The 124,755-nt window shown below is 39.1% G+C and overlaps 1 protein-coding gene across 3 annotated transcripts; it reads left to right on the forward strand.

Annotated features, from left to right (window-relative positions):
* The first annotated feature begins 3,123 nt into the window (after window positions 1–3,123).
* Window positions 3,124–121,195, forward strand: PPP2R3A (protein phosphatase 2 regulatory subunit B''alpha). Of its 3 annotated transcripts, none has more exons than XM_054729475.1 (13): window positions 3,124–3,240; window positions 31,604–31,870; window positions 40,070–40,173; window positions 47,193–47,295; window positions 55,169–55,243; window positions 67,421–67,507; window positions 70,964–71,120; window positions 73,457–73,505; window positions 80,956–81,045; window positions 92,601–92,776; window positions 93,533–93,651; window positions 95,858–95,964; window positions 120,562–121,195. In XM_054729475.1, exons 2-13 carry the CDS (start codon window positions 31,817–31,819, stop codon window positions 120,686–120,688), a joined length of 1,248 nt encoding a protein of 415 aa, XP_054585450.1. In that variant the 5' UTR covers window positions 3,124–3,240; window positions 31,604–31,816; the 3' UTR covers window positions 120,689–121,195. The 3 variants fall into 3 exon arrangements, with proteins under 3 accessions (XP_054585450.1, XP_054585449.1, XP_054585451.1); XM_054729474.1 differs by lacking the exon at window positions 3,124–3,240 and adding an exon at window positions 15,868–18,139; XM_054729476.1 differs by lacking the exon at window positions 3,124–3,240 and adding an exon at window positions 19,395–19,414.
* Window positions 121,196–124,755: the final 3,560 nt, after the last annotated feature.

The following is a 124,755-nucleotide window of genomic DNA, read 5'->3' on the forward strand; positions in this document are numbered from 1 at the left end:
TTCCCTGGAAAGCTGTGGTTGTGGATTATCACTAGAATGACACTTGGTTTTTCCCTGGCAGTCCACTCACTGTTTTAGTTATCTGAGTGCTTTCTTTGACATTCTATCTGTTCTGCAGATGTGAAGATTTGAAATTACTTCATTTTTAGTGTGTGTTGGGTCGCAAGCTTTTTTTGTTTCCCTTTTGGAAATTCCTCTTCATCCACAAAGAATTCCAGATTCAGACATTATTCATCTTATGTCTGGAACACTAAAATCTCAAGAGCTTCCACATGTCTTACCTCTTTCCACCTTTAGAATATTGAAAATGCTGCCACAGCTAAAGTCAGTTTTATCATTTGCTTGCTGCTTGCTTCCTTTCTTCACCTTATACAGTCTAATGTGCCTTCTTATTGAGTAGAGGACTGAATAAGTAAATTTGGCATATCCACACAATGTATACAAGATATGTAGATTTTTATTTTCATGGAAAGTAGAAAAAGAGAGTAATAAATTATAACTAAATCTCACTTTTGTTAAAACATATATATACACACACACACACACACACACACATATATATATATATATATATATATATATATATATAAACACAAAAATCCCCAGCTCTGTGTTATGTTTTTAAAGCCAGAAAGGACATTTACAAAAATGTTCACATTGATACTATATCTAGGGGTGATCTTTGCCTCTCTCTCTCTCTCTCTCTCTCTCTCTCTCTCTCTCTCTCTCTCTCTCTCTCTCCAGGCATGTCTTATTTCTCCAATCATCTATACTAATAAAAGGATAATATGCTAATTAGATCGGGAGACCTTCCGGACAAAGCCATGGTGGCGGGGCTGAGGCAGAGGCAGTTAGGGGTGAGCAGGTCGGCGGAGGGGGCCAGTTGGAGGTGAGCAGGTCGGCAGGGCGGGGGGCAGTTGGGGGCAATCAGGGTGGCGGGGGGGGCAGTTGGGGGCAAGCAGGTCGGCGGGGGGGGGGCAGTTGGGGACGAGCAGGCCAGCGGGGGGCCAGTTGGGGGCGAGCAGGCCGGCGGGGGGCGGGGGGCGGGGGGCAGTTGGAGGCAATCAGGCCAGCAGGCAGAGTGGTTGGGGCGATCAGGCAGGCAGGCAGATGAGCAGTTAGGAGCCAGCAGTCCTGGATTGCAAGACCTGTGGGATTGGGCCTAAACTGGCAGTCAGACATCCCCAAAGGGTCCCAGATTGGAGAGGGTGCAGACCAGGCTGAGGGACACTCTCCTTCCCCCACACCCCCCAACGCACAAATTTTGTGCACCGGGCCACTAGTTACTTTTATGTTAAGATTGAAAAAGAAACAACTTTGAGCTGTCAAATCTAAGCTGCATTGAAGGCAATTCCAGGCCCCTCCCCAGCTTTCTGGCATCCATACCACCCTTTGGGATTTTTTTCATGTTCTCTTATCATCCCATTCAAGCAAGTTTTCCCTTGACCATGCTCTATTGATTTTACACCAGGTTCCTGGTCATTTTCTAGAATTGTCCAGTTGGCTCTGAAGAGCCTCATGCACTGAAAAGATGTAAAAATTATGTTCTAAAAGTAACTGTCACTAAAATGTAATCTCCACTGGCCCAGGAGGAGGATAAATATCTGTTGAATTAATTGATCTATTCTTTTTTGTCTCATTTCTTTTACCCCGTAAGTTCCTTACAAGACAAGCTTTGCTTGTTTTTTGCAATGCCCTTAACATTTTAGGTAATTAATATAAATAAATGAATAAAGTATTTTTTAATGTTTTTATTGATTTCAGAGAGAGGAAGGGAGAGGGAGAGAGAGAGATAGAAACATCAATGATGAAAATCATCTGTCAGTTGCCTCCTGCATGCCCTCTGCTGGGCATGAGCCGACAACCTGGGCATGTGCCTGACCTGGAATCTAACCATGACCTCCTGGTTCATAGGTTGATGCTCAACCTCTGAGCCACACTGGCCAGGCAAATAAAGTCTATTTTTCAAATCCATAACTTACTTAATAAAAATAAATTTAAGATCTTTTAGCTTCAGTCAGAATTTGTTCTTACAGGGATATAGAAAAGCACAATATTTAAAGATGGAAGACATTCAGATTCTGCTCATAGATTTGTGATCATGGATTAGTTACTTAAGCCCCTGAGCTGCCGTCATCTGTAGCCTCAATGCTTCTTTTCTGGACTCTACAGAGGCCTTCTACCTGACCTGCCTAGTTTTGGTCTTGCTTCTCAAGTCTGTCTGTCCTCCACCTACAGAGTCACTCTGACCTTGTCCCCGCCTTCCTCCACTGAAACTTCTCAGGGCTCTGATGCTAAGTTGCCTCTGCCCCACTCCTTCAACTGTAGCTCCTAGAAGCCTCTCTTCACACTAGACTCTGGAATAATACCAAAATCCTGGCAGCTCCTCAGACATCCCAGCCACCTCCTGCTTTGCTCCCTTTGTCCACAAACCATTTTCCCTTGCTTCTTGTGGCCAACTACTTCTGCTCTACTCCAGAACTGAGCTTGGCAGTCTTCTTCTCTGGAATGTTTTCTTTGATGTAGAAGTTAGGTATCCTCCTTCTCTGCCTACTCACATTGCAAGCTGCTTTAAGGCAGAATCATTGATTATAGTTTGCTCGTCTTGAAGAGTGCCTGGCTTATAGTGGCACTCAAAAGTTTATTAAACTGCATTGTATATATATATGTTCTTCTAACCTGTCCAAATGATTTTTAAATATAGAATGCATTTTGATTTTTATGTATCTCCAAAATAAGAAAAAGATTTAGAAAAGGAAAATATGTGAATTAAATTAACTTAAAATACTACCAGCAGACAGACAACTAGTGTTGATGTTTTGGTATGTAATAATTGTTTAAAATAGTAAAATTTTAACCCCCAAAGGTTCCTTTCAGAGCCAGTACTCAGAGCAACCAGTAGCTTTGCAAATTACATGCATTGAAAATTAATAGCCAGTTCATTGTGCTTCCCACATCAAGTAATACAAAATAGTTCTCTGGTAAAATATAGCTTTTTTTAAAAAAAAGATTTTAACCAAGAAAAAATTTTTGCTTTTCTCGTGTTCCCTAGATCCCAGAACCATCTTTCATCCTGTTTATCCAGAAGAGAAGGTGACATCCCAGTGAGGGAAGTGACTTGACCAACTTACTCAGTTGGTCAGTGTAGAAGCTGAAGCTGGGACAGGAGCTCCTGACTGCCCACCTGGTGCTTTACCTCTCAGGCACATTTTCTGTTTCTCCACTGGAGTAAAAATAAAAGTAAGTTTTTAAGCACTTTCTAATTTCCATAGGCTCAAATCAAGCCTGCTACTGAAATGTTCTTATTTTACATTTAGTCTCATTAAGACAGCCCTAAACCTAAAACATTAATCATTCTTTCAATATTTATGTATATAATTTCTTTTGAGCATTAGAAAAATCTTCCCTTCTAAGAAATTTCTTTTCTCTCTCTCTATCAACTCCTCACCTAAGGATATTTTTCCATTGATTTTTAGGGAGAGTGGAAGAGAGAGAGAAAGACAGAGAAACATTGATGTGAGAGAAACACATTGATTGGTTGCCTCCTGCATGAGCCCTGACCAAGGCCCAGGCTGGGGAGGAGCCTGCAACCAAGGTACATGCCCTGGACCAGAATCAAACCCAGGACCCTTTGGTCTGCAGGCTGACGCTCTATCCACTGAGCCAAACCAGCTAGGGCCTAAGAAATTTCTTAATTTATTTTCCAAACTATTTTTGAAGTGAACACAACAAATAAAATATTCCAGGTCTCCTTTTTTTCCCTACAAGTAGTTTTATGGATCCTCTAAATTTTTCTCTTGGGTTCAGTTTTCATACTGAGTCATCCACCAGAGAGTGCCTGTGTTTTCCAGGCAAACTAATAGTTTTATTATTTCTAAGTGACTCATTACTTCTGAATCATCACACCTTGTGTACTCTGTTAAATAAAAGCTTTTAATAATTTTTCTAAAATTTTTCCTCTTTCTTGTCTTCAAATGTCCCATCTAAGTGACATGGATATTTAACCACTTTTGTGTCTATAAGATTTATGTTGATTATTTTCTTCTTGAACCCTTTCATCAGTTGAAATAAGCAGTGGAAGTTCTTTACCTCATACTTTCTGTTCCAGATGTTTCCTGAAATAGAACACAATAGCAACATAAAAAATATGTGTAACACCATTCTCTATTTTCCATCATTATACTTATGTTGTTTAAGGTTTTATTAGCTTAATAAATTTTTCCATAAAGTTAGGGAGAAATACTTATAAAAGAAAACTATAGTTCTAATGTTTATTGGCAAACAAAATCTTTGGAATTCAGCATGTTGGAGGAATGAAACACTTTGATCCCTTGACTTCTGTGTCATATTTTGCTGGATCTTTTCCTGCCACTTGAAAATTAATTCTCTGTGTCTTTCCTGGCATCCTTCTCACCTCATATATGCCAGCCTTTCTCAAAATTCTGTCCTTGATCCTTTTCTCATGCTATATATGTTCAGTGTTGTCCACTCTTGTGGCTTTAAAACTTTTATCTGATGCTTATTCCAGACCTTTATTTTCAACTGCTATTGCTTCCCTGCCACATATATCCATCTACATGAGGAATATCTTCTGGATGTCCCACCAAAATAACCCATTCCTTAAGCTGAATTCATCTCCCCTACACCTTTGTTCCCAGGCTTAGCATACAGTAATCAGCCCCAGTCTTACCTTTACACCTTCACAGACCCATTTTTAATTTTTAAATTTGTTATTAATATTATATATTAATTCTCATATTTAAAGTGTCAAGGCTTAAAAGGCTTTTAAAATATATCAGTTTTCCAATTAGGCTGCTCCTCAGAGACAACCACTATCAATTTTTTTAGCTATCTTTTCCATTTTTACCTCCATATTTATAAATACATACATATTGTAAATTTATCATTCATAAATTTTATTTTTTTTCATTCATAAATTTTAAACACTAAGTCTTGCCTTCCTAATATGAATTTCAGTTCTCTCACCCCTGTTCTACCACATTAACAAAGTCAAGGGTAAAAAATATGTGATCATCTCAATTAATGCAGAATAGGTATTTGACAAAATTAAACAACCATATGAGATTTTTTAAAAACTCGCAACAAACAAGAAATAGAAGAGAGCTTTCTCAACTTTATAAAGGATATCAAAACCTACAGCTATCATTATACCTTATTGCTCACCTCTTCTAGTCACTATTGTTATGGAGATTCTAGCCAGTTTGTTAATAAAAATTAATAAGAAGGCAGTAAATATTAGAAAGGAAAAAGTAAAACTATCTCTTCTCAGACAACATGATTGTCTTTGAAAAAAAATCCCAAGGTATTTACAAAAAAAAAAGAAAAAATACTACTCTTAATAAGTGAATTTAGCAAAGTGCCAAATAACAAGAACAATGTACATAAATTAACTGTATTTCTTTACACCAGCAATAAACACCAGGGAAAATGCAAATAAAATAGCAGTACCGTTTGTATTAGCATCAGAAAACATAAAATACTTGGGAATAAATTTAATGAAAGGCCTGCAAAAACATTGCTGAGAAAAATTAAAGAGCATCTGAATAAATGGAGACATATACTATGTTAATGGATTGCATGGATTAGAGACTTAATATTTTTAAGGTCTCCATTATCACCAAATGGAGATTTAAATTCATTGAGATTCCAATCAAAATCCCAGGATGGTACTGGTGTATATAAAGACACAAGAGTAGAGAATCCTATCTAATAATAGAGTAACATGTAAATTACCATCACTCCGCTATGCCCACGATTGGGCGGCAGGAGGCTGGGGGGCGGGACTCTGGGTGGCCTATCCGGCCATTGAGAGGCACGGATCCGCTGCCACTGAGGGGAGCTACCCTGCTGTTGAGAGGCGCAGGGGGCGGGACTCCCGCCCCCTGTGCCTCTCAACGGCCAGATCCGCAGCCGCTGAGGGGGCCTGCCACGGACACCCAGCTGCGCCTCTCAACGGCAGGGTAGCCAGGTGTCCGCGGCAGCCCCCCTCAGCGGCCGGCCGTTGAGAGGCACTGGGGGCGGGAGTCCAGCCCCCTGCGCCTCTCAACAGCAGGGTAGCCCCCCTCAGCGGCCGCGGACCATCACAAGCGTGGGAGCTGGGTGCCTGTCTGCTCCAGCACCAGGCTCCACCGGGAAAGGCGAAAGCGTGTAAGGGACCCTACACGTGCATGATTCAATCATGCACTGGGCCTCTAGTGTATAAATAAACTTACATATGTGGCCATTTGTTTTTTCAACAAAGGTTCCAATTTAACTCAGTGGGCAGTCTTTTGACTAAATAAATAGAGTGTTGGATGATCTTCAAACTCAGACTTATAACCATTCATAAAAATTAATTTAAAATAAATCATAGAGCTAAACATAAGAGTTGGAAATATAGAACTACAAAAAAAACTTTAAGAGAAAAACTTCATTATAAGAAAAGATTTTTAAGACATGATACAAATGTATTAACTATAAAAGAAAAATTGATTATTTGGATTAATAAAAAATAGTAAAATTAAAACCTCTACTGCTAAGGAAATGGAAAGTGAAGCCACAGACCAGAGAAAATATCTGTATCTAAAGTACATAAGTGAATTCTTAGAACTGGGGAATCAAAGACAATCCAGAAGATTTGAAGACACTTCACAAAAGATACAGATGAATTGCTAATAAGCCTATGAATAAGTGCTCAACATCATTAGTCATTAGGGAAATGTAAATTAAAGTCACAATGGGATAGCATTTCATACCCACTAAAATGGCTAAAATTAAAAAAATGACAAATATCCAAAGGATGTAGAGCCACTAGAGCTCTCAAGTGTTGATGAGAGTGTAAAATGGTAGAACCATTTTGGAAGACAGTTTTACAGGTTTTTATAAAGTTAAACATACACTTATTATGACTCAGTAATTCCATTGTTAATTTCCCAAAAGAAATGAACACATATCCACAAAAAGACTTTTAGTTGCCTGTTCATAGCAACTTTAATTTGTAATAGCCTAAATTAGAAACAAACCCTAATGTCTATCAACTGGTGAATAGATAAGACAAATAGAATACCTGCTTAGAAATAAGCAGTTGATACATGCAGAAATATGGATTAACCTCAAAACCATTATGCTGAGAGAGAGGCCAGACTGAAAAGTATATATATTTTATGATTACATTCATATGAAGATCTAGAACTGGCAAAACTCATCTGTAGTGATAGGAATCAGATCAGTGATTGACAGATATTGGGGGTTAGGGGAATTGATTGGGAAAGTTCAGAAGGATATTTTTAGGGTGATGTAAATGTTCTGTCTTTTTTAGGGCAGTAGTTACATGGTTCTTGTTAAATCAAATTGAACTGTACACTAAATCTGTACATTTTTTAGAGTATGTAAATTATGCATCAGTAAAATTGATTAAAATTAAAGTAGCATTTGTCAATTAATGGGCTTCAGTATAAGGCTATCATGTGGTTAGATGGGATTTCTAAACTCCAGAAAAGGATTCTTTAATCCACAATGGGGGCTGGGAGCTGGAGGTAATAAGCTTGGTTTCTTGTGATCTTGACCTGGGTAGGGCTGATAGGTTTATTGATCAGAATGTAATAAGACAAGAATGTACCTATTTCAATTTTCAGTCTTTTACTAACTCTGAGTGTGATACTCCTGGATTGGTGCTTTCCTGGTTCTTTTTTTTTTTTTTTTTTTACCATCAAATATCCTGTCTTCAGCAGGATGAAGAAGGGATGATTTTTTGAGTTTGTGCAGTGTAGGTGGGGAGTTCTCTTTCCTTTGTAAAATTTCAAACAATCCCCCTATGCTCAATCCTCCACACTAGCCCGTTTTCTATGGTACCTAGTACCTCCAAATCTGGACCTTTTTTGGGTTGTGCAGGGTGAATTGGTTTGCTTGCCATCAGTATCCCTTCCTCCTCTACTCTGCTAAGTCATTTACCATTCCTGCTTCTGTTTTCTATCATATATAGTGATTTAGAGTTACAGTGTCTCCTAGGTCTTTTTAAGATGCAGTTTATATTCTTAATTTTGTACTTACTGTTTGGAGGAGACCTTAAAACTGTAAAATCCATATTGTACGTTTTCAACTTCAGCAATACCAAACACACAAGGTCTTTTCATATCTCTGTGCCTTTATAGATTTTTTTCTTTTACAAGGTCCAGTTTAATCCCTCTTCACCTAGTAAGGCTCTTTCAAAATTCAGTTTTATACTATTTTCTTGTCTGCTGCTTCTGTCCCTTTGTTTCACAACAAATCCATTTCATCAGCAATGGCCATATAGCAGTTTACTATGGAGTAATACCAGGAACCACTGGGAAGTACTTGTTAGAGTAATCATAAATTGCTTAAAGTGGAAGTGATAGTAAGAGTTGAATGAACTCTGGAAGTTGCATATGAGCCACATAGGCAGAAGTTGGGAAAATAGACTCTGACCCTTTCCAGGAATGAAAGAAATCAGGAGAGATAAAGTCTTGGGCAATGGGATGGCACCATACAACAAGACCTGAGGTGGGATAAATGTAAACATTCAGAATGATTAACTATAATTTGCCAGGACGTCTATTATATGTTGCTCTCTACCCCTATACAATATAGATGTTTAGACTGACTGAAAATTTTCACCATATTTCATTAAATCAAAGATTATAAAACAGACTTCATTTCATATGCCATTAAGAAAGAATAAACTCAGGCAATGATACATACTTTATCATTCAGAACTTTTTTCTTCTTTTTTTTTGAAAGAGTTCTTTTAGGCTTATATTGACAGCTATTTTAAATTATGTGTCACTCTTATACATACACTAGAGGCCCAGTGCATGAATTTGTGCACAGGTGGGGTCCGGCCAGCCTGACCCCAATTGGAGCGGATCGGGACCGGGCCTGTCGAGAGGTTGGCCATCCAGCCCACCCCGATTGGGGCCCGATCAGGGCCAGACTGGCTGGAAGGAGGGGCTGAGGGTGATTGGCCCATGGGCCCCACCCCCGATTGGGATGGGGGGCCGGTTGGGGATGGGGTCGGACATGGGGAGGGGCTGTGGGCGGTGGGAAGGCCAGCCGTACCCCCGATTGGTGTGGGAGGGCGATCGGGGCTAGAGCTGACTGAGGGAGGGGCCGCAGGCCGATCGGGGTGGTGGGGGCTGATCAGGGGCGGGGCCAGCCAAGGGGAAGGGCCACAGAGAGTTGGCCAGCCGGCCCCACCCCGCGATCGGGCTGGTTCACTGGCCGCAGTGGGCGTCATAGCAACTGGTCGTTAAGGCGTTCTGGTTGCTAGCTTTTTATATATATAGATAGTCTTTGGGACCAGCTTTGCGATTTTTTTTTTTTACATCATAGTTGCTAAGGTTACCCTTTGCCAATATAAGGTTACCATCATATTGACAGATCCAGTGGGTAATTTTTGTTTTTCCTTGACCTCTCAGCAGCATTCAATAGAAAACGGACTAGTGTGGAGGTTTCCATATTACCTTACTGGCTCTTCCTTTTCCTTCTTATCCTCCCTCTAAAAATTCTATTCCTCTGTTTAATCCAGAAATGTCAGTGATCCTCAGCCCAGAGTCTTCTCACTGTTTGCAGTCACCGTGGGTAACCTCTCAGGGCTGTATCTCTAGTTCAGATCTTTCTGCTGACCTCCAGGTTTTTATCTTCACCTGGATTTTCCTCAGGTACCCCTTCAAACAGCACATTCAGAATAAAACTCTGTTTTTTCTATGGCCACCTTCCATAAAAAATTAAAAATACACACACACACAAAGTCTGTGTTGGGAGTAACCACACTTGCTCCCAATACCCAACCCGAAATCCAAGATTCCACCCTCTTACTTTCCCTCCTCCTGTTGTGTGAATTCTTCCTCTTTGACTATCTTTTCAGTGCCTTCCCCTTTGCTAACTACTGCACCTTCTTGGTTTAGGTTCTCACCATTTCTTGCCCAGATTATTACTGTAGCCTCCTAATTGATTTCCATGTCTCCACTCAGATGCTGAAAGGATCTTTCTAAAACATGAATCTCATCATGTTACTCCCCAACCCAAAAGTCTTTGTTTTTCCCATAGTTTTCATTAAAGCTCAGACTCCTCAGTTTAGAACACAAAGCAGTCATCTGTGGTCTAGTTCCTGCTGCTGTTCTCTGCATTCCTCCCCTCTTAGTTGTCTGTACACTCCCCCCAGTAAAATTAGCCAGAACTATTGATAGTTCTGAACTCACTGTGCCGCGTTAGGCCTCTGAGCCTTCACATATATGTTTCCCTCTGCCTAGAGTATTATTCCTTTCCTGTTCGTGTAATTCTCATTACTCCTTCAAAACAAGGCACATATATCCCTTATTTGGGAAAACCTTTCCAGACTCTTCAGTCTGATTTAGATGCTCTCTCTCACTATGGACAAAGAGCATGAAGATAGGTTTCCCAAAAATGAACAAAACAAAATGTCTACTAAATAAAAAGCTGTTTAGGTGCAGATTAAAACAACACACTTCCATTTCTTCATCTAACAAATTAGCAAAGATTTAAAGAGTGGTAGTCACTCAAGGAGAATGTGGAAAAATGAGCCTTTTACCCTAATATTGGAAGTAAAAGTTTGTCATTTTTCTGGAGGACAGATTGACCCTATTTAAGAACCTTTAAAAAGTGAGTGTCAACCTGGGTCATGAGGTCCCAGATTGTGGGCTCAATACCCAGTAGGGGGTATACAGAAGGCAGCTGATCAGTGATTCTCTCTCATCATTGATGTTTCTATCTCTCTTCCTCTCCCTTCCTCTCTGAAATAAATAAAGTACGCATGCGCGTACACACACACCCCTACCTTTTGACTCCACATTCTACTACTTGGAATGTACCATATTTTCCGGCGTATAAGACGACTGGGCGTATAAGACGACCACCAACTTTTCCAGTTAAAATATAGAGTTTGGGATATGCTCGCCGTATAAGACTAACCCTCTTCCAATGCACACCAAATAAAAATTAAAAAAACATCAGATTTGATTTCAATATGGTAATTTTAATTTAAATGCTTATGACATGCAGGTACTTAGCAGGGAAACTGTCACTTATAAACATAAGGCTCTTTGTTATCAAACATGTAAACATAAAACAGTGCAAGTGGATTAAACTTTTCCTAATTCACTCTAAAGCTGAAAGGAAGGATAAGACAATAAACCCATGGGAGCTGCCATGCTGTTTGTTTTCTAAGCTGTCAACCAAACTGGAACTGATGATGATAGGAGGAAGATAACAAACGAGAGAGAGAGCAAGTGCCGGGCAAGTCCCTGGCGAGTTAGCAACGCCGCTTCACTGCAGTCCTCAGGAGCGAGATCTGAGAGGCAGAGAAGGAGGTACGGTAATAGGATACAAGGATACAAGGGCGGGCCAGACGGGTGAAAGAGGCGTGTTTTTCTGGGCACAGCTCTATCTCTTTTTTCCATACCCCGGGCGTCCTGGACGCCTGCAGCTTGCTCCGCCCTTCACTTACACCTTCCCGGTGAGGCGTCCCCTCACCTTGTCATCGGGACCACATTAAGTCACTTTTTTCCACGAATCCTGGTGAGTGGATTTTCTTCTACCATACTTGTACAGCGCTGCCCTTGCTGCTTTCATATGGTCGCCGCATACGGTGGCGGGGAGCTCAAAATCGGCCGCGGCCGCATCCCCGCCATATGCGGCAAGCACCTGGCCGCACTCCTTTCATTTCAGTGGAGCCAGATGGAGACCGTATGTGGCACAAAAAGGAGCTGACCGGACACACTTGCGGTCTCTGTCCGGCTCCATTGAAATGAACGGAGTGCGGCCATTTTTGAGCTCCCCCCACCACATGCAGCGACCGCAGATTCTCCAGTCCGGCTCGGAAGTTTCAGCACCCGCCCTATAAGACGACACCCGGCATATAAGACGACCCCCGACTTTTGAAAAGATTTTCTTGGGTTAAAAAGTTGTCTTATACGCCGGAAAATACAGTATTCTAAGAAAATAACTGGACAGTTGGTTAGAGGATCTTCCCAATACACCAAGATTATGGGTTCATCTCAGGTTAGGGCACATACAAGAAGCAACTAATGAATACATAAATAAGTGAAACAATAACTCAATGTTTTTTTCCCTCGGAATCAATTAAAAAAAACCACTAACTGGATAACTATGTGAAGTGTATACACACACACACACACACACATATCTGAATGTTTATCACAGTTTATTTAGGAACAAAAATAGTAAATAACCTAAATGTCTAGCAATAGCAAATGACTAAATACAGGGGTAGACAAAATTAGGTTCATAGTTATAATATAAATAAATAATACAATACTTAATAAACAATAATTCAAGAATAAACTTATTTCCCCAGACTCCCAACTGTAAACCTACTTTTGCCTACCCCTGTATTTTATCTATATGATAAAATATTATGTCTATTAAAATGATTCAACATGGAAGTATGTTTATGAAAATTGCTAGCTTAAAGTAAGTTATAAGATACATAGTGTGGTACAATATTTATAAAACATATACATTTATAAATTTTTATAAGAAAATGTCAGGCCCTGCTGGTTGAATGTCGAACTATGAACCAGGAGGTCACAGCTCAATTCCCCGGTCAAGGCACATGCCAGGTTGTGGGCTTGATCCCCAGTAGGGGGCGTGATTCTCTCTCATCATTCATGTTTCCATCTCTCTCCCCCTCTCTCTTCCTCTCTGAAATCAATAAAAATATATTTAAGAAAAGAAAATGTTAGGATGTAGATCCATAAAAATATCAACAGTGGTTATTTCTGAATGATTATATGGGTAATTAAAATGTTTTGTACTTATGAGTATTTTCTAATCTTTCTGAAAAGAGCATGTATTAATTGTGAGCATAATGGGGAAAAACAGAAGCCCCACCCTAGTACTCCTGATACCCACCGTGCCTGCCTCTTTCATTACCCCATTAATCAATAAGTGCACTTAGGGCCACTATGATAAATTATTCAGTATCATTCTCCCAGGGCCTGGTTCAGAGTAGAAAATACTTGATGAGTAACATTATAACAATAATTATTGAGCATTTCCTGTGTCTTACCTATTGTTTTAAGCTTTTGACATGTTAACCTAATCCTCTTGAGATGGGTACTATTATCTCCATTTTGCAGGTGCAACAGGCTTCAAAAGTTAACCACCTTTTATGTGAGGCCACTGTAAACAGACAGCAGTGTGGGGATTTAAACATAGAATATTCCTATCAACCCAGAAAAGTTTTATTGGGCAGTACTGGTCAAAAAGCACATGTCTGACTTTAGCCAGTGTTCTCTCTTCCTGGACTATTTCAAATTCTAATATTACACTATTACTTTCTTATATTTTCTGTCATGTTATCAACCAGTTGTTTTATTTATATTCAAACCTAGATAAATACTTCTCTTCTTTAATTTCTCAAATTTTATAGAAATAAAATAGGTTTATGCCAATTTAGGAATTTATCTGATGCCTTTTAATAGGTATCTGGATATTTAAATTTTCCCTGGATCAGTTTTATCACCTGTATTGTCTATCACCTGTATCACCTGTATTAGGATATAGTTCTAATATCTTTCATTCACTTATCCTAATATACTTTCTTGACAGTGTCATTTGTATTTTCTTTGCCTTCTTATCCTTACCCAAAAGCGCTTTAAAAATCTTGTATTTCTGAAAAGGTTTATAGTTTTTTGTTTGGTGCAGTTTCTTCCCTGTCTTCTGGATGTGCATCTTTTGAGAAGGTAATTCCTATAATTGCCATGTTCTAGTCTTTTGTCCCATAACACTATTCTTCTTTGGCTTCTTTGCATTTTTACTTAAGAATTACTGGGCACTTCCTTTACTATGGAACTTCTTTCTGCTTCAGCTTCACCCATCTTGCATGCTATCTAGTTTAATGAGTCATCAAGGAAGTGGAGGATGAGATAGCAACAAAGTTAAGACACCGAAGGACAAGAAGAATGAGGGGTAACCTACCTGAAGAAAACCACAAAGAGAGAAATAAAGGAATATTGTTGGAATGAAACTAAATAAGACAACAGTAATTACAATAGTGTAAGACTGGCACAAAAACAAGAGTAATCATTGGATCCAAAAAGCCAGGAAATATACTCTAACCAGTATAAGAATTCAACAAAAGAAAGGGTTCTTCATGAATTAATTGCATTAATTGAATCTGTATTTACTAAATCTCTAATGCCTAAATGAGCAATAGACAATTTACCAAAGAAGAAAGAGAATAAGCAAAACAGTTCTCTATGATTGAAGAAATAAAAATGAAAGCAGTGAAGTTCTGTTTCATTATTAAATGGGTAAAAGCTCTATTGTTGAAACATCACTACTATTGATGGTGCATTGGTGCTATTGATCTCCTCCTTTACTGTCATCATCTCCTTGCTTTCATTGCCTTACTGCATCATTCTTGATACAGTAATATCACACATTCTGTCCTTCAGCAAACCATTTGAAATATATACTACATCTAAACATCTCCATTGTTATTCTCCTGGTCCAAGTCCCCTCGTCTTCTTACCTAATTTATTGTAATAGCCCCTAACTTTTTCCCCTGCTTCTTATCTTGCTCCTCTACAATCTCCTCTGAACACGATAGCCAAAATTACCAATTTAAAATGTAAGTCTGTTCATGTCATTCCTCTGCTCACTAGTCATCAGTTGTTACCAAGCTTGCTCAGAGTAAAGCCAAATTCCTCACAGTAGTCTACAGACACTGTATTTTTTAGATTCCCACCTTTCCTTTCTGACCTCATCTCCCACACTGCCCTCCTTGCTTTCTCTGCTCCAGTCATTTTAGCCTCCTTGTCATTTTAGTAAATCAAGCATGCTCCCACCTCAGGGCCTTTGCACTTAATGGTTAATCTGCCTGGTATGATTTAACCCAAAATATCTCCTCTCTTCTTTCAGGTCTCTGTTAATGAGTCAGTGAGGTTTTCTCTTACTGCCCTTTATAACACAGCATCCTCCCTTCCTTTCTAAACCCTTTGCCCCACTTCCTTTTTCTCCATAGCACGTAGTACCATCTAAATTATATGTTTAAGCTCCGTATTCATAGCATTTAGCAAGTGCCTGGCACTCAATATTTATTGATTGAGTGAATACATTGATACATTGATTGAACCTTTTTGGAAAGCGACTACAACATGATTTAGAAGCCTTTTTTTTTTTTTTAAGTAAGAGAACAATTAAGTAAATGTTATCCTCTTGATGGTGAGAGAGAGAAAGAGATCCTGCATATGGCAGGATTTAAGAGTCTGGGATCAAGAACAGTAATGAAGTTTTGTTTGTTTTTCTTTCTTAGTGAGAAAAGAGAGGATGATGGGAGAATAATTTCCAAGTATAGAGGAACTTGTAGATCAAGAACAAGTATTTGTGTTGTTAAACAAGTACTTTGATGGAAGTACTTGTTAGTTTCATGTAAAGTGGTAAGGAGTGTGGGATAAGAAATACCAACTGGGAGGCAATTGTAACAAGGCAAAGTTGAGATAATACTTCTCTAGGTAGTAAGGAGTGTAGGGTTTGATGAAATAAAGGCATGAATCAAAGATCAGCAGTCAGTGATAATGGCAAAGAATAAGGCTTGATAATTAACTACATAAGGGATACAAAGAAGAGGAAATGAAAGGTTCTCTTGATATTAAAATATATTTCCTTTTAATTATTTTCTTTTTTCTTTATAGGTTTCTTCTCATTCACAGAAAAATGGATCATTTAAACCTTTGGAGGACTCAGTTATCACAACACTTCTATACTACCAACTAAGACTTACGACAATAAATTTATGACAATAAATTTGTGCATCATAGAATTGCTGAAGAACAGTTAATATAAAAAAGGATATTTTTTATAAAAATACTCCTATAGTATCATGATATTACTAAATAAAACAAAAAAGCACAATTATTAAATTATTAGACTTGCTACTACAAGCACATATGTGCAATAGCTACTGTATCCTTACAGTTACCAAACCTCAAATTTGGATGGTTTCCCTTTGTGGGAAAGGTTGTTATAATTGCATGAAACCACTGAACATTGTCAAATATATTTTCAGCTGAGTGTCATTTAGGAGAATTTACTTGAAACAAGTTCTAGAAAATTTCAAGTCCCACCACTAAGTAGATTTAATATTATGGCAGCAACTTACAGACTTGTGGTTAGTACTGTGAACCACTACAGCAGTGTGGTGATAGACCGGCGTTTTGAGCAAGCTATACATTATTGCACTGGAACCTGTCACACCTTCGCACATGGAGTTGACTGCATTGTGGTACATCGTAGTGTCTGTGCAGACTTACACATCCCTGTGTCTCAGTTCAAAGATGTGGATCTGGACTCCATGTTTCTACCCCACGAGAATGTGTTTTCCTCAACTGAAAGTGACTATCCCCATCAGGCCCTCGCAGGCATACCCAGGGTCAAGAAAGGAACTACATTTCAGAATACCTGTAACTTAAAGGACATTGCAGGAGAAGCAATCAGTTTTGCCAGTGGGAAAATAAAAGAATTTTCCCTTGAAAAACTCAAAAACTCTAACCATGCAGCTTACAAAAAGGGAAGGAAAGTTAAGTCTGACTCATTTAATAGGAGGTCAGTTGATTTTGACTTGCTCTGTGGCCATTATAACAATGATGGGAACTCATCATCCTTTGGTTTACTCCGGAGTTCCTCAGTTGAGGAAAAATCTTTGTCCCATAGAAACTCACTTGATATGAATTTGACTTCGATGTTTCTTCACAACTTCTCTGAAGAAGACCTGGTTACTCAGATTTTAGAAAAACATAAAATAGATAATTTTTCTTCTGGAACAGACATAAAGGTGTGCTTGGACATCTTGCTGAAATGCTCTGAGGATTTGAAAAAATGCACAGACATTATAAAACAATGCATAAAGAAAAAGTCAGGGAGTAGCATCAATGAAGGAAATGGTAATGATGCAGTTTCTAGCTCTGAAATTGTCTATATGAATGTAATGACCAGGTTAGCATCCTATCTGAAAAAGCTACCATTTGAATTTATGCAATCTGGGAATAATGAGGCTATAGATTTAACAGAACTGATCAGTAATATGCCTAGTTTACAACTGACTCCCTTCTCCCCAATATTTGGCACTGAGCAGCCCCCTAAATATGAAGATGTTGTCCAGCTCTCAGCCCCTTACCCTGGACAGTTTCAAACTATAGAATTACAAGATGACAAGCATAGTTCTAGGAAAATAGACACTGTAAAATCCATTCCAAACAACTCTACAAATTCTTTATGTAACTTAGAGATAAATGATCCCAGAACTCTAAAAGATGTCCAGCTTCAGTCACGGTCATTAACTGTGAATGCTTTAGGAAATGTTTCTTCTGGTGACCTAATGGAAACCCTTTATATTGAAGAAGAGTCAGATGGAAAGAAAGCGGTAGGTAAAGGACAAAGGGCAGAGAATGGACTCAGTCAGGAATTGTTGAAGGTAAATGAAGATAGAGCAGAATTTTCAGACCATGGTAGTCATCTTAAAAAATATCCTGCCTCAGTACAAAATGAAATTGGTAAGATATTTGAGAAACCAGTAGTTAATCTACCTAAGGAAGATCTTAAGTCAAAAGTTCCTAAAGGTGAAGAGGAAGACCACAGAGATTTTATGAATTCTAACAGTAAGGAAGAGATAGATAAGTTGTTAATGGATTTGGAATCTTTTTCACAGAGAATGGAGACCTCTCTAAGAGAGCCACTTGCCAAAGGTAAAAACTCTAACTCTTTAAATAATCATGGTCAGTTGACTGATCAGCTTCCTGTAGATCTTGAGCCTAAATCTAAACTCTCTTCACCCATGGAAAAAGTCTCACCTTCCTGTCTAACAAGGATCATTGAAACCAATGGACACAAAATAGAGGAAGAAGATCGAGCCCTCTTACTACGAATCCTGGAAAGCATTGAAGACTTTGCTCAAGAACTAGTTGAATGTAAATCAGGCAGAGGGAGCTTATCACAAGAAAAGGAAATGATGCAAATTCTACAGGAAACCTTGACAACTTCTTCCCAGGCCAATTTATCAGTCTGTAGAAATCCTGATGGTGATAAAATGAAAGATACTACTTCAGTGGTTTTGATTCAGCAGACTCCAGAGGTGATCAAGGTAAGACCCAACAATTTTGAGTCCTGAAAGTCTCCAAAGAACTGTTTTAATGTTTGTAAAATTTATAAACAAAACTATTTTTGTTACCCATTCTCTGTTCTAAATTTCCTGCCCTACTCTAGGCATGCTCTCACTTAGTGGGAAAAACTAAAAAGCAAAGGCTATAAAGTCAAGTGAACTGGTTTCAGCTGCCCTTCCCACACCCTTCATCTTCTTAACTCTGTGACCAAAGGAAACTTACTTAGCCTTAATATCCTCATTTACATAATGGAAATAGTAAGGATCATGATAATGTGTGAAGCACAGCCAAGGTGCCTTACACAAAGTGGGCATTTAATATTAGTACTCATCCTCCCCAGTCAAACAGTAGACCATTCATTACTACATGCCTGTGTAGACTATTAGGTGCAGTTTGGGGTACAAAAGAAAAGAAGACATGATTCTTGAAGAGCTTAAAATCTAATTGGAGAGCCCTGGCCAATATGGCTCAGTTAGTTAGAGAGTCATCCTATGTACCAAAAGGTTGCGGTTCAATTCCGAGTCAGGGCACATACCTAGGTTGCGAAAACAAAACTTAACAGTACGCGAACATGTAGGGTACTACTCTGAAAAGTATTGTTAGTTCAATCGATCTTCAAAGAAGGTAAAGACTAGAGTATATGAGATTTACTTCTTCCCCCTCCTCCCCCAATATATTTGTATTGATTTCAGAAAGGAAGGGAGAGGGAAAGAGATGTATGCCCCCTACTGGGGATCAAGCCTACAACATGTTCCCTGACCAGGAATTGAACCATGACCTCCTGGTTCATAGGTCTAAGCTCAACCACTTAGCCACACCAGCCAGGTGAGATTTGCTTCTTTATGCAAGTGCGAATAAATATCACCCTGGGGTCATAGGACAGAAGTATTTTCAAAAGGCTTTGAATCTACCTCGCTACTGACAGTATTGCTTTTGAATAATCCTAGAAAAATCTCATTTGTGTTTGTTTTAGTATAACAGGATTACTTCTTATTCATTTTGTATGTCCAACATGGGTTAACTAGAAACTCTGCTCCCCCTCACTCAAGGATCCAGGCTGATGGATGCTTCATGTTCCTTCAGCTGCCCTATGGCCCCGTCTGGAATATGTGGCTTATGAGTTCACTGAGGAAGAGGAAGAAAGAGAGAGTGCTTTTAACCACTTTGTTCTACACATGACACACTTCCCTTCTGCTCACATTCCAGTGATTTCGATTTAAAGGCTAAGAAACACAGGGAAGCACATAGAATATTCGGTGAGCAATATCTCTACCACATGAGTAACCATATATGTCAGTGTGTGTGAATTCAGACAAAGGCAAATCAACAAAGCAAATTGTAAAATAATGATATGACTTATGTAGTGATATGTCCATTCATACAAAAATTATGAAGAAATACATTGATACACCAAATACCAATATTCAGAATAGTGATTAATCCCTGAGGGAAGGGAGAGAGACTGAACTGAGGGTACACAGGCAGCCTCAGTAGTATTAGTAATGTTATTACATAATCTGGTATATTATAAGTATTTTGTCCTATTTTTATGCTTTTTTGTATATCTTAAACATAATATAGTAAGTTTTTAAGAAACAGTCAGATATTAGAGATGGCATATATGTGGCCACATTAAAAAACAATTACAGCCTGGCTGGTGTAGCTCAGTGGTTAAACCTATGAACCAGGAGATCATGGTTTGATTCCTGGTCAGGGCACATGCCCAGGTTGTGGGCTTGCTCCACAGTAGGGGGTGTGCAGGAGGCAGCTGATCAATGATTCTTTCTAATCATTGATGTTTCTATTGTCTCTTCCTCTCTGAAATCAATAAAAATATATTTTAAGAAAAACCAATCACATCTTTTACCATTTTCATTATAATATTTATTAAAAGGAAAAAAGATACATTGTGGTCAGATGAATAATTTTTGCTTCCTATTCGTTTTGTAGCTGTTGTTTTATGCACATTTTTAATTACCAGTGACACTAAAGTTTAAAACAGTACATACTTAAGGTTACTAGATGATGATTTGGGTCTAAATATCCTCAAACGCTCACTGAACATTTCTGTGAAATCTATGTGTGAGTCTCAATTTTTGATTCACAAATGGTAATATCTTTTAACTTGGGTTAATGCAGAGGGGAGAAACTAAGGAAATTAATTACAAAAATAAGAAGAAAAGTCTTGCCGAAACCGGTTTGGCTCAGTGGATAGAGCGTCGGTCTGCGGACTGAAAGGTCCCAGGTTCGATTCCGGTCAAGGGCATGTACCTTGGTTGCGGGCACATCCCCAGTGGGGGGTGTGCAGGAGGCAGCTGGTAGATGTTTCTCTCTCATCGATGTTTCTAGCTCTCTATCCCTCTCCCTTCCTCTCTGTGGAAAATCAATAAAAAAATATATATTTTAAAAAAAGAAAAGTCTTTTCATGTACATAGGCAATACTGATATGCTTAATATTTTATGAAAAACCTATATAGCAACCTCAGAATGATCATAATAAGAGCTAAGAGTTCTTGTGAGCTAAGGTAGGCTAAGGAATTTAGATGTATTATCTCACTATTTTGCCCCACAATATCCTATTTGCCCATTTTTTAAAAATGTCCATCTTCTCTGATGACTTATTTCAATGTCTCACAACCATTTTAACCAGAAACTCTTACTGTAAATATGGAGTTTTTAATTTTATTTCATCCTCTGCTTTCCTCATCTTTTGTGAAAAAAAAAAAGAAACAATTCTTCTAAAAGAGATGGGCTGTAGAAAGCAGAAGATGTGAACCTGAAGCCAAGAAAAAGTCTCATGTGGCACCTTTCCTTTGACCCTGGCTGACAGCTCATGAGCAGGTTCCCTGTAACACCCCAATCTAAATACAGCTACCTACACAATTTGCAATCACTAAGATCTGGAAACAGCCCAAGTGCCCATCAGCAGATGAGTGGATAAAAAAAGCTGTGGTACATTTATACCATGAAATGGTATGCAGCAGTAAAAAAGAAGAATGTCTTACCCTTTGAGACAGCATGGAGGGACCTGGGGAGTATCATGCTAAGTGAAATAAGTCAGTCAGAGAAAAACAAGTATCACATGATCTCACTCATATGTGGACTCTAAGCAACAAAATAATCTGATGAACAGAGTGGATCCAGAGACATGGATGCATGGAACAGAGTATGGAATCTCAGGGAAGATGGGGGAGGGTGGATGGGTGGGAGGTAATCAACCAAGGACCTGCATGGCCCATGAACACAGATAATGGGGTGGTGCGGGTGGGGGGCCAGAGGGCTGGGGTGGACTAGAGGTGGTCAATGGGGGGAAAAGGGGACATAAGGAATACTTTTAACAATAAAGAATTATTTAAAATAAAATTAAATAAGTACAGCTACCTAAAAATGTCACAGAGGCCTCTAAATGCGCTTCCCAGTTTTTTAACAAGTATGGACTGAAATCAAAATCTTATTAAAAGACTCTCCCTTCAGTCTTTTAAATAAGTTCCCATATCATAGAATAGCATAAAATTTGATGAGATTTCTTTTTGATAAAAGTGGAAAAAGTAATTCATGAAAAGCTAATTTAAAGAGACAATATTTAATGCAAGAAAACAAAATCATTCCTTGACTCAGTTCTCCCTACTTAAAATTTTTTTTTTCTTTTTTGTTTTTATTGTTGACAGCATTACAGATGTCCACCACTTTCCCCCTTTGACCTCCACCTGGCCCCTAGGCCACCCCACCCCAGGCCTTTAAAAAACAATCTTTGAATAATATAAAACCATTCTTAGCTCCAAGCCTGACAAAGGCAGGCAGTGGGATAGGTTTCAAAATAGTTTCACAAGTGTGAACAGTATTTGTTATCCACAATGCAAACCTGTATTGGGAGAGGGAGCCAATTAGAAGATACTAAGAGGATATTGAAAGATTGAGAAAGAGGATATTGGTCTAGATCAGAAGTTAGCAACCTGTGGCCCATGGGCCATATCTGACCTGTGCCTGTGTTTGTAAATATTGTAGTTACCCTTTTAATAACCCTGTAGTTTTAACTGTGTGGACCCACTTATAAACAGATTTTTTTCAATAAACATATTGGAAAAATTTTTGGAGATTGGTGACAATTTGAAAAAATTCAAAGATGAACTGCAAAGCTTAGAAATACTGAAAAATTAAGAAAAACTTACGTATTTCATAAATGCATAAAGTATATCTAGATACTAGTCTATTTTATCATTTACTACCATAAAATATACACAACTGTATTATAAAAGGTTAAAATTTATCAAAACTTGCACACACACTTACAGAATGTTCACGGTGCCATTAGCAGTCAAGAGACATGTAAACAAACGTTACATGTTATTGGTAAGGCTTCTGGTAAACAGTAGTCTATTAAATCGTTACTGCATAAAATTAATTGTAGTACATGCTGTAATACTGTAATAATTTCGTAAATACCTCCTGTTCTTGCGGTGAGCCCAAATGTTGCGAGTATCTGCTTAAAATGCCTATGATGTTAATCATCTCCATGTGAGCAGTTTGTTTCTCCAGTATATTGCATATCACAGTAAAAATTGATCTTTCGCAGTTCTCACCTATTTTTCGTGTTAATGCAATACCGCAAACCTTGAATAGCACCATGGGACCCAAAAGAAATGCCACTAGTGATGCTGGAAGTGCACCCAAGAAGCAAAGAAAAGTCATGACGTTGCAAGAAAAGTTGAATTGCTTGATATGTACCAGAGATTGAGGTCTGCAAGCTATTGTTACCTGCCATTTCAAGATAAATGAATCCAGTCTAAGGACCATTGTAGAAGAAAAGGAAATTGATGAAGCTGTTGCTGCAGTTACACCAGCAGGCACAAAAATCCTGCACTTTTTGTGAAATACCTTTTATCTCATATTGAAAATGCAGCTTTTATGTGTGTGCAGGGTTGCTATAAGAAAGGCATACCTCTGTATACTCTAATATGATTAGAGAAAAATCAAAGCCATTATATGACAAAGCAAAGGGAAGGTAAAAGACCTAAAGCTGGAGAATTTAGTGCTAGCAATGGATGGTTTAATACTTTTATAAAGCGGTTTGGCTTAAAAAATGTCAAGATAACAGGAGAAGCAGCTTCTGCCAACCAAGAGACAGCAGACAAGTTCCCAGGTGCCATTAAGAAAAGCATTGAGGAGAAAGGATATCTGCCTGAACAGGTCTTAATGCAGACAAAAGTGCTCTATTCTGCTGGGAGGGAAATGCCACAAAGGATATTTATCAGTAAGGAAGAGAAGGGAGCACCAAGATTTAAGGCAGGAATGCATAGGTTAACTCTGTTGTTTTGTGCAAATGCAGTGGGGTTTCTGATTAACTGTCCTTATCTATAAAGCTGCTAACCCCCGAGCCTTAAAAGGAAAAGACAAACACCAGCAGCCAGCTTTTTGGTTATACTACAGGAAGGGTTGGACAGCAAGAATCCTTTTTCTGGACTGGTTCCATCAATGCTTTGTCCCTAAAGTCAGGAAGTACCTTGCTAATAGACTGCCTTTTAAAGTTCTTTTGCTATTGGACATTGCCCTTGGCTACCCAAAACCCCATGAGTTCAACACCAAAGATATTGAAGTGGTCTGCTTGCCCCAAACCAACGAATTCTGATTCATCCTCTACATTTGGGGGTCATAAGGACCCTTAAGCCTCATTACCACATGGTACTCTATGGAAAGGATTGTCAGTGCTACAGAAGAGAACCCCATTAGAGAGAACATCATGAAAGTCTGGAAGAATTACATCATTGAAGATGCCACCATTGTTATACAAAAAGTAAAGCCATCAAGCCCGAAACAATAAATTCCTGCTGGAGAAACTGCCCTGATGCTGTGCATGACTTCACAGGATTTACGACAGAGCCAATCAAGGAAATCATGACAGATTGTGGATGTGGCAAAGGTGGATGGTGAAGGGTTTCTGGATATGGATCTTGGAGAAATTCAAGAGCTCATAGACTGCATTCCAGAAGAATTTACAGAAGACGACTTGATGGAGTTGAGTGTTTCTGAACCAGTGTCAGACTACGAGGAAGAAGACAGAAGAAGCAGCCAGGAAACAGTTGATATCAGACAGTCAGGCAGAAGATTTCTGATTATTCAAGACTGCTTTTGGCTTTCACTGTTTGGACCCTTCTATGGTACAGGCACTGAAACTAAAGAATATGGGGTAAGGAGGATCGGTACCATATAGAAACATTTTTAGAGAAATGACAAAGCAAAATAGACAAAACTATATTATATTTCTGTAAAGTTACACCAAGTGCGCCTGCCCCTCTCGTGCCTCCCCTTCCACCTCTTCTACCTCTACCACCCCTGAGATAGCAAGACCAACCCTTCCTCTTCCTCCTCCTCCTTAACCTATTCAACATGAAAAAGACAAGGATGAAGTTTTTATTTTTTAATATATTTTTATTGATTTCAGAGAGGAAGGGAGAGGGAGAGAGAGATAGAAATGATGAGAGAGAATCACTGATCAGCTGCACACTCCCTAGTGGGGATTAAGCCCGCAACCCAGGCATGTGCCCTGGCTGGGAATTGAATCGTGACCTGATTCATAGGACGATGCTCAACCACTGAGCAACACTGGCCTGGCAAAGATGAAGATCTTTATGATTATCCAAGTCCACTAAATGAACACCAAATATTCACTCATGTCATAGTTATTAAATGTTTTGTTGTGTATACATGTGTCTTCGTTGAAAATCTAATAACTACGGCAACAACTGCATGAGACATTTCTGTGTTATCATCATCATCATTGCTTAAGTATTCATCATGTAGAACATCATGTGCAAGATTTGTATGGCAGTGAATAGTCTACCTTAATAGGTATAAAGTGAGTAATATTTAATATAAAATAAATGTGTTCATTTTCTAACTGTTTTATAACTTTGCTTTCAAAAAAAATTACATTACTATACAGTATACCTCTCTCTAATAATTGGAGAAATTGGGTATCAGCCTATCATTACAAGTAAGTAGTTTTTCTAGAAATAAACAGTGTTTCCAATACTGTATTATGAATATGACTATAATACTGTTTGCCATAAAAATTTTATAACCATTAGTGTATAGTCTATGCTATTGTAAAACAATTGTATTGATTACATTAGGCTACCATAAAGCAATCATATTGCTGCTGCTTCATTATCAATGCACAAATCATCATACCTGCTCCTAGAACATCTATCCCCAAGTTTTAGGAACACTGAGAGGCAAAAATAAAAATACTAGATTTATGGGTTCTTTCTGTTATTAGTCATGGAATGTGTTCCTATCATTTGGAGGCAATTGAAGCAAGACACAGAAGTGCTTATTAGATCTGTTTTGCTGCAACCAGTGAAGTTACCAGTAAGCCTCAAGGATTAGGCCAGAAGCAAAGAAACTATAGATAAACACCACCACATGGCCTTCTCCCCCTACTCCAGTGTATCACAGTATAAGAGTAAAATAACATTAATAACACAAGACAAGCTATTAATTAAACATCTTTTTAAAAACACCAGGTTAGAGCATAAAAGAGAAGGATGTTGAAGTTTAGGATTAAGATTAATTAGCTTGTAATCATTTTCTTCTCAAAGCTTATTTACAACGATATTTTAAACAAAGTCTATAATTCCATGTTATTAACTTTTTAATCTACTCTAACAGAGCCAAGGTGAGAAAGGCTTTTTAAAATTGAGATATAATTCACATAGTATACAATTCACCCTTTTAAAGTACACAGTTTTTTGGTTTTTAGAATTTTCAACAAGATCATGCAACCATCAGCACTATGTAATTCCAAAACATTTTCACCACCTCTACCTTCAAACCTGTATTTATTAGCAGTCACTTCCCCTTAGCCCCTGGCAACCACTAATCTACTTTCTCAGGAAAGGAATGAAAAGTCACCCCTTGAAGCCACAGGTTGGTGTTGGGAAGAGGGTGAGCTTTAATTGAAAAAGCATTAATTACATCATAAGCCAAAAGTCCTAGTGGCATTCATAACAATTTTTTTTTTTGGTGCTTTAATTTGGAGGTAAATAATGCAGGAGGCAAATAGATTTCTAGGCAAAAATGTAAGGAAAAAAACAGGAAAGCTACCTAGCTCAAAGAGTGAACATTTAAGCCCAGTGAGAGAAAATTGGGGGGGTGAGGGGTAGGGGCCCATTGAAGCATTAGCCAGTGGTTTCCATTGTAATCCTCTTTCAACCATATTGGAAGCTTTCAGGTAAGATTTTGATGGAGTGGAGAATTACATACCTTAAAAAGGAAAAAGAAATTTAAAACCTCAGGTTTAAACATATAAGCCAGATGTACACATTATAAAGTGTCAGAATGTCTTGAAAGGAAATCAAGAAAAAAAGCTAACTTAAGTTGTAGGAAACAATTGAATTTAATTCCTTCTAAATTAGACAAAGATTTAATGGAAGGGAGTTGTGAGATGTTTTGGGTTTGGGGGTTTACTTGGTAATGCTATTTGGTTTATATTTTCTAGAAGTAGAAAATAAATATTGACTGAATAATGTGGTTGATCAAAAATAAATATTGAAGTCTAAATGTTAAACATGAGAGAGTACTTGAAGAGTCTCTTGTAAATAACTCTATGAGGCAGAACTTTAATATATGATAAAATAATAGAATATTTTTAAAATCAGATGATTTGTTTAAAGCGCCTTGAAGGGGAAAACAGCCACAAATTAAAAATGTAGTATGTCATTGCTATTTGATCAGCTTTTGTACCTTAATGGTAGCCAAATTGCACTCACTTATATGTATCGAAAGCTGCTTTCTTGTGGTATCAATTGTTCCACTTCCCTAACTAACACTTTGATAATATATTTTCAAATGTATCCTGATCTAGAATCACTTCCAAAAAGTATTTTTGATGATTAACATAGTCTTCTGCAAACAAACAAAAAGGATTTGATTTTTAGATCTGACACCAACAAATATCTTCGTATGTTACCATTTGAGGATGAAATTTTGTTTTTCTCCATATTTTGAAGAGTTCTGGATTTTTGCTTCCCTTCAAATAAAAAATAAACTATTCTTAAAATAATAGTTTCAAGTTTGAAGTGCAGCTTGTTCTTTTTTTTATAAAATATTAAATAGCAAAATAAAAAATGTTCTTTCTCATTTAGTTTGAGGAGAAACTATCTGAATTGATACCTCACATACTCTGGGTTTAAGAAGTTAGCATTATCTGAGAAGTCGCTATTTTTAGGTCCACTGTAATGTTTCTAACTTTGGCGCTCAGAGTAGTGGATGCTTCCTTTCCCATAAGGCTCTGTATTCTCACCAGGTGCAGGTCAATTTGACATAAAGCTACCTACGAGGAGCAACAGGCCCATTACAGGCCGTATTTCTAACTTGAAAGTTATGAGCAGGTACTGGGATCCACCGGCTGTATTTGGGAACCAGCTGCATGTCAGTACAAGCATGGATTGTGGTCTCTGGAGGCTGGGAGAGCACAATGCTTGAGCTTAATTTCTTTGGAAGATAAGAAGAAAAAAATACCTTTCTTCCTGACAAGATTGACAGCGTATTAAATCTGACTATCTTCAGAAGTGTGCTGGACAGTTGCTAAGTAAACATCCACTTTTCAAAGATGATGATCAAGGAAACATCTCTACGAAGGGACCCGGATTTAAGGGGAGAGTTAGCTTTTCTGGCAAGGGGCTGTGATTTTGTTCTCCCGTCACGTTTTAAGAAGCGGCTAAAGTTATTTCAGCAGACACAGGTTTGAAACTTGGGTGTTTCTTTTAAACTATTTTCATTACTAATAAAACCACCCAATGAACTAACTTACAAATAATTTTACAGCTCACTTGATATTAGATCAAGGAATTAATCTGTGTCCTCTATTCAGCTATTTACAGAAAGCTATTTGTAGAGAGATTCCAACAGGTTTAAAAATAGACCTTCTGGACCTGAGTACAGTACTCACATTTTTCTCTGTAGAGAGGGAATCCAGTTTTAGAGATAATAAATACAACTTAACACATATTTTACAATTTAGGTGTGTGTCGGGGGGTAAATTTCTGTGTTAAAACTCCTGTTTGTACATTGAATCAACAGGCTATGTTTGAATTAACATACATCTGTAATTAATTTTTTTTAAGTATAGATCCTGTTAATCCTTTTTTTCTTTGAAGGAAGAACTAGTTTTATATTTAGACAATTGTATGTATGATATTTTCCCTTTTAAGTGTTAACATCACTTTTATTAAAGAGTAATAAAGGGTGGCAATTAACTTCTGGGGGGTGAAAGAATGTCCTCCCTCAGCAAGCTGTGAGATTGAATCATTTCTGCCCGCAGTGACTACTTTGCAGAGCCCTTGCTAACTTGCTTACACTGTTATGGCCAGTACCTAACCAAACAAGTACCTAACACTGACTAATCAAGGGCCATACAAATGATGACCATCCAGAACCCAGCAACAAGCCATAGTTTCATAGTTATTCTGACCCAGAGTATTTTCAAATTATTTGATTGGACCTTATTATTTGATTGGAAGGTGTTTTTTAATAGCTCAAAAATGATCAAATATTGGAAATGCTACAGTGGTATAATAGTATAAGGATACTATTCAGAAGGAATCTCTAAATGATACTGTGTTCATTAAGGGCAAGATTGAAATGGAGAATGAGATACTTTTACCCAGCTAATTCTGTTTTAGTGCTGTTCCTAGATTTTAGTGAAACAGTTTTATTCAAAGTGAGCAGATGCTAAACTTGCTGGTAAATCTGGCAAAATTTATATTACTGTGTTTTGTTTTATAATGTTTGTAAAGAGTCAGTTTTATTAAACTACATTAAAGTTTAAGTTCAGTGGAAAGTAAATTGATACAACCGAAAGTTCACAATATGCATTCTTTATATTTTCCCTTTTAAATATTAACATCATTATTATTAAATGTGTAGCAACCAATGAATTAATAAATAGTTGCCTATCAGTGAATTGCTCTGTGTTAGGAGATACACTTAAGGAAAGTAAAATAGACTATTATATAATCAAATATTCCCATTCAAATAAAAACTTTGACAGATAGCCAGGGTTTGTTCTGAATGTCACTTATTTCTGTCAGAGCAAAAGTGTAGAGTCAACATTGAAGGCTTTCCTTTAAACCTTCCTCACTAGCATGTGTTCATTAGACTATTGGGTTTCATCCTCACTGGCACCAGTGGTCTTAATCCTACAGTCATAACTGCTCTGGATGTCACACATGGGAAATATTTTGGGGAAACAAATAATTTTGGTGACTTGTATGCTTGCCTCACAAATCTTTTTTAGCATAGAATAATAGAAACGAAATAACACTAATATAAATAACCTAGATAAAGACCTGAAGAATTATATGCCTTATTTTAGAAGTTTAAGAACAATTTCTATTGTCATTGACTCAAGACTATGTAATATTTGCAGATTTAGCACTAAAGTAGAGAGAAATGTTTACTTAGAATAGATTATCAGTTAAATCAAAAGTGGTTTGTAAACTTTAAATTCTTTATAAATGTGATTATTTTATTTATTATTGAATCTGCAGAACTATGCCAGGTTATGTTTAATGTTTTAAGATTACCTGCCCTTTAGCTTAAATAAGGACATATCGTACCCAGCACTGTTTTGAACCTTTTACCTGTGTAATTTCCTTGCTTTTTACTCCTGTAATTTCCTTTAATCCTCACAATAACCTCATAAGAAGTAAGGATTTTAATCTGTTTTATTGCTGAAATTCCTGAGGTCATAGGGCTACTAAGCCATCACTGTTTTCTGTTAAGTTTTTCATCTTTCATTGGTACCACTTTCCTCTATGCAATTTCTTCCTGGACTTCTACTTTACATGGCTGACATCCTGGTACTGCAGCAGCGGCTTGGTGTGACCAACTGGCCTTCATAGCCCCAGTAGTATTATAATATATGAGTAGACTCCACTCTTTGTATTAATGTCAGGTATTAACATGAGAAATGGGTCATGTATAACAAAAATAGGAGATTCAATCATATTCATGTATTTACGTGAATGAATCTTCCTATAATACTCATATTTTTCAAAGGAAGCAAAGATTTTTGTCCTTAATCTATATATCATGTTATAAGCCCTATGTCAAAAGGAAATATGATAGATTTACTTACAGATAAATTATTATTCAAACTTTAGGAATGGCATTAGGATAATTTAAGGAAGAACACTCAAGCAATATTTTGTGTTCACAGTGAATTTAAAATCTAGTTGGTCAACAGTCATGCCATCTTTTATACTTTATATGGCATCTCATAGTGTCATGCTCATAAACCTTGATAGATAATTGGTCAAAATTAAGAGTAGAAATTTAAACTCTGAAAATCTTCATGGAATCTTTTTACTTTTTCTTCTAGGACTCTCTGAACTAAATTTAGTCTTCATTGATAAAATAAACTCTAATTGAATGGATAATCTTCATCTCCCTATTACTCTCCACTTCCTTTTTATACTGTCCTTGCTGTAAACTATGTAAAGTATAAATGAGTTAATAAGCAGTAAAGGAAGTTTGGCTGTGATGAAATTAATGACCATGATCTTTGCCTATTAGAATGTACCAAAAATGAGAGCAATTTATATCTTGGAAAAAATGGCATACCTCTAGTGGCAAGTAAATTGGCCTGATAGAAGACATTCCAAAACAAAAATGCTTTAATTTTCTTAAAGACGTTCTCTGCATCAGGGCTGGCAGTGATTCCACCTAGACAAATTTAAACTAGAGAAGAAAGTGAAAGGACACTCCCTCCAATAGACTTTAGATCTACATAATTAAAAATTTATTCTATCTGCCTATTGAAGGAGAGAGAAATGCACAGGAAGACCAAGAACAGTCTTGAAAAGAATTTATTAATCCAGTTCTAACAGACTAAGAATATACCTTAAGATTCTTAATATGTCAGCTGACATTGCTCTTAAATGTCTGCCATAGCCCGGCTGGCATGGCTCAGTGGTTGAGCGTCAACCTATGAATCGGGAGGTCACTGTCGGATTCCCGGTCAGGGTATATGCCCAGGTTGTGGGCTCTATCCCAGTGTGGGGTGTGCAGGAGGCAGCCAATCATAGATTCTCTCTCACATCATTGATGTTTCTATCTCTCTAGCCTTCTCCCTTACTCTCTGAAATCAATTTAAAAAAATATTTTAAAAAGACGTCTGCCATATAATTTATGGGAAATGTAGGATTTTTAAGCATGAATTTATATAAATTCAGGCATTGACAGATGGTTGATGTATTAATATATTTAGTATGGATAAGCATTCCCTAGAAACATGCTTGCCACCCTCTAGAGGAGTGAGCTCTTAATCTCTGCTGTCTCTAATTGTGACTTATTTATACCTAACCTCTTATTACTGGTAAGAACTTTCAAGAAATATATGCTGTTTATAATTTTTGTGTCTCATATTCACATTTTCTTTCCAGATTCAAAATAAACTAGAAAAGAAGCCTGGAACCCCATTGCCACCTCCAGCCACCTTTCCAAGTACTCCCCAACCTCTCTCTCCTGTTCCTCATGTGAATAAGGTTGTGAACGCACCATTGTCCATAAACATTCCACAGTTCTACTTTCCTGAAGGACTCCCAGATGCCTGCAGTAACCATGAACAGATTCTAAGCAGGATTGAAGCTGCTTTCATGGATATTGAAGATCAGAAAGCAGATATTTATGAAATGGGAAAAATTGCCAAGGTAATACAACTACTAAATGATGTATTTTTGCCCTTCCCTAGTAATCCCAATCTCCCTCTCTTCACTGCCTCTTTGCTCTCTGCTTTTAAGCATGCATAGGGGTTTTCTTCCCATGTTGAAAAAATGTATTTGATCCTGATAAATCTTTAGCTATGGTCCTATTACATGGAACTGTTAAGTTTGAAGAAAACCTTAGTGGACTTCTAGTCCAGCTTCTCATTTAATATAGGAATTGCATCCATGATATCACTGACATACAAATTCATTCTCTGTTTGAATGCTTTCAGTGACAGGAAACTCACTATTTTACCAAGCAACCTATTTCATCATTAAATATAGCCTTACTTGTTAGACATAAGTCCCTTGTGTTGAATACAAATATTATTTTTTGTTCTCACCCAATAATCATAACTCTTTGTCCTGAAGCTAGATCAGGAACAACTAGGCCAGCTCAACACAGTAATTCTACTCAGAAATAAATGGATTTTTCACTAAGAAGCAAGTCTTTGATACTTTCCAGTATATCCAACTGCTTTTAAGATCTTAGCTCCTAATGCCAGGACTACTATAAAATCTTTAGTAACTGGATTCTATGCCTCTAGCCTTCTCTTAGGACAGTTACTACTGAGCATGACCATTACATTATATTTGATCATGCCATTTCCCAGCTCAGCAATATTCAGGGATTCCTAGCATTCATAGTAGTGCTTTCTTTTGGTTGGGTTTTATTTTTATCATGTACATATGTTGGAGAGTCAGATCATGCCTGGGAATTTAGCAGTGATTTCAGGCTGTGCTTTAAGAGACAGAGGGATTTGGTAGGCTAAGAGCTGCATGTGGACAAGTAGGAGACCAAGTGGGAGCTCCCAAGACCCCCTGCACACTTACACTGGGAATGATTTCCCCTGCTTTTAGGAATAATATTTAAAAGTTTGAAAACTTAATATTGAGGATAAAACCCAAACTACTGTTCTGTGTGTGAGTCTGAGTCTGACCCACTTGCCCTCCCACAGGCACATCTCTGCATTTGGGCTCTCAGTTCTCCCCTCCAAAATGGGCTTCCACTCCTCAACCCCCATGTCACCTATCCTGTATGTCTTTGGAGAAGTCTCTAAATCCCCACTCCTGTCATGCCCTGTTTTCTCCCCTACCTCTAACTTCAGAACATTTGTTACTACTGTTAAATAATTTGTAAATTTAGTTATTTTAAGATAAATGAAAAGGAATTCTTTCATTCCCCTTTTTTCACTCCTAATCTTAGAAATTATTTGTTGATCCCTTAGATGATTCTAATGAAAAACAGACTCTTTCATTCCAGAAATAAGAGCTCACCTGTTTTCACTCTCTTTTACATATTAGGAAACTGAAGTCCTGCAATACTTACCTGAAGTCATAGAACTGGTGCATGTCGGGAGACAAGTCCTCTAACTCTTAGCACTGTGCTATTTCTGCCATATGTTATCTCCCCTGAACATAGGCTAACATACCATTACCTAACTTTCAGTGATAGCCACCCTAATAAATTATAACTTCTTTCAGGGCATTGGCATTTTCTTACCTGAATCTTTGAGAAATAGCAGTTGTAGGAACCAAAATGGTGAATTATCTAAATGGGCTAGAAATATGAATCTAAATCCAAAAGATAGAATTTGGCAAGGATGAATGAAGTCTGCATCTGGAGATAACATGTTAACCAAATAAATGCCGAACAGGGTATTTCTAACATGGCAACAGCGTGTGTGAGAGAGGCAGAAGTTTTTCATGGACTGCTTCAGACAGGCAGACAAGAAGAGACTGTCCAGATTAAGGGACATAGTTGTTCCCTGGTGCTGTGCTGGGCTCACCACACCTGGAGAGAGAGCCAGTCCAGGTGATTAGCACCTCACTGTCAGAGACCTGCTCCCTGCTCTATCTTGAATTCAGGTCTTCTGGGTTGACCTTCCTCCTCTGAATATTTCCAACCCCTGACTGAGGAGCCTGTTTGGCCTTTCTGCCCCTACTCCATGGTTCAGTGGCTCTTTAGCACTCAACAGATTCAGAGAAGAGAGCAGAAAGCCTAAGATGGTCAAGGGAGGTACAGGAAAGAGTACAATCAAGTCAAGGATAGGTCTGTGCATGCTGGGGAGTCAGAGAAAGGACTTCGCTATTTATAGGCAGTGAGGATCAATCTGTATGTCAGGAAAATGCCACTGTTAAAGCAGACAGCATAGAAAAGTTTAAAAAGCTAGAAAAGTATTTTGTTTGTAACAGTCATTTACATAACAATTTGTTCTTTATACGTAATCATCATGTGGCACAGTAGACAGTATACATACATGGCTGATTAACTTGTCTGAAATGTACTTGATTGTAGCCCTAAATTCCGTGTATGGGTGCCAAGCATTGGTGTTCATTGCTCTTAGACCTTAATTGTCGGTTGAAGTAGCAAGGTAAACTGCTCATACCTTTAAAAAGGTAAAAATAACATTGCACATAAAAGTGAGAGTGTGTGTATAATGACCTCAGGAAATATCACATGTGTATTGGTTTACGTTGTTTTGTTTTGGGATTATTGTATCAGCTCATATTATTGGATTTTGTCTATTTTTAAAGTCATTTATTTTAAAAATTCACTTAATTGTGTCTTCCAGTTAGCTAATCCTCATAAAACCAGCTTTTACTTGGCTGTGGCAGTCTGTTAGCACTCACTAAGCCATTCTTACTTTCAGCCATTCTTTACTGTGCTGACCGCTCTTCTCTGCCACTAGGCAGGAACTATGCACCTGCATACCTTGCACTCTATGCTTGTGTTCTCACAAGATGTGATCATGTGAAAAGGAGAAGAAAGACAACCTTTAAGGGACATTGAGGGGCGAGGTGGTTGGAGCAATAAATTAACATTTTTATGGATTCTTGTAGTTTATAAAGCTATTTGGAAGGCCAGCTTGAATTGCAATATACTTTTAGTGACACTTAAGTATAACTTTAGAGGCTGTGGTCTGTTTTTTTAAGTGAAAAGAAATCTCTTCTAATCTCTGTTATGAAGTCTGCATCTGTTGGTGAAGTTTAGCTTATTCACCTTGGACCTCAAACAGTGCTGGAGAGATTAATGCCCATTCTGATTAAATGCTCAGTGTGCAGTGTATACTTTTTTCCACAGCTTTAAGTGATGATGAAGTAATGAGAGAATGAATCTAAGAGGGGCAAAGGCAGTGCAGGAACAGAAACTGAGGAACAGTAGGAAAAGCATTTGTCAGAGACTGAGCCTCTAGCAGGAAGTTGGGGGGGGGGGGATGAAACTATCTTCTGAACCATACAAAGCCCCCCAGCTCCTCTTCTGGTTGATGTAGCGTCTTCTTTTTCTCTTTAAATATGTTTTTATCGATTTCAGAGAGGAAGGGGGAGAGAGAAAGAGAGAGAGAGAGAGAGAGAGAGAGAGAAACATCAATGATGAGAGAAAATCATCTATCTGCTGCCTCTTAACCGCCCCCTATTGGGAATTGAGCCCACAACCCAGGCATGTGCCCTGACCAAAAATCAAACCGCAACCTCTTGGTTCATGGGTCAACACTCAACTACTGAGCCACACCAGCTGGGCTGATGTAGCATCATCTTGAGTCATTATACCTGTGGCCTTGTAAAGTACCCTCTCTACCTTTAGTTCTTCATCTGAAGAATGGGATAAAAATACCTGCCCTCACCCTAGCCCAGTGGTCGGCAAACTGCGGCTCACGAGCCACATGCGGCTCTTTTGCCCCTTGAGTGTGGCTCTTCCACAAAATATCACGTGCAGGTGCGCACGTGCAGTGCTATTGAAACTTCGTCGCCCATGCGCAGAAGTCGGGTTTTCGGCTCTCAAAAGAAATTTCAATCGGTGTACTGTTGATATTTGGCTCTGTTGACTAATGAGTTTGCCGACCACTGCCCTAGCCAGTTTGGCTCAATTGATGGAGCGCTGGGCTTCGGACTGAAAGGAGTTCAGTTCCAGTCAAGGGCACATACCTAGGTTGCAGGCTCAATCCCTGGCCCTGGTCAGCCGTGTGTGGGAGGCAACCAATCGATGTGTCTCTCTCACATCAATGTTTCTCTGTCTTTCCCCCTCCCTTCCACTCTCTCTAAAAATCAATGGAAAATATCCTCAGGTGATTAAAAAAACACACAAACACCTGCCCTCTTCAACCTGGGGAATATATGAGGACCAAACGAAGTAACAAGATGAGACATTTTAAAATGTTAAAGAACATTGCAAATATTGGTGATTGTATTTTCCTGTATGTATTTAGACAACCTTGCTTTCAGCTCTTTATGTTGTTAGACCATTCTTAGATCAAATTATAGGTGTTACGTTTCCTTTGTTCCAATGACTTTGATTGCCACATTGACTCTTGCCTGCTCCTATAAACCTAAGTTTCCTAAACCCATTTTCTTTATCTCCCTGAACACCCCCACTTGTCATCCATCCTCTTCCTTTGTAAAAGTCTTGACCCTGGCTTGTTTTCGCCTCTGTTATAAAAGGCTGTATTCTGTTGCCCTCATATGAATATCATTTACTTGTTTAGATTCTTATTAATCTCCTGATTACCTTTATCTTCTTTGTTTTTAAGCAGATGCAGGCCAACCATACTTTTTTTTTAATAGCCAAGGTACAATGTCTATAGTCCTTGCCATTCACTGCCCCTTCCCATTTTTTTCCTTTGGCATTTTCTCCAGGAATCTGATACACTAACACTTGTTTACTCAGGGTACCCTACTATGAGCAAAATAGGTCAACCCTTTTCAATCTACTTTAAAACATCCATTCTCTATCTTATCTCTTAGGATTTTGCCTTTGGGTCATAATAAATGTTTGTTAATCTCAGTGGCTTATTACTCCTTACAAGCTGACATATATGTATTTTAATATAAGTCCAAGGGAATAAATGTTGTAAATAGCCGCACGGGAGGCAATATGCAAACAGCCTTTGAAAGTGTTCAGCTGGGGCTGGTGACCACTTCTCAAGGTTGAGCTAAAAGATTCCTAGTCCCTTCCAATTCTGAAAAATCCATGAATGACTAATGGTGGGAGTTTCAAGAACTTTGGCAAGTCAGTCCCAGTCTCTCTGTGGACTTGCTGTTTGTGGCTCTGCACCCCCACCTTCTTAATACAGGCTATTCTTTCAGCTTCCCCAGCAGTTGCCAATTGCCTGTCACATCTGAGAGCATTTTCTTGGCAAACCACCATTTTGCATGAAAGGGAGGCTTGGGATTGGGGAAAGTGGATTTGACAGTTTACAACCCAAAATATATTAATTGTGAGCTTTGGACCTTGGCAATCATAACTTATACAATAAACAATCTATTTGGTTGCTAAGCAACACTTTTCTCTCATTCTTGACCTCAGTGGAGGTATTTGAACTCTGGACTTATGAAATCTTAAATTCCCTCCTGCTTGCAGAACATGCTTTAGTGGCCTTGGCAGGAGCAGCATCTTATTTCTGCCCTGTACTTACCTCCCTTGCTTGAATCTCACCTTCCATATCCTCCTCTCTGACATGAATCCAGCAGGCGTGGGCTTTCTCAGCATAACTAATCACAGGCTGGGATTAGTCTTCAGTCTTCTGTGGAGCTCACCCTTGTGCTAAGGCCTTACAATAGGCACAACTTCGCCTAATGTGGATTCACATCTTGTCAACCTCCAATGGAGAAACTCAGTGATGAAGGCTCAACAGATCTTACATCTAATATGAATAATAAGAATTTCTTTAATAGCAAGATGTGTCTCTTTGAAGAGTTCCAGGTTTGGGAATATGTTTTACATGTGTACTAGGTATACCAGTTAATAATGCAGGTTTTTTTTTCAATAGATGGAGTTACACATATGTTGATATATATGCGATTTGATATGTATGCTATTTTGTTGTATTGACAGAAAGCTTCAAAACTTCATATGTCAAATTTGCTGAAGGTGTTAACATCATAGATATTTTTACGCTTAAAAATGTCAAATTTCGTGCCAAAAAAAGAGCATTTGTGGGAAATTTTAATTTATTACTTTATTTTGAAGAAAAAGTTATCATATACTTCGGGAAGCTTATGGTAAACATGCTCCATCTCAAGATACTTGTGAATGCTGGTTTAAATGCTTTAAAAGTGATGATTTCGATGTGAAAGACAAATAACGCCCAGGTCAACCGAAAAAGTTTGAAGACCAACAATTATAAGCATTATTGGATGAAGATGCGTGTCAAACTCAAAAACAACTTGCAGAAAGATTAAACATTGCTCAGCAAACAATTTCCGATCATTTACAAGCAATGGGAAAGATTTTAAAGGAAGAAAAATGGGCGCCACATCAACTGAACGAAAGACAAATGGAAAACCGAAAAGTCATCAGTAAAATGTTGCTTCAGCGGCACGAAAGAAAGTTTTTTTGCATCGAATTGTGACTGGCGATGAAAAGTGGATTTATTTTGAGAATCCCAAATGCACAAAATCATGGGTTGATCCAGGTCAACCCTCAACATCGACTGCAAGGCCAAATCGCTTTGGAAAGAAGACAATGCTCTGCATTTGGTGGGATCAGGAAGGTGTGGTATATTACGAGCTTCTAAAACAGTGGTTCTCAACCTTTCTAATGCCGCGACCCTTTAATACAGTTCCTCATGTTGTGGTGACCCCCAACCATAAAATTATTTTCGTTGCTACTTCATAACTGTAATTTTGCTACTGTTATGTATCGTAATGTAAATATCTGTGTTTTCCAATGGTCTTAGGCAACCCTGCTAGCAGTTCTCAACCTGTGAGCCACAAGTTGAGAACCGCTGCTATAGAGCCTAAGACCATTGGAAAACACAGATATTTACATTACAATTTGTAACAGTAGCAAAATTACAGTTATTAAGTAGCAACGAAAATAATTTTATGGTTGGGGGTCACCACAACATGAGGAACTGTATTAAAGGGTCGCGGCATTAGAAAGGTTGAGAACCACTGTTCTAAAACCAGTTGAAATCGTTAATACTGATCGCTACCGACAACAAATCATCAATTTGAACAACGCTTTGATTGTGAAATGACCAGAATGTGCCAGAAGACATAGCAAGGTAATTTTGCTTCCTGATAACATACCATCACACACTTCAAAACCAGTTAAAGACACATTAAAAGATCTTGCCTGGGAAGTATTAACCCACCCGCTGTATTCACCAGACCTTGCTCCTTCAGATTACCACTTGTTCCGATCGGTGGCACACGCACTTTCTGAGCAGCACTTCAGAACGTACAAAGAAGTGAAAATTGGGTCTCTGAATGATTTGCCTCAAAACAAGAAAAGTTCTATTGGGATGGTATCCACAAATTACCTGAAAGATGGGGGAATGTGTAGCTAGCGATGGACATTACTTTGAATAAAGCACTTTTGATGTTTCTCTTGAAATTATCATGTTTTCTTTTATTACAAAATCTGTCATTATTAACCGGTACACCTAGTATACAAAATTGGTAACATTTAGAGATTTAATTGAAAGAAAGAGCTTTTTATTGAGGAAGGAAAAACGTATTATCTTTTTAGGGTATTGAGATTGTATTCATTCCCAGTTCTTCTTAAGGCTTTTATAATATGTGGTAGCTTTTATAATTTGTGGTAGCTTCTAATACATAAATAAACTGTAGCATTTTGATTTTTAACTTTTATCTTTTACCTGAATTGTAACCATTTAAATAGATTTATAGCTATTTTCTTGAGCAGTCAAGGCTTTTCTGGTTGTTCTTGAACCTGGGGCTTACCATAATATGCAAAGGAGAGAGCGGGAGACAGAACTAGAGTGTATTAACACCAAATGACGGAGTAATAAAGGTGACTAGTTTTCTGCCATAGGAAGGAAGAGCATGCACAACCATGACATTTAGTCGTTTCTTTTTCTTTCTAGAAGGTAGAAAATATATGATGTAAGAGTGGTAGGAAGGGGAAAGACTGTTTTAATGTCAGGATAGGAGAAAGAAGCATCACTATAAATGAACTTGGAGAAAAGGTGTCAATGAATTTCCATTATCTTCATTAAACATCCCTCTATTTTGCTTCCCCTGTCTACCTGAAAAATGTGCCTCTGTCTCAGTTTTGCTCCCCCAAGGGCCCTTTTGTCCACTATGGCTTGAAGAGTAAAAGCCACAAAAGCCCTCTCTTTGGCCATGTTATCTCTTCACTGTTCCTTGGCTTACACTGTATTTATGTTTTGTTTGCAGGTCTGTGGCTGTCCTCTCTATTGGAAAGCTCCCATGTTCAGGGCTGCAGGGGGAGAGAAGACAGGATTTGTGTCAGCGCAGTCATTTATTGCCTTGTGGAGAAAGTAAGTATGTGAACAGTTTCTCTGAGGCTAGGCTAAGAATTGTCTGGTCTTAGTGACATGCTTTATAAAGCACACTTATTTTATTCATTTATTAATTTTCCTTTACCCTTTATTTCCACACGTAAAATTCGATGATTCACAACCATTTATACCCACACACAAATCCTTTTCATAAGCCTTTATCTTCTATGTCTCTAAGCAGTAAAACAGATCTTCAGAAATACCTCTGTAATAACCATTTGATAGTTTCTTAGTTTTACTTGTTAAATTTGAGTCTTAGGATTTGACTCTTATTGTAGTGATGTAAGAGCAAACCACATGTATCACAAGCAAATACAGCTTCCATTCTCATATGATCCAATTTAGAACTGTGTCTAGTTGATTCATTAAAAATAACTGAATTATTAAAAAATGTTTATCGTTACTTTTTGAAAGCTCCAGTTAAGGAACAAATAGTACATATATCAAGACACTCCTAGATTTTAACATCTTGACAAGTTTTCTTGAATTCAAATCCAACTTCTTTTTCTTTTTTTTTTCCTCCCTACTTTCTTCTTTAGAAGTTATTTCTTGATATATTTGTATGTTTTATATAAGAGCATGTCACAGCTGGCTCCTTCTACCTCTTTTAATTGATCAGCTTTCTTTATGTTCTTTTCACCTTTTCTGGTCTAGATACCCTTCCCGGTAAACTGTTGGGAAATGCTATTTACCTATCATCATCATCATCATTTAATAATTCACATATAGCCCTGGCCAGTTTGACTCATGGGTTGGAGCATCAGCATGTGGACTGAAGGGTCTTGGTTTCAATTCCCAGTCAAGGGCACCTACCTCAGTTGCAAGCTTGATCCCTGTCCCTGGTCAGGGCACATGCAGGAGGCAACCAATCTATGTGTTTCTCTCACATCGATGTCTCTCTCTCTCTCTCTCTCCCTCTCCACCCTCCCCTCCACTCTCTAAAAGAGTCAATAGAGCTGGTTTGGCTAGAGCATCAGCCTGCGGACTGAAGGGTCCCAGATTCGATTCCGGTCAGGGGCACATGCCTAGGTTACGGGTTTGAACCCCAGTGGGGGCATGCAAGAGGCAGCCAATCAGTGATTCTCTCTCATCATTGATGTCTCTATCTCTCTCTCCCTCTCCCTTCCTCTCTGAAATCAATAAGAATATATATATTTTTAAAAAGTCGATGGAAAAATACATCCTCGGGTGAGGATTTTAAAAAAAAAAAAAAAGCCCCCGACTCAAGGTGACATGCTGTCTCTCACCCTAGACATAGAAGGTACTAAGAGCTGAATTTTAAAAAATAAAAAATAAAATTCACATATAATAGCAACACAATTCAGCTTACAGATACTTTCTAATCCCTTCATGACACCTAAAAGCCCTTAGTAGTATAATGTTTAAGAACGTATTAGGTGATTAATAAATGTATTCTTATTTTTTAAAATCTAGCAGCAAGTTGAGTTGACCAAATTCTTTGTGCATTGCTGAAGTAATCAAGGGGTATAAGACTACTGGTTCATGAACTTTTGAAGAACCATACCAAAGCTAAAAGTTAGAAATGATTCATGTTTTCCAGGTGGATTTTAGTCATTTTATTACAGGGAGTAGTTCTGAATTGTTCAGATACCAAGGACTGAAAGGGCCCTAGGAGAATCATTCCTCATACACCATCAGGATGACACTCCAAAGTCAGAGTCATTATCACCATTTCACCTCTCCTATAGCAAATGGAAAACTGCTGGGTAAAATCTACAACTGTCTTCTTTTTTAATATGTGGATAAGCAGTCCTAAGGGGAATTACTTTGAGGCTAGAAATACCAAAAACAAAATACTTAGCCAGGAGTAAATCAGCAAGGGAATTATTCTTTGCCCTTGGAGTATTTCTGGCAGAACCTGGGGGAAGAAAATAGAGCCTAGGGTCTGAACAGTAGGGAGGTTGGCTTAGATTCCCTTCCTCTTCCCCACCATTAAAACTAGGACTTCAGCCCTGACCAGTTTCACTCAGCGGTTAGAGTGTTGACCTGAGGATCAAGGGGTCACGGGTTCAATTCCCATTCAAGGGCAGGTACCTGGGTTACAGTTTCCCCACCCCAGTCAGGGTACATGTGGGAAGCAACCAATTAATGTGTCTCTCTCACATCACTGTTTCTCTTCCCCCTGCCACCCTTTTCTCTCCTCCCACTCTCTAAGAAAATCAATGGAAAAAATATCCTTGGGTGAAGATTAACACACTCAAAAAAAGGCCAGGACTGCAGCTGGGTGCTCTGATTGTCTGTTAATCACTATTATTGTTATTTTAAATAAGCATATTACAGGAGGAGAATTCAGGAACTTGAAATGTGTAGGTGTTCTAGCTTTCATTCAGCTAAATACTTTCATCCTGATAGGTACCAGGCCTGAAAAGACCTCAGTTGGAGTGTGACTCAAGGGTAGAAGAAATAGAGATAATTTGTCAGAAGTATCTTCAGCCAATGAGTTCAGCATTGTTGACAAAAACCATCAAGCAATCTGGGAAAGCAGCAAGAAGTGAATTATGATTGTTTAAGAGAAAATTTTGAGAAAGCTGGGAAATTGAAAAAAAAAAAAAGTCTATTCTGTAAAAGATTAAAGCCAGAGAGAACTGTAACTACTTATATTCTGTTATTTTGAATATTCTCAGACCCTATGTTTGTGAGCCTGAGGCTGACTATAGCAAAGGAAAACTAGTATCCAGCTTGATTTATCTACAGTTAGCTGCATAATATTGAGGAAAGTAACAGCCAGTGTTTTTGTTTAAGACTATGTCACAGAGATAGGATGAATATTTATGTTGGTGGATAGAGCAGCAGCAACCACAACAGACGTATTCCTTTATTGAGATGAATGATTTTAATTGTATCTCTAGGGAAAAGAGAAAGCAAAAGGGGGAAAAAGACATGAAGCACAAATCTTCATTTTAGGAACTGGAAGAAACTACTCATCCTATATAATAAAAGCCTAATATGCAAATCTACCGAACGGCGGAATGACTGGTTGCTATGACATGCACTGACCACCAGGGGACAGATGTTCAATGAAGGAGCTGCCCCCTGGTGGTCATTGTGCTCCCACAGGAGGAGCATTGCTCAGCCAGAAGCTGGGCTCACGGCTGGCGAGTGCAGCGGCGGTGATGGGAGACTTTCCCACCTCCACAGCAGGCAGGCGGGAAGGAGCGAGGGGTCCCGGACTGCGAGAGCCCCCGACTGCAAGAGGGATGTCTGACAGGGGGATCAGGCCTAAGCCAACAGGCGGACATCCCCCAAGGGGTCCCGGACTGCCAGAGGGCGCAGGCTGGGCTGAGGGACACCTCCCTCCTCCAGTGCACAAATCTTGTTCACTGGGCCTCTAGTGAAGTTATATAGAATGAGCAACTGTCCCTGTCTTTTCTCTGCTAATTCTATGAACAGATAAGTGTACTGTATGTCTATAGTAAAGTTTTATCTCCTGGCCAGATATAAAATGGTTAGAGTGCCCTCTAGTGGGAGCTCCTCTCTGAGCTCTTAAAGCCTTTTAAATGCCTGGTACTTTAAGGGAGACCCTAAGTATGTTATTTTGGGAGATTAAGCAATTTAGCATGATGGTTTGAGTTACCACACTGACCTTGAAAAAGACGTGTTTATTTTTGTAATTTTTTGCAAATTGTACCCTTTTCAGAAAGTATCTTAGACCAAACTATAGTATTTTAAACTTTCAAGTACAAAAACTAACTGGCAAATAATGATACAGAATCAAAGCATAGTGACATACACATATGTGTGCTGATTTCCAATGAAAGTCAAATACAAAAGTCACAGCATAACAGGGAATAATTTCCCTCCTGTCCCAGTGCTTCTGGGGTGGACGGTTCCTAGCCCCTTCCAGGTGGTTTGTGGATAAACATCTAATGGGCTCTTGTTCCCATGCCTCTGCCCTCCCTTCTTTCCTTACTCTACTGCCCATTTCATTTTTCTCCTCTGACGTGTTTTTCTTAAAATAAGGACATTTTTAGGGGGAAGACATTGCTCCACCATTTTGTTGTTTGAGTTCCTAGATTTACCAGCTTTGTGGCATAGATCCTCTCAAATGGAGTTAGTAATATTGTTCATTTTTTATGCTTTATTTCTTTCCTTCTATGATAACATGTCATTTGTCCATGAATAAAACAATATTTTATCTTAAGAGTTCTAGAAGATTACCAGTTTAGAATCACTATGTTTACCTTCTTTCTCCAGTTTTCACGACTTTTTAAAAAAATTTATCTTTATTGTTGAAACTATTACAGATATCCCCTTTTCTTCCCCATTGACCCCCTCCAACCCACCCCCGTTCCCCACCCCCTAACCCCCAGGCCTTCACCACATGCTTTCACAACTTTTATCATCTCTTTTCTCCTACCATATAGAGTTCACTAGCCACTAGCATTGGCTGTAATTCACCTTTTCTTTGTATTTTATCTTTGTTTCCAATAGCAAAAGATCATACTTGAGTTGGCTTTTCCCTTTCAGAGTATCTCTCATGTGTCATGTCTGTACGGGTTTTATTTAGTAGTGCTGTTCATTCTTTAAAACATACTCCCTTCCAAAGACCTCACTGCCTTTTTGCTGTGATCATCCCACCTATTTTTCAATGCTAAGAGGTGGTTCCTATCAATACCTATTGTGCTAGTCTTTTTCTGAAAGTATATTTATTAATTTTGGGGGCTTTGAGCATGCTGAAGAATGATAAGGAGGATAAATATAAATATCATACTCTAGCTTTAATAATAACAAATGAAGTTAGTTATGTATACATCTGCTAGTCAGATCACAAACATTTTTGAGAGTCTTCTGTGTGAACATTGCTGTGCTAGGTGCTAAAGGAAAAAAAGAGCTATAACTTGACTTGCCCTTTAGGTGCTAGGTAAAGTTATTAATTTTTATTTTATAAAAGAAAGCTAACAGTACAATGGTATATATAATACATATAAATTAAATAGTATAAAGATAACTAAGGAATTTAGTTGTTAGAGAAGGCTTTTTGGAAGAGGAGGTGGGTTATTAGCTGGACCTTAAAGAATAGCCAGCATTCAGATAACAGAGTTGGAAGGGGTGGTATTCTAGGAGAGGAGAACAGTATGAGAAATGGCACAGAGGCAAGAATGCCCATGAAACACTCAGAGTATAGTGGGTCAGGCCAGCAGCCTGGAGTCTTAAGTTTCATATAGCAAAGTAGTAAGATAGGTATATAGGCAGGCTGCAGCCTAATTATAAAGCGCCTTAAATACCCAACTCGGGCGTTTAAACTTACTCTTCTAAGTGGTAGATAGCTACTGAACATTTTTGAAAAGGGAAATTATATAACCAAAGGATGCTTTAGAATGAGGAATTGTCTATATGAGATTAGGTGAACAGTGAAGCCTTTTATGACCCTCGTCCTTTCTAGCGGTCTCAGCATGAACTAATGAAAATTGGACTTGATGGTGCATTGGAAATAGAAAGGAAGGAATAGTTGCCTAAAACATTTTGAGGAAATATTCCTCAGGTCTCCAGTATTCCTGTCCTGTATTCCAAGCACCTCGTGGTCCAAGCTAGAAACCTGGGAATCGTCATGGATTTCTCCCTTTTACTCCCTCCCCCATTCTCTGCACACACCCCTAACAATTACTGCATTCTTTCATTTCAACCACATTTGCCCCTTTCCATCTCCCATCACCACTATCCATGCTCAGACCCTTGGATAAATATTTGCTTGATATTTCTAAAAAACATCTGGTCATGTCCAAGTTAAAATTCTTCTGTGAAATAGGCTAAAGTACAGGCATCTTGATCTAACATAGAAGGGGCCTCCGGCGTCCGATCCTACATGCTTGTGTCCCCATCTCTTACCACCCCAGCATTTGTAGTTGCCCACATATTCCATGCACTCTCACACCAGGCATCTACATGTGACCCTCGTGACCCACAGCAACCTTCTTTCCTACTTCCCCTTTTTAGGGAATCTCACTGGCCCTCTGTGTCCTTCTATGACACCCTGTGCTTATTACTTCAGTCATGGCTGTCACACGGGAGTATAACCTTATTTGTGTAGCTCTCTCCCTACATTATATAAGCTTTTCACAGGGTACAAAACTACACCTTATTTTCTTTGTGTCCCAAGTATCCTCAAGGCCAGACACAGTACCTGACACACAATTAGCATTCAATAAATAATTAAGAAAACAAGAAAATTTGGCGACTAATTGGCTATAGAGAATAAGGATGAGAAATAAGTCTAAAATAATTTCAAGCCCAAATGACTCAGGATGGTACCACCATTAACAAAAATAGACATCCATGAAAAGGACTCACTTTAAGAGGAAGGTTTTAACTTTGGTTTTTGATTCTTTGACTTTGCTGTCAGAGTATCGAATCCAAATGGAAATGTCCAGCAATTAGTTGGATGTGAGGCATTCTTGGACCTCAAAGCCTTAATATGGTCTCTCTCTCTCTCTCTCTCTCTCTCTCTCTCTCTCTCTCTCTCTCTCTCTCTCTCTCTCTCTCTCTCTCTCTCTCTCTCTCTCTCTACCTCTGTCTCTGTCTGTCTTAAGTCTGATCCTTCAGAGTGTAATTTCAAAAGCCACCTATCAGGTTGGCCCTGAATATGTCTGCCAGTCTGGGAAAACAGAGGTTTCTGTCTCATGTGGTGCACAATGGCACTTCCTGATGATGGGTAGCACTGGAGTTCTGGTCCCAGGTGTTCTGTGCTAAACCTGAATGGATATTCTCTTGCAGTGTATTGTTATCCTTATTAGTACAATTGACTCTGTGGTCTCAGCCCAGAAGCATTCTACAAAAATAATATACCATCTTGTTGAGCTTTTATTTAGATGTTCCTTTGACAAAATCAAAAGCATGGAATTTTCCCTTTATTTAATCATTGAAAGGAGAGCACTTGATTCTTGATCTAAATGGCTTCCAGATCAGACTAAAATTACCACCTGTTGTTGTAGTCATTGTTCACCGTAGCCGATCTTCCTAAGCAGTTGTTTCTTTTATAGGTTGCTGAATGATCATCATGATGATGCCTCTAAGTTTATCTGTCTTCTTGCAAAGCCCAGTTGCAGCTCTCTAGAACAGGAGGATTTTATCCCTTTACTTCAGGTAATTTTCATTTCCTTTTTTAAATGGGTTTTATTCTTAGAGTTTCAGAGGCTTTTTAAAATTTTCAAACTGTAATATATGTCAATTGAGATATACAAATTTAGAGGTCATATTTCTAGGATAATTGTTTTAGTAGCAAAATCCTTTTGTTAAATGAAAACACAGAACTCATAGTATAAAACAGATAAAACAGAGCTACTCCCACTGAAGCAGAAGAGAGGAGCCACTTAGCTTTCCCTTGCCCACCCACAGTCACTGAAGCATCTTCTATAACCAGGATCTGTTTTTACTATAGCATTCTTCATAACCTGATATATTGCTTGTTAATATTCTTAATTTTATGTCTAAATATTTGGTTTAATAAGAGGTGGTTCCTATCAACACCTATTGCCCTAGTTTTTTTCTGAAAGAGAGAGATAGTTACTGTATCTATAGGAACAGTATTATTCTGTTGCTCATTCTCAGTTCCTCACTATAAATTCCTTGAAGCTATGTCTGCCTTTCATTTCTGTTGAGTGCACACCATTTTTTTTTTTTTAGTGCCGATAAATCCTGTTGACTGTTAGTGGGGATACCTTAACCCTTTGCACTCGCTTGCTTTTTTCTCGATTCCTGCTACCAATGCTAACTGTGTCGAGTCACACTCAACATCCGAGTGCAAAAGGTTAAAGAAGGGCAGAAAAATATATTAACGTAGTATTTACACACACACAAAAAAAAGTACACGTAGATCACAAATGCACCAATCAATGAGTTTTCATAACATGAACACATCTGTTTAGATAGCACCCATTATCAAGAAACAAAACCAGTGCCCTCACTGCCACCCTAAGGTAACCACTATCCTGACTTCTAACACCATATGAGATAGATTTTTATTTATAATTAGAGGCCCGGTGCACGAAATTCGTGCACGGAGGGGGGTTGTCCCTCAGCCCAGCCTGTACCCTCTCCAATCTGGGATCCCTCTCACAATCCAGGACTGCTGGCTCCCAACTGCTTGCCTGCCTGCCTTCCTGATTGCCCCTAACCACTTCTGCCTGCCAGCCTGATCACCCCTTAACCACTCTGCTGCCAGCCTGTTTGCCCCCAACTTCCCTCCTCTGCCGGCCTGGTTACCCCTAACTGCCCTCTCCTGCAGGGTTGATCACCTCCAACTGCCCTCCCTTGCAGGCCGGGTGCCTCCCAACTGCCCTCTCCTGCTGGCCATCTTGTATTGGCCATCTTGTGTCCACATGGGGGCAGCTATATTGTGTGTTGCAGTGATGATCAATCTGAATAGTACTCTTTTATTAGATAGGATAGAGGCCTGGTACAGGGGTAGGGGCCAGCTGGTTTGCCCTGAAGGGTATCCCTGATCTGGGTGGGGTTCCCTTGGGGCATGGGGCGGCCTGAGCGAGGGGCCTGTGGTGGTTTGCAGGTGGGCCACGCCCCCTGGCAACGCAAGCGGAGGCCCTAGTATCTGGAATTTATTTTCCTTCTACAATTGAAACTTTGTAGCCTGGAGCAGAGCCAAGCCTGGGGCTCCCTCTGAGGCCCGCAGCCATTTGTGTTGGGGTTATAATTGAAACTTTGTTGCCTTAAGCGGGTGGGCCTGGCCAGGGTGTGCAGAAAGCTTTGCTTCCCCTGTTGCCGGCGGCAACCCTGGCCTGCTCTCTCAAGCTCCATTCTGCTGCCATTTGTTTGAATTTGTTTACCTTCTATAATTGAAACTTTGTAGCTTGAGTGGAGGCTTAGGCCTGCAACAGCTGGCAGAAAGCTTGGCTTCCTCTGTTACCTGGGAAACCTTGCTCTCTATGGCTGTAGCCATCTTGGTTTGGGTTAATTTGCATACTCGCTCTGATTGGATGGTGGGCGTGGCTTGTGGGTGTGTTGGAGGTATGGTCAATTTGCATATCTGTGTGTTATTAGATAGGATAACAACTTCCCATGTTCAGAATATGAAGTTTGGTTATGATTTATATTTAGGGTCTTTGAGCTTGTTTTAATTTTCATGTGGGCCTGGTTATCCTTAAACTCATCTACTACATGTTTTTGTTCCCTTTGAAAAAGTGCTCATGAGAAGGAGGATTCTTAATTGTTTTTTTACATTTAACCAAGACCATTATACATAACTAAAGGCCCAGTGCACAAAATTTGTGCACTGGGGAGGGGGGAGGTCCCTCAGCCCGGCCTGCACCCTCTTGAAGTCTCAGACCCCTTGGGGGATGTCCGCCTGCCGGCTTAGGCCTGCTCTCCACGGAGATCGGGCCTAAGCCAGCAGGCGGACATCCCTCTCGCAGTCTGGGACCCCTCACTCCTTACCGCCCACCTGCTCACTGCTCCTTACTGCTCAGTTCACTGCCACGGAGGCAGGAGAGGCTCCTATCACTCCCGCTGCGCTCACCAGCTGTGAGCCCGGCTTCTGACTGAGCAGTGCTCCCCCTATGGGAACGTACTGACCACCAGGGGGCAGCTCCTGCGTTGAGCATCTTCCCCCTGGTTGTCAGTGCGCATCATAGAGACTGGTCATTCTGCCGTAACAGTCGCTTAGGTTTTTATTATATAGACTAGAGGCCCGGTGCACGAAATTCGTGCATGGGGGGGGTGTCCCTCAGCCCAGCCTGCACCCTCTCCAATCTGGGACCCCTTGAGGGATGTTGGACCGCCCATTTAGGCAGTTAGGGGTGACCGGGCCAGCAGAGGAGGGCAGTTGGGGGAGACCGGGCCAGCAGGGGAGGGCAGTTGGGAGGGACCAGGCCTGCAGGAGAGGGCAGTTGGGGGGACCAGGCCAGCAGGGGAGGGCAGTTGGGGGGGGACCAGGCCTGGAGGGGAGGGCAGTTGCGGGGGACCAGGCCTGGTCGTCCCCTGCCAACTGCCCTCCCCTGCGGGCCTAAACAGGCGGTTGGACATCCCTCTCACAATCCAGGACTGCTGGCTCCCAACTGCCCTCCTCTGCAGGCCTGGTCCTCCCCAACTTCCCTCCCCTGCTGGTCTGGTCCCCCTCAACTGCCCTCCCCTGCAAGCCTTGTCCCCCCAAAACTGCCCTCCCCTGCAAGCCTGGTCCCCCCAACTGCTCTCCCCTGCTGGTCCAGTCACCCCAACTGCCCTCCCCTGCAGGCCTGGTCCCCCCCAACTGCTCTCCTCTGCTGGCCTGGTCACCCCTAACTGCCCACAACTGCCCTCCCCTGCAGGCCATCTTGTGGCGGCCATCTTGTGTCACATGGGGGCAACCATCTTTGACCACATGGGGGCAGCCATCTTGTGTCTTGGTTTGACGGTCAATTTGCATATTACTCTTTTTTTAGATAGGATACCTAACATTGCATATTCCTATTTGTTTTATGAAATTCAAATACTCAGTTTTAAAACTATATTCCTAATAAAATGTTCTGGTTTAATGTATTTTTATGATTTCAGAGAGGAAGGGAGAGGGAGAGAGAGATAGAAACATCAATGATGAGAGAGAATCATTGATTAGCTGCCTCCTGCATGCCCCACACTGGGGATCAAGCCTGCAACCCAGACATGTACCCTGACCGGGAATCAAACCATGACCTTCTGGTTCACAGGTCAATGCTCAACCACTGAGCCACACCAGCTGGGCTAAAATGTTCTGTTTCAATACCAGTTTTCAGTCCACTTCTTACTCTCACCCCTTGTTTCATTCTTGGCCCTGCTCTGATTCTTACAAACTCCCATCTTTTGGGCCCCCTTTCCTGACTAGCTTCTGTGTTGGTCTGGACAAAGTATGCCTGCCAGGAGATGAGAGGGGAGAGGAGAGATAAGTTGGCATTTTCCCCCACTTTCTGTTTAAGCACAGTAACTATATCTCTCTATATATAGCCCCTTCTCCATAGTATTAGAGTATGGGCTCCCATAACTCTATTCCTCCTCTTGTCCCTTTGGTCCTGGGATGGTAACAGTATTATTCTATTGCTCATTCTCAGTTCCTCACTATCCTCTTGTTTGTTTGTTTAACCTGCCCATGACTCTGCATATAGTCCCTTCATGAAAGGTTCATTTTGGTGAATTCTTTTCCCTGCTTGACTGAGTTTTATCAGAAGCTTTGACAGGAATATAAATTAAGCCTATACGAAGAAAATTACAAACAACAAAACTATGAATTAGTGGACATTTATATTTCCTTAAGTCTATGGAAATTTTTTTTTTGCTATTGTTAATCCTCACCCGGGGATATTTTTTCCATTGATTTTTAGAGAGAGTGGAAAGGAGGGAGGGAGGGAGGAAGGGAGGGAGTAAGTGAGAAACATCGATGTGAGAGAGACACATGAATCAGCTGCCTCCCATAGGGGCCAGGGATCAAACCTGCAACCCAGGATGTGCCCTTGAGTGAATCCACAACCCTTCGATGCATGGGCCAATGCTCTAACCATTAAGCAACACCATCTAGGGTGGAGAATTTTTATTATTTAAGAAGTGGACTTGTGGAGTCTTCTGGTAAAAGGTGACAGAATGAATAAATACATTTTCCTTCCATTTCCCCCCCAAACTAATCTGTAGTTAAAATATAAAAACTTAAAAGGAATAAACCTATGGAAGTGAATGGGGTGGTAGAGAAGAACAGAGAGAAAAAAAATCCATGTACAAGAGATTTCAGTATTTCTTAGAGATAGAAAGAAGATGCAGGTTAAGGAAACCACAGCCCAGAATGAGGTGCTGTGCATGGGCTGCAGTGGAGAAGTGAGCTACTCTGCTTTACACTGCTTGTTAGGATCCCAGAGAGGCAGTAAACTCAGAGTTAGTAGATCTAATGAGAAATATTAGATGTGGGGATTCATTGAAGGTTGGTGTACAAAATAATTGACAGTTGACTCCTTACCTGGTTCCCAAATATAAAGTATAGCCTGGCATGTACTTACAAACATAAACAAACTGACAAAACAAACAATAAATCATGTTAAGACAAATTCCAATAGAGGAACCTCCTAGACCAGTGGTTGCCAACCTTTCAGACCTCACGGACCACCGGTGGCCCGCGGACCACTGGTTGGCGACCACTGCTCCAAAGATTTCCTTAAACCAGCAGTCGCCAACCTTTCAGACCGTTTGGCGACCGCTACTGACCAGTACTCCTCAAAACTGTTAAGATCATCAAAACGAGGAAAGTCTGAGAAATTGTCACAGCCATAAGGGTCCCAGGAGACATGACAACTAAATGTAATATGGGATCCTGGATGGGATATTGGCACAGGAAAAAGACATTAGGTAAACATTAAGGAAATGTGAATAAAGTGTAGGCTTTAATAATAGTAATAATAATGTATCAAGATTGTTTTATTAATTATAACTAATGCTAATATAAGATGTTAATACTAGAGGAAACTGGGTACAGGGTATATGGGAACTCTATACTATCTGCTCAATTATCTGTGTAAATCTGAAACTGTTCTAAAAATTAAAGTCTTTTTAAAAATAATTTCTATATTTTGAGATATTATATAAAACTAGAGGCCCAGTGCACTCATTGGGGGGTGGTCCCTCAGCCCGGCCTGCACCCTCTCACAGTCCAGGAACCCTCAGGGGATGTCCAACTGACAGCTTAGGTCTGCTCCCCATCAGTTGGACATCCTTAGCACTGCCACGGAGGCAGGAGAGGCTCCCGCCACCGCCGCTGCACTCACCAGCCGTGAGCCCAGCTTCTGGCTGATCAGCGCTCCCCTGTGGGAGTGCACTGACCACCAGGGGACAGCTCCTGCATTGAACGTCTGCCCCCTGGTGGTCGGTGCACGTCATAGCAACTGGTTGTTCTGCCATTTGGTTGATTTACATATTAGCCTTTTATTATATAGGATAAGAATAGAATGTTATGAAAACAGAATGCTACCACACACAAAAAAAAGCTGTTAGAACTTTAAAACATAAATATCAAAATTTAAAATTTCAACATAAGGCCTGGGAACTGAAGTTAAGGATATCTCTGGCATGCACATGCATGCATGCACAAACACACAGGGAGAGAAGCAAAGAGAGACATAGAGGACTGATTTAAGAGTATCAACTCTTACTTACTGGAGTCTGTGAAGAAAGAAGGAGAAAAATGGAGAGGAGGAACTTAGCAAATTATAATACAGAATCATCAATACAGGATGGGGAGATTGGGGTGATAGGGTAGGTCCTCAGAGCAAGTACCCAGTGAGAATTCTTGGAATTCCTGTTTTCCTCCTTGGGGAAAACACAACACGCTGTGTAACAAGTGACTGATTAAAAATAGAATATGACCCTCCCACACCAGCCTCTCATGCTCTCTGTAGTCACTGCCTACAGAATCAAATACAGTACACAGTCTTTTGGTTGAAAGGAGCCACTGAGTGCTAAGCACAATGAATAAAAAAAGGCATACATAAATATGTCCTCTTGAAATTTTAGAAAAATACTGATGAAGAGAAAATACTAAACGTTTTCAGAGAGAGAGAGGAAAAAAAAAAGATTACCTTAAGAAAGGAACAAGAATTAGTGTGGTATTAGATTCTCATTGGCAAATCTGGGGAAATGGATTTGAACTCAGATTTCTATGTCCTGCCAAGCTATCAGTCAAATAAAAGGTTAGAATAAAGACATTTAAAAACTCTGGAAGTTGCCAGCATAGGACAGTGGTTAAGCATTGACCAATGAACCAGGAGGTCATGGTTCGATTCCTGTCAGAACACATGTCTTGGTTTTGGGCTCGATCCCCAGTGTGGGGTGTGCAGGAGGCAGCCATTCAATGATTCTCTCTCATCATTGATGTTTCTATCCCTCTCTCCCTCTCCCTTTCTCTCTGAAATAAAAAAATACATATGTGTGTATATATATTTTTTAATTCAGGAAATTTATCTCCTATTTTCTTAGAGAGTTACAGTAGTCCCCCATCTTTATTTGTGGTTTTGCTTTCCAACGTTTCAGTTAGCCGTGCTCAACCACAGTCTGAAAATACTAAATGGAAAATTCCAGAAATAAATAATTTATAAGTTTTAAATAGCAGGCCATTCTGAGTAGCATGATAAAATCTTGTGCCAGTCTGTCCTGGAAATGAATCATCCCTTTGTTCAGCATATCCACATTGTATATGCTACCTGCCCATTAGTCACTTATTAGCCATCTCGGTCATCAGATTGACTATTGGGGTATTTCAGTGCTTGTGTTCATGGCCATTGATGTTTTTATTTTTTTAGAGAGAGTGGAAGGGAAGGGGGAGAAGGAGAGGGAGAGAGAGAGAAACATTGATATGAGACACACCAATTGGTCGCCCCCCATATGTGCCCCAACTGAGGCCGGGAATGGAACCTGCGACCCTTCGGTACGTGGGCCAGTGCTCACCAGGGTGATTATCAGATTTTAAAATAAATAAAATTTGAAATTGAAAACAGATTTCTCCACACAGTTATTTTGATGGACATTAGCTAGCTGGCTCACACAACTTAACATAGACTTCAAGCTATTTGGCTACATGGCTTTTTTTTTTTTCCCAAAAAATATTTCTATGTCTATAGGTTAAGAAAGAATCAGTCCAGTTGGCTTGTTTCCGTCATCCTTTCTGTGTAAATTTCATTTAGCAATCTCTACCAAGATTTGTGGGATGAATTTCCCTGACATTCTTGATGTTAGAATTATTGTAAATACCGACCTCTAAAATATTTGATTCATAAATCACCAAATGTAGCTAAATTTAAATTTTAACTTTTTATTAAAATGTACTATGCATATTGAAAACACAAATATGCTTGTGATAAAATTTGAATTTAATAAAGTATTAATTTAATTTTAAGTGCATTGTTCAATATTCTAAAATAGTGAGTTTGCTCAACTGGCAGCATATTTCTATAGAAAGGAAGAAGAAAATTCTGTAGGAGTTTTATATGTTTAATTTAGTTTTGGTTTTATTCTTTTTCAGGATGTGGTGGATACACACCCTGGCCTCACGTTCCTAAAAGATGCTCCAGAATTCCACTCCCGCTACATCACCACGGTAAGCTGAGTCCTCTTTGTCTTAATATAACTCTATGAGTCTCCTTTTTATCACTACCTACTATCCAGGCTTTCAAATTTTTATGCAAAAGGTAACATGGGCTATAATGATTATTTTAAGATCACCTTAAGGAAGGAAAGTGCCAAAACCAGTTTGGCTCAGTAGATAGAGCGTCCGCCTGCGGACTGAAAGGTCCCAGGTTCGATTCCGGGTCAAGGGCATGTACCTTGGTTGCGGGCACATCCCCAGTAGGGGGTGTGCAGGAGGCAGCTGATGGATGTTTCTCTCTCATTGATGTTTCTAACTCTCTATCCCTCTCCCTTCCTCTCTGTAAAAAATCAATAAAATATATTTAAAAAAAAAAAAAGGAAGGAAGGAAGGTGATCTGTTTCCTTCTTATATGTATCCAGTGCTTTAAGAGATCTCTTGTATACAAAATTAAAGTAATATATTCATTCTGTCTGGTCTTATGAAGTATAACTTTTGCTGTGTCATAAATATTGATACCCAGTTGCATATAATACTGAAAAGAATTTTCAAGACAAAGATGTTTCTGTACTACCTCAGAGTTAGAAGTGGACTTGGTATTAAGAAATAGCCTGTGTGGCCCAGCCAGTTTGGCTCAGTGGTTGAGCATCGACCTATGTATGAACCAGGAGGTCATAATTCGATACCAGTCAGGGCACATTTAGGGTTGTGGGCTCAATCCCCAGTGTAGGGCATGCAGGAGGCAGCTGATTAGTGATTCTCATCATTGATGTTCCTATCTCTCCCTCTCTCTTCCTCTCTGAAATCAATAAAAATATTTTTTATAAAGAAATAGCTTGTGTGTAATTAGAAAACAAATCATGTAAGGATTACAATAACATAATTATAGTCTCCTTCTTTGTGAGGTGCTTTCTCATTCTGTTTCCACATGACACACTCCCTTACTTCATCCAGATGTATGCTCATTTGATCAGTCTCAGGCAGGGCATGAATTATGTATGAGAGTACACAGGCATGCCATGCATACAGCAGCCACGTCAGGCATTCTCTGTCCTAACTCCTAGGTTATCTTCGAAGGAATTCCAAAGATGAGCCCCACGCACACTTCAAATTCATGGCCACACTCAAGTGAGATGGCCCTTGTCTCTGGCTCAGATTCCCCAGAATATAGGCCAGTCTCCTCTAAGGAAAACCCTCTCATTCTTAAGGTACTTTTTGTTTGCCATGGATTTGTTGCATTCTGTTGAGTTACAGAAAACTGCTGCGGTTTTTTCTTCCTGTAGGAACTTCATTCTTGGCTTTCACAATTGGTTTTCATCTGTCATAAAACTTGGCGAGACTTTAAGCCAGAAGGTGTCACTGTCATGTAAGAGTGTTTCAGAAGTTATTTTTTTCCTGTTAACCACACTATACTAAATTACCTCCACCAAAATCACCTGGGCCCAGTCACCCTTCTTTCTCACTTGCATTACTTCTAATTGGTCTCTCTGCTTACACCCTCATTGTCCTACAGTCTAGTTTCCACAAAGCAAAGTTATCCTTTTAAAATGTAAGTTAAATCATGTCACTCCTCTGATCAAACCCTCCACTGGTTTGCCATCTCACTCTGAGTAAAAACCAAAGTCCTTGCCAAGACTCTCCATAATCCACCCTCACATGTCCTGCCCTCTGATCTAATCTCCTACCATCCTACCGTCAGCCACAATGGCCTCCTCAGTGTCTGGAAAATACTAACTTCTGCCTCAGGTGCTTTGTTCTTATTCTTTCCTCTGCCTGGAATGCTCTTCCTACAGATTTCCACATGACTGGCTCCCTTACTTCATCCAGATGTGTGCTCAGATATTTCTTTATTAGTGAGGCCTTTCCTGGTTCTTCCTCTACATTCTTTGCCCTTCTTCTTCCTCTGCTCCCTTCCCCTGTATTCTCTATTCCATTGCTCTAGTTTATTTCCTTCTTAGCTCTTTTTTGTTCACATAGAATTCACGCCTGATATTTAAATGTTTTATTTGTTTGTTGTCCATCTCCTTCTCTGTAATATAAACTTCATGAGAACAGGGACTTCTTTATATTTTCACTGCTGTATCTCCAATAGCTAGAATAGTGCCTGGCACATCATAGATGCACAGTAAATATTTATTGAGTGAATAGTGAAATTATTCATGCTTAAGAATTCTACACATCAATTCTGGCTCCAGTCCCAAAAGGAATTATCGGGTCCTAATTGTTGACAGTTCTATAAACTCGGGTATATTAATAGCATAATCTGGGATCTTAAGAATTGTATAAGAATTTGAGATAATCTAGTATAACCTTCTACCAATACAGAAAATGTTCTCTTTAGATGACCTTTTATTGAAACTTGTTCTTTGAAAAGATGTAAAGAACAGAATCGCAAAATAGAGATAATTTTTCTTTCTCTACACTTTTTAGTTTGGTATTTAAGTCTGATGGTCATCTAGCAAGTGGCCCCAAGGAAGTTTTATAATTTCAGAGTGAAAAGCCATGAAACAACTTTATTCACATAGAATTCACATTTTCTGAGAAATTCTATTGTGTTAATTGTTAACCAAAAAGAACTACATTGGTCAATCGCATTTGTATATTATTATTTACATCTTTAAAATTTATACTTTATTATTCACATTATGCTGCTTTATCCCAGATTCACATAAATGAATCCATTATTTAGAGGTAGTATTAAAGTATAAAGTACTATGATGAAATAATGACAATTATTTCAAAACAGCATCTATATATATAAAACCCTAAGCGACCGGCCAACCATTCGACTGTCTGACCAGTAGCTATGACATGTACTGACCACCAGGGGGCAGATGCTCAACACAGGAGCTGCCGAGTTGTGGTGACTTGGCAGCTGTGGTTCTCAGGTGATGCACCCGGAACTGAGAGGAGGGAGCCTGATTCTGGGACCCCTCTGGGGATGTTAGAGAACCGGTTTCAGCCTGATCCCCACAGGCCAGGCTGAGGGACCCCACCTGTGTACGAATCTGTGCACCGGGCCTCTAGTTATAACATAAACAGTAAACAAGATCCAGTTGAGAAGGTAGAAAGTGAATCTGTGTATACTGAGATAAGTGTATCTGCATTTGTGATAATCTCATACTACCATCCACTAAAGGAAAGTACAAATAAAAAGTATCACAGTGAATATCTGGAAACAAAATATTTTTGGAATGGTTATCATTTCTCTCCAGTGCCTTTTATGTTATGAAAGTTGGTCAGATAATGGCATGAAGTCATTGAAACTTTTACATTATTTCAGAGTACGGTGAGTTTTTCTAGAAAAATATAAAATAAGCTTTTTAGTGTAATATTAATTGATTTTGTCATTAAAGGCATAAAAGTGGCCAAATTAGTGAGGCACAATTCTCTACCCTTCTCATGGCAAAAAAAGATGAGATCACTCTACTCCCAATGTATTTACAAAGATCAGCCTCAGAATTAATGATAAATATCTCAGAAAAAGCAAAATTAATTTATCATATGACCTTATTGAATGTTATGTAATCTCAGTGACACAGTGTAGAACAGTTAATACAGAGTGGGGCAAAAGTAGGTTTACAGTTGTTGGTATGAAAAACAATACAGTAATTGATAAATAATAATACAAGAATAAACTGTGTTTCATGTTCTCACAATTGTAAACCATACTTTTGCCCCACCCTGTATATTTTGTTTGCATGATAGAATTATTTAGTTATTTCACTTTATGGTTGGAAGAAACTGATGACAAGAGTATGACTCAAGTATTAGCTTATATGTGGCACATATACAATGAAGAATAGTTGGGCAACTTTTATTTTCTATTTGTCACTGAAAACCTATGCTATAGGAAAAAAAGGTTTTATTTGTTTATTTGTAGCTATTTTTAGGCTAGAAAGACAGAGCACCAACTGTGCATACAGTAAATATGGACATCACTACCCAAATAAGAGATTGCACCTAATGTCACTCCATTATTCTCCTTTATTTCCAGAGAAGAGTTGGCAATGGAGAAATAAGCCACTTGATAGCAAATAAAAACGAAAATTTGAAATACTAGCAAATTGTAGCCCTTGAGTTTGCAGTTTTGCATGCTGTGCAGAGAAATTGCCAGTAAATAAGAGACCGCTTATCCCAACTGGCATATGCTGACTTTTGAGGAAAGAGGTGCTCACATGAGCTTTTTTAAAATAAGTGATGAGATTGAAAATACTTCTTTATGACATTGGTGCTAGCAATAAAAAGATATTTCTGTGGCTCATCCAGATGGTGTCTTAATGATGTATTCAGTATCTTGATTGACCCGAATCCATCACTTCTGACTGAAATGCCAGGATTTTAATTGTTGAGGACAAGGTACTGATATTTCCTGAGATGACTAAACTGTGCTAGAGACTGCTCATCACTAACAGCTTAACTCTTTCCCCTTAAGACTTTTTCCTCTTAAAGAAAGAACTGATATTTATTAGATAGATTTTTTTTTAAGTCCAAATTCTGCAGGAGACCATGGAAAAGTACTTTTCAGAGCCATATTGACCAGAATGGATCAGGAATCCATTCATCACACCCTGCCAATAGAAGAGCCAGACTTCCAACATTTGAGTATGTTTATCTGCTTTCAAGTGAGCAGTCTCTCAGTAACTTGTGTTTGCATTCTATCTACTCCTCAAAAACTATCTGACAGATCCCCCAAACACTTCCTTCCGTTTCTGGTGATCTACAATTGTGAATTAGAGGCCTCCAATTCAGTAGAGATAAAGAAAAAGAAAGGAAACTGACTTGCAATTCAAATTATCTATCAAGTTGACTAGAGATCTCTTAGTGAAAAATTGTCAAATTTCATTCCTCTCACTGGCAGTAAACAATTATCATTATTAACTTTAAAATTTTGTTCTATATTTTTTAATAAGTAATTTATTTTTTACTTCCCTAAAAGTGGTAGACCAAAGTTAGGAGGAAAAATATATGTAGAACCAGCAGCTACATGTTCTCACCACTAGATGGTGCCCTTACCTCGGTAAGCTAAAATGCTGAATCAGTAATGTGGAAACGTAAATGTGCTGATGAAGTGGGGCCACTAAATAAGGAGATTTAGGCAATGGAAAAATAGAATACAGGTTCATTTTTTTTTTCCAGGTACATTTTTATAGCATTATATAAGTATGTTAGAAGAGGCTAAAATAGGAAATATTTAACACTATAAATGTTTGCAAATTTTAAAAATTCTGTCAAAAAACAAAAAATAGAACAAGAAAGGAGTAAAATAAGAAGCAAAAATGCACATTAAAGATTTATAATTTTAAGTGTAATAGTATTCCATAAGTAATATAAAATATCTGAGGAGTATATAAATATAAAATTTATTGATAGGAAAGTTAGACTTTAAGATAAATTTATATTCAAAATTGAGAAATAAGCACAAAAATATAATGTTCAACAAAGGAAAATATCTATCTCTACAGATAGATAAATAAATATGTGTATATATATATATATGTATTTATATTTTTTTTTTTTCCTATGCTAAAAGTCCTCCAGCTTTTTTATATGAACTTCAGCCAAGCTAGTGCTAAGAATACAGTGTTAAATAAGACACATTCTCTGCCCTAAAACACCTAAGTCAGAGTTGGAGTAATTGGGGCCAGTTGGAAAATTAAACGCCAGGCAGTTCCATCTCCCACTTAATGCAGGAATCCTTACAACTTCTGCCTAAATAATAGTGGAGAGAAGAAACTTCACTTCTTCATACAGCCCATTGCCTCAGAGAGTTAATTTTAGGAAACTCCTCCTTATATTGAAACATTTCTGTATAAGGGCATTTCTATCTAGTAGTTCTAGTTCTGCCCTCTGGGACAACAAAAAGAGTCAGCTTCTTCGACCTGATAGTCATTCAGATCATGGACACCTCTACACTTAATTTTTCCTCAAGAGTAAGCATTACTCCATTAGTAATATCTTTCACAATAATTTAGACTATATTAACCCTTTCTACACATTTTATATTCAATCTATAAATCAGACACTTTTTATATTCAATCTGTAAATCATAGACAACAATACTGCTTTATATAAAATACTAATTAGAGACTTTTCTTAGTTGGCATCCATACTATTCGTAACTCTGAACAGAGTTATTCAACTAGCTATGAATCCAACACATATATTTCTATCACAAATGTAACACAAAAGTCTACACTGTGTGCCACTGAAACTTGGTCAAGGAATGGTATGAAATCATTGAAGCTTTATGAGGTGATACCTCATTAATTTAGCAAGCAATTTTCCAAAGAAGACATACAGATAGCCAACAAGTACATGAAAAGATAGATGCTCAACATCACTAATCATCAGGGAAATGCAAATCAAAATCAAAATAAGATATCACCTCATACCTGGCTATTATCAAAAAGACTAGTGGCCTGGTGCACGAAATTTGTGCACAGAGGGGAGGTTCCCTCAACCCAGCCTGCACCCTCTCCAACTGGGGACCCCTTGGGGGATGTCCGACTGCCGGCAGTCGAACATCCCTCTTGCAGTCTGGGACTGCTGGCTCCTAACCGCTCACCTGCCTGCCTGATCACCCCTAACTGCCTCTGTCTGCCTGCCTGATTGCCCCTAACCCCTCTGCCTGCCTGCCTGATCACCCCAACCTCTCTGCCTGCCTGATCACCCCTAACTGCCTTTGCCTGCCTGCCTGATCGCCCCTAACTGCCCTCCCCTGCCAGCCTGGTGGCCCCCAACTTCCCTCCCCTGTCGGCCTGATCTTGCCCCCAATGGCCCTCCCCTGCTGGCCTGATCTTGCCCCCATCTACCCTCCCTGCCAGCCTGGTTGCCCCCAACTGCCCTCCCCTGCCGGCCTGATCTCGCCCCCAACTGTTCTCCCCTGCATGCCTGATCTCGCCCCCAACTGCCCTCCTCTGCCGGCCAATTTGGTTCTGATTGGTCGGTTTCTATGCCAGTTAGTGTCAAAAACTCCACCTCCTAGGCAGCCATTGGCTCCTCACACTTCACCCAGATTTAGTTCTGATTGGTTGGTTTCTATGCCAGTCAGTGTCAAAAGCTCCGCCTCCTAGGCAGCAATTGGCTCCTCATAGTTGACCCAGATTTGGTTCTGATTGGTCAGTTTCTATGCCAGTCAGTGTCAAAAGCTCCGCCTCCTAGGCAGCCATTGCTCCTCACAGTTGACCCAGATTTGGTTCTGATTGGTCGGTTTCTATGCCAGTCAGCGTCAAGCTTCGCCTCCTAGGCAGCCATTGGCTCCTCACAGTTGACCAAGATTTGGTTCTGATTGGTCAGTTTCTATGCCAGTCAGCATCAAAAGCTCCGCCTCCTATGCAGCCATTAGCTCCTCACACTTCACCCAGATTTGGTTCTGATTGGTCGGTTTCTATGCCAGTCAGCGTCTCTGGGCCTATCAACGGGGCCTGATTAGAAAGGTGGCGCTGATCAGAGAAATGGAGGTGCGGCTGCTGGCCAGGCCCGGAGAGAAAGAGAGAGGCAAGTGCTGATTAACAGCTGCCATAGAGGCTACGGATCAGACCCTGCTTCTCTCTTCAGGCCTCTCTCCGGGTCTGATTCACAGCCCACTTAGCAGTCAGTGCTGGGTCACCGCGCCTGCAGCCCCAGCAGTCAGTACTGGGTCACCACGGCAACCCAGCGCTGACTGCAGGACTGACTTCTGCTTGGTCGAGCCTCCGGTTGTTGTGGATGTGACGGACCCAGGGTTTTTATATATTAGGACAAGAAATAATAGGGAAGAAAAGGGAAACCTTGTGGACTGTTGGTTGGAATGTAAATTGGTCTAACCACTATGAACACAGTATGGAGGTCCCTCAAAACATTAAAAATAGCCCTGGCCTGTGTGGCTCGGTTGGAGCATCATACCGTGCACCAAAAGGTGGCAGGTTCAATTCCCAGTCAGGGCACATATACAATACACAGGTTGTGGGTTTGATCCCTGGTTGGGTCGCATGCGAGAGGCAACCGATTGATGTTTCTCTGTCACGTCAATGTTTCTCTCTCTCTCTCTCTCTCTCTCTCTCTCTCTCTCTCTCTCCGTCTCTCTCTTTCTCTCCTTTAATCAATTTTAAAAATTAAAACATCAAAAATAGAATTTCCAGGAGAAATCAAGATGGCGGCATAGGTAAGCACCTAAACTGCTGCCTCACACAACAATTTCAAAACTACAACTAAAGACAGAACAGACATCATCCAGAACCACAGGAAAGCTGGCTGAGTGGAAATTCTACAACTAGAAGGAAAGAGAAAAGCTCACGGAGGATCAGAAGAGCTGCAAAGGGCTGAGGTACGAAGACACGCGCTCAGAGAAAACGGACAGCTGAGTGCCTGGCTGGCTTTCTCTGGCAGGAGGGAGAAGGAAGCTCCCGACTTCATTGAACCCCAGTTCCGACTGCACTGAACCCCAGTTCCGGGCAAAACCTCGTGGACCCAGGCTCATATGGGGGGAGTATGGACTGTCAGGTAGAGAGAAAAGCACATGGAGACTCGGAGAATCAGGGGAGCAGCGGCGGGCAGGGGTCTGGAGGCACACGCGTGCGCAAGCGCACGCAGAGAAGACTGATGCGGAGGTTACTGCTGGCTTTCCCTAGTGGAAGGGAGTCCGAAGCTCCTGACTGCACTGAACCCCAGTTCTGAATGCACTGAACCCCAGTTCCGGGCGAGCCCCTGGGGACCCACACTGTTATGGGGGGAATCTGGACTGTCAGGCAGAAACTCAGGGGAGCCGCGAAAGGCAGAGGTCTGGAGGGGCGCGCGCAAGTGCGTGCAGAGAGGGCTGACTGCTGACTGCGCCACTGGCTGGAGGGAACCGGAAGCTCCCGACTGCTCTGAACTCCAGTGCCAGGCGAGAATCTGGGAATCCAAATTCATTGGGGGAGAAACTGGACTGTCTGGCAGCGGGCGAAACTCGAGGGCAGCTTTCTCTCAGAGGTGCTTGCAGCGATTACCGAGGGACACTGAGACACAGGGGCCTCGGGCAGGGTTGACGGGAAGCCAAGACTGTCTGCTCAGCCCTGAGACTCCGCCCCATCCAAGCTGAGCACAGAGGCTTTTGCAATTTTGCAAGTCTGGTCCCATAAGGCTGTCTCCAGCACAGAAGGTCTCCCAGCATAGACACAGCTGATACTAACAACCAATTGGCCTGGAGGTCAATTCCTCACAGTGATACCAACAACAATCAAGACTTAACTACAACAAGGCTGTACACACAGTCCACAAAGGGGTGCACCAAGAGTGTCCACCTCAGGTAACGGGAGGCCGACCCACTGGGCCATATAGAACATCTAGCACACAAAGCTACCCTACCAACTCAGGGAAGCAGCAAAAATGCAGAGACAAAGAAACAGATCACAAACGAAAGAAATGGAGGAAAACAAATGACTGGATATAGAATTCAAAACCACGGTTATAAGGTTTTTCAAGAATTTCCTAGAAAAGGCCAATAAATTTATCGAGACCCTCGAGGATATGAAAAAGGACCAACTAGAAATTAAACATACACTGACTGAAATAAAAAATATTATACAGAGACCCAACAGCAAACTAGAGGAACGCAAGAATCAAGTCAAAGATTTGAAATACAAAGAAGCAAAAAATACTCAACCAGAAAAGCAAAAAGAAAAAAGAATCCAAAAATATGAAGATAGTGTAAGAAGCCTCTGGGACAACTTCAAGCGTACCAACATCAGAGTTCTGGGGGTGCCAGAAGAAGAGAGAGAGCAAGATACTGTAAACCTATTTGAAGAAATAATGACTGAAAACTTCCCCCACCTGGTGAAAGAAATAGACTTACAAGTCCAGGAAGCACACAGAACCCCAAACAAAAGGAATCCAAAGAGGACCACACCAAGACACATCATAATTAAAATGCCAAGAGCAAAAGACAAAGAGAGAATATTAAAAGCAGCAAGAGAAAAACAGTTAATTACCTACAAGGGAGCACCCATACAATTGTCAGCTGATTTCTCAACAGAAACTATGCAGGTCAGACAGGAGTGGCAAGAAATATTCAAAGTGATGAATAGCAAGAACCCACAACCAAGATTACCCAGCAAAGCTATCATTCAGAATTGAAGGTCAGATAAAGAGCTTCACAGATAAGAAAAAGCTAAAGGAGTTCATCACTGCCAAACCAGTATTATATGAAATGCTGAAAGGTATTCTTTAAGAAGAGGAAGAAGAAAAAAGTAAAGATAAAAATTATGAACAACTAAGTGACAACAAATACATATCTATCAACAAGTGAACCTAAAAATCAAGTGAATTAAAAATCTGAGGAACAGAATAAACTGGTGAATATAATAGAATCAGGGGCATAGAAAGGGAGTGGACTGATAATTCTCAGGGGGAAAGGGGTATGGGGAATGCAGGAAGAGACTGGACAAAAATCGTACACCTATGGATGAGGTCAGTGCCGGGGGAGGTAAGGGCAGAGGGCAGGGTGGGAACTGGGTGGAGGGGAGCTATGGGGGGAAAAAGGAAAAACAATTGTAATAATCTGAACAATAAAGATTTATTAAATTAAAAAAATAGAATTTCCATATGACTCAAAGAAAATGAAAACACCAATTCAAAAAGATATATGTACCCCATGTTAATTGCAACATTATTTACAGTAGCCAAGATATATAAACATCAATGGATGAATAGATGAAGAAAATTCTACACAATGGAATATTATTCAGCCATACAAAAAGAATAAAGTCTTGCCATTTGTGATCACATTGATGAACCTGGAGAGCATTATGGTTGGTGAAATAAGTCAGACTAAGAAAGGAAAATACTGTATGATCTCACTTATATGTGGAATCTTAAAAACAAAAACAAAAACACCAATCTCATAGATGCAGAGAACAGATTGGTGGTTGCCAGAAGCAGAGAGAAATGGGTGAAGGGAGTCAAAAGGTATAAACTTCCAGTTATAAAATAAGATCTGGGGATGTGATGTACAGCATAGTGACCACAGTCAGTGATACCATATTGCAGATTTGAAAGTTGCTAAGAGAGTGAATCTTAAAAGTTCTCATCACAAAGTGGGGGGAAATTCATGTATGGTGGCAGATGTTAAGGAGATTCATTGTGGTGATCACTACTCAATATATAGAAATGTTGAATCATTATGTTGTTCACCTGACTAATGTATATTAGTTAACCTCAATTTAAAAAAAAAATTATCAAACAATTTACCATCTGATATACACAGAGCACCATGTCAGGCACTTGCATGCAATAGAGTTTAGAGGTGATGATGGTCAGGTTCACCAGTGTTTAGAATATAAGCACAAAGTGACTGAAGGAGACAGGTGACAGCAGTAGCACAGAAGACGGAGCTCTACCCCAGCCCCTATTCTGGGGCTTCCTGTGGAGTTGGCCATTGAGCTAGATTCTGAAGGGTCAGAAGGAGTTGGCACTGATAGCAGGGTGGGGTGAGGAATGCTGAGTAGCAGAAGTCTGGACCTTCATCCTGAGGCTAGTTGTTCCCTGTTCTGTTTGAGAATTACTCTGCTAAAGAATCCAGAAGCAGAATGGTAGTTTAGTCTCTCACTAGATCTTTTTGGATAGGTGTCCAAATGTCTTTCCTTTTTGTATTATTGTATTAAAATAGCATTTTAAAAGACTCTAACCTTGCCCTAGCCAGTTTGGCTCAATGGATAGAGCGTTGGCCCTGAAGGGTTCTGGGTTTGATTTTGGTCAAAGGCACGTACCTCAGTTGCAGGCTCAATTCCTGGCCCTGGTTGGGACGCATGTAGGAGGCAACCAATAGATGTGTCCCTTGCATCAATGTTTCTCTCTCTCTCTCTCTCTTTCTCTTTCTCTCTGTCCCCCCACTCCCCCACCTTCCTCTATCTCTAAAAATCAATGGAAAAATATGCTCAGGTGAGGATTAACAAAAATAAAAATAAAATAAAAGGATCTAACCTCTTCCATGATAAAACCACTAAGAATATAGGATTTCTATGTTATTTAGACAATTAAAACCAAAGTACCCCAAAAAAAGCTACTTAGATTTTTTTAAAGAGTTAATTTTTATTATAAATCATACTTGACATAATCTAAAAGCCAAAATTTATCTGATTTATAAAGTATGTTGATAAGATGCAGTGGCCTTTGGTGAAGTAATTGATATCTTTAATGTTTTTATCTGGTTTTGTTTTCCTTTGGAACCAGGTTATTCAGAGAATATTCTACACAGTGAACAGATCTTGGAGTGGGAAAATTACTTCGACAGAGATAAGAAAAAGCAACTTTTTGCAAGTATGCCTCTCACTGAAATTCACATATAAGGAACAATTTAAATAATATTTTTACTTCATTTAACAAATATTTGAGTGCTCATTGTATGTGAAGCTCTGTCACTACTTTCAGTCATTAAGCATTTATCAGATAACTGAGATGTGTTGGGAGGAACAAAGATGAATAATAAGGGATTTTTACATCAACACATGCACTGCAGAGCAAAAGAGAAAGTGCACTGCCCTAGTTGGTTTGGCTCAGTGAATAAAGTGTCACCCTACCGACTGTAAGGGTCCTGGGTTCAATTCCAGTCAAGGGCAAATGCCTGGTTGCGGGCTCGATCCCCAGTAGCGGGGATGCAGGAATCAGCCAATCAATGATTCTCTATCATCATTGATGTTTCTATCTCTCTCTCAGAATCATTAAAAATATACAGTATTAAAAAAAGAAAGAAAGTGCACTGCCACACCTGACTTGAAAAATTCCACAGAAAAGTATAATAAATATGCAAAGAAGACCACAGAAGGACTGGCATGTGATCTTGACCTTGGAGATATCAGGAGTTTACCAAGATAGAAATTAGAAGAAAAGGGTATTCCAGATAAAGGAAGCAGCATAAGCAAGGCCCAGAAGCATGAAAGTGTCACGTTCAGGAACTACAGGACAGTCTTAAGTGGCCAAAGGCTCCACAGAGAGTGACCAGTGATAAGGCTTGAGGGGTGAGATGGAGTGGGGTTGGGAAGGGCCTTGCAAAAGAAATAGAAGAATTTCAACTTGATCGTTTCAACAATGACTCTTTATCCAGCTCCTGCTGGAGAAAAGTACTAAAAATTCCTTCTAACAAAGAGTGCATTTTATTCAATTATTTTATTTATTTTATGAGAAAGTACTGACCACTAGTGGGAGCCTTTTACCGAGATAATCTTCATGCTGGATTGTTCAAGCCTCTGTTATCCTGAAGAAGGTGAAATTGTTTGCACTTGGAAATAAATGAAATATTTCATTTTAAATGAATTATACTAAAAGTAGTTTAGGCTAAGACGACCTTATTTAATGTATATTTTTTCTGACTTTATCTGGGACAAGGTAATGTAGACTTGGCAAAATTAGCAGCCCATAATAGATATATAAACTTTTTGTATTCTAAAATGAACAGTAATCATCAGTTATTATTAATATCTATTGCATACCTTGTGTATGCCTGGGCTCTCAGTAGGTGATATGGATTGGGTTTAGATGGCAATAATTCCCTAAAAGAGGCCTTACACCTCACATTCCTGAAGCATATTAGAGTTTGTAGTTTCTGAATCATTATAGTCCTTTTTTAAAACTTGTGATAAAATGTGAGGCCCAAATATGATTGAATGACTTAGATAAGATCAAACAGCAAGTAAGTGGCTGAATTAGAACTAGAACTCGTGTTGTGCTTCCTAGAGTATGACTTATTCTCCTCTCTATTTTCTTCCTTACCCCTCTCCTTAGCCTTCCTCTTATATATGAATATATGCTCATAAAATCTCTATATATAAAAAGCCAGCGTCCGTAACAGCCATAACAACCTTAATGACCTGTTGCTATGACGCCCACTGTGACCAGCAAACTGGCCCCATCAGGGGGTGGGGCTGGCCGGCCAACCTCATGGCCCCTCCCCCCTGCTGGCCTGCCCCTGATCAGACTCTTCCACCCCATCAAGAGCTGGCTGCCGGCCAAACGCCCTCTCCTTCCCCCTGGCCAGCCCTGCCCCCAATCAGCCCGCCCCACCATGATAGGCCCACAGCCCCTTCCCCTGGTTGGCCACGCCCCCGATGGACCCCCACCACTCTAATAGGCTGGCAGCCCTCCCCCCAGCTGATCCCGCCCCTGATCACCCCCCCACCCCCACCCCAATAGGGGGTGGGGCTGGCCCACCAACTTCCTGCGGCCCCTTCCCCCACCCGGCCTCATCCCAGATCATCCCTCCCCACCCCATCAGGGGCAGGGCCGGCCGACCAACCACTCATGGCCCCTCCCCCAGGCCACTGGCCCCCAATCGGCACCCCCACCCATTTGGGGGCTGGGCTGGCAGGTCCATAGCCCCTCCCCATGGCTGGCCCTGCCCCCAATCGGCCCCCCAACCCCAATCGGGGTGGGGCCTGCAGGCCAATCGCCTACAACCCCTTCCCCCAGCCAGCCTGACTCTGACTGGGCCCTGATAGGGGCAGGCTGGCCAGCCAACCTCCTGCCATCTCCTCCTCCAGCCCCGATCTGCCCCAATTGGGACTGGGCCGGCCGGACTCCACCCATGCACAAATGGGTGCACTGGGCCTCTGGTATTCTAATAACATGAAATTATCTAGAATAATAATCTGAAGTCACTATTTATCTCATTACCCTGCCATTTCACCCCCTTTTCCCTAGAGGGAACCCATTTATCTGTGGTTTTATTCATATATAGAAAGACATATATGTATTATATGGTTTTATATGGCTGATTTTTTTAGTTTTGGGGTTTTTTTTTTAGTGTTTCATTTTTTAATTGAATTTATTAGGGTGACATTGATTAATAAAACCATACAAGTTTCACCCTGGCCAGTATTACTCATTGGTTAGAGCGTTGGCCTGAGCACTGAAGGGTCTCAAGTTTGACTCCCTGTCTAGGGCACATACCTGGGTTGCTGGTTCTATCCCCAGCCATGGTCTGGGCAAGTTCAGAAGGCAACCAATCAATGTGTCTCTCCTACATCTCTCTCTCTCTCTCCCTCCCTCCCTCCCTTCCACTCTATCTAAATATCAATGGGAAAAATATCCTCAGGTGAAGATTTAAAAAAAGAAAAGAAAAACCCTATATGTGGATGCCCACTCTTCATAATAGAATAGATGTCATTGCATAACTGAAAAGTTAAAAGCATGTCAATATGTGGCCATGTAACTAAGCCTGTTGTTTAATTGTTCTGTGCTTGTTGGTCTGGGGGCCTCGGATAGGCTGCAGTCCCCTTGGTGATGATCCTTCCCTTTTCTTGCTTTTAAATCCTCCATAGCATCTAACCCTTTGCTAAGCATATTACAGAGCTCATTAACACATTACGGAAAGATTCTCATGTTTTCTGTTCTAAGGCTTGGGGCCAATCACAAGAATTCTTTAAAAAGATATTAGCTTGTAAGAACATGTAATAAATAACTTCAAAATGCAATGGGTATTTAACTTTAAAGCGTGCCTTTAACATTTATGTAAAACGTTTTTTGTAATCGTTCAATAGAAACTTATCTGGCCACTGGGTAAAGCTAGCAATAAAACTACTGGTTCAAAATGTGTTAATACTTATAGATTGATCAGGAGATTAAAGGGAGAGTGAGGTTACCTATTAAAAGTTCCTGATTTGATACTAAAACCAAGTTTTTAAATCCAATTTAAAAGAAAAATTTACTAGATTCTATATAATGCCCAAAGCTGGGTTTTCATAATTTTAAAATAAATTTTCTTTATTCATACCATTTCAGACTCTAGCGCTTTTGGAAGAAGAGGAAGATATAAACCAAATCACAGACTACTTTTCCTATGAACATTTTTATGTTATTTATTGTAAATTCTGGGAACTAGATAGTGATCATGACCTCTACATCAGCCAGGCCGATCTGTCTCGATACAATGACCAAGGTGAGTTTCTATAGATGTTGAGACTTAACTGTTTTGAAGAAGGCAAGAGTTACATAGATTGTCCCCCCTCATTATGGAGAATTTGTTTTTTAACATAAAGGGCCAAGAATTTTAAAGTGGGAATAAGTGAAAATACTAATTTTTTATTTAGAAGCCAGGTGTAGGAGAAGGGGTATGGAGGTAAGTAAGCAATTACAGTCTTAGTTTTGATGAATTGGAGAGCCTGTGATGTTTATTTTCTGATTATGAATTTAATTGAAGTTTATTTGAAAGAGAATATGTATATTCCTTTATAAATTTCTCATTTTATAGTATTTATACACACCCATGGATAAAAATAATGTTTCGAAGGACTCTTATAAAAACTTACTTTTAAAAGGAATTTAGTTCAGAAAATATATTTTTTTGCAAATGAATTTTTTGTGCTTTCTTTTGTCAGAAAACAAAAAATTATATATCACATACTCCTTTTTGCTTCATTTTTAGCCGTAGAAAACTTAGAACCGACTGACTTAATATTTTTAACCAAGATAAAGTGGTTCATTCTTCTCTCATAAGATTGTCCCTGTTCAGTTCTCACATGTCTCCTCAGGCACTGTTGATTTTTCTTAAATCAACCTTAAAAGCCTTTTAGATGCAGCAGAGTACAAATCTTAAATAAATGCATTGAATTTTGCTTCTGCTATTTGGCATGTCTGTATACATCTTAAAAAAGATTCATTCTACTAGCATATGATACTAAGTTTCATATAACTTTCATATTTAAGAAACAGAGTTCTACCTCTCAGATTCTCAGGTGCCAATTAGGCATGAAGAGGAAAATACTCAAATGTACTACTTCTTCAAGTACTCATAGCCTTCCTGTCACCAAAAAAATGGACCTTATTCATCAGGTCAGCTTTATTAGCGATGCACTTTCTAATTACCAGTGGCAGGTCATCTGTAGAATATAAGCCAGCCACTAGAGGTCATGAAAAAGCCTATGGGCTCTAAAGCACCATCTCTGACATAACCATAATACTCATTACATCCCAAAATAGTGTATATCTACACGTAGCAACTCAGTCATGTTAAAGAGATGAAGTCTAGAAAAACAGTCATCTGGACCTCCATAATGAATGGGCCACTGAAACTACATAATTGCCCACTCACTGACCTGTTCTTAATTGGACAACATGATCTTCAGTTTTAGAGGGCTAAATCTTCCAAATCTTAAAAAAAAAAAAAAAAAAGACTTTCAAAAAATACTTTAGCTTTGGAATTAAATATTCTTGCCTTTCCTATACAACCCTCTTTTGTTCTATCTAGTTCAAATTACTAACCCCATAAACCAATGCTCAACCAGTCTAGAGGGTCCTTATATAAGCTTCAGTACATGGCCAGACATGACTGTACTGACATCCATAGTCTCAACATTCTTTAGCCAAACTAATTTACCTTTTATGCTGATTGTACCTAAGTTTATGCTAGATGCTGCTAGCTGCTAGCTCTCTAATTTCAGACCTTATCATTGGTTCTGAAATTTTAGTGTGCTTGCCATTGTCTGGGGCACTTGTTAAAAGAAGAGATAGGTCCATATCCCTAGGTCTGATATCCATTGTCATCTTCTTTTTAAAAAACTAATGTTTTGGGGTGTTTTTGAACCCACAATGAGGTATGCTATTCTAGACTCCAGGATCTATCATCAAAAGCAACATACTGTCTCAAGATATACTTGTCGCTCTCTTTGAATAAAACTTACTGATGGAATTTCTAAAAAGTATACATTAAACCATGTTATACCCTGGACTTTTATAGAATGAGAATATAAGAAATATATGTTTATGGTATCTTTTGGTATATTTTGTAAAATTCTACTTAAAAGCATTCTCCTTTTTTTACTAAACATCCCTTATATTAGGAGTCGATGATCAATCAGTTCCTCCTTGAAATGAATGCTAGGATAAGATTTGTCTTGTTTTAGAGGAAAAGTTGTCTTATTAGATAAAATGACCAATACATTTTTGTCTTAGTTGTCAGGATGTCCAAAACTAACTTGGTGTTCAACTATATAAATATATCCTAGTTGTCAGGCACATCCATTTGCTTCTTATTTTTTAAAATGATTGATTGGATGATTGATTGATTGATTGATTGATTGATTTGTTGATTAAGCCACCTCATATTCTTATTTTTTAAAAGTACAAATTAGGCATAAGTAAAATTTTAACTACTCCTGTTCTGTTGTGGAAGATTATTATGTTTTAGCTTGTAACTACTAAAAATAAATTTTCCAAAAGTACTACTTTTATGGAGCATGTTTGTAACTAACTTTGTACTTTCTTACTTATATTTAGCTTCGTCAAACAGAATTATTGAAAGGATATTCTCTGGGGCAGTAACAAGGTAAGAAAATTTTCTGAAAATAAAAAATGAACTACAAGTGCCCTGGCCACTGTGGCTCTGCCAGTGTGTTGTCCCGTACACCAGAAGGTGACAGGTTCAATTCCTGGTCAGGGCTTGTAAGGAAGGCAACTGATCGATGTTTCTCTCTCACATCAATGTTTCTCTTTTCTTCTCTCTCTCAAATAAATAAAAACATATCCTCCAATGAGGATTTTTTTTTTAAAAAAATGAACTACAAGTAAAAGTGTAACAAGACTTCCTGCAATATATACAGTCATGGCTTCATATAAGACAGTATTAATTTATTTTATTTTATTTTATTGTTTAAGGTATTACAAATGATAGTACATATGTCTTTTTTTTTTTTCCCCCCACTGACCTTCCCCCGGCCTCCCCTATCCCCTGGCACTTGCCCTCGTCCCCCTGCCCCCAGTGTCTTGAGTCTGTTGGTTGTGCTTATATGCATGCATACAAGTCCTTCGGTTGATCTCTTACCACCCCCCCCCAAAACCTCCCCTACTTTCCCGCTGTAGTTTGACAGTCTGTTCGATGCTTCTTTGCCTCTGTCTATTTTTGTTCAATAGTTTGTAATGTTCTTTGTTATCCATAATTCTGTGAGATCATGTGGTATTTATCTTTCACTGACTGGCTTATTTCGCTTAGCATAATGCTCTCCAGATCCATCCATGCTATTGCAAATGGTAAGAATTCCTTCTTTTTTACAGCAGCATAGTATTCCATTGTGTAGATGTACCACAGTTTTCTAATCCATTCATCTGCTGCTATGAACATAGGTGTGCATATATCCTTTCTGATTGGTGTTACTGTTTTCTTGGGGTATATTCCTAGAAGTGGGATTACTGGGTCAAATGGCAGTTCCATTTTTAGTTTTTTGAGGAAACGCCATACTGTTTTCCACAGTGGCTGCGCACCAGTCTGCATTCCCACCAGCAGTGAAGAAGGGTTCCTTTTTCTCCGCATCCTCTCCAGCACTTGTCATTTGTTGATTTGTTGATAGCTGTTCTGACAGGTGTGAGATGGTACCTCATTGTTGTTTTGATTTGCATCTCTCGGATGATTAGTGACTTTGAGCATGTTTTCATATGTCTCTTGGCTTTCTGAATGTCCTCTTTTGAAAAGTGTCTATTTAGGTCCTTTGCCCATTTTTTTTTAATTTATTTTTTAATTAAGGTATTATATGTGTACATATCTTACCATTGTCTCCCCCCACCCCACACCCATACTCGCCCTCACCCCCCAGAGTTTTGCGTCCATTGGTTATGCTTATATGCATGCATACAAGTCCTTCGATTGATCTCTTATCTCCCCCACCTCTCCCTAACCTTCCCCTTGTAATCCTTTGCCCATTTTTTGATTTGGATTGTTTATCTTCCTTTTGTTAAGTTGTATGAGTTCCTTGTAAATGTTGGAGATTAAATCCTTATCAGAGGTAACATTGGCAAATATGTTCTCCCATGCAGTGGGCTCTCTTGTTGTTTTGTTGATGGTTTCTTTTGCTGTACAGAAGCTTTTTATTTTGATGTAGTCCCATTTGTTTATTTTCTCTTTAGTTTCCATTGCCCTAAGAGCTGTATCGGAAAAGATATTGCTACGACAGATGTCTGCTATTTTGTTGCCTATGGCTTCTCCTAAGATTTTTATGGTTTCCCATCTTATGTTTAAGTCCTTTATCCATTTTGAGTTTATTTTTGTGTATGGTGTAAGTTGGTGGTCTAGTTTCATTTTTTTTTTGCAAGTATCTGTCCAGTTTTCCCAACACCATTTATTGAAGAGACTATCTTGTCTCCATTGTATGCTCTTGCCTCCTTTGTCAAATATTAATTGAGCATACTGGCTTGTGTCAATCTCTGGGTTCTCTGTTCTGTTCCACTGTTCTTGTGCCAGTACCAGGCAGTTTTGAAAACAGTGGCTTTGTAGTATAGCTTAATATCTGGTATTATGATCCCTCCAACATTGTTCTTCTTTCTCAAGATTGCTGCAGCTATTCGGGGTCTTTTTTTATTCCAGATGAATTTTTGGAGAATTTGTTCTAGGTCTTTGAAGTATGCTGTTGGTATTTTAATGGGGATTGCGTTGAATTTATAGATTGCTTTGGGTAGTATGGACATTTTAATGCTGTTGATTCTACCAATCCATGAACATGGTATATTCTTCCATTTGTTCATGTCTTCCTCTATCTCTTTTTTTAGCGTCCTAAAATTTTCTGAGTATAGGTCCTTTGTCTCCTTGGTTAAGTTTATTCCTAGGTATCTTAATTTTTTTGTTGCAATGGTAAATGGGATTGCTTTTTTAATTCCTCTTTTCTGTGAGTTCATTATTGGTGTATAGAAAAGCCATAGACTTCTGGGTGTTAATTTTGTATCCTGCTACATTGCCAAATTCATTTATTAAGTCTAGTAGTTTTTTGATGGAGTCTTTAGGGTTTTCTGTGTACAGTATCATGTCCTCTTGGAATAAGGACAGTTTTACTTCTTCTTTTCCAATGTGGATGCCTTTTATTTTTTCTTCTTGTCTGATTGCAATGGCTAGTACTTCCAGTACTGTGTCGAAGAGGTGTGGTGAGAGTAGGCATCCCTGTCTTGTTCCTGTTCTTAGGGGAAATGGTTTTAGTTTTTGCCCATTGGGTATGATGTTGGCTGTGGGTTTGTCATATATGGCTTTTATTATGTTGAGGTATGATCCTTCTATTCCCATCTTGCTGAGAATTTTTATCAAGAAACAGTGTTGGATTTTGTCAAATGCTTTTTTTGCATCAATGGATATGATTATATGGTTTTTACCTCTCAGTTTATTTATGTGGTATATCACATTTATTGATTTGCGGATGTTGTACCATCCTTGCATCCCCAGGATAAATCCCTCTTGGTCATGGTGTATGATCTTTCTAATGTAATGCTGGATTTGATTTGCTAGAATTTTGTTGAGGATTTTGGTGTCTATGTTCATGAGGGATAGTGGCTTGTAATTCTCTTTCTTTGTATTGTCTTTATCTGGTTTTGGGATTAGGGTAATGCTGGTTTCGTAGAAGGAGCTTGGAAGTGCTCCTTCCTCTTGAATTTTTTTTGAATAGTCTGAGGAACATAGGTTTTATTTCTTCTTTGAATGTTTGATAAAACTCCCTTCTGAAGCCGTCTGGTCCAGGGCTTTTTGTTGGAAGTAGTTTTTTTATTATTGCTTTAATTTCCTCCATAGTTATTGGCCTCTTCAGATTTTTTGATTCCTCCTGGTTGAGTTTTAGAAGGTCGTATTTTTTTAGGAATATGTCCATTTCTTCTAGGTTGACCAATTTGTTGGAGTAGAGTTGCTCATAGTATTTTTTTATGATTCTTCGTATTTCTGTGGGGTCTGTTGTTATTTCACCTTTTTCGTTTCTGATTTTGTTTATTTGAGTCCTCTCTCTTTGCTTCTTAGTGAGCCTGGCTAGAGGTTCATCAATCTTGTTTATCCTTTCAAGGAACCAGTTCTTGGCTTTTGTATTGGTTTTTTGGTCTCTATGTCATTTATTTCCGCTCTGATCTTTATTATTTCCTTCCTTCTAATCACACTGGGCTTTTCTTGTTGCTCTCTTTCTAGTTCTTCAAGTTGCAGAGTTAAATGGTTTATTACCATTTTTTCTTGTTTTTTGAGGTAGGCCTGTAATGCTATGAACTTCCCTCTCAGGACTGCTTTCACTGTGTCCCAAAGATTTTGGATTGTTGTGTTTTCATTGTCGTTTGTTTCCAGGATATATTTTATTTCTTCTTTGATCTCTATGGTAACCCACTCATTGTTTAATAGTGTACTATTCAGCCTCCAAGTGTTTGAATTTTTGTGATTGTTTTTACTGTAATTGATTTCTAATTTTATGCCATTGTGATCTGAGAAGATGCTTGATATGATTTCAATCCTCTTGAATTTGGAGAGACTTTGCCTGTGTCCCAATATGTGGTCTATCTTTGAAAATGTCCCATGTGCGCTTGAGAAGAATGTATATTCTGTAGTTTTTGGGTGGAATGTTCTAAAGATGTCAATTAAGTCCATCTGATCTAGTGAGTCGTTTAAGATTGATGTTTCTTTGCTAATTTTTTGTCTAGAGGATTTATCCAGTGATGTTAATGGGGTATTAAAGTCTCCTACTATGATTGTATTGCTGTCAATCTCTCCCCTGATATCTTCCAGTAGTTGTTTTATGTATTTGGGGGCGCCTGCATTGGGTGCATAAATGTTTACCAGAGTTATATCCTCTTGCTGTATCGATCACTTTAGAATTATAAAGTGGCCTTTATTGTCTCTTGTTGTGGTCTTCACTTTGAGGTCTATTTTGTCAGATATAAGTATTGCTACCCCAGCTTTTTTTTCATTTCCATTTGTCTGATAGATATTTTTCCATCCCTTCACTTTCAGTCTGTGTGAGTCCCTTGTTCTGAGGTGGGTCTCCTGTAGACAGCATATATATGGGTTATGTTTTCTTATCCATTCAGCCACTCGATGTCTTTTGATTGGAGCATTTAATCCATTCACGTTTAATGTTGTTATTTTTTTTAAATTTCTTTATTGATTGTGGTATTACATATGTGTCCTTATTCCCCCATTATCCCCCAACACCCCCCCCATTCATGCCCTTACCCCCCTATTGTCTGTGTCCATTAATTAGGCTTATATGCATGCATATAAGTCCTTTGGTTGATCTCTCCCCCTTACCCCCACCCTCCCCTACCTTCTCTGAGGTTTGAGGTTCTGATCAATGTTTCTCTGCCTCTGGATCTGTTTTTGTTCATCAGTTTATGTTGTACATTATATTCCATAAATGAGTGAGATCATGTGATATTTATCTTTCTCTGCCTGGCTTATTTCACTTAGCATAATGCTCTCCACAATGTTATTATTGATAGGTACTTGTTTGTATCCATTTCTGTACTTTATGCCTGTGTTCCTTCCTCCCTTTCTATTTCTTCTTTTTACAGCATTCCCTTTAGCATTTCTTGCATTGCTGGCTTGGTAGTGACAAACTCCCTTAGCCTTTTTTTGTCTGCAAAGCTCCTGATTTCCTCTTCAATTTTGATTGATAGTCATGCTGGATAGAGTATTCTTGGATTCAGTCCTTTGCTTTGCATCACTTTGTATACCTCCTTCCATTCCCTTCTAGCTTGATGTTTCTGTTGAGAAATCACTTGATAATCTGATGGGGGATCCTTTGTAGGTAACTCTCTGTCTCTCTCTTGCAGCCTTTAAGATTCTCTCTTTGTCGTTAACATTTGCCATTGTAATTACGACATGTCTTGGTGTGGGTCTTTTGGGATTCATCTTGCTTGGGACGCTCTGTACTTGTATAACTTTTTTCTTCCCCATATCCAGGAAGTTTTCTGTCATTATTTCTTCAAATAGATTTTCTAATCCTTGCTGCTCCTCTTGTCCTTCTGGCAGCTTTATTATATGTATGTTACTTCGTTTTGCATTGTCCCAAAGTTCCCTTAGGCTCTCCTCCTGCTTTTTAATTTTTTTCTCCAGTTGCTATTCAGATTGAGCTTGTTTCTCTAACTTATCATCTAACTCACTAATTTGGTCCTCTGCTTCTTCTAGTCTACTGTTGAAACCTTCCATGGGGTTTTTGATTGTAGCTATATCACTTTTGATTTCTTCCTGATTTTTGGTTGTTGATTTTCTCATCCATCCGGTGTATGAACTGTATGACCATTACTCTGAATTCTTTTTCGGTCATGTTGCATGCTTCCGTTTCACTAATTTCCTTTCTTGGTGACTCCTCATTTTATTTCCTCTGGGGATTGTGTCGTCTCCCCATTCTGAATATCACCAGAAGGTTCAAATGTCGAGTTGTGTGGGCCTGGGCTGTGTGCAGTGGGAGCTTCGCACCACCTGAGTGTCACTGAAGAGCTCCGACACCAAGACGTGTGGCTGCTGTGGGTTGGTGGGAGCCACGTTCGCCCAGGATCAGAGTCACCGGCGCTCAGTGTGGCCTTGTGCGCACACCTAGAATCAGAGACTCCGCCTGCGCCTTGCTGAAATAGAGACCCTGCTGGCATGTGCCAAAAATCAGAGTCCCCTAGCACATGCCAGGAGTCAGAGTTCCCCTGTGCCCACACCAAGAATCAAGTATCAGAGTCTCTGTTGCTTGGTGTGGCCTCGCGCCGAGAATCAGGGTCCCTGTGTATGCATGCGCCAAAAATTGGAGTCACTGGCTCTCAGTGTGAATGCACTGGGAATCAGGGGTCCCAGGCACACGCGATTAGACACAGATTCAAGTCACTGATGCTCAGTGCTGTCTCTCGCCCGGAGAATCAGGGTCCCGGTCAGTTTGGAGGACAAGTTGCACAGTAGCACTGGGTCAGCAGGAGGTCCACTCCTGCACTGTGGAAAACAGACTTCCGTGTGCGTTTGCCCAGAATCGAAGTCAGGTAGCACTGCGCCCTGTGTGGGTGTGGGGTTTGGTCACCCAATTGCATTGCAGGGAACAGATTCCCAGTGTCCAGCGCTCCCAGGCTCAAATTGCTGTATCTGCGCTGCAGCCTGTGCAAGGGGTGGGTCTAGCAGATCCTATGTTGCGGCCGCGAGCCTGCGGGAAGGGGGATGGGCTCTTGACTCACAGAAATCTGCAGTGGGATGTCTGGATTCCTGGTTTCTGTGGGTCTGCACCTGTGGTCGCAGGTCTCTGTCCCCAGTGGCTGCAGGGTCCCGGTTTGCATCTGAGACCAGACTGGGTGGTGCTGAGGCCAGGATCCTGGTCTCAAGCAGCTCTGTGTTGTTGTTTTTTTTCGTTGTTTTTTAAATATATATTTTATTGATTTTTTACAGAGAGGAAGAGAGAGAGGGATAGAGAGTTAGAAACATCGATGATAGAGAAACACCGATCAGCTGCCTCTTGCACAACCCCTACTGGGGATGTGCCCACAACCAAGGTACATGCCCTTGACCGGAATCGAACCTGGGACCCTTCAGTCCGCAGGCCGACGCTCTATCCACTGAGCCAAACTGGTTTCGGCGTGCAGCTCTGTTTTTCAAGATGGCATGGTCTCTGAGCCTGCGCTGGCCGCCCCCCGAGTGTCCGCGGTGGCAGCAGGGCTCCGCTGTGTAAGACAGCCCGGTTTGGCAGCCCCTTGGAAGACCTGCAGGATCTAGCTGTTCCAAGCTCATACACACACACACCACACATGTCCACACATTCCTCTATCACTCCCTCACTCTCTCATACTCTCTCCCTCCCTACCTTCCTGCCGGTCGCCATCTTCCTATCTCCGACAGTATTAATTTTTTAATATATGAGCATTAGGCCTTTATCTAAATGTAGGTAGCAGTATTGATCCTGGTGATTATTTTTTTAAGTTTAACTTAATTTCCAAAGGAAGAAATTACTTTATTTGTCTACCATCCTACTAAATTTATTTGAGTAATTACTCAGGAAACTAAAAGCTTGTGTTTTTTTTTCCTTTCTCAGGGGAAAAACAGTACAGAAAGAGGGAAGAATGAGCTATGCAGATTTTGTTTGGTTCTTGATATCAGAGGAAGATAAAAGGAACCCCACCAGGTATGACTTCTAAGTTTCCTTTGTCAAGATGTTAAAAATAGGAATAAACCTTGAAAAAGTCATGATGTATACCTAGTCAATGCCAACTCAGCCCCAAGGTGCCGAGATGGATAAGACTTGGTCTCTGCATCTCAGACTGAGTCCAGAGTCTCACAACATATCAAGAAAAGTGCTGTTATCCCCAGAAACAACGGTGAAGTGACATGTGAGCTATCCTGAGGGATGAATAGGACTAGCAAGCACTTATATGGAATGTGGGAATAGATACTGTGAATTTCATTTGTTTTATGATCTTTACTAGAGGCCTGGTGCACAAAATTCATGCATGGGGCGGGGGGTGTCCCTCAGCCTGGCCTGCACCCTCTCCAATCTGGGACCCCTCGGGGGATGTCCAACTGCCGGTTACGGACATCTCTCTCGCAATCTAGGACCACTGGCTCCTAACCACTCACCTGCCTGCCTGCCTAATGCTCCTAACTTCCCTCCCCTGTTGGCCTGGTCGCCCCCAACGGCCCTCTCCTGCTGGCCTGATCACCCCTAACTGCCTCTACCTCAGCCCCCACCACCATGGCTTTGTCTGGAAGGAAGTCAGACATCCAGAAGATGGCCGGTTGACCCGGTCTAATTAGCATATTACCCTTTTATTAGTATAGATAGATTATATAGGATAGGATTGCTTAAATGGTTGGGGGGAAAGCCTTTTTCAGTAGGAGGAGATACTCTTGGCAGACAAAAATACATAACCCCTATATCTGGACTGATAGCCAGCCATATGCACTATACTGCCAAACCGATTATTAAAAAACTAGAGGCCCGGTGCATGACATTCATACACTGGGGGTAGGGGGTCCCCCTCAGCCCAGCCTGCCCCTGGGGAGTAGTGGACCTAAGCCAGCAGTCAGACATCCCCCGAGGGGTCCTTAGTGCTGCCGCCGCTGGGCTCACCAACCATGAGCCCAGCTTCTGGCTGAGCAGCGCCCCCCACTGTGGGAGTGCACTGACCACCAGGGGGCACCCCTGCATTGAGCGTCTGCCCCCTGGTGATCAGTGTGCGTCATAGCAACCGGTCGTTCTGCTCTGCCTCCTAGGCAGCCATTGGCTCCTCGCATTCACCCAGATTTGGTTCTGATTGGTCGGTTTCTATGCCAGTCAGTGTCAAAAGCTCTGCCTCCTAGGCAGCCATTGGCTCCTCTGGGAAATCCAGAACAGCCCCACCTTCCCGTCAGCGCCAGCCCTTCAGTCACGCCCCCAGTCTGCTACCGGATGTATCTCTGGCAGCTCTGAGAAGCAGCACCTCGGGTCTTTGCTGGTGGCAATTTTGAATTCTCATCCCTGACCTAACCTTCTTACAGTGCAAGCTTCATGAAGGCAAGCATTTGTCTTGTTCATTCTTAGTTCACTCATAGACTTTACCTGTGTCTATGCATATATGCTAGCACCGTATGGTGACTGGTCAAACGGTTGTTTCGGTCACGGTCACTGCCTTTTTATATATATAGATGGGTTCAGTTGTGAATTGGAGAGGGAAAGAAGAGCAAGTTGTGGATAAAGCCAGTATCACCTTGATACCAAAACTAGACAAACACAAGAAAATAAAACTACAGACTAGCATCTCTCATGAAGATAGACCCAAAATACTAGCAAGTCAAAGTTCAACTTCTCATCTTCTCAGACCCCTCTTCCAGAATCAGCAGATGCTCCAAGGGAAAGATTATCTCAAGTGCTAGCCTCTTCCTCTCTGTATTTCCTTCTAAATCTGGATGCTGTAATTTTTCACTGCCCTATTAACGAATTTTTCCTCTATATTCTCTTAATAGAGAGGACTAAGCCAAAATATTCAGTTCATCATTACCAGAAGCAGATCAAACTTTTCATACCTTGAGATCCATCACTGGATCTCTACTTAGAAAATTTTGTCAAAAGAGGTTATTTTGAACTAAAGCTTTCTTTGTGCCCCTTTTCTGCTTTGTGCCTTTCTCCTGCCTAACAGCTAACATATTCTTGAGGTTTTACTCTTTGTCCAGTAACAAATATTTCATTTGCAGTGGCTTATTTAATCTTCATGTCTCTATGGGTTTAGGTCTCATTTGTTCCATTTTATAGTTGAGGAAACAGAAGTTCTGAGAGATTGCACACCTAGTAAGTGACCTAGCTTGGATTCAAATCCAGGTCTGTATGACTCCAAATCCTGGGCTCTTTATCTCTATAATGTATGGCTCGTCATATGAGACAGCATGTTTACATGCCTATCTTCTTCTCAAATAGGCTATGGAATCTCTAAAGGAGTTCTTTTGGTGTTCTGAAATTCCTTCTTGCTTAAGAGACTCAAAATGTGGCCAATCATAGAAGAAAGTTACTTCCGATTTTGACTTGTTGATCTTTGTTTCCTTGGTGCCTACTGGCACTTACTAGCCACCCAGTGTATTCGTTCTCAGTGCTTCACTTCACATTGCTTTCCTAAAGCAGTTTAATCAGCAGAAGACCATTAAACTTCACTTGTAGCATAATGAAGAAAATAGCTCTACATCAAAATCAAAGTCTTATTTTACAAAATGTAGTAGGCAACACTTTACAGAAATCAGGTTTGTGGCTTATGAAAAACATGGGTGGAAAAAACAAGTTTCATGAAAGAAATAATACGTTTCTTTCTCACATTGATGTTTCTCTCTCTCTCTCTCTCTCTCTCTCTCTCTGTCTCTGTCTCTCCCCCTCCCTTCCACTCTATCAATGGAAAAATATCCTCAGGTAAGGGTTAACAAAACAAACAAATTAAAAAACGATTAAATGTATGAAGGCTCTTAATATTTCTTAAGGCTTACAAATGGGAATTTAATCAAGGGTCTTCAAGAATCTTCTCTTGGGAAGTTTTCCTTTGCCATAATCAGTAGTTCTTTATAGAAAAATATTGTTCCTTGTTACCAGTTAATGCTATTGGCGTCATATTCTGTGATTAATTAATGACATGGCTATACTTGCTACCCTAAGTGACAGTGCTAAATGATGACATAGCCATAATACAGTGTGAATAAACTTCTGGTGAAGATAGCAACTTAACCACATGTAGTACTTTTGGCCTCTTTTTAAATTTCACTTAAATGACAGTAAAGAGAATTTTCTTCAAGGAATATATCCATAACAAAGGACAAAGGAGAAGAGATAACAACAATAAACATTTGCACCCTAGCTGATTTGGCTCAGTGGCTAGAGTGTCGGCCTATGGACCAAAGGGTCCCGGATTCGATTCCGTCCAAGGCACGTACCTTGGTTACAGGCTTGTCCCTGGCCTGGGCCCTGGTCGGGGTGAGTGCAGGAGGCAACCAATAGATGTATTTCCCTCTGTCTTTCCCTCTCTCTTCCACTCTCCTTAAAAATCAATGGAAAATATCCTCAGGTGAAGATTAACAACAAAAAGATTTACAAACTGGAAAGTAAATACACTTAGCAGACTCTTTGAATCCTAAGTCACCAGAGTTAAAGACCAAGAAGTAACTAGATATACCCAGCAAAAACCTCCAAACAGTCAGGACTTGGGGGTATCAAAAACATTGGAAGTGGGGGCAAGGTAAAGATAGAGCCAAAAATCATGAGAGTTTATAGAAAGTTGATCTCTAGAACGTCTCCTCTACCGAGGCAGAAGACTGTGTGCGTTATTCCCTGGAGAGTATAAAATAGAGGGCCTCTGGACTGGGGAGCACTAGGTTCAATTGAAGGTACGGGTCCACATTGAAAACACATGAAATGAATACATGCATAGTGATTGCTGAGATGCCCAGTCTTCATTCTTCATTCAACTTAAATCTCCTGGCAGAAGACTAAAAGATGTTTTTCTGCAAAATCTGACCAGCCAAGAATAAAAAGCAGAATATATGACATCAGGTCATCCCCAAGGAAACAATCCAGCCAAATCACTGTACAGTAAAGTACAGTGTCCACAAACGCATAGGTTAGAACTTTCAGCTTTTTAGCATTCACTCTTAAATATTAGCAGTGAACAAAGGATCACTAAATACCTGAGTAAAGCCTCTTACATAAAAGATAGAAATCAAACTAATAGAAGATGGGAAAAGTAACTTAGATGAAGCAGAATTTCAGGGAGAAGAAACCTTCAGCAACAACAATAATGATGACAACTGTTATTGTTTTTTAGTACGTTTTTATTGCTTTTTAGAGAGAGAGGAAGGTAGAGGGATAGAGAGAGAAACATCTATGAGAGAGAAACATTATCAATAGGCTGCCCCTGCACATCCCCTACTAGGGATCAAGCCCACAGCGGGGGCATATGCCCTGACCAGGAATCAAACTGGCACCCTCTTGGTTCTTGGGTCGATGCTTAACCGCTGAGCCACCTGCCAGGCAAGACAACTGTTTTGATATCCTCAGGGAGATAAGAGAAATTACATTCACAGAACATTAACAGAATGATACTTTGTATAAAAGGAACATTTAGGTAGCCAAAAAAGAATTCTGGAAAATCAAAATTACGATAGCAGAAATGGGGGGTGGTGGGGAGAGGGGGAAGTTCAGAAGATTAAGTTAAGAAAATCTTCCAGAAAGAAAAAGAAAAGAGAAGCAATAGAAAATAGAGGCAAGATATGAAAATAGAGAAGCAGTCCAAAAAATCTAACATAACTGGAAATTGAAATGTAATATGTGTAATTTTAAAATTTAGCCGTAAGAGGCATATCAGCAAGGTAGACAGCATATAAGTTTCCATTGCTCATATCTTCCCAGAAACATCAATTTTAACTATGATGCACAAAAATATCTTCACAAGATATAAGGATTCCAGATGAGAGGCTGCAGCATCCAGATGGAGCACATAAATAAGAAAAAATGCATTGAAGAGGGTAGAAAGGAAAATCATCCCCTAAGTTCAGGCTGCTCAGCATGTAGAAAGACACTCTCCCCCTGGGGAAAGGAGAGTAAGTGATACCATAAATATGCAGAGGATCACAAGAGGTTACTGTGAACATATGTCAGCAAATTGGATATATGTTCATAGTAGAATAATGAATGAATTCATAGAAACATACAACCTACCAAGACTGAGCATGAAGAAAGAAAATCTGAATAGACCAATAACGAGTAAGGAAATAGATCCCAAAAAAGAAAAGCCCAAGACCTGATGACTTCCCAGGAGAAGTCTACCAGTTAAAGAATTAATTCCAATTCTTCTCAAACTTTTCAAAAAATTTTTAAAAGGTGGAACAGCCGAAACCGGTTTAGCTCAGTGGATAGAGCGTCGGCCTGCGGACTCAAGCGTCCCAGGTTCAATTCCGGTCAAGGGCATGTACATTGGTTGCGGGCACATCCCCAGTAGGGGGTGTGCAAGAGGCAGCTGATTGATGTTTCTCTCTCATCGATGTTTCTAACTCTCTATCCCTCTCTCGTCCTCTCTGTAAAAAATCAGTAAAATATATTAAAAAAACAAAAAAGGTGGAACAATTCCAAACATTTTATGAAGCCAGCATTACCTTTATACCAAAGCCAAATAAGGACACTACAAGAAAAGAGAACTGCAGGCCAAAATTCTTGATGAACATACATGCAGAAATCCTCAACAAAATGCTAGCAAACTGAATTCAACAGCACATTAAAATGATCATACACCATGGTCCAAGTGGAGTTTATCCCTAGGATGCAAGGATGGTTCAGTATACAATAAATCAATAAATGTCATATAACACATTAGCAAAATGATGGATAAAAATTATATGACCAACTCAGTATTCGTTTTTTGTAAATATTTTTTAAGTATGTTTTTATTGATTTCAGAAAGGAAACGAGAGGGAGATAGAAACATCAATGATGAGAGAGAATCATCAATCAGCTGCCTCCGCACGACCCCTACTGGGGATCGAGCCTGAAACCCGGGCATGTGCCCTGACCAGGAATCCAACCAGGACCTCCTGGTTCATAGGTCAACACTCAACCACTGAGCCACACCGGCTGAGCAGTGTTTGCTTTTTGTTGCCTTTGCTTTTAGTGTCAGATTTAAAAAATCACTGTTAGGACATATGTCATGGAGCTTATCACCTGTTTTCTTCTAGGATTTTTATGGTTTCAGGTCTTACATTCATATATTTAATCCATTGAGTTAATTTTTGTATATGGAGTAAGATAGTAGTCCAGTTTCATTCTTTTCATGTGGCTGTCCTTTTCCCAACCATTTTTTGAAGAGACTTTCCTTTTCCTCATTGTGTATTCTTGGCTCCTTTGTCATAAATCAGTTGACCATATATGTGTGGGTTTATTTCTGGTCTCTTTATTTTATTCCATTGAACTATGTTTCTGATTTTCTGCCAATACCATACTGTTTTGAATACTAAGCTTTGTAGTATATTTTGAATCCAGGTAGTTCAATGCCTTCAGCTTTGTTCTTGTTTTTCAAGATTGCTTTGGCTATTCACATTCTTTCGTGGTTCATACTTATTTTAAAACTGGAATTTTGATAGGGATTGCATTGACTCTATAGATTGATTTGAGTAGTATGCACATTTTAACAATATTCCAACAATCCTTGAGCATGGAATATCTTTCCATCTATATGTATCTTCTTTATTTTCTTTCATAACTGCCCTGTAGTTTTCAGTGTACAGATCTTTCACCTCCTTGGCTACATTTATTCCCAGGTATTTTATTCTTTTTGTTGAAATTATAAAGGGATGTTAATTTCTCTTTCTGCTAATTTGCTAATTATAGAAATGCAATAGATTTTTGTAATTGATTTTGAATCCTGCAATTTTACTGAGTTCATGTATGATTTCTAACAATGTTTTAGGATTTTCATCTGCAAATAGTAACAGTTTTACTTCTTCCTTTCCATTTGATGCCTTTTATTTTTCTTCCCTAATTATAATGGCTATAATTTCGAGTACTGTGTTGAATAAACGTGGTGAGAATAGATATCTTATCTTGTTCCTAATATCACAGGAAAGCTTTCAGCTTTTCACCACTGAATATGTTAGCTCTGGGTTTCTTATATCTGGCCTTTATTATGTTGAGGTACCTTCCATTTGTGCCCATGTTGTAGAGAGTTTTTATCATAAATGGATATTGAATTTTGTCAAATGCTTTTTCTGCATCTATTGAGATGACCATACTTTCATTGATTTGTGGTTACCATGAAGTTTACCTATAACAGCTTATATTAAAAACGGTCTATTTCAGTTGATAAGAACTTAAGCTTGAACAATAGTCTAATGCTCTAGATTTTTACTCTCCCCCTTCTGCTTTTTATGTTTTACTAGAGGCCCGATGCATGAAATTGTGTGTGTGTGGCGGGGAGTACCTGCACCCTGCGCAATCTGGAACACCTCGCTCCTAACCGCCTGCCCGCCTGCTCAATCCTTACCGCTTGGCTTGCCACTCCTTATTGCCTGCCTGCTGGCTTCTTAGTGCTGCCGCGGAGGCTGGAGTGGCTCCCGCCACCGCCCCTGCACTCGCCAGATGTGAGCCCTGCTTCTGACTGAGCAGCGTTCCCACTGTGGGAGCGCACTGACCACCAGGGGGCATCTCCTGCGTTGAGTGTCTGCCCCCTAGTGGTCAGTGCGCGTCGTACCAACTGGTTGTTCTGGTCGTTCCACCGTAATGGTTGCTGGACTTTTGTATATAGAAATGTCACATTTTACATCTTTTTGTTGTATCCCTTAACACATTAAGTGCCAAGCCTGTTTTGTCTTCCTTTCCGTTTAGCATGTGATATCCGATTTCACCAATATGCTGGTGGCACTAGTGACTCACTGGTCCAGATGGAAAATATAGTGTCAGTCACCATGACTGACATGGTGCTTAACATGTTAACTAATTATTTTAGTTATATTTTTACTAATTTTGTCTTTTAACGTTTATACTAGCTTTATAAGTGATTCATATACCTTTACCATATGTTTACCTTTACCCGTGAGGTTTATACTTTTATGTTTTCTTGTTATTAATTAGCACCCTTTCTTTTCAGCTTGAAGAAAGTCCCTTTGTTATTTCTTGTAAGGCCAGTTTAGTGGTGATGAACTCTTTAAGCTTTGTTTGTCTAGAAAATTCTCTCTCCTTCAATTCTGATTGACATCTTTGCCAGATAGCTAATGCGGATATTCTTTGTTGGAATTATTTTTCTTATAGCACTTAGAATATATTGTACCACCTTCTGGCCTGCATAGTTTCTGCTGAATAATCTGCTGCTTGTATTTGGGGGGAGCGGCGGGGTTCTCTTATACATATGAAGTTGTTTTTCCTCTTGCTGCTTTTAAGGTTACCTCCTTGTCTTTAATATTTGACATTTTAATTATAATGTGTCATGGTGTGGGTATTTTGGATTCCTCTTATTTGGAACTCTCTGGGCTTCATGGATCTGGATGTCTGTTTCCTTCTCCGTGTTAGGGAAGTCAGCCATTATTTCTTCAATAAGTTTTCTGCCCCTTTCTCTCTTTCTGCTCCTTCTTGGATCCTGATAATGTGATTGTTTCTCTGATTAATGTTGTGCCTTAAGTTCCTTAAACTATCTTCATTTTTTTTCATTCATTTTTCTCTTTGATGCTAGGCAGGGAAGAAACAAAATACTTTAAGAAAATATCCAAGAACTTAAAGGATACTTGTTTCCAAATTGAGCAGCCTCTCAGCTCAGCAAAATAGGTGAATTAGGCACTTAATAATATTTCAAAATACTAGCCACACAGAGAAACCTCAACAGGCTTCAAAGAAAATAAAAACTATAAAAAAGACATGTTACAAAGGACCAGGTATCAACATGACTTTAGACTTTGCAACAATAATGGATAGAGGACAGTGGATCAATGCCTTTAAAATTCTGAAGGAAAAGCACCACCAAGCTATAATTCTATAACTAGCCAAAATACCAACCAAGGTAGGGGGCAGATAAAAGGTATTTTCAACTATTAATGGTCTCAAAAAATTTACCTGCCATGCTACTGAAGGATGTGTTTACACTAAACAAGGAAGTAAACTAAGAATGAGGAAAATGTGAGATACAAGAAACAGGAGAAAGGTGAAAGGAATCCCTAGAATGAAACTGTGAACCAGGCCCTGACATCAGCCAGTTCGAATTAGAGTAGGTCAGAAGGAACCAAGAAACACTTCATCAAGAAAATCCAACTAGTGGGATACATGATGGGACTAATTATGGATATAGAAAACTGGCAGAGATTTTTTTGGGTTAAATTAGTAATACATACACAGAAAACTAAACAGATAAGAGATAAAATATAAAGTTATAAATTCTGAATGTTCAGTAATTTAAAATATTAAGAGATTGGGAAGGGTATGTAGTTCAAGTGGGATGAGTGGTAAAAAAGCTAAAACCTCATCTTTCATAGTGTGAAATTAATATATAGTTCTTAAAACAGAAATGTAAGAGAGGAGCAATATAGGCCTTTTATCTGAAAATAATAAAGATAAAAACCATAATAATCAGGTGTAGAAAGTAGTTGGTTCTGGGGAAGGAAAAATAAAGAATGGGTCTGCCATTTCTCCTTACAATTTTTTTTCTCTTTAAATCTTTATTGTTAAAAGTATTACATATGTCCCCTTTTCCCCCCCATTCATTGGTCCCCTCCAGCCCCCCCCCCCCCCAACCCGCCCCAGGCCTTTAGCATCCTATTGTCTGTGTCCATGGGTTACACACATATGCATAGAAGGTCTTTGGTTGATTACCTCCCACCCGCCCACCCTCTCCATGTCTCTGGATCCACTCCATTCATCAGTTTATTTTGTTACTTAGATTCCACTCTCCTTACAAATTTTATAAAACTATTTCTCTGAGTCTGAACTTTATACACATATGTAACTTTTATTTTTAAGTTGAATTTATTGGGGTAAAATTATACAGGTTTCAGGTATACAATTCTACACTATATCATCTGTATATTGTATTGTGAATTTACCACCCCAAGGCAAGTCTTCTGCCACCATTTTTTTTTTTCTTCTTCTGTCACCATTTATCCCCCTTTTTCCTTCTTCTATCTCCCCCACTCCTCCTCTCTCTGGCAATCACCATATTGTTGTCTGTGTCCATAAGTCTTTTTTTCTTTGCTTAATTCCTTCACCATTCTCACCCAAGCCCCCACACCCCTCCTCGCTGACAGCTATCAGTCTGTTCTCTGTATCCATAAGTCTGCCTCCACTTTGTTAGTTTATTTTGTTCATTAGATTCCACATATAAGTGAAATCATATGGTACTTGTCTTTCTCTGAATGGCTTATTTCACTTAGCATAATACTCTCCAAGTTTATCCATGCTGTTGCAAAAGGTAAGATTTTTTTCATTTTTATAGCTGAGTAGTATTCCATTGTATAAATGTATGACAGCTTTTTTATCCACTCATCAATTGATGGACACTTGCACTGTTTCCAAATCTTGGCTATCTAGCCTATATAATAAAGAGGTAATATGCAAATGGTCATTATGCTGTGAAGTGTAACGACCAGATCACTGATCAGCAGGAAGGTGGGGCGGCGGAGATCTACAGGAGGGGGCAGGACAGCAAGCTATGAGGGGGCGGAGGGAGCTACAGGAGGGTGGGGCAGTGGGCGGAGAGCTACAGGAGGGGGCAGGGCAGCAAGCTATGAGGGGGGCGGGGGAGGGGGGCGGTAGGAGCAACAGGAGGGTGGGGCATTGGGTGGAGAGCTACTGGAGGGCGGCAGCGAACTACTGGCACACGGATTCATGCACAGGGCTACTAGTATATATATAAAAGCGTAGGCAACTGTTACAACCTGTTGACCAAACGACCGGCCGGTAGCTATGATGCGCACTGACCACCAGGGGGCATACGCTCAATGCAGAAGCTACCCCGTTGGTCAGTGCGCTCCCACAGCCAACCTCCCGCGGCCCCTCTCCCCGGCTGGCTGGCTCCAATTGGCCCTGATCGACCTTGATCACTGGCCAGTCCGAGGGACCCCACCTGTACACAAATTCGTGCACTGGGCCTCTAGTTGTAAATAATGCTGTAATGAACATAGAGGAGCATATGTTCTTTCAAATTAGTATTTCAGGTTTCTTTGAATATATTCCTAGAAGTGGAATTGCTGAATCGAAAAGACAGTTCCATTTTTAATTTTTTGAGGAAACACTATACTGTTTTCCACAGTGGCTGCACCAATCTGCATTCCCATCAACAGTGCATGGGAGTTCCCTTTCTCCACATCCTCGTCAACACTTGTTTGTTGATTTTTTTATGATAGCCTTTCTTACAGGCAGGTGTGAGGTGATCACACACATATGAAACTTTTATTTATTTTTTTAAATAGATTTTATTGATGTTTTACAGAGAGGAAGGGAAAGGGATAGTTAGAAACATCGATGAGAGAGAAACATCAATCAGCTGCCTCCTGCACACCTCCTACTGGGGATGTGCCCACAACCAAGGTACATGCCCTTGACCAGAATCGAACCTGGGACCTTTCAGTCTACAGGCCAACGCTCTATCCACTGAGCCAAATCAGGTAGGGCTGTAACTTATATTTTAAAAGGTGGGCAATAATAAATCTGAATGAATAAAGGACCTTTACAGGCCATTGCTAATGAGTGTCCCTCTCTCCTAGCATCGAGTATTGGTTCCGTTGCATGGATGTGGATGGGGATGGTGTGCTCTCCATGTACGAGCTGGAGTATTTCTATGAGGAGCAGTGTGAACGGATGGAAGCCATGGGCATCGAGCCCTTGCCGTTCCATGATTTGCTGTGCCAGATGCTTGACCTGGTGAAGCCAGCCAGTGATGGTAACATTGCGTAAAGTGCCATTTTCACTGTTCACCTATGTAACAGAGTGGGGCATGTAATCCTGATTGTCCTAAATTATTTAATTCTACAGTCTTTCATGCAGGCTTCCAAAATACAGTTTTTAAGTTTCTCCTTTACTATTAATGTGGAACCAACATTTGATGGCAAATCCTGTTTAAGAAATGGGATTTTTTTCCATGGAAACAGAAACTAGTGATTTCAAAGGGCTCGAGGGCGGGAGTAAAAAGAGATGGAGGAGGGACTGCTTGATGAGTATGGAGTTCCCTTTTGAAAGGTGAAGAAAATGTTAAGGAAATCAATCGTGGTGATGGTTACACAACACTGAGTGTACTAAAAGCCACTTAAAATACTTTAAAATAGTGAATTTTATGTAATGTGAATTTTACCTCAAAAAGGAAAGAAATGGGACTTGTATAATAAAACTAGAGGCCCGGTTCATGAAATTCGTACAAGAGTAGGCCTTCCTTCCCCCAGCTGCTGGCACCAGCTTCCCTCTGGTACCTGGGACCTGGGCTTCCCTCCGGCCGCTGGCAGGCACCCAGGACCCGGGCTTCCCTCCCAGCCCCAGCTTCGTCCGGAAGGACATCCGGTCTAATTAGGCCAGACGTCCTTCCAGACGAAGTCGGATAAATGTATACATATAATGTTTACATATACTTTTTAAACTTAAGTAGAAGTTTTTTTCACTTGCCAAAACAGGTCTTGGCATTTACCAGCTCTGTGTTTTTATGTAGGCAAAATAACTCTACGAGATCTGAAGAGATGCAGAATGGCTCACATCTTTTATGACACTTTCTTTAATCTGGAGAAATACTTAGACCATGAACAGAGAGATCCCTTTGCAGTCCAGAAGGTACAGTATAATTTTAACTTCTATTTGAGAGTTGTAATATCAGGGGCTGTGTGCTACAGATAAAAATGGTTTCTGTCTGCAAGAACTTGATATTTAAAGAGGTAACATTTTTTAAAATATATTTTATTGATTTTTTACAGAGAGGAAGGGAGAGGGAGAGTTAGAAACATCGATGAGAGAGAAACATCGATCAGCTGCCTCCTGCACACCTCCTACTGGGGATGTGCCTGCAACCAAGGTACATGCCCTTGACCGGAATTGAACCTGGGACCTTTCAGTCCACAGGCCAACGCTCTATCCACTGAGCCAAACCAGTTAGGGCTAAAGAGGTAACATTTAAAACATTTCATCACATACTGAAAAAGAGAGTATAAAGGACCTAGAGCACATCTCTCCAGACATCTAATCAAGTTTTTAGATAACCTGCATCTGCCTGCCATTGAGTGAATTGTATGGCCCATGTGCATTTACATATATATTAGAAACTAGTTACAAAAAAATGTGTTTGAAAAAACGTCTAATTTTAAAAATATATCAAAAGGTACATCTGTATTAGAAAGTATATTGGACTTGATTTAATTGTATCATGCATTTCTGGAATGACCTGGAAATAGCTTTCTCATCATAATGACAACTAGAAGCTCTCTATGATAAACGAACTTCAGATAATGTAGCACTTTTTCAAGTGTTAATGATCACTGTTCATGACTATCAGTTTGAAATCATTCTACACCTAAAACAGAGGAGCACACTTCCCCATACAAAAGCCTATGGACCCTCAGAAAACCTGGACATATGACCCATGTCCAAAAATAAACAAAAATATCACCACTTCCCCTTCAACATTCATTCCCCTGTTTTAAAAGTAAAAATTATGTTAATACAAAAAGACTTTCAGTTGAGTCATACGGGAGTACAACAGGAAACTTTTACAGTCTTTTCCTTCTACATGTTGCATAACTTTTTGACCTGAATAGTAGTAAGAATACAAAGATCACCTCCTAAATACAAATACTCATTGCCAATTGTAAGTCTAAAAATGCATGCAAATTTCAGAATGTTAAAAGGTTGGTGTTGGGGTCCCTAAAATGGATTAAGTGTAATAATTAACACATTGTATGATCAATTTTTAGGTATTTGCACACTTCTAGGCATAATTAACCCTACATCCTAGGAAAAGGCTAACTCATTATCATTATAGAAAAACATATTTTACCTGGAATATATAATCCAAGATGCTGTCCATATTATGGAAGGAAAAGAAAATGGCCTTTTCCCCCTTTGTTTCTTTTATTTGTGTTATAAATTTTACTGTTAAATTTTACCTTTAAATTTTACTTTTCTTTATCGGAGGAGCTAATTAAATTTGTTCTGATGTGCAAAAAAAAAAAAAAATTAGTCAGAAAGTGCTCAGTTAAATTCTAGGCACTGTTGAAGAGACACTGGTTATATAGAAATGAAGAAGACTTAGTATATAAAGAATAGGTATATAGAGATGAAAAAGAAGAGTAAGAGGAGGAAACCAAGCATATACAGTATAGCAAAGGAAATGATGTTAGGGAGAAGGGCTGTTTCCAGGAAGACAGCAGAGATGACATGGTATCTGACCTGGATTTTATTTTACGTATTTATTTATTTATTTATTTATTTATAATATATTTTTATTGATTTCAGAGATGAAGGGAGAGGGAGAGATAGATAGAAACATCAATGATGACAGAGAATCATTGATTGGCTGCCTCCTGCACATCCCCCACTGGGGATCAAGCCCACAATCTGGGCATGTGCCCTTGACCAGAATTGAACCTGGGACTCTTCGGTCCACAGGCCAATACTCTTTCCACTGAGCCAAACTGGCTAGGGCTAACCTGGATTTTTAAAGAAGCAGTAAAAATTTGCCAGAGGAAGGGATGGCATATGCAGGTAGCTGTTGGGCAAAGTGTCAGAGAGGAAGGGTCTAGAAAAAGGTCTCTGATTACAAGGCTAAAGAATGTAGACATAAAGAATTTAGCTGATGGACAGTTGACTATAATTTTGTGATTGGAGGTGTGGAAAATCACTTTACGAGTATATTACTTTAGCACTTTTTTTAACATGTTGAAATGAAACATTTTCAGATAGGTTTTTTTCAGTGATCCATAAACCTATCTCCAGTTCTTTGTCTTTAATTATTTTTCTTTTCTGTGGCGGTACTCTTTGCAATCAGGATGTGGAGAATGACATGCCTGAGCCCTCCGACTGGGACAGGTTTGCTGCTGAGGAGTATGAGACGCTTGTAGCGGAGGAGTCTGCCCAAGCACAGTTCCAGGAAGGGTAAGTGAATCTCCCTGTGTCTTGTGGAACTTTTTAGCAGAGGTAACCATATCAGGAAATACTAAAACCACCTTAAAAAATCAAGCTAGTAATCCTTTCCTATTTTTACAATTTTTGAGTATCATAAACATGAGTGATTTTAAACAACTTTAGTTGAGTAAATATTTCCCCCAGCAGTCTTTCTCTTTGCTTCTTAATTTCCTGAAGAGTATTCTCATGTCCTGTTTCCTTTAATGAAGTTGTACCTTTCACTGGAAACTAATATTGTTGGGCAGTCCTACTACTCTGTAAATATGGAAGGAGCCAGAAGAACTGAAAAGCTTTTTTAAATAATAAAAGATGATCATGTTTAAAACAAATCTTTATCATATATGGTCTTCTGCATTTAACCCTGAACAGGAAATAACTTCTACATAGAATTTATAATAGTGTATTATCCCATAAAAGGACCATGGTAAGAAATTAAGTCATGAGACTTTCACTGCTTAGAACATTTCATAACTTTATAATTTATTGGCTCTTTCCATCACCTAGGGATTCCTTCTCTAATTCTTCTTTAGTCATTGTTTCTCTAAGGCTCTCAATGAATACTTATTAAAATAATGCATTTTTTAATAAGCAGTACATTCATATGATTTAATATTCAAAGAAACAATAGTCGAAAGTTTACTATTCAGTTTTCCTCCCTTAAAACAACCACTGTTATAATTTATTTTGTACCCTTCCAAAAACTCTCTTCCTCACATTCTCACTCTCTGTTGCATATAGGTACATATATGGAGAGATAGATACACACACGTGTGTGTATGTGTGTGTGTAAAAGCAAATGTACTTTTTTTTTTTCTTACACATATGGTAGCATATTATATCCACAGCTTGGTACCATGCCTTTTCCATACTTACATAAAGTTTCTATTATACAATGCCCTAACTGGTTTGGTTCAGTGAATAGGTTCGGCCTGCAGACTGAAAGGTCCTAGGTTCGATTCCGGTCAAGGGCATGTACCTTGGTTGCGGGCACATCCCCAGTAGGAGGTGTACAGGAGGCAGCTGACCGATGTTTCTCTCCCATTGATGTTTTTAACTCTCTATCCCTCTCCCTTCCTCTCTGTAAAAAATCAATAAAATATATATTTTTTTAAAGTTTCTATTATACAAGATGAGTAAGTTCTAGAGATCTGCTTGTATACAACCTATGGTTAAAAATATGATATTATACACTTATGAAATATATTAAAAGGATAGAGCTCATGTTAAATGTTCCTACAACACACACACACACAGTCCTAGCTTATTTGGATCAGTGGATAGAGCATTGGCCTGTGGACGGAAGGGTCCAAGGTCCAATTCTGGTCAAGGGCACATGCCTGGATTGTGGCCTCGATCCCCAGTGTGGCGCATGCAGGAAGCAGCCAATCAATGATTCTCTCTCATCATTGATGTTTCTATCTCTCTCTCCCTCTCCCTTCTCTAAAATCAATAAAAATATATTAAAACACACACATACACACAAATACAGGGAAATTTTTGGAGATAATGGATATGCTTAGTACCTTGGTCATAGTAATGACATCAGAGATGTAATTATGTCCAAACTCATCAAGAAGTATGCATTAGCCGAAACCGGTTTGGCTTAGTGGATAAAGCGTCGGCCTGCGGACTCAAGGGTCCCAGGTTCGATTCCGGTCAAGGGCATGTACCTTGGTTGCGGGCACATCCCCAGTGGGGGGTGTGCAAGAGGCAGCTGATCGATGTTTCTAACTCTCTATCCCTCTCTCTTCCTCTCTGTAAAAAACAAAACAAAACAACAACAACAAAGAAGTATGCATTAAATATGTAGAATTTTTTTGTATATCACGTAAACCTCAATAAAGCTAAAAACAATAACAGCAAAGATTAGAAGAACAGCATGGTAAAATAAACTCTTGTATTTTGCGATCACTGAGATATAAATGAGACTTCACAAATATTTTGGGGGCCATGAGTGTATGAGGAATAAATTACTAAAAGAATAACTGAAGGATGGGGGCAAAAACAAGCCAATAAATTGGAAACTATTCTATAGATATATCTAATCAATGTTTTAAGTTTTTTACAGTTACATAATAGTCTACTGTGTCATTATACTGTTATTTTACAATCCTCTGTATGTGGACATTATATTTTAATAGTTCACTTTAGAAATATGTTGCGATAATTTTTTTTTTACTATGAGTGTACATTTATAAAAGCTGGGGACAGTGAAACAAGGAAGTGCTTAGCATAGAGGAAGGAACAATAGAGGCCTAGGCTGGGCTGCCTTAGTTCTCTGGGAAGTCAGAGGAAAGAGGGCCTTGGAGATGTGTTCATAGGGTTAGCCTTGGATGAGCTGCTGCTGCCTATTGCTCTCCTAAATGCAAGTCTCCTGATGTTCTTTAGAGTTTATGAGATGCATACCTGTGAGGAAGAAGTGGGCGAAGAATAGGGGGAAGGGAATGGTGTGGGCATGCTTCCCAGAGAGAGAGTGTGCCACAAAGAATAATTTCATATACCTGTTACTTTATACTCATGTAGGATAAATTACTAGATGTGTATGTAGCAAACATAGCATACTTGCAAAGCCGTAGGAGGATTTTAGAAAAACCAACAAGAAATGATGCAGACATCCAAAACTAGCAACAGTATGGAGCCATTTCCATTGCTAGGCCTAAAAGGACAAGGAGATGAAACCATCATCGGAACTTGAAAATAGTAACTATGGAGATGGTCCCCTGACTGTATCCTGCTAGCGCTTTCCATTGGCTTCCAACCAGAAACCAAAAGATAAGAGAACCCACTGATGTGGTCCATTTGGGTCACCCTCCTTGGACAAAGAGCTAGGGGGAGAGTAGATCTAGAGAGATAAACAGAATATATCCAGCTCAATAGATAATATCAGTTAGTCCTGCATAGAGACTATACCATTTGTCACCCCTACCATTAAGTCTTCAGTATCTTTTTTGAGAGTAATGACGAAGCCATCACCAAACCACTTTCTTTAATCTGAAGATTTCCTTAATATGTTTAGTCACAAAACTAGGGTATATCTCATTTTTATGATAATGACTGGGAAACCCTTAAAATCATTCATCATTCATTAATTATCCCAAGACTGCATATGAAGAAAAGACAGGCAAGTGGATTCACAAACATGATTTAAAGGTTTTTGGCACTGAGCATCTTTAGGAAGAATTAGGGCAATTTTACTGATCTTATGAAACAACATTACTGCTGTTAAGAACATGTGTGGATATTTGTAACAGTGAAAACTTTGAGACAATCTAAGTGTCTAATAGGAAGATTAATAAAATTATCCTATGAACAAAATAAGTATCAGAAAGAAAATTAGGTGTATGTAAGAAAAACAAAAGGGATATGACATATATTGGATAGGGCAAACAGAATAGGAAAAAATTCAAAGATAATAAAAAAGCTTTTTTGAAATAAAAGAAGACCTAACTCTGAAAGATCAGATTCTCTTATACAAGATTCTCTTATAATCTAGGAAATACTCATAATAATTGACCCCAGATATGTGTGGAGAATATACCAGAATTCAAAGATAAATAAAAGCTTATTGGGGAGAGGGTTCATTTTTCAAAATGCAAGTCACCAGACGAGGGCAAAAATCAGTCTTGGCTCAGATACCTCCAGTAAAAATAAATACTGGAAGACTGTGAAACAATATTTACAACTTTCTCAGAGTTAGAAAGTCTATACCCAGAAAGTTTACACTAACCCAATATGACATTCAAGCATGAAAACACAAATAGACATTTTCAAACATGTAATAACTGGAGGGACTATAATATCCATGAGCTTTTCTTTAAAAAGGACATAATCATAAAACCAGGAAACTAACCAAAATAAAGAGCCCGGACATAGAGTAGCCATGATGGAAAAGAAATAGTGTGACATCAGCCACATGGCAGAGTAAGAAGATTCCTTTGTTTCTATCCTTAAATTTACAACAAATTAGACAACTATAACTCAACAAAGGATTCCCTGTTCAACACACAAACATACCTGAATGATTCACCCAGTGGTACATCTAAAGGTGGGCCTATTGGAATGAGATGTGGAAGTGCGACAAGGAGAAGGACAGGAATGATGGCTGCAGACACAGTTGGGCGCCCACTGCAGCCCCAGAGAGAATGGTAGTAGTGGGGAAGTCGAGCTGCATCCCTCACATTACCACCTAGAGTATAAGAGGTTCAGAAGCAGTGTTCCTCCGAGAAAAGGAATCTCCCTTCCTCCCTCCCCATCATGGCAAACCCCAGTAGAGGTGGCTGGGAAGTCTTAAACAGTACAGTGGTGCCAACAGCCATTGCTGGCAGAGGATGGAGGCACAACATGGCAAACTTTCCACCCATCCAAACAGCCAGGTAGAGAAAGCTGTACAACAGTGCCTACATTGATTGCTGGCAGAGAGGTGGAGCCATGAGATTACAAATTTGCCTCCCTTGCCCCACCAATTCTATCAGCAGCAGGGCCAGTGACAATTAGTGAAAAGGAAATAGCTCTAGGAGATCACAAAGTTCTCTATTGCCTGCCACACCAGTTCTCTATTCCCCCCATCACAGTGGTGATGCCCCATAACCCAAGCAAGCCAGTCACAGAGGACACCCATTATCCCAGTGCATACATGGCATTTTCCTTAACTGAAATAATACCAATCCACTGTAATCCCAGAGGCACAAATAGTGCAAGTAAGAGAAAACACAAACTTGTGCTATAACAACATCTACTGAAGAAAAAAAAAAGTACCCTGCCTGTCAACCTGCTGAATTGTTGAGATCAAAACAGTATCTAAACAAGAAAATAGTTGAATAGCTCAAATTTGTGTCAGAGAAACAATCCATCAAATACCATGAACAACTAAGATAACATGGTAGCACTTAAAGAAAATGAAAAGTCTCCAGAAGCCAAAGTCATGGAAGATTGTCACTTAAATATAGAGAATTTAAGACTGCAATTGTGAAGAAGCTCAGTGAGTTACAAGAGAACTCAGAAAGGCAGTTCAATGACCTCAAAAATAAAATTAATGAACATAAGGAGTACTTTACCAAAAAGATTAAAACTTTCAAAAAGAACCAAACAAAAAATCTGGAGATGAAGAACTTAATTGTTTAAGAGAGTATTAGCAAACACAAAGACAGAAACTAGAAGGAAGAAAAGAAGAGTTTTTAAAAATAAAAGAACTCTACGAGAACTATTTGACTCCCATTAGAAAGAGGAACATAAGGATAATAGATATACCAGAAGGAGAAGAGAGGGAGAAGGGAACAGCCTACCCAGAGAAATAATTGATGAGAACTTCCCAAGCCTGTGGAACGAACTGGACTTTTGAATAAAGGAAGCTAACAGAACAACTAATTTTATCAACACAGAAATATCTTCTCCAAAACACATTTTATTTCAAACTGTCAAAAATTAATGACAGAGGAGGAACCAAGATGGCGGCAAAGTTAAACAACTAAACTGCTGCCTCGCACAACAATTTCAAAAAGACAAAACGTCTACCACCCAGAACCACAGGAAAGCTGGCTGAGTGGTAGATTTACAACTAAGGAGAGAAAGGAGCACATACGCTGAAAAGCTGAGGTACGGAGGCGCGCGAATCGGGCTGGTGGCGGGCAACTGGATGCGCGGCTTTTCTTCAACCCGAAGGGAGACAAGTTCCCGATCACTCTGAAATCCAGTTTCTGGGGACACGCGGGGGACCCAGACGCCTATGCGGAGAAGCTGGACTCTCTGCCATCGGGGTGGAAAGTGAGAGTGACTTTTTGCAGAGGTGCGCCCAGCAATCAGTGTTTACTGCACTGGAGCGCGGGACGCAGGGACTTGGAAACGCGGGAAGGCAGAGACAGCTGACGGCAGCCATTGCCGTTTGCCATGCCCTAGCCTAGTGATGCCCAGAGACCCCGCCCCGCCCTGAGACCCCCCCCTGCACTTCTACAAACCCGCCCAGGCTCCAGACAGCGGCTTTTGCATATAAATGGCCTGTTCCGTGGCAGCTTAACCAAATTAACTGCAGCTCCAGTCAGACGGCTCCAAAACCGCCCAAGCAAAGAGGAGAAAACTAGTTCTTGCTGTAGCTCCTGATAAGGGGCCTCAGATAGTAGCTGACCTGCACCCCATTGGAGACCCAGAAACTAGGGTATCTAGTGGTCAGTGTGAGACAACACCAGATTTCAACCACTCTCATAAGGGACACATTCAAGAGGCAGACTCAGTGAGCACCAAAGCCCTACTGGAACAAGTCCTGCCCCATAAACGTGTCTCCTGCACAGCAATTTTCCTGTTATAGACACAGCGGGTCCTCACAGCCAATTGGCCTGGAGGTGAATTCCACCTAGTGACACCAACAACAATCAAGACTTAACTACAACAAGGCTGTACACACAGTCCACAAAGGGGTACACCAAGAGTGTCCACCTCAGGTAACTGGGAGGCTAACCCGTTGAACCAATAAGACACCTAGCACACAAAGCTACCCAACCAACTCAGGGAAGCAGCGAAAATGAGGAGGCAAGGAAACAGATCCCAAACGAAAGAAATGGAGGAGAACAAACGAATGGACATAGAGTTCAAAACCACGGTTATAAGGTTTTTCAAGAATTTCATGGAAAAGGCCGATAAATTTAATGAGACCCTCGAGGATATGAAAAAGGACCAACTAGAAATTAAACATACACTGACTGAAATAAAAAATATTATACAGAGACCCAACAGCAAACTACAGGAACGCAAGAATCAACTCAAAGATTTGGAATACGAAGAGGCAAAGGACACTCCTCCAGAGAAGCAAGAAGAGAGGAGAATTCAGAAAGTTGAAGATAGTGTAAGAAGCCTCTGGGACAACTTCAAGCGTACCAACATCAGAATTATGGGGGTACCAGAAGAAGAGAGAGAGCAAGATGCTGAAAACCTATTTGAAGAAATAATGACTGAAAACTTCCCCCACCTGAGGAAAGAAATAGACTTACAAGTCCAGGAAGCACACAGAACCCCAAACAAAAGGAATCCAAAGAGGACCACACCAAGACACATCATAATTAAAATGCCAAGAGCAAAAGACAAAGAGAGAATATTAAAAGCAGCAAGAGAAAAACAGTTAATTACCTACAAGGGAGCACCCATACGATTATCAGCTGATTTCTCAACAGAAACTATGCAGGCCAGATGGGAGTGGCAAGAAATATTCAAAGTGATGAACAGTAAGAACCTACAACCAAGACTACTTTACCCAGCAAAGCTATCATTCAGAATTGAAGGTCAGATAAAGAGCTTCACAGATAAGAAAAAGCTAAAGAAGTTCATCACCACCAAACCAGTATTATATGAAATGCTGAAAGGTATTCTTTAAAAAGAGGAAAAAGAAGAAAAAAGTAAAGATAAGAATTATGAACAACAAATACATATCTATCAACAAGTGAATCTAAAAGTCAAGTGAATTAAAAATCTGATGAACAGAATAAACTGGTGAATATAATAGAATCAGAGGCATAGAATGGGAGTGGATTGAAAATTCTCAGGGGGAAAAGGGTGTCTGTGTGGGTGGTACGGGAAGAGACTGGACAAAAATCATACACCTATGGATAAGGACAGTGGTGGGGAGGTAAGGGCAGGGGAGGTTGGGAACCGGGTGGTAGGGAGATATGGTGGGAAAAAAGGAAAAACAATTGTAATCTGAACAATAAAGATTTATTAAATTTTAAAAAATGACACTATTCTTCCTAATGCTATATAGAAAACACAAACTAATTTTATACCCAAGATAAATTAACATAAGTATATCTAATAAAGATTGGTGTTTACCTTAAGGAAAAAAAAATTAATGACAAAGCCCTGGCTGAGTGGCTCAGTTGGTTGGAGCATCTTCCCATACACCAAAAGGTTGTGGTTTGATTGCTGGTCAGGTGCATTCAGGAGGCAACTAACCAATCGATGTCTCTCTTTTTCTCTCTCTCTCTCAAATCAAAAAACATATTCCTGGTGAGGATAAAAAAATTAAAAATTTTAATGACAAAGAATTCTCAAGGCAGCCAAAGGAAACCCTATTAGGTTATCATCTTTCAATGGAAACATTACAAGCCAGGAGAAAGTGGAAGGAAATATTCAAAATATTGAAAGGAACTGTCAGCCAAGGATAATATATCCAGCAAAATTGTCCTGTAGCTATGAAGAAAAATAAAGACTTTCCCAGACAGACAAAAGCTGAGAGAATCTACTGCAAGACCTACTTTACAAGAAATTTTTAAAGGAGCTCTACCAAAAACCAAAAAAAAAAACAAAGTATATAAAACTGAGTAAGATGACTATCAGACAGAAGTAGGAAATTGCAACTCTACTTCAGAATAAGATATTGAACACTTAATTTAAACATAAAGGTTAAATGAAGGGGATGTCATTAAAAAATAACAAGCTACAGCAATTTGGAACAACATAAAAAGATAATTTGTGACAAATTCATGAAAGGGAAGAAGGAAAGGACTGAACACTCACAGGTGAATGAAGATAAGATACAATCAGAAGAAAAAGGACTACTGTATGTATGAGACACTTTACATGAAGCTAATGGTAAACAGACACACACAAAAAGTCAGAGCTGAGACACAAAACCTAAAAAAAGGAAACAGAAAAAAAATCACAGGAAACTACCAAACTGACATAGCAGACATAATCACAAGAGAAAGAAACAATGGAGATAAGAGCAACCAGAAGACAAAAAATAAAATGGATGTAGTAAGTCCTCATATATCAATAGTTACCCTAAATGTAAATGGACTGAACTCACCCATCAAAAGTCACAAAGTAGCAGAATGGATAAAAAAGCAAGATCCAACATCAGTGGTTGAGAACCACTGAACTATATGTTGCCTGCAGGAGGCTCCTCTCAACTTCACAGACAAACATGGGCTCAAAGTGAAGAGGTGGAAAATGGTATTATAAGCAAATGGCATTGAGAGAAAAACAGGTGTAGTGTACTTACATCAGATAAAATATATTTCAAGATTTTAAAAGTTAAGATTAAAAAAATGGAAGGTTTTGGGGGATGTTTGTTGATTTTTTTTATTTTTTAATTCTATTTTTATTGTTGACACTAATACAGATGTCCCCATTTTCCCCTCCTTGCCCAACTCTTCCTACCCCTCACCCCTCTTCCCTCTGGCCATCCCCACACTGCTGTCTGTGTCTGTGGGTTATGCATATGTGTTCTTTGGCTAATCCCTTCACCTTCTTTCATCCAGTCACCCCTTCTTCCCCCAAAATATGGATATTTTATAATGATAAAGGACAGTTCATCAGCAAGACATAATACTTATCAATATATATGCATCGGCCTGTGGACTCGAGGGTCCCAGGTTCGATTCTGGTCAAGAGCATGTACCTTGGTTGCGGGCACACCCCCAATATGGGGTGTGCAGGAGGCAGCTGATTGATGTTTCTCTCTCATCAATGTTTCTAACTCTCTCTCCCTCTCCCTTCCTCTCTGTAAAAAATCAATAAAATATATTTTTAGAAAAAAAAAGTTTTTGATCTGGAATAGTAAGTGTGGTTCTGGGGTAAGAAATCCTTATAGAAACCAGTAGAAATAACACCCACGTAAGTCCCAGAATTGTATCTTTTTAAACAAAAATATATGCATAAACCGTTATCAGTTCTTTTTTTTTCTGGCCAGGTAGCAAATACGTTAGGCTCTGCAGGTCTGTCACAACTGCTTAGCTCTGCCATTGTAGTGTGAAAGTAGGATAGATTAGTTATAAGCAAAAGAATATGGCTGTGTTCCAATAAAATTTTAATCATAGACACTGAGATATTATCTTCATATCATTTTCACATGTCATGAAATATTCTTTTGATATTTTTTCAAACTTAAAAAGGTGAAACCATTGGCTGTACAAAACAGGTGGCCAGACAGATTTGGACCACAGACTGTAGTTTGCCAATCCTCTACTAGAGTGAAATTTCAGAACATAAAAGATAGAGAACTGAAAACGTACCAGAAAGAAGAGATTACCCACAAAATGAATACAAAAACAATTAGAGCAATACCATTTAAATATTGCAAAGAAAATAACTTTGAACCTAGAACTCTGTTCCTATTTAAATGTAACACCCAAATAAGGACATTGTCAGACATTCAGAGATGTGAAAAGCTTACTACACACAAACTATCTCTGAAAGAAATATTAAAGGATATTCTTCAGCAAGAAAGCAAATGTATCCTAGAGGAATACCGGGATGCAAGAAGCAATCATGAGCTCCAAATTTGTAAAATTTATTCTTAGAACTAGGTAAGTATTGATCACAGATACTTCTAACATAAGAGAGTAGAAGGAGGCCAGGGAAATATGCTATGAATCTTTATGAGAATGGAGAATATAGATGCTGACAATTATATTTCTCTAACGATGGCCCGGGTTAAAGTATGTCTTAAAAATTTAAGATCAATCACTAAAAGAAAAAACAAAATGGAAAAATTCCTAATCATATTTAGAAAAAAATAATTATTATCTAGGAAAGAAATGAGTAAAGAAAATACACATTATAATCATTTTAAAATCAGGAATGAAAGCATTATACAGGGTTGGGGAAAAGTAGATTTATAGTTGTTTGTATGGAAAATAATACAATAATTAATAAATCATACAAGAATAAACTGTTTCACGTGCTCACAATGACAAACCTACTTTGACACACTCTGTATTTAGTAAAATCTCTGGGATATGAACAAGGGAAAATATATAACCTGTATACTGAAATAAATGAACTAGGCTACCCTCTGAAGTTGCATTAAAAAGGATGACAAAACAGAACCAAATAAAGTACATAGAAGGAAGAAGTTAAAACAACTTTATTTAAACAAAAATAAATCTATTAATTTATACACACATGCAGCATACTATGTGCCAAACACTACTCAATATTTTAATTCATTTGGGTGCTCACAAAAAAAAACAAAAAAACTATTTTGTAGATGCTATTGTACCCATTTTACAGGTATGAAAACTGGACCACAGAAGATTTGGTAGATACAAATCTACCAATATATAAAAGTAAGTCGTTTTTTAGCCCAAGATTGCAACTGCTTCAGCTTTACAAAAGATCTGTCATTAATAGATTAAAAGAGGGGGGAAATATGACAAAATTTAATGTATTTTCTATTTTGGGAAAAAAATCTTAAAACTAAGCAAACTTAAGAATACCTTCTTAACAGTTAAATGGTATTAATCCCATACCCCAGAAATAACCAGTTAAAAATATAATAAGAACCCCAGCCGGGTGTAGCTCAGTGGTTGAGCGTCAACCCAGGAACCAAGAGGTCACGGGTTCGATTCCTGGTCAGGGCATATGCCCAGGTTGCAGGCTCGATCCCCAGTGGGGGGCATGCAAGAGGCAGCCAATCAATGATTCTCTCTCATCATTGATGTTTCTCTCTCTCTCTCCCCCCTCCCTTCCTCTCTGAAATCAATAAAAATTTATTAATATGTATATATGAAATAGGAAAAAATTCTATTGTAATATCAAGAAAAAACGTGACTTGAAAAATATACATGAAGAAAATATAAAATTTCATAAAAAAATATAAAGACGGTTTGCCATGTTAAAATTAATTTACCTGCCCTGACTGGTTTGGCTCAGTGGATAGAGCGTCGGCCTGCAGACTGAAAGGTCCCAGGTTCGATTCCGGTCAAGAGCATGTACCTTGGTTGCGGGCACATCCCCAGTAGGGGGTGTGCAGGAGGCAGCTGATCGATGTTTCTAACTCTCTATTCCTCTCCCTTCCTCTCTGTAAAAAAAATCAATAAAATATATATTTTTTAATTAATTTATCAATTTGATACAATCCCCCAAAACATGTGTAGAGCTTGATAAGCTAATTCTAAACTTCACATGGAACAATAAATACATAAGAATAGCAATGTGTTTTGAAAAGAAACAAAGATATTATGGGTATGAAAGAGAGTTAGCATATAACTACTACTATAAAGCCATAGTAATTAAACCCAGTATCATTTCCATACATAAACAGAAAATATATGCATAGCAATATAGTCTATAAAGATAGTGTATTAAATGTGTCAAAAGAAGATCAACTAGTCAATAAAATGTTGGCTCTCTGTGGTAAAGTGAAAAATATACATGTTAAACTAATATCTTCAAGAATATAGACTTTGAAAGCATAAGATAATAGGAGAAATTTATAAGAAAATTATTTATAAATTCAAGTATACTAGTATTTATAAATTGACAAATTTTGTATCACAAAAAAAGACAGACTGGGTTGGATCATATAACCAATAGTGATCAATTATATAATGCTTATTCTTCAAAATCAATAGTAAAAACATGAATATTGACAAATTCTGAAAGTCAAAAGACAGAAATTTCACTCAGGAAATAAACATGAATATTACTACTTCATCAGCAGTTAAAATATAATGGTCAGATATAACAGTTTTAACTGTATATGTGCCTAACAACAAAGGCCCAAAACACATGGAACAAAAATTGTCAGAGAGTTCAACAATTATAATTGAAGATTTCAACACTCCTCTTTCAGTAATTGAAAGACTCAAACACAGTCAACATATTTGATCTAATCAACATGGAAATCAAATATGCAACAAAACAACAGGAAAATATACATGTTCTTCAAGTGCACATGGAACTTCTCTAGGACAGACCATATATTAGATGAGTAAAACAAGGTTCAATAAATTGAAATGGGTTATAGTAATAATAAAATATGTTGTTGGACCATAATAGAAATAAATTAGAAATCAATAACAGGAAGAAATCTGGGAACCCCAAAATTTTTGCAAGTTAAGTAACACTTATAAAGACACATGGGTCAAAGCAGAAATCACATGAAAATTTAAAATTATCTTGAAACAAAATACAAAAATGCATGAAGTGCAGTTAAAATAGTGCTTAGAGGAATATTCATGGCTCTGAAAGGTCTAACATCAATAAGATAAGCTTCCAACTTAAGAAGCTGGAAAAAGAAAGAGCTAACCAAACTCAAAATAAGTAGAAAGAAGGAAATAATGAAGATCAGAGTAGAAATCCATGAAATAGGAAAATAGTATGAAACATGTCACAAATGAAAGAAATGGAGGAAAGCAAACTACTGGATATAGAGTTCAAAACCACAGTTGTAAGTTTACTCAAGAGTCTTCTAGAAACCTCCGAGAAACTTAGTGAGACCTTCAAGGATCTTAATGAGAATGCCAAAAAAAAAAAAAAAATGGAAAAGGACCAGTCAGAAATTAAGCATACACTGTTTGAAATAAAGAATAATATACAGAAATTCAACAGTAGACTAGAGGACCCCAAGAATCAAACCAAAGATTTGAAATATGAGGAAGCAAAAAACACCCAACCAGAAAAACAAAAAGAAAAAAGAATCCAAAAATATGAAGATAGTGGAAGGAGCCTCTGGGACAACTTTAAGCGTACCAACATCCAAATTATGGGGGTCCCAGAAGAAGAGAGAGAACAAAATATTGAAAACCTATTTGAAGAAATAATGACAGAAAACTTTCCCTACCTGGTGAAAGAAATAGACTTACAAGTCCAGGAAGCGCACAGAACCCCAAACAAGAGGAATCCAAAGAGGACCACACCAAGACACATCATAATTAAAATGCCAAGAGCAAAAGACAGAGAATCTTGAAAGCAGCAAGAGAAAAACAGTTACCTACAAGGGAGTACCCATACGGCTGTCAGCTGATTTCTCAACAGAAACTATGCAGGCCAGAAGGGAGTGGCAAGAAATATTCAAAGTGATGAATAGCAAGAACCTACAACCAAGATTACTCTACCCAGCAAAGCAATCATTTAGAATTGAAGGTCAGATAAAGAGCTTCACAGACAAGAAAAAGCTAAAGGAGTTCATCACTACCAAACCAGGATTATATGAAATGCTGAAGGGTATTCTTTAAGAAGAGGAAGAAGAAGAAAAAGGTAAAGATAAAAATTATGAACAACAAAGTGACAATACATATCTATCAACAAGTGAGTCTAAAAATCAAGTGAATAAAAAATCTGATGAACAGAATAAACTGGTGAATATAATAGAATCAGGGGCATAGAAAGGGAGTGGACTGACAATTCTCAGGGGGAAAGGGGTGAGGGAAGAGATTGGACAAAAATCTTACACCTATGGATGAGGACAGTGGCGGGGAGGTAAGGGCATGGGGCAGGGGGAGGGAATCGGGTGGAGGGGAGCTATGGGGGGGTAAAAAGAGGAACATCTGTAATTTGAACAATAAAGATTTATCAAAAAAAAAACAAAACACCTCAATAGCATACACTGCATAGCCACTAACATAACAAAAATCACTAGTTGGCACAATGATTTGAATCTGGAACCCTCATACATTGCACTGATGGAGATGTAAAATTTATCGCCTCTTCAGGAAAGCTAGGCAGTTTCTTAAAAAATTAAACATACACTTAATATGAATCAGAAACTCCACTCCTAGTAATCTACCCAAGAGAAGTGTTCACTCAAAGATTTGTATATATACATTTATAGTAGTAGTACTTATAGCCAAAAACTGGAAATAACCCAAATATCCACCAAACTGGTGAACTGATAAACAAAATATAGTTTATCCATCTAATGGAAAGTTACTCAGCAGTAAAAAGAAAAAAAGATGCATGAACTCTATAAATACAACATGTATGAATATCAGAATAATTAAGCCAAGTGAAAAAAGCTAGACAAGAAGAGTATATTCCACTTTTGTATGATTCCATTTATAGAAAATTCTAGAAAATGCAAACATCTATACAGTTGACCCTTGACCAACACAGAGGTTAGGGGCAACCCCCCCCACACCCACACACACACACAGTTGAAAATCCACATACAACTTTTGATTCCCCAAAATCAACTACGGTCATCCTTTGTGGGAAATTGGTTCCAGGACATATACACACATACACACACACACAATCTGCAGGTGCTCAAGTCTATTGTGCTGTTGTGTACAGTTGGTCCTCCTCCACATCTGTGGTTGTTAGAATCCGTGGACATGAAACCCAGGTATATGGAGAGCAACTGTATATTTATTGAAAAAGAAATATGGGTAAGTGGGCCTGCCCAGTTCAAACCCATGTTCAAGTGTTAACAGTAATGACAAAACAAATCAGTGACTACCTGTGGTGTAGTGCTCAGTGACTATAAAGGGGAATGAGGAAACTTAGGTGAGGGGAATGGATATTTTCATGATCTTAACCCTTTGCACTCGCTTTTTTTTCTCGATTCCTTTATTCTAATGCTAACCGTGTCGAGTCACACTCGACATCCGAGTGCAAAAGGTTAATTGTTGTGATGCTTTTAAAGCATATATTAAAGTCGAATTTTATTAACTGTATACTTTAAATATGAGCAATTTTGTATGTCAGTTATACCTCAATAATTAAAAGAACTACTAAGACATGCAATAACATGGATGAATCTCTCAAAAATAATATTCTATGTGGAAGATGCCAGGCACTAAAAATTATATATTATACAGTTCCATTTATATGAAATTTCTAGAAAAGGCAAAATTATAGAGCTAGAAAGCAGATCAGTGGTTGGCTAGTTCCGGGAATGAGAGTGGAGAGTGAATGCAGACAGGAACAAGGGAGAGGACAGGCAGATGGAGAGATGAAAGTGTTCTAAAATTGGATTGTGGTCATGGTTGAACAATTTTAAAAATTTACTAAAACACTTTGAATAGGTAGATTGGTGAATTCTATAATATGTAAATTATACTTAAGTAAAACTATTTTAAAACACAAGAGCCAAAAATGTTTAGCTTACTGAATTGGCAGCAATTTTTTAAAAGATAATATTAATTCAATAACTATTTGCATTGATACTGTATAGTAAGCAGTGTTGGATAATGATGAACACAGATAGGATTCCTGCCTTAGCAGGGAAAACAGACAGGTGCAATTAAAGAGTCTTAACTGTTCTCCCATAGAGGAAGCACACTGCATACATGTGTCCCTCTCTCTAGGCTCACTGTGCAGTAAGACAAGCACTTTCACACATTGCAAATTGGCCCAAGCTCCCTGGAAAGTAATTTCACGATATGTAGCAATAGCCTGAATTTATATCTGTTGACTACCAATTCTAATTCTGGGTGTCTATTGTAAATAATCAGAAATTATTCATCCAAACAAGTGGCATTGGTCACAGGTAATTAAAATTTAAAAATTCAAAGCAACACAAATATAGAATAAAAGAGTGGTTAAATAAGTCGTGGTATCTAACTGTCACATTATGCAGACATTTAAATTTTGTGCTTGTACATAAACATAAATGGAGAAATCACATTTGCAAAATCGTTTGTGATATAGCCTCAATGTTAAAAATGTGTTTACCTATACACGCAAGCTAAAAGGTTCTAAAATATTAATAGTGATTAACTCTGAGCTGTGGGATTGCAAGTATTTTGGCTTTTTATACTGTTCTATAATTTATAAAGTTGATCTAATGAACATGTATTACTTTAATAAACAGGAAAAAGAAGTTATTCCCCTTTATTTGTTTACATAGTATTTGTAATATGTATTCACTGCAGAAGCGTTAGAAAATAGTGATAAAAACTTCACCTTTAATCTACCACTCAGAGACAGCCTGTCTTATCATTTAGGAGTATATCTTTCTAGACATTTCTGTGCAAACAGTAAGTAATTTGTTTTACAGAATTGGAATTTATACTACATATTGTTTTGTAATCTGCTTTAAAGGAGGGATAAAATAGAGATAGCAGGCCTAAACACTTAAAAGTTTATTAATTAGTCTAAAAGGAAGAGAAACTGATGGCAGTTTAAGAGAATAAATAATTGGCACAAGCTAAAGTTTTTTCTAGCTGTGGTAGTGCTCAGAAAAAGTGCCCGTGTGTGGGGAGAGGAGAGGTGAAGCAAAGGGATGCAGACAGAAGTACGGGTGAGGGGTCACGAGAGGAAATGTAGAGACCAGCTGCAGCGAAATTCAACCCACGCATATGAGAGGCTTCTGCTGGCCACCCCCTTCTCATGTTGTGGGAGATAAGGCTTACACAGTGCCTATGTAGGTGATGAGGTCCCAGGGGAGAGGAGGAGTCTTACAATAGCCACAGCCTGTAGGATGAGGACTAGGATGGCAACAGAGGAAAAGGCCTGTTGACATTTGTTAATAGCTGGCTGACATGGTTCAAAAGCAAGACCAGAACCAGAACCCCAAGGCTACACCACCTAGAGCTTCATCATAAGAGGAATTACAAAGAAATCAGAGTGAGTCTGCAAACAGAAATTACCAGATTCAAATATTAGAAAGGGAGTACGAATGGCAGTCCTATGGAAAGAGCAGAGGCTTAGGAGCCAGACAGATCTGGTTCTACCTACCACTCACCAGCTGGGCAGGTTACCTGACTCCTGAGGCTCAGTTTCAGAAGACACCAGCAACTACCTTCCTATGTGGTTGTGAGACTCTAAGATAATATACATAAACACCTGGCACATAGTAGATACCTGATAAATAGTATCTATTACTACTATTACTGCCCCTGCATGGGAAGAGATGCAATATAACATCATGGATAAGAGCACAGAATTTGGAGGTAGACACACCTAATAAATTCAAATCCTTGCCATATCACTTACTAGCTATGTGATCCCAAGCATCCAAGTCTCAACATCCCCTATACGACAATGAGGATACCACCTGCCATATCAAACTATTTTAAGGATGAAATAAAACAATGTACAGGGTGGAGCAAAGGTAGGTTTACAGTTTTTCATATGGAAAATAATACAATTAATAATAATACAAGAATAAACTGTGTTTCACATACAACTGTAAACCTACTTGTGCCCCACCCTATTAATTATAATATATATTATACCCTTAGGCATAGTGCCTACTTAACCAATAAATAATTACAACTACCACTTCTATGATCTTGGCCACACTGCATAACCCCGCTGAACTAGAATTTAATCAGCTGTAGCATTAACATTCCACTACCTACCTTGTTCCCCTCATTCCCAGAGCACAGAACATAGCACATAGTTGGCACAATAAATATCCATTGCATGAACAACAGGACTCTACTGAGAATGAGAGATAATGTATAAAATATAACAGTGTCTGGCATACAAATGTTGGGGGGGTAAGGGAGGGAATAGAGCTATTTGTCTTTCCATCAGAACATGGGTTCCTCCAGGGCAAAGAACCTTTGTTTTATTCATTTTGTGATCCCAGCACCTGGCAGACGGTTAGGGATGTGGATGTGGAAGAGCCTCAGCAGATGTTTACTGAGTGGCACTGGAGGCAGCAGTAATCCAGCAGCTGCCCTTCTACAAAGAAAACTGCAGGAGTTCTGATGACTTGACCCTCCAAAAACAACTTGAAATTCTCCATCTACTTTACCATCTAACAAGTCATAGGTAGCCTTGTGCCAAGTGTACTTCCTAATTCAAGGCTGGTACTTAGGTCATGTCTCCAGTAACTAACCTGTTAATAACTCCAGATTTCAGTGAGGTGAAAGAGTGCCAAAGGTCTCCACAGGTATGAGAATGCAGGCATTGTGATCATTACATCCAGCACCACATGATCACAGCATACAACAGAATTTGTATAAATTCAGCTAAGCTAATGGTCATAGGGAAAACCAGAAAGACAGGGTATCAGTTATATAAACTTTTTCAACTAAATGTATCACCTATATGAAGACAACAGGTTATGACACCAAATTCATCATTAACATTTTTAGGATTTCTGCAATAAAGTAATTAAAAATGATGTAAAGCAGGCTGAAGGGTCCTCCATGTTGCTATCTTAAGAAACAGATCTGCAATATCAGAAACAAGCCTTTCTGCCAATTTGACTAATACGTACTTGATTACTTCAGATATTTAGTTGAGGTTTTTACATTATCTTAAAAATACTTTCTTACAAGATATTCTGGTATTTCACCAACAGTTTTACCTTTTATTAACCTAGATTAATGTAATTCTTTTTATTCTGAGAGTCTTCATCTGATTAGTTGAGAAATATGTTTGCTGCTGGAAAAAAATGGAAAATGTAGAGGTTAAAGTCATTCTTGGTTCAGTCATCTAGAGATAACCATTATTTACACTTTGGTGTATTTCTTTCTGCCATTTAATGTTACTTGTCTTTCCATCAGAACATGGGCTCCTCCAGGGCAAAGAACCTTTGTTTTATTCATTTTGTGATCCCAGCAGGCAGCCGGTTAGGGATGTGGAAGAGCCTCGCAGATGTGTTTTCATAAACATGGCTGTCAGTGCTTCAGGGTACTCTCAAGCAATAACTCACCCATTTCCCTATTATTGGACATTTAGGTAGTTTAGAACTGTTTTCTAATTTTTAAAAGTGGGTTTCTCCTTTATATTAAATGTAGACTATATATAAAATTACTCTTTGTAAGAATTCCACATTTACTTCCATTAGCACTGGAAAATAAGGCGCTAAAGGCAAAGAAGGCCAGCCAAAAACCCACCGGAGCAATCTTCCAGAATGTAGCTAGTGAAAGTCAAGTCTGGAGCAGGGGTTGTGTGGAGCCTGACTGTCCTCAGTGAAGTGGGAGAATTCAGCAGAGGAGCGGGGATACTGGGGGTAGAGGAGGGAGGTGACAGCATTTTGTGTGTATATTCGGGCCTGGGAAGAGAAAAAGAAGGAATAACAAATTAATATGCCAAAGTAGAATAGTTCTGAGTCATTTTTTCATAATGCTCAGTAAATAGCCTTTATATGGACCTTAAGTTCTTAATATGATGTTTTCATTTTTTCTGCATTCAAAAAATCAAAGCCCAATTTTAATTTAGTTCAATAGATATTCACTGGTACCCACTCTAGGCCAGGCAGTGGTTGATAACAGAAATGAATGAAACCCTATCATTCCCTTCATGTTCATAATTAGATCATATTTAAACTTGTATTTGACTGTCTACATCCAAAATAAAAAAAGGATGAACCTGGGGAACTATAAGAGATCCTCAGCCAGCAAAAATGAAGTGATATCAACTTTCGGAGGCAGGAAAATGAGTGGTACACATTAGGAAACTTTAACAAGAGTTAAAATAAAAAAATTCCCTAGTCATTGAAAGGGGCAGCAGGGAAATTCATTAACCAAATATCCAACTTGCCAAGTATTTCAGCTAGTCCACCTTAAATCAGTGACTGTTTTTAATTTAAAAGTATAAGGTAAAATTCATCTACTACTATTTCTAAAGCATTATAGACTCCATGTTAGAGATCTACTTAAAATTTTATTCTATGCTTATAGCTACCGTTAGATTTCCTCAGACAAGCCTGAAGTCAACTATCCTATCTCTTTGCCCCTGTAAAGAATCAGAATCCCAAAATTGGAATCAAACCGCAACTCCCAGACAATAACCTGAAACTGCATATAAATCCTTTGTCAGACCACATAAGAGCCAGTCATTATTTCTGCTCTTTCCAGCTGTTATAAGTTTGCCCAGAAAATTGCTCATCTGAAAGGGAAAACTTAGAGAAACAGGTTTCTAAATGCACTCTTATTGCTAGCAAAAAATTACACATATGAACCATTGTTTTCCCTTACGTTAACAATACTATGTTTATACTAAGTTAAAGAATTTGTGCTGAATATGACAACTAGGATTTCCAGTGAACTATTTGTGAACCCTATGAATTCTTTATTCTTTTTAATGCTTTACTCATTAAAAAATGATTAAATTAACAGAATACTTCATAAAATTATCTTCATTGGAACTCAGAGGAATCCCAGTGACCTACCAATAAACCTGAAAGAGGTCATTTAGCAGGAAACTCTCTCCCCCAAGAATTCCTGGGGAGCAGGATAAAGATTAAGGCTCTTCTAGTTCTGACTTTAGTGACTTCAAGATCACCTATGCATCTTCACCATTTTATGACTCCAGGCTTCTCCAACAATTTGACATATCATTTCATAAGAGCATTAGGACATCACAGTTCATTCAACAATTCATTTTAAGCCGCTAATGCCAGGTATTACACTATAGCCCAAGGAAATTGATGAGTTACAAAATGGACACTTTACAGTCCAGTGGTGAAGACAGCTATTTGATTATACAGTTATGAATGAAACAAATAGGGTGAACCAACCATGGAAAGAGGCTTGCAAGGGTGCTGAGGGAAGAATTTCTGAGGAGGTAATGAGAAAGTTAAACAGTTGTGCAAAAAGCAGGGAGCAAAGATGTCCTAGGCAGAGGGGAAAATATGTGCAATGGCTCTGAGGCAAGACACAAACTGTATTAAGAACACTTGAATGGGCCAGTGTTGCTGGGGTATAGTGAGCAACAGAAGGAAATGTGGCTGGAAAAATTAGGGAAACTACTGAAAGAGTTTAACAAGGACTAATGTAATCCCCTTACATATTTTGAAGATTACTCTGCTAGATTGGTAGAGGTGCAAGAATAGAATCAGGGAGACAAATATGGAAGCCATTACAGGTATCTAAATAATGGTGTAGCTCAGGTACTGGGAATCATGGACTTTTAAATGAAACTCAGATTTTAAAATTAGCACAAGTAAACCAAAGGGGGAAGGGCACTGCAGGACACTGAAAAACATGCACGGCAGCATTAGGTCCCAGACCATAATCCATTCTGACACAGTAAATAGCCTAGTATGGCAGTAGCAAAGGGTTTATGACAAGAGTGAAAGCCGGAAGACTATTGTTAGAAAACTATGCAGTAATCCAAGCATGAAAGTATAGTGCCCTGAACAAAAACCAGTGATAATGGAGAAGAAAAGGCAGGACCATATCCATGTGATATTGAAAGTGGTAGAAGAGATTGGCTGGATTTGAAGAAGGGAGAGGACAGGAAGAGGGAAGAGGAATTTGGGATGACTAGGTTTCTGGCTTTGAGTGGGTAGGAGTGTAAGAAGGATAAGTTCAGGTTTGTATAAGCTCTCATACCGGAAGAGCCATACATAGTGGTTTCCAGCTTACGAAGAGGCTGAGGCTGGACATGTACATTTAGAAGCCATAGGTGAACAAGCCATGACAAAGGCTGATTACCGGAAAGTACTTAGAAGGAAAAAAGCTTAGTCCAGAACCTGAGATGCACTGACACTGAAGGCGCAAGAGTTAGAGCAGGGTTTATCAACAGCAGCACTGATGTTTTAAGCTGAATAATTCTGTTGAGGCATCTGGCACATTGTAGGATGTTTAGCAGCATCCCTGGACTCTACCGACTAGATGCCAGTAGGACCCACCCCATTGTGACAATCAGAGATCTCCAGACATTGCCAATGTCCCCTGGGGGTGAGGGGAGGGAACCACTCCCAGTTGAGAACCACTGAGTTAGAGTAAGAGGAGTCTCCAGGACACTAAGAAGGGCACTGACAATAGGTTCTGAATGAGCTCCCTCAATCCATGAGATTCCTCCCATGTTTCTGTGCATAGTACTGCTGCTCTTGGTGCCTTGAAAATGCAAAAGAAATGGTAACATTCCAGTATAACCAACCTTCAGGGTACTAGATTGGATCAGATCCATTGCTAGAGCCCAGCCCGTGTTGGCTCAGTGTTTGATTGCCGACCCATGAACCAGGAGGTCATGGACTGATTCCCGGTCAGGACACATGCCCAGATTGCAGGCTCAACCCCTAGTAGGGGGCATACAGGAGGCAGCCGATTGATGATTCTCTCTCTCACTGATGTTTCTATCCCTCTCTCTTCTTCTCTGAAATCAATAGAAAATATTTAAAAATAAATAATCCATTGCTAGAAATCACATTTCTGGTATGAGGCTATAGTGGGGAGAAGTAGGTATTTTTATAAAACTTTTATTCATGAATGACATACACAAAAAATTTGTGACCCTGCCCCCAATATAGGATTGTGCCACCATCCTAGCACTTCTGAATCATGAGAATAATACCTGACATTTTCCAAGAACTTATAATTTATAGGCCCTCTCACCCAATCTTCACTCAGCCCTTATGATAGGAACTGCTGTTATCTCATTAACTGAGGAAACTGATGCAGAGGGGTTAAGCAACATATCCAAAGTCCATGCTCTAAAGCTAAACCACTTAGCCATTATTCCAGATGGCCTCCATTTGACTGTAAGGCAGGCACTGCTTCAGTCTTTTTCACCATTTGTATTTCTAGCACTTGGCTCATGCTTAGCAACAGGAGCTCAAGTATTTACTGAATGAGCCTCAGGTCAAACTTAACTCTAACTTACTCCCAGATCTGCACTGAGGTGTTTAAGAAATTAAGAGCTCACAGACAGCAGCAGCCACAGTGTCTAACACTGCATTGCTAGAATTAACTTTTGAGAATTGCATTCCCAGAAATGGAGTCTCTACCATCAACCCTGCTTCACTTCCCATGTTTTTGTCCTCCTTATCCAGCCTTGTGGGAGGTGAGGAGGGGTGGAAACAAATTAAGTATGTACTGGAATATTTTTGCAAAATGACCAAGTTGTAATTTTTTAAAATAACTTTTGATAGGATCAAAAACTGATACTCAGGGAGTTTTCCAAAGATCAAATAGCATTTTTTTCTTAAGCCTTTTCAAAAATGTTTTAGAAAGTTGAGCAGGTGCCACCTAAGGGGTATACCTGCCTCAGCATATTTTCCCTCACTAGTCAGCCTTGGTACTTTTTTTTATAAAAGGGCTATTGAGTACAGAAATTTCTGCACAAATGTTATGAAAAGTCCATGCAGAGAGTAACAAAGCTAAGCCAGTTAAGCCAAGTACTATAAGAGACTTTGCTCATTGATCATGTGTATTTTTCTGGGCTCAGGTGTAGCCTGAGAATATTTATCAATTTAATGGTTCAAGCAGCCATCACCGCCAAGAGATAAAATATTTGTCATTCCTGCCTAAAGCCACCCTCAGGGGTAGCCTGGAGGATATGGGAGGAGGAGAGGGTATCAGTAAAAGGGGAGTTAGCAGAGGGAATATGTTATGGAGTTCTACAAAGAATGGCTTCAATCTATTCCATGTACACACTTGCACAACTAATGTACTTCTTGCAAGCCATGGCAGCTATAAGCAATGTGAGTTAAGAAAGTTCCCCACTTTGCATTCATGTAAAGCTCAGATTTCATGGACCTCAGACCTTCCCTAACCTAGCTGGACAGAACACTCATTCCTACCAAAGCTCCTAAGGAAACCTTTTTATTTTCTTCTTTAATTTTTCTTTAATCCTCACACAAAGATATGTTATTTTTTGAGAGGAGAAAAACATCGATCAGTTGGATCTCCAACTGAGGATCGAACCCACAACTTAGGTATATGCCCTGTGAATTGAATCTACAACTGATATATGGGATGCTCCAACTGAGCCACACAACCAGGGTGGGAAACCTTGATACAGCACATTTTCAACAAATTCTAACATGAACTTGGGCTTTAAAGAACGTATTTTCTGTTCTAGAACATTGTCTTCACCAGCGTGACTCAGTTGTTTATAGCTGCCATTTAACAGCTTTTACAAGCTGGTCCTCAGTCTCTAGTTTACAATATTGACTTCTACCCACTTTCTTTAAAAATATCAGTAAATCACTTTTGCTGTTTCTTACAGTTCTTTTGAAGATTATGAAACAGAGGAACCTGCCTCTCCCTCTGAAATTGGAAACACAGGCAATAAAATAGCAACCTCAAGCCTTTCAGAGAAATGTGGAAATCTTCAGTCAGTGGATGAAGAATAGCTGCCAATATCTATAACGAAAAGGAGATTTGTATTTTAAATGCTTTTTTTTCTTGTGAAGAGATGCTTTAGTTTGCAAACTGCTTTTTAAAAGCTTTGATTTCTGCAAGTGTGTATCGGCACTGGGAACTTTAAAACATTTTTAAGCAATAGGTCTGGATATACACACTCAATTTGGAAGACTCCTCCAGTTTGCCTCAAACCTCTTACAGAGATTTCCTTAGAAGCAATTACAATGATATACATCACCTTCCAAAGTCTGTGAACCAGCACTCTTCACCCTGAATGTACCAAGGATCTCTTGGGGACAGTGTCAAGCACAGTTCTCTGCACAAAGTAAGGAGTTGCCTCTATTGTCCAGCATCCCTGAGGCCCCTCAGGGCTCCTGTGGAGCCCAGAAGAAACTTTCACTTGCAGAAAACTTGAGTCAAAAAATTCTGGAACTTGAAAAAGCATTAAGGGCCTCCAGAACTGAATTAGCCCTGGTAATAAAAGCACTGCCAAAACATCTCAGAGACTTCTTTTAATTATGTGTGTACTGGAGTTCAAAGACCTTGAACTTACTTGGTTTAATGTATTATTTCACAATGACCTGCCAAACTGCTAGTCACTTTACATCCTCAGGTATTGTAACCACTGGGCCTTCCAACTTCGCTGGCAAGCTCTGAATTATCCCTTCCCCATCTTGACTGTGGGTCTTAAGTAAAATCTAAAGAAAAAACTTCTTACATGAAAATAAGTACAGAATTTGACTCATACTTGAAAAAAAAGTTTCCTCTTAACTCATCCACTATTTGTAGAAAATTTAATGATTACTCTCTAAATTAGCTTATACCCCATCTACACTTCCTATCAGGCCTTCTTGAAGACTTAATATGAAAACTCTTACTAGACATATTCCTTTCATGACTTAATATCAGACTAACAGCTATAAAAGCCTCAATCTAAACATTATTCCTTACTTCATGTTGAAACTACTATTCCAAATACTTCATCCACTTCAATATTTATCACAGAAATAGAGGAAAACAGTGATACCACCCAAAAAAGAAAGCTATTTCATGTACTATAGTAGTTGGATGTATTCATTACAGAAATCTACATTTTTCAGCAAGTCAAGATGCAGCCAAATCCTGTGATAACCTTGAGGATAAAATTAAAAATAAACTATAAAAAGGATGGAAATTTCTGACAGTGTAAGTAAAAGAAACAAAAACAACAACAAACTTTAAATATTCATCTCTGTGAAAGTCATTAACTTTTCTCCTATTATTTTTTGTTTTAACCAAAAGTCCTGAATGTCAGAATATCTTTCCTTCTCACCCCGACTTGGTTCCCATGCTGGCGTTAAGGCCAAATAATGAAATAAACATTTGAGTTGTGGTAGGCAAAAAGTGGAGAAAAGGAAAATTAGGAAATGTACTATCAACTGGTGTAATAGCAATCCTTGTCAATATATTGTTTCCTGTTATTTTATCTCCATGATCAGAACTGATCTTCCATTTAACTGTTAAAAGAAAATGGTAACTATTAAAACCTAATATCTAATAGTTCACTAAGAAGTAAAAGCTTAGCCCTGACCGGTTTGGCTCAGTGGATAGAGCGTATGCCTGCGGATTGAAGGGTCCCAGGTTCGATTCCGGTCAAGGGCATGTACCTTGGTTGCGGGCACATCACCAGTAGGGGGTGTGCAGGAGGCAGCTGTTCAATATTTCTAACTTTCCCTCTCCCTCTCTGTAAAAAAAAAAAAATCAGTAAAATATTTTTTTTTAAAAGAAAAGCTTAAAAGTGACTATTTGGAGGAAACGCTACATGCAATAACCTAAACATAGTGATAAATAGGATTAAAAATATTTATGTGATACATAAAATTTACCATCTGTCCCATCCAGCCTTTACCAGGAAAGGAAAGCAATTACTTTTTTTTTTAGAAGCCAGATATAGTTTAAAGGTTTTATTATCCATAATGACCTAAACTATTTCTAAGACTCAGCAAAAAAGTAAAAATAAAATCCAATTTTCCTATATCTGATTTTTTTTTTAACTTGGCTTTACATTTTCCCCTTGTTTCTTACTAAAGTCCTTGTCCTTTCACTTTGGTCAGTATTTGATTTCAAAAAGTCTGTAATTATTATAAAAGCAAGATACCAATATCATTCCATTTAAGATAAGACTATTTTAATTTAGGTTACCCCAAAGTATCACATTTTCAGACATAAGAATGTGTTTAACTGTACTCCTTTCCTAGAGTTGAATGCAAGAAATGTGAATTTGAGAAACTAAGATAGTATATATTTGAATTTCTGGTAAAGATCATGCTGCATATAATCATTACTGCCCAACTGAAAATTTCAAGTTACAGTATCTCAGTCTCCATGATAAAAGTTTCAATTGAAGTTTATCGTAATCCTAATGCTAGTCAATGAAAAAGTGAGTTTCTTAGCATAACATGTTACCAAAGTAATCAAACTAATAAAATTCTATGTATTTTCCCTGCACCTTATCTATGTCATTGTATACTGTTCAAAGTGTTTATAAAACTCTATACTGATTAAATGAGATAAGTCATTTGCTCAACTTTTGGAAATGTTAAGGTGTGTTTGGATAGAGAAGTCTGCATGACTTTTGTTTTATTTTTCCTTTTCGAAAACTAAATAAAGACAAGTTGTCAAATATGAATCCCACTCACTAAGATAATCACTACACGCTTGTGCTTTTAATCACACTTGAATTCATTTTTGTCTGAGTAACATTGTAAACAAGCTTGAGTTTCAAAGAGAATAACTTTTTTTGAGCCCCCTGAGAAAACAAAGATCTGTAAGGATAACACCTCAAAATGAGAAGTGATTTCCTCTGGGGGATGGGAAGGAACAGGGTTTGTGGATGAGAGTTTCACAGGGATTAAAGAGAACTTTAGTCTTATATATAATACATTCTTTTAAAAGAATACGTATTTGATTATTTAGGTACCTAAAAATATTTTTTAAAAGGAGGGAGAACCCGGCCTGTGTGGCTCAGCTGTTGAGTGTAGACTCAGGAACCAAAAGGTAGCCGGTTCGATTCCTGGTCACGGCACATCCCGGATTATAGGCTTGATCCCCAGTAGGGGAGATGCAGAAGGCAGCCAATCAATGATTCTCTCTCTCTTCTTCTCCTTTCCTCTCTGAAATACACACACACACACACACACACACACACACACACGTTTTTTAAACATTAAAGGGAGAAAAGTTAAAATACCATCCAAGTGTTAGATTCCAATACCATACTTTGAATTTAGTATTTTTTAAAGCATTTTATATTTGTTACCTGTGATATGGGGAAGGAAATTTTATTTTTCATATGTTGTAAAACTTACTTTTCTCCCACAAGGTCACCGCAGAGTTGTTTTAAGCAAACTAAAACAGTAAAATAAAAGGAATTCTTACCTTTACACCTGAGCATGAAAATGTACGCTTAATGAAACTAACAAAGGGATAAACTCTCATCTCTAAAATTTCCATAACCTAAGATGAAAGATCATTTGATCACTTATGTTAATAACAAAGACTCAAAAGAACAAGTGAAAACATGTCAAATGCTGTTATTATTTTGGTAGTATCAAATCCTGATGAAGTAAATCCAGTTACTTCAGTAGTAATTTCTTCATCATCCCTAGTTAGCCGTAACTCATGGTATAAAGGAAAACAATGTAAAAATCAAGGCACTGTATCAGTTACTTCCCCAAATGTATATAATATAGGCCATTCAGAGCATGCTATCCCAAACTTTTCAGTATTCTACAACATAGAATTAGAAAACTAACATTTATTGATAGATTTAAGGTGTAATACAGGTTTCCAAAATGTGGCAGTGTGAATACCAGCATAAAAAAGAGAAACTTGTGCTAAAAACAACCTGAATTCATCATTGGCAATATTACATAACAATCAAGGCCCTCACATACTAATGACTCCCACTTTTTCTATATTGCCAACCTCCCATGCATCAAAAAACATAAAACTAAGATTATCAAACTTGGGAAGCAATAAGGTACTCTATGACTTTTAAGATCATAATATTAGGAAA

Source organism: Eptesicus fuscus, chromosome 18 (assembly GCF_027574615.1).
Source record: "Eptesicus fuscus isolate TK198812 chromosome 18, DD_ASM_mEF_20220401, whole genome shotgun sequence".
NCBI classification, from domain to species: Eukaryota; Metazoa; Chordata; class Mammalia; order Chiroptera; family Vespertilionidae; genus Eptesicus; species Eptesicus fuscus.

Coding starts and splice junctions, on each gene's coding strand:
- PPP2R3A (XM_054729474.1), top strand. CDS start 16,148: ATGGCAGCAACTTACAGACTTGTGGTTAGTACTGTGAACCACTACAGC. Junction 31,871..40,069: donor AAATGGGAAAAATTGCCAAG/GTAATACAACTA, acceptor TTTTGTTTGCAG/GTCTGTGGCTGTCCTCTCTA. Junction 47,296..55,168: donor ATTTTATCCCTTTACTTCAG/GTAATTTTCATT, acceptor ATTCTTTTTCAG/GATGTGGTGGATACACACCC.